Below are 144,179 nucleotides of genomic sequence, written 5' to 3' on the forward strand. Positions count from 1 at the left end.
TGGGTAACTACATAATATATGCTTATAATATGATATAATTAACAAAAGTAATGAGGTACTAGGAAATTACCACAAGGAGAATAATATTGCCAGGGCAATCAATCATAACAGGGTTATAGATCTATTAATATAAGGATGTGTTGAAAATAAAATTCAGCTAACGGTGGGCCTGTGGATAAGACCTTAATGGGAAACTTTAACATCCCCATCAATGATCCCCTCTCCCAACCTGCCTCTCATCTTCTCTCTCTAACTTCTTCATTCAACCTCTCACAGTTTACTAATTCTCCTATGCATGAGGACGGGAATACTCTGGACCTGGTTTTCTCCCGTCCTGGATCACTGCACGACTTTTCTAACTCCACTCTCCCACTCTCGCACCACAACCTTCTTTCCTTCTCTGTCAAGAATTGTCTCCTCACCCAGGACACCCCCACTTACCACACTTATCGGAATACATGTACCATTAATCCCCAGCAGCTTATGGACAACCTCCACACATCTTTAGTCCCCATCTCCTCCCTCTCCTGTCCAGACTTAGCATTGTCACACTTCAATATTACACTGAAGAATGCCCTGGATGAAGCAGCACCTTCTACATGCAGAAAGACCCGACACAGACAACGGCAGCCCTGGCACACTATGCAAACACGCTTTCTTCAGCGTTGCTCAAGGTGTGCAGAGCGGCAGTGGAGAAAATCTCTCTTAGCAGAAGACTTCATCCACTATAAGTTCATGCTCAAACCTATAACTCTGCCCTTTCTCTGGCCAAACACTCCTACTTCACCACCCTCATCACCTCACTAACAACCCAAAACGACTTTTTGAAACCTTAAACTACCTCCTAAAACCTAAAGTACAGGCCCCCACCTCCAATCTCAGTGGTGAGGATCTGGCCACTTATTTCCTAGAAAAAAACAACCACATCCATCAGGATATTTCAGCCCAATCTCCTCAGTGCCTGGATCCCCTTCCCTACCGCACCTCAAGCTCATTAGACATCTTTGAGCCTGTTTCAGAAGATGAAGTTTCCAAGATCCTCACTTCTGCTCGGCCTACAACCTGCAATAAATACCCCATTCCTTCACCTCTCCTGCAGTCTCTCTCACCAGTGGTCACCACTCACCTGACTAAAATATTTAACCTCCGTCTTTCTTCAGGTATCTTTCCCTCCTCATTTAAACATGTCATCATTACCCCTTTACTTAAAAAGCCATCCCTGGACCAGAACTGCACGGCTAACTACAGACCTGTCTCTAACCTTTCCTTCATCTCTAAACTCCTGGAACGCTTGGTCCACTCCCGTCTAATCCGCTATCTCTCGGATAACTCTCTTCTTGACCCCTTACAATCTGGTTTCCGCTCTTTACACTCCACTGAAACTGCCCTCACTAAAGTCTCTAATGATCTAATAACAGCTAAATCCAAAGCTATCTGCTGATTCTCCTGGATCTATCTGCTGCATTTGATACTGTGGAAAACCAGCTCCTTCTCACTATGCTCCGCTCCATAGGCCTCAAGGACACAGCCCTCTCCTGGTTCTCCTCCTACCTCTCTGACCACTCCTTCACTGTATCTTTTGCCAGCTCCTCTTCCTCTCCTCGTCCCCTTACTATCGGAGTTCCGCAAGGCTCAGTCCTAGGCCCCCTCCTCTTCTCTCTTTACACGGCCCCTATTGGACAATCAGCAGATTTGGGTTCCAGTATCATCTCTATGCTGATGACACCCAATTATATACTTCATCCCCCGACCTCACCCCTACCCTAATTCAAAATACCAAGGATTGTCTGTCTGCTGTCTCTAACATCATGTCCTCCCTCTATCTGAAACTAAATCTCTCCAAAACTGAACTACTTGTGTTTCTCCCTTCTACTAACCTCACTCTACCCAACATTGAAATTACCCTGGAGGGTTCAACCATAACTCCCAAGCAGCATGCCCGTTGTCTTAGGGTCATATTCGACACCGAACTTTCCTTTACTCCCTATATCCGATCACTCACTCGCTCCTGTCACCTGCATCTTAAAAACATTTCCAGAATCCGACCTTTTCTCACCTTTGAAACTGCTAAGACTCTTACTGTCGCTCTTATTCATTCTCGTCTGGACTACTGCAACTCTCTTCTGATCTGTCTCCCTCTTTCCAAACTTTCTCCTCTCCAATCCATCTTGAATGCAGCAGCCAGGGTCATTTTTCTGTCCAGCCGCTTCACCGATGCCTCCATCTTGTGCCAGTTATTATACTGGCTACCCATTCGCTACAGGGTCCAGTATAAACTCATCTCTCTCACCCACAAAGCTCTCCACAGTTCTGCACCACCTTATATCTCCTCTCTCATCTCCATCTATCGCCCTAGACGTGCCCTCCGCTCTACAAATGACCTAAGACTAACATCCCCCGTAATCCGAACCTCGCACCTCCGTCTCCAAGACTTCTCTCATGCTGCGCCAGCTCTCTGGAGTGCACTTCCCCAGACGATCAGACTGATGCCTAGCCCCGACCTATTCAAGTACGCTTTAAAAACGCATCTCTTCAAACAAGCCTACCACATCAACTACTCAGTAAACTAACTTTGTCCTGTTCCCTCCTTCCAAATATTATCTGCATGTGAATCTGCACCCTACTATTCATCTGTCTCCACACCCTCCATGCACACGACAACTGCACTTGATACTTGACTATTGCACTTAAACACACGGGCTGATGACCGAATCATGCAGCTTTATATGAAAATCCCTATTTATTATAATTGCCAGACCTGAAATAACAAGCACTTTTCACCTATTGTGTCCCCCCATTTCCTTGTAGATTGTAAGCTTGCGAGCAGGGACCTCACCCCTAATGTCACTGTTTAAATTGTCTTAACTTGTACTGAATTTATTGTCTGTACATGTCCCCGCTTAATTGTAAAGTGCTGCGGAATATGTTGGCGCTATATAAATAAAAATTATTATTATTATTAAAAATTATTATTGTAAAACCAGACAGCTCTAAGTTTGAGGAGTAAAATTGAGGTAAAAGTTTTTTCCAATCTATAGCTCCTTCTGCCATTCTACAGTATGTATGGTGTATAGTGTTGAGCGATATCGTCCGATATTTGAAAGTATCGGTATCGGATGGTATCGGCCGATATCCGAAAAATATCGGATATCGCCGATACCGATATCCGATACCAATACAAGTCAATGGGACACAAATATCGGAAGGTATCCTCTATGGTTCCCAGGGTCTGAAGGAGAGGAACTCTCCTTCAGGCCCTGGGATCCATATTCATGTGTAAAATAAAGAATAAAAATAAAAAAATATTGATATACTTACCCTCGGACGCGCCCTGATTGTCACCGCTGCAACCGCCATGGTTCCATTTCTAAGAATGAGCGCGTTAATAACCTTCGATGACGTCATGGCTTGTGATTGGTCGCGTGAGTGGTCACATGACCGCTCAGCGACCAATCACAAGCCACGACGTCATCGAAAGTCCTTAACGCGCTCATTCTTAGAAAGGGAACCATGGCGGTTGCAGCGGTGACAACCAGGGCGCGTCCGAGGGTAAGTATATCAATATTTTTTTATTTTTATTCTTTATTTTACACATGAATCTTAATCCCGATACCGATTTCCGATATCACAAAAATATCGGAACTCGGTATCGGAATTCCGATACCGCAAATATCGGCCGATACCCGATACTTGCGGTATCGAAATGCTCAACACTAATGGTGTATGGATAGATCAATATCACCTCTTTGCAGTGTTGACACCACCCCCTAACAATCAGCTCCAGCAGCGGCTGAATGTAAAAAGTATAGGTAGTTAATAAGAAAGCTACATAATATGCTTTGTGGAGGCTCCTGGGTACTGCAGCTCAGCTTCCAATCAACTGAATGGAAACAGGTGATTAAAAGGGTTTTCAATTTTCAGAAAAGATTTGCCCCCAGGTGTAATTTGTTGTAAAATATCCAAACCATGCTTTACCCACCATCCCTGGGTACAGCAATGTGTCTCCACTGTTACCTCCTGCCTGTAGCGCTGCCGCTGATGTCACATCAACAGTGTTGCAGCCGATGAGTGAACTCAGCAGCACTGCCACTCTCGATGGCACAATGAGTTCACATATTGGCTGCAGCACCTTTGACGTGATATCAGTGTTGCAGAAGACAGGTGCTAGGAGCAGCATTGGAGATGCAGTGCTGAACCCGGGAGGGTGAGTAAAGCACGGTTTGTATTTTTTTCAACAAACTGCACCTGAAGACCCAAGACTACTGAAATCAGAAAAAATCTTTAATAACATAGTACTCTAGTGGAAAAAACTTTAGTTCATACATATTTGTGGCTTAAAATCTTAAAATAAATAAACGCTTTCACCCACTGACAAGGGCTACAGCAGCGTGTGTGACACGCCCACAAGGTGGTGGGGTACTCGGTACCGGGTCCGGTGTTCACAGGGGGATGTCACGGTGGCTGCGACCCGGTCCGTGGCCCTGGGCATCAACGTTTAAAAGGGGAAGGTCTTTAAAGGGGATAAAGTTTATGTTCATGTGGTATTCGGTCAGTGGGGACTGATGCTGCTTTAAGGGGTCCTCTGGGGTGATGTTATGGCAGCTAGATGGTATAACTTCCCACAGATGAAGTATATCCCCAGGGCTCCCGGTGTGTAGATGGAAGATGGTGAATGGTGCGATGAAGAACGAGGACACAGGTTTGCAGTCTCTTTACCTTGTTTACTGAAGTCTTTAGGCAGCCACAGTCCAGGGTACCAGATCACAGGGCAGGCAGGATCTTGCCGGCTTGGAGGCAAGTTAGGAGTCCCCTTACCCAGGTGGGAAATCAAAGCCTTCCTCTAGTCCCATTGCGTTGTAGTCTCTTACTGCCTAGGGCTTCAAGTAAGGTCCTCACAGGTGTTCTGTTGTTCTCTCTGTCCCCCACATAGAATAGGACACGACCCGTATGACTGGTGAATTGAGGTGGTTTATAGGGACTCTAGTATGCCCCAGCCTCTAAGGGTGTCACCGTGCCTCCTGGGTACTAAGGCGGACAGGCAACGTGGAGTTCAGCTGTCCTGCCGGTCTCTGATGTAAGTCGTGGAGGGCCTTACGATCCGGCTACCGGTATCTGCGCCTCCGAAGGAGGCAGCCTGCTCGGGTCTGGTCTCCCCTTGGTATCCTCTCCTGTGCTTTGCTCTCCTGCACGTTCACTGCAATGTATTCAGCTTTCTGAATGTCTCTTTCCGGGAAAAGCTGCACTGCGGCTACACAGCTCCTTAGCCCTCTTCTGCCTCAGACTGATCCAGTCTGTTTCCTGGCAAGACTGACTAATTTTCCCTATAGACTACCATATATATGGGGAGTCACCTAGTAAATAGGATCAAAAGCTCCCCCTGGTGGCCTGGATTGTGAATGTGTTGCATGCTTGTGTTACCTGGTTACAGTTATCTCTTCTTGCCTTCAAGCGTAACATCAATCTCCCCGTGAGGACAGCAATGCTACTGTGACGACCAGGACCCTATGGCGCCACACGTGCATGGCTCTTTCAGTCTGACAGTGGCCAGTACCAGGGTCAGGAAACATCTTTATTTGGGTGAAGTTTGTGCTCTGCTCACCAGTCCCAGGGATCTGCTCTTCTGCACGCCCGATGCTGAGTCTCAAGATGGAAACTTTTTTTCTATATGTACAGCAGTCACAGTTTCACCTGTATAATGTACAGTATGTTGCCTGCTGTATATCTTAATCTATACATACCTTGTAATGTCTTCACATCCTGTTCCATCCAGATGTGTACGGTTCCCAGAATTCCAAGCGGCAGAAGTTCACCGACCTCCATATTGAGACACCCAAGTGATGGGTGTCTCAATATGGAAACTGCTGTTGGTCCAAGCCTCTTGCACGCTACCACCAGCGGAACACTGTTGCACCACACACACACACACACACACACACTGTATATGCCGTTATATGCACCACACACACACACACACTGTAAACGCGTACTCAGCCTCTTGCGCGGTACCACCAGTGGAACACCGTCGCGAACACTCCGCCGCCGAGATCAGCCGAATGATTCAATGACCACATGCGCAGTTTTAATGTGACCGCTGCTATCTGTCTGCACAAAGATGGCGCCGGTCTGATTTACTGTGCCTGCGTGAATTCTGTGCAGGCGCAGTGAATCATTCGACTGATCCCGGTGGCAGATGTGTGACGTGTCTACAGGCAGAGGAAGCCGGTCACATTAAAGGGGCTTTCCCACGAGCGAAAGTTCATTTTAAAAATTGTCGGTGTCTGACCGTGTATAGAGCATACCACATGTCCTGGGCAGGGGAGGAAGCAAAAGACAATACTGACGTTACAACAGGGGATCACAGAGGATTTCTTTTGTAAAATATTTCACTGACTGTTTTTAACCCCTTTACCCCCAAGGGTGGTTTGCACGTTAATGACCAGGCCAATTTTTACAATTCTGACCACTGTCCCTTTATGAGGTTATAACTCCGAAACGCTTCAACGGATCTTAGCGATTCTGAGATTGTTTTCTTGTAACATATTGTACTTCATGATAGTGCTAAAATTTCTTCGATATAACTTGCGTTTATTTGTGAAAAAAACGGAAATTTGGCGAAAATTTTGAAAATTTCACAATTTTCCAACTTTGAATTTTTATTCTGTTAAACCAGAGAGTTATGTGACACAATATAGTTAATAAATAACATTTCCCACATGTCTACTTTACATCAGCACAATTTTTGAAACAAACTTTTTTTTTTCAAGGAAGTTATAAGGGTTAAAATTTGACCAGCAATTTCTCATTTTTACAACCAAATTTACAAAACCATTTTTTTTAGGGACCACCTCACATTTGAAGTCATTTTGAAGGGTCTATATGGCAGAAAATACCCAAAAGCGACACCATTCTAAAAACTGCACCCCTCAAGGTGCTCAAAACCACATTCAAGAAGTTTATTAACCCTTCAGGTGATTCACAGCAGCAGAAGCAACATGGAAGGAAAAAATTAACATTTTACTTTTTAGTCACAAAAATGATCTTTCAGCAATAATCTTTTTAATTTCCCAAGGGTAAAAAGAGAAAATGGACCTCAAAAGTTGTTGTCCAATTTATCCTGAGTACGCTGATACCCCACATGTGAGGGGGAACCACTTTTTGGGCGCATGGCAGGGCTCAGAAGGAAAGGAGCGCCGTTTGACTTTTTCAAGCTAAATTTGGCTGGAATTGAGATCGGACGCCATGTCGCGTTTGGCGACCCCCTGATGTGCCTAAACAGTGGAAACCCCCCACAAGTGACCCTATTTTGGAAACTAGACCCCCTAAGGAACTTATCTAGATGTGTCATGAGCACTTTTATCCCCCAAGTGCTTCACGAAAGTTTATAACGCCCGGGCGTGAAAAAAAAAATCCTATTTTTTCCACAAACATGATCGTTTAGTCCCCAATTTTTTATTTTCTCAAGGGTAAAAGGAGAAATTGGACCCCAAAAGTTGTTGTCCAATTTGTCCTGAGTACGCTGATACCCCATATGTGGGGGGGACCACTGTTTGGGCGCATGGCAGGGCTCAGAAGGAAAGGAGCGCCGTTTGACTTTTTCAAGCTAAATTTGGCTGGAATTGAGATCGGACGCCATGTCGCGTTTGGCGACCCCCTGATGTGCCTAAACAGTGGAAACCCCCCACAAGTGACCCTATTTTGGAAACTAGACCCCCTAAGGAACTTATCTAGATGTGTCATGAGCACTTTTATCCCCCAAGTGCTTCACGAAAGTTTATAACGCCCGGGCGTGAAAAAAAAAATCCTATTTTTTCCACAAACATGATCGTTTAGTCCCCAATTTTTTAATTTCTCAAGGGTAAAAGGAGAAATTGGACCCCAAAAGTTGTTGTCCAATTTGTCCTGAGTACGCTGATACCCCATATGTGGGGGGGACCACTGTTTGGGCGCATGGCAGGGCTCAGAAGGAAAGGAGCGCCGTTTGACTTTTTCAAGCTAAATTTGGCTGGAATTGAGATCGGACGCCATGTCGCGTTTGGCGACCCCCTGATGTGCCTAAGCAGTGGAAACCTCCCACAAATGACCCCATTTTGGAAACTAGACCCCCTAAGGAACTTATCTAGATGTGTCATGAGCACTTTTATCCCCCAAGTGCTTCACGAAAGTTTATAACGCCCGGGCGTGAAAAAAAAAAATCCTATTTTTTCCACAAACATGATCGTTTAGTCCCCAATTTTTTATTTTCTCAAGGGTAAAAGGAGAAATTGGACCCCAAAAGTTGTTGTCCAATTTGTCCTGAGTACGCTGATACCCCATATGTGGGGGGGACCACTGTTTGGGCGCATGGCAGGGCTCAGAAGGAAAGGGGCGCCGTTTGACTTTTTCAAGCTAAATTTGGCTGGAATTGAGATCGGACGCCATGTCGCGTTTGGCGACCCCCTGATGTGCCTAAACAGTGGAAACCCCCCACAAATGACCCCATTTTGGAAACTAGACCCCCTAAGGAACTTATCTAGATGTGTCATGAGCACTTTTATCCCCCAAGTTATTCACGAAAGTTTATAACGCCCGGGCGTGAAAAAAAAAATTCCTATTTTTTCCACAAACATGATCGTTTAGTCCCCAATTTTTTATTTTCTCAAGGGTAAAAGGAGAAATTGGACCCCAAAAGTTGTTGTCCAATTTGTCCTGAGTGCGCTGATACCCCATATGTGGGGGGGGGACCACTGTTTGGGCGCATGGCAGGGCTCAGAAGGAAAGGAGCGCCGTTTGACTTTTTCAAGCTAAATTTGGCTGGAATTGAGATCGGACGCCATGTCGCGTTTGGCGACCCCCTGATGTGCCTAAACAGTGGAAACCCCCCACAAATGACCCCATTTTGGAAACTAGACCCCCTAAGGAACTTATCTAGATGTGTCATGAGCACTTTTATCCCCCAAGTGCTTCACGAAAGTTTATAACGCCCGGGCGTGAAAAAAAAAATTCCTATTTTTTCCACAAACATGATCGTTTAGTCCCCAATTTTTTATTTTCTCAAGGGTAAAAGGAGAAATTGGACCCCAAAAGTTGTTGTCCAATTTGTCCTGAGTACGCTGATACCCCATATGTGGGGGGGGACCACTGTTTGGGCGCATGGCAGGGCTCAGAAGGAAAGGAGCGCCGTTTGACTTTTTCAAGCTAACTTTGGCTGGAATTGAGATCGGACGCCATGTCGCGTTTGGCGACCCCCTGATGTGCCTAAACAGTGGAAACCCCCCACAAGTGACCCCATTTTGGAAACTAGACCCCCTAAGGAACTTATCTAGATGTGTCATGAGCACTTTTATCCCCCAAGTGCTTCACGAAAGTTTATAACGCCCGGGCGTGAAAAAAAAATTCCTATTTTTTTCCACAAACATGATCGTTTAGTCCCCAATTTTTTATTTTCTCAAGGGTAAAAGGAGAAATTGGACCCCAAAAGTTGTTGTCCAATTTGTCCTGAGTAGGGTTGAGCGAAACGGGTCGAACATTTTCAAAAGTCGCCGACTTTTGGCTAAGTCGGGGTTTCATGAAACCCGATCCGACCCCTGTGCGGGGTCGGCCATGCGGTACGCGACTTTCGCGCCAAAGTCGCGTTTCAATGACGCGAAAAGCGCCATTTCTCAGCCAATGAAGGTAAACGCAGAGTGTGGGCAGCGTGATGACATAGGTCCTGGTCCCCACCATCTTAGAGAAGGGCATTGCAGTGATTGGCTTGCTGTCTGCGACGTCACAGGGGCTATAAAGAGGCGTTCCCGCCGACCGCCATCTTACTGCTGCTGATCTGAGCTTAGGGAGAGGTTGCTGCCGCTTTGTCAGAAGCAGGGATAGCGTTAGGCAGGGTCCATTAACCACAAAACCGCTTGTGCTGCAGCGATTTGCACTGTCCAACACCACCCTCGGTGTGCAGGGACAGTGGAAGTTTTTTTTTTTTTTTTTTTCCCCTCAGCGCTGTAGCTCATTGGGCTGCCCTAGAAGGCTCCCTGATAGCTGCATTGCTGTGTGTACGCCGCTGTGCAAACCAACTGCTTTTTTCAAACCACAAATCCTCTTGTTCCTTCCTTTCTGCACAGCTATCTTTTTTGTTTGTCCACACTTTTTATTTCATTTGTGCATCAGTCCACTCCTTATTGCTGCCTGCCATACCTGGCTGAGATTACTGCAGGCAGGGAGATAGTAGCTGCCTGCCATACCTGGCTGAGATTACTGCAGGCAGGGAGATAGTAATTGTAGGACATTCCCTGTTTTTTTTTTTTTTTTTTTTTTGGTGGGAGATTAAGATTGGCAATTTGGCATTTCTGCTAGAGTGCCATCCCTGTGTGTGCCATCTCTCTCACATAGTGGGCCATAGAAAGCCTTTTCATTTTTCTGTATTTTTTTTTGTGGGGTGTATAAATTCTCCCTGATAAAAATACAGTGGGAGATTAATATTGGCCTTTGGGCTTGTGTGCCAGTCCTGAGTGTGCCATCTCTCTCACAAATAGTGGGCCATAGAAAGCCTATTTTATTTTTTTTGGGGTTTTATAAATTCTCCCTGAAAAAAAGGGAGATTAATATTGGCCTCTGGGCTTGTGTGCCAGTCCTGAGCGTGCCATCTGTGCCAGCCCTGAGCGTGCCATCTCTCTCACAAATAGTGGGCCATAGAAAGCCTATTTAATTTTTTTTTTGGTTTTATAAATTCTCCCTGAAAAAAAGGGAGATTAATATTGGCCTCTGGGCTTGTGTGCCAGTCCTGAGCGTGCCATCTGTGCCAGCCCTGAGCGTGCCATCTCTCTCACAAATAGTGGGCCATAGAAAGCCTATTTAATTTTTTTTTTTGTTTTATAAATTTTCCCTGAAAAAAGGGAGATTAATATTGGCCTCTGGGCTTGTGTGCCAGTTGTGAGCGTGCCATCTGTGCCAGTCCTGAGCGTGCCATCTCTCTCACAAATAGTGGGCCATAGAAAGCCTATTTAATTTTTTTTTTGGTTTTATAAATTTTCCCTGAAAAAAGGGAGATTAATATTGGCCTCTGGGCTTGTGTGCCAGTTGTGAGCGTGCCATCTGTGCCAGTCCTGAGCGTGCCATCTCTCTCACAAATAGTGGGCCATAGAAAGCCTATTTAAATATTTTTTTGGTTTTATAAATTCTCCCAGAAAAAAAGGGAGATTAATATTGGCCTCTGGGCTTCTGTGCCAGTCCTGAGCGTGCCATCTGTGCCAGTCCTGAGCGTCCCATCTCTCTCACAAATAGTGGGCCATAGAAAGCCTATTTTTTTTTTTTTTTGGGTTTTAGAAATTCTCCCTGGAAAAAAAAAGGGAGATTAATATTGCCCTTTGGGCTTGTGTGCCAGTACTAAGCGTTCCATCTCTCTCTCTCTCTCAGTCAGTGGGCCATAGAACGCCTATTTTTGGTTTTATTTGTTTTCTAAATTCTCCCTGAAAAAATCATTTTATTTTATTTGGTTTCTAAATTCTTCCTGATAAAATCATATTTTTTTTATTATTTTTTTTTCTAAAGTCTCCCTGAAAAAAAAAAAAAAAAACAGTGGGAGATTAATATTGGCCTTTCTGCTTGTGTGCCAGTCTTGACTCCTGGGTGCGTCATCTCTCAGTCAGTGGGCCATAGAACGCCTATTTTTGGTTTTATTTGTTTTATAAATTCTCCCTGAAAAAATCATTTTATTTTATTTGGTTTCTAAATTCTTCCTGATAAAATCATATTTTTTTTATTATTTTTTTTTCTATAGTCTCCCTGAAAAAAAAAAAAAAAAAACAACCAAAAAAAACAGTGGGAGATTAATATTGGCCTTTCTGCTTGTGTGCCAGTCTTGACTCCTGGGTGTGCCATCTCTCTCTCTCTCTCTCTCTCTCTCTCTCTCCAATTGTGGTCCATAGAAAGCCTATATTTTTTTTCCTTGATTTGGGTTCTAAAATCTACCAGAGAAAATAACTACATCAATCATTGGTAGAAAAATATTGGCCTCTGGGTTTGTGTGCCACTCCTGACTCCTGTGTGCGTCATCTCTCAGTCAGTGGGCCATAGAACGCCTATTTTTGTTTTTATTTGTTTTATAAATTCTCCCTGAAAAAATCATTTTATTTTATTTGGTTTCTAAATTCTTCCTGATAAAATCATATTTTTTTTATTATTTTTTTTTCTAAAGTCTCCCTGAAAAAAAAAAAAAAAAAACAAACAAAAAAAACAGTGGGAGATTAATATTTGCCTTTCTGCTTGTGTGCCAGTCTTGACTCCTGGGTGTGCCATCTCTCTCTCTCTCTCTCTCTCTCTCTCCAATTGTGGTCCATAGAAAGCCTATATTTTTTTTCCTTGATTTGGGTTCCAAAATCTACCAGAGAAAATAACTACATCAATCATTGGTAGAAAAATATTGGCCTCTGGGCTTGTGTGCCACTCCTGACTCCTGTGTGCGTCATCTCTCAGTCAGTGGGCCATAGAACGCCTATTTTTGTTTTTATTTGTTTTATAAATTCTCCCTGAAAAAATAATTTTATTTTATTTGGTTTCTAAATTCTTCCTGATAAAATCATATTTTTTTTATTATTTTTTTTTCTAAAGTCTCCCTGAAAAAAAAAAAAAAAAACAAAAAAAAAACAAACCCCCCAAAAAAATGGGAGATTAATATTGGCCTTTCTGCTTGTGTGCCAGTCTTGACTCCTGGGTGTGCCATCTCTCTCTCTCTCTCTCTCTCTCTCTCTCTCTCTCTCTCCAATTGTGGTCCATAGAAAGCCTATATTTTTTTTCCTTGATTTGGGTTCCAAAATCTACCAGAGAAAATAACTCCATCAATCATTGGTAGAAAAATATTGGCCTCTGGGCTTGTGTGCCACTCCTGATTCCTGTGTGCGTCATCTCTCACTCAGTGGCCCATAGAAAGCATATAGTTTGTTACATTTGTTTTCTAAATTCTCCCTGCAAAAATCTATTTTTTTTTTTTTGGGGGGTTTCTAAAGTGTTCCTGAAAAAAATAAAAATAAAAAAAAAATAATAGTGTGACATTAATATTAACATTTGTGCTTCAGTGACAGTCCTGCGTGTGGGGCATCTCTCTAATTTGCAGCCACCAAAAAAAGAGTGTGTAACATTGGGCCTGATTTTCGCTGTGGTCTCACCAACCTGTAAAGGGGTAGCTAAATCATACTGAAGTTATAGCTCACCGTGTAAGTTGTGTGACTGCAACAAATAACGTTAGTTTGGTTACGTTTTTAAAACAATGAGGAAGTCTAGTGGAAGAGGTCGTGGCCGGGGGCGTTCATTGTCAGCTGGTAATGAGGGTAGTGGTAGTGGTGGAGCATCAGGTGGTCGTGGGGAAAAAAATATTGCACCTAAGTCTGGAGCTGTGGAGCCAGGTTCGTCGTCCGGCTACACAAGGCCTCGAACGCTCCCTTTTCTGGGATTAGGAAAACCGCTTTTAAAGCCGGAGCAGCAAGAGCAAGTTTTGGCTTATCTTGCTGACTCAGCCTCTAGCTCTTTTGCCTCCTCTCGTGAAACTGGTAAAAGTAAAAGCAGCGCGTCGTTAGTGGATGTTCACGGTCAGGGACAAGTCACTTCCTTGTCCTCTTCAGCAAAAACAACAACAGAGAAGAATGCAGCAGGCGACACAACGGGTTACTCCATGGAGCTCTTTACACATACCGTCCCTGGCTTAGAAAGTGAAGCAGTTAACAGTCCATGCCCATTACAAATTGAATCTGACATGGAGTGCACTGACGCACAGCCACAGCCAGACTACTATGCTGGTCCTTTGACTCAGACCACAACATTGCCCTCGCAGGGTGCTGATCAAGAATCAGACCCTGATGAGACTATGTTGCCCCATCACGAACGCTATACCACCGAACGACACGGTGACACAGACGAAGTTGCGCAGGAGGTACAAGAAGAGTTATTAGATGACCCAGTTCTTGACCCCGATTGGCAGCCATTGGGGGAACAGGGTGCAGGCGGCAGCAGTTCTGAAGCAGAGGAGGAGGAGGGGCCGCAGCAGGCATCAACATCGCCACAGGTTCCATCTGCCGGGCCCGTATCTTGCCCAAAACGCGTGGCAAAGCCAAAACCTGGTGGAGGACAGCGTGGCCATCCGGTTAAAGCTCAGTCTGCAATGCCTGAAAAGGTATCCGATGCTAGAAAGAGTGCAGTCTGGCATTTTTTTAAACAACATCCAATTGATCAGCGCAAAGTCATCTGTCAAAAATGTTCTACTTCCTTAAGCAGAGGTCAGAATCTGAAAAGTCTCAATACTAGTTGCATGCATAGACATTTAACCACCATGCATTTGAAAGCTTGGACTAACTACCAAACGTCCCTTAAGGTTGTTGCACCCTCGGCCAATGAAGCTAGTCATCAACGCAACATCCCTTCCGGCAGTGTAGGACCACCATTTAGCGCACCACCTGCTGTATCTGTGCAGGTATCTTTGCCAGGCCAAAGCAGTCAGGGTCAGGGAATCACCAGTTTCGTAGTAGGAAACACTGCATCTAGGGCACCGGCGGCAACAATACCATCTCCCACCGTCTCTCAGTCTGCCATGTCCACCGGCACCCCCGCTAGTTCCACGATCTCCAGCTCTCCAGTCCAGCTCACCCTACATGAGACTATGGTTAGAAAAAGGAAATACTTAGCCTCGCATCCGCGTACACAGGGTTTGAACGCCCACATAGCTAGACTAATCTCGTTAGAGATGATGCCCTACCGGTTAGTTGAAAGCGAAGCTTTCAAAGACCTGATGGACTACGCTGTACCACGCTACGAGCTACCCAGTCGACACTTTTTTTCCAGAAAAGCCATCCCAGCCCTCCACCAGCATGTTAAAGAGCGCATCGTCCATGCACTCAGGCAATCTGTGAGCACAAAGGTGCACCTGACAACAGATGCATGGACCAGTAGGCATGGCCAGGGACGTTACGTGTCCATCACGGCACACTGGGTAAATGTGGTGGATTCAGGGTCCACAGGGGACAGCAAGTTTGGGACAGTTCTGCCTAGCCCACGGTCTAGTAAACAGTTGTCTGTAGCCGTTCGCACCCCCTCCTCCTCCTCCTCCTCCTCGTCCTCCTGCAGAAGCAAGAGCTCGTCCACAGACCGCAGTCGCACAAACACTCCATCCGCACCTGCCACTGTTGCACACCAGGTCTCCCATTATGGGGCAGCTACTGGCATACGTCAGCAGGCTGTATTGGCTATGAAGTGTTTGGGCGACAATAGACACACCGCGGAAGTTCTGTCCGAGTTCTTGCAGCAAGAAACGCAGTCGTGGCTGGGCACTGTAGATCTTGAGGCAGGCAAGGTAGTGAGTGATAACGGAAGGAATTTCATGGCTGCCATCTCCCTTTCCCAACTGAAACACATTCCTTGCCTGGCTCACACCTTAAACCTGGTGGTGCAGTGCTTCCTGAAAAGTTATCCGGGGTTATCCGACCTGCTCCTCAAAGTGCGTGGACTTTGCGCACATATCCGCCGTTCGCCTGTACACTCCAGCCGTATGCAGACCTATCAGCGTTCTTTGAACCTTCCCCAGCATCGCCTAATCATAGACGTTGCAACAAGGTGGAACTCAACACTGCACATGCTTCAGAGACTGTGCGAACAGAGGCGGGCTGTTATGTTTTTGTGGGAGGATACACATACACGGGCAGGCAGTAGGATGGCAGACATGGAGTTGTCAGGTGTGCAGTGGTCGAAGATTCAAGACATGTGTCAAGTCCTTCAGTGTTTTGAGGAATGCACACGGCTGGTTAGTGCAGACAACGCCATAATAAGCATGAGCATCCCCCTAATGCGTCTGCTGATGCAAAGTTTGACGCACATAAAGGATCAGGCGTCTGCACCAGAGGAAGAGGAAAGCCTTGATGACAGTCAGCGATTGTCTGGTCAGGGCAGTGTACATGACGAGGTACCGGGCGAAGAGGAGGTGGAGGATGAGGAGGATGATGGGGATGAGTATATTTTTAATGAGGAAGCTTTCCCGGGGGCACGGGAAATTGGTGGCGTGGCAAGGCCGGGTTCTGGTTTTTTGAGGGACACAAGTGACGTAGATTTGCCTGCAACTGCCCCTCAACCAAGCACAACCGCAGATTTGACAACGGGAACTTTGGCCCACATGGCGGATTATGCCTTGCGTATCCTCAAAAGGGACACACGCATTACAAAAATGATGAACGATGACGATTACTGGTTGGCCTGCCTCCTTGATCCTCGCTATAAAGGCAAATTGCAAAATATTATGCCACATGAGAACTTGGAACTAATATTAGCAACAAAACAATCAACTCTTGTTGACCGTTTGCTTCTGGCATTCCCTGCACACAGCGCCCGTGATCGTTCTCACACGAGCTCCAGGGGCCAGCAGACCAGAGGTGTTAGAGGGGCAGAAATCAGAAGTGGCGTTGGCCAGAGGGGTTTTCTGACCAGGTTGTGGAGTGATTTTTCTATGACCGCAGACAGGACAGGTACTGCAGCATCAATTCAAAGTGACAGGAGACAACATTTGTCCAGTATGGTTACAAACTATTTTTCATCCCTTATCGACGTTCTCCCTCAACCGTCATTCCCATTTGATTACTGGGCATCCAAATTAGACACCTGGCCAGAATTGGCAGAATATGCATTGCAGGAGCTTGCTTGCCCGGCAGCTAGTGTCCTATCAGAAAGAGTATTCAGTGCTGCAGGTTCAATACTAACAGAAAAAAGGACTCGTCTGGCTACCCAAAATGTAGATGATCTAACCTTCATTAAAATGAACCACAACTGGATTTCAAAATCTTTTGCCCCACCCTGCCCGGCTGACACCTAGCTTTCCTATGAAAAGGTCTTGCCTGTGGACTATTCTGAATGACTTTTCCAATCTCGTAATTTTCTTCACCTGATTGTCCAGCATACGACATGTTTCCACCTCACGAAATGGCCAAACTCCCCACACGGGGCCGTGCTATCGCCACTTTGCGCTTGGACCCTTGAGAGTGCTGTTTGTCTGAAGAGGTGGGTGTGGCCGCTTTTGGTCGACGGCACTGCCACTGGGTCCCTCATAGTACAATAAAGTGTCTCTGGCGGTGGTGGTGCGCACCCAACGTCAGACACACCGTTGTAATATGAGGGGCCCTGTGCCTGTACCGCCGGCCACAAGACAGTTCTCCCCCCCAGCTCAAACAGTGCTCTACCACTAGCAAAATTATCTCTCACAGCTTCACCAATGTGTAGTCTAGGCGCTGACATCCTTCAATGCCTGGCACTGACAATACCATTGTTTTGACATTTTTGTTATGTTAGGCCTTCGAAGCCTGTCTGCGGTCCCTTCTTTCTACAACTACTACACTGACCAGGCCACTGCTGGCCGTGTTACCCTGGAACCAATTTAAAAGTGCCTACAGTCAGCCCAATTTTGTTATGTTAGGCCTTCGAAGACTGTCTGCCGTCACTCCTTCCACTAGACTTCCACTGACCATACACTGCTGCCCATGTACCCCTGGAACCAATTTAAAGTGCCTACAGCCAGCCCAATTTTGTTATGTTAGGCCTTCGAAGCCTGTCTGCGGTCACTCCTTCCACTAGACTTCCACTGACCAGACCACTGCTGCCCGTGTACCCCTGCAACCAATTTAAAAGTGCCTACAGCCAGCCCAAGTTTGTTATGTTAGGCCTTGGAAGCCTGTCTGCGGTCACTCCTTCCACTAGACTTCCACTGACCAGACCACTGCTGCCCGTGTACCCCTGGAACCAATTTAAAAGTGCCTACAGCCAGCCCAAGTTTGTTATGTTAGGCCTTGGAAGCCTGTCTGCGGTCACTCCTTCCACTAGACTTCCACTGACCAGACCACTGCTGCCCGTGTACCCCTGGAACCAATTTAAAAGTGCCTACAGCCAGCCCAAGTTTGTTATGTTAGGCCTTGGAAGCCTGTCTGCGGTCACTCCTTCCACTAGACTTCCACTGACCATACACTGCTGCCCATGTACCCCTGGAACAAATTTAAAAGTGCCTACAGCCAGCCCAAGTTTGTTATGTTAGGCCTTCGAAGCCTGTCTGCGTCCCGTTCTTTCAACTACAACTACACTGACCAGGCCACTGATGGCCGTGTTCCCTTGGAACCAATTTTAACTTGCCTACAGCCAGCCCTATGTTATTATGTTAGGCCTTCGAAGCCTGTCTGCGGTCACTCCTTCCACTAGACTTCCACAGACCAGACCACTGCTGCCCGTGTACCCCTGGAACCAATTTAAAAGTGCCTACAGCCAGCCCAAGTTTGTTATGTTAGGCCTTGGAAGCCTGTCTGCGGTCACTCCTTCCACTAGACTTCCACTGACCAGACCACTGCTGCCCGTGTACCCCTGGAACCAATTTAAAAGTGCCTACAGCCAGCCCAAGTTTGTTATGTTAGGCCTTCGAAGCCTGTCTGCGGTCACTCCTTCCACTAGACTTCCACAGACCAGACCACTGCTGCCCGTGTACCCCTGGAACCAATTTAAAAGTGCCTACAGCCAGCCCAAGTTTGTTATGTTAGGCCTTCGAAGCCTGTCTGCGGTCACTCCTTCCACTAGACTTCCACTGACCAGACCACTGCTGCCCGTGTACCCCTGGAACCAATTTAAAAGTGCCTACAGCCAGCCCAAGTTTGTTATGTTAGGCCTTCGAAGCCTGTCTGCGGTCACTCCTTCCACTAGACTTCCACAGACCAGACCACTGCTGCCCGTGTACCCCTGGAACCAATTTAAAAGTGCCTACAGCCAGCCCAAGTTTGTTATGTTAGGCCTTGGAAGCCTGTCTGCGGTCACTCCTTCCACTAGACTTCCACTGACCATACACTGCTGCCCATGTACCCCTGGAACAAATTTAAAAGTGCCTACAGCCAGCCCAAGTTTGTTATGTTAGGCCTTCGAAGCCTGTCTGCGTCCCGTTCTTTCAACTACAACTACACTGACCAGGCCACTGATGGCCGTGTTCCCTTGGAACCAATTTTAACTTGCCTACAGCCAGCCCTATGTAATTATGTTAGGCCTTCGAAGCCTGTCTGCGGTCACTCCTTCCACTAGACTTCCACAGACCAGACCACTGCTGCCCGTGTACCCCTGGAACCAATTTAAAAGTGCCTACAGCCAGCCCAAGTTTGTTATGTTAGGCCTTGGAAGCCTGTCTGCGGTCACTCCTTCCACTTGACTTCCACTGACCAGACCACTGCTGCCCGTGTACCCCTGGAACCAATTTAAAAGTGCCTACAGCCAGCCCAAGTTTGTTATGTTAGGCCTTCGAAGCCTGTCTGCGGTCACTCCTTCCACTAGACTTCCACAGACCAGACCACTGCTGCCCGTGTACCCCTGGAACCAATTTAAAAGTGCCTACAGCCAGCCCAAGTTTGTTATGTTAGGCCTTGGAAGCCTGTCTGCGGTCACTCCTTCCACTAGACTTCCACTGACCAGACCACTGCTGCCCGTGTACCCCTGGAACCAATTTAAAAGTGCCTACAGCCAGCCCAAGTTTGTTATGTTAGGCCTTGGAAGCCTGTCTGCGGTCACTCCTTCCACTAGACTTCCACTGACCATACACTGCTGCCCATGTACCCCTGGAACAAATTTAAAAGTGCCTACAGCCAGCCCAAGTTTGTTATGTTAGGCCTTCGAAGCCTGTCTGCGTCCCGTTCTTTCAACTACAACTACACTGACCAGGCCACTGATGGCCGTGTTCCCTTGGAACCAATTTTAACTTGCCTACAGCCAGCCCTATGTTATTATGTTAGGCCTTCGAAGCCTGTCTGCGTCCCGTTCTTTCAACTACAACTACACTGACCAGGCCACTGATGGCCGTGTTCCCCTGGAACCAATTTTAACTTGCCTACAGCCAGCCCAATGTTAGGCCTTTGATGCCTGTCTGCCGTCACTCCTTCCACTAGGCCTCCACTGACCTGTCTATTGCTGCCCGTGTACCCCTTGAACCAACATCATTAAATATAAAAAAAATTAATTTGATTATAAAAAATAAGATCGTGTTGAGATCTCAAATGCAGACATTTTAACAATCAAAACAAACACACAACAAATATCTGGAACTGTACTACAAAGGTCCAACAGCTACAATTTCTTTCTCCTGCAAGAAGTTAACTGAAAGTTTTTTGGAGTTGTTAACACAGATATGGCATCCACCGAGTGTTGTCCTGTCGCGTCTCCTTTAAATTATTTCCAATAAGATGTTAAACTATTAATTTAATAAAATCAATAATTAAAAAAATAATTGAGTAAGTCAAAAGCACATTGCAAATAAACATTAATTACAAATCAAGAAGCATGGCGCGTCCGAGGGTGAGTAGATACCGAATAAGAATATAATCACCCTCGGACGCGCAATGCTTATTTACAACAGCCTTCCTTCCTAAGAATCAGCCCTTCCGTGGTGTAGAGAGAGGTTGTGTTACACTCCAAGGTGTTCCCCAGGTTGCCTTTCCTGAGCTTCGATCTTCCGGCTCTCGTTTAGTAGCTGTTGGAAACTACGCTGCATTAGGCCTACTAATTGTGTATGGGTGAAACAATGGCGCATCTGCGGTCCCTCCTTCCACTAGGCCTCCACTGACCTGTCTACTGCGGCCCGTGTACCCCTTGAACCAACCTAATAAAATATTTAAAAAATTAATTTGATTATAAAAAATAAGATCGTGTTGAGATCTCAAATGCAGACATTTTAACAATCAAAACAAACACACAACAAATATCTGGAACTGTACTACAAAGGTCCAACAGCTACAATTTCTTTCTCCTGCAAGAAGTTAACTGAAAGTTTTTTGGAGTTGTTAACACAGATATGGCATCCACCGAGTGTTGTCCTGTCGCGTCTCCTTTAAATTATTTCCAATAAGATGTTAAACTATTAATTTAATAAAATCAATAATTAAAAAAATAATTGAGTAAGTCAAAAGCACATTGCAAATAAACATTAATTACAAATCAAGAAGCATGGCGCGTCCGAGGGTGAGTAGATACCGAATAAGAATATAGTCACCCTCGGACGCGCAATGCTTATTTACAACAGCCTTCCTTCCTAAGAATCAGCCCTTTCGTGGTGTAGAGAGAGGTTGTGTTACACTCCAAGGTGTTCCCCGGGTTGCCTTTCATGAGCTTCGATCTTCCGGCTCTCGTTTAGTAGTTGGTGGAAACTACGCTGCATTAGGCCTACAAATTTGGTATGGGGTGATTAACAAAAACTGACATTACGGAAATACTCATAACATCTAGATTTGCATTACGCAAAAAGAGTCGCTCCTGATGAGAGCATCATACCTATATCGAACAAGAGGGAGCTAAAGACTCATAATGACACAGGGCCAACCACAAAAATAATAAAAAATACCAAATTTTATTACATTGTTAACATATACGTTACATAAAAAACAATAACACACAGTGGCCCAATCTAAATACAAAAATACACAGTACGAGTGTCTGTAAGGGGATAAGAGAGCAAACAATAGTATGCACGATGGCTGCAAGAAATCGCCACTAGAGAATGGGTCAGAGGTGAGATGGAAAAAATGCTAGCAAAAAAGCCCTGTACCCATAACAATAAAACGTATGGCCAGTGTATACCCAAATAAATATAAAGGTCTAATTTAGAGCCTAGATCTTGAATCACCGCATATGGCCACACATGGGTAAGTGGAGCAATATATGTCCTATCCTAAAAAAAGTGCCCCTTGTATGCACGGTGTATGCGCTATCGTCTTTTGCCATGGGTAAGTTCCGTCTCTAACCACTGCTGTCCTATGCACATTGCACTTTGGCACAAGCACTTTTTTTAGGATAGGACATATATTGCTCCACTTACCCATGTGTGGCCATATGCGGTGATTCAAGATCTAGGCTCTAAATTAGACCTTTATATTTATTTGGGTATACACTGGCCATACGTTTTATTGTTATGGGTACAGGGCTTTTTTGCTAGCATTTTTTCCATCTCACCTCTGACCCATTCTCTAGTGGCGATTTCTTGCAGCCATCGTGCATACTATTGTTTGCTCTCTTATCCCCTTACAGACACTCGTACTGTGTATTTTTGTATTTAGATTGGGCCACTGTGTGTTATTGTTTTTTATGTAACGTATATGTTAACAATGTAATAAAATTTGGTATTTTTTATTATTTTTGTGGTTGGCCCTGTGTCATTATGAGTCTTTAGCTCCCTCTTGTTCGATATAGGTATGAAATTTGGTATGGGGTGTAGAGACAGGTTGTGTTACACTCCAAGGTTTTCACCAGGTAGCCTTTCCTGAGCTTCGATCTTCATGCTCTCGTTTAGTAGGTGTCGGAAAGTAGGCTGCATTAGGCCTACAAATTGGGTATGGGGTGGAGAGAGATGGTGTGTTACACTCCAAGGTGTTCCCCAGGTTTCCTTGCCATTGCTTCGGTCTTCCGACTCTCGTTTAGTAGTTGTAGAAAAGTACACAGCATTAGGCCTACAGAATGGGTATGGGGTGGAGAGAGATGGTGTGTTACACTCCAAGGTGTTCCCCAGGTTGCCTTTCCTGAGCTTCGATCTTCATGCTCTCGTTTAGTAGGTGTCGGAAAGTAGGCTGCATTAGGCCTACAAATTGGGTATGGGGTGGAGAGAGATGGTGTGTTACACTCCAAGGTGTTCCCCAGGTTTCCTTGCCATTGCTTCGGTCTTCCGACTCTCGTTTAGTAGTTGTAGAAAAGTACACAGCATTAGGCCTACAAAATGGGTATGGGGTGGAGAGAGATGGTGTGTTACACTCCAAGGTGTTCCCCAGGTTGCCTTTCCTGAGCTTCGATCTTCATGCTCTCGTTTAGTAGGTGTCGGAAAGTAGGCTGCATTAGGCCTACAAATTGGGTATGGGGTGGAGAGAGATGGTGTGTTACACTCCAAGGTGTTCCCCAGGTTTCCTTGCCATTGCTTCGGTCTTCCGACTCTCGTTTAGTAGTTGTAGAAAAGTACACAGCATTAGGCCTACAAAATGGGTATGGGGTGGAGAGAGATGGTGTGTTACACTCCAAGGTGTTCCCCAGGTTGCCTTTCCTGAGCTTCGATCTTCATGCTCTCGTTTAGTAGGTGTCGGAAAGTAGGCTGCATTAGGCCTAAAAAATGGGGAATGGGGTGGAGAGAGATGGTGTGTTACACTCCAAGGTGTTCCCCAGGTTTCCTTGCCATTGCTTCGGTCTTCCGACTCTCGTTTAGTAGTTGTAGAAAAGTACACTGCATTAGGCCTAAAAAATGGGTATGGGGTGGAGAGAGATGGTGTGTTACACTCCAAGGTGTTCCCCAGGTTGCCTTTCCTGAGCTTCGATCTTCATGCTCTCGTTTAGTAGGTGTCGGAAAGTAGGCTGCATTAGGCCTACAAATTGGGTATGGGGTGGAGAGAGATGGTGTGTTACACTCCAAGGTGTTCCCCAGGTTTCCTTGCCATTGCTTCGGTCTTCCGACTCTCGTTTAGTAGTTGTAGAAAAGTACACAGCATTAGGCCTACAAAATGGGTATGGGGTGGAGAGAGATGGTGTGTTACACTCCAAGGTGTTCCCCAGGTTGCCTTTCCTGAGCTTCTATCTTCAGGCTCTCATTAAATTGTGGTTAAATGGAACAACTGCATTTGGCGTACTAGTTGGTTTGGGGCCTACTATCGGTGTCTGCCACTCCTTGCTGTTCTCCTGGTTTCCTGTCCTGAAATACCATTTTCAGCCTCTCGTTAAGTAGTTGTTAATGTTAGACTGCATTTGGCCTACTAGTTGGGTTGGGGCCTACTATCGGTGTCTGCCACTCCTTGCTGTTCTCCTCCACTGAACAAAGCTGTGCCGCCTGTTTACTACGGTTGCCAATTTTGAACTGCATTTCGACTACTTACTGATTTGGCCCTACTCTCTGTGTCAGCCTCTCATTCCAGTTGTCCTCCACTGCAATGCCCCCTGGTTATTCCTGTGTTACCAATTTTGAACTGCATTTAGCCCACTTTCTTCTTTGGGCCTATATCTGTGTTTCCACTTCATCGTGCCCATTGCCCAGCCAGTGATAGATGAGTCTGCTGGTACATTGACCCATAACGCAACATTCCCCGTGCACGCTACACAACAACATTGTGACCCTGCTGAAAGTCAGGTTGCTCTTCCCGCATACCATACCACCTTACACGGGGACAAAGAGGAAGGTGCAGATGAAAGTGCAGGTTCCTTCATCAGGTGGGGGGAGGAATACTAGTTGGCGACGTCACTGGCACAGGGCCTCTCATAGTACGCAAAAGTGTTGCTGCCGGTGGGAGGCGCCCCCGCCGTGCAAACACACCGCTGTACTTTGAGGGGCCCTGTGCCAGTGCCAATGCCAACGAGTGGGCCCCCCCTGCTTGCTCAGGTTCACAGCACTTGCAAAGTTGAAATACTTACCTCTCCCTGCTCCACTGCCGTGACGTGGTCCAGATTTCCTGGGCCCACTAATTACTTGAACCAGCCCTACCCCCCACAACTTTAGCCAAATGACCCCCAATTTCAAATGCCTTCCAATTATTATAAGGTAAATTACGCTTGACAAGCTTCATTAAGAAGAATGGATGGTTTTGACATTAAAATGGGCACTCTAGGTGTTTTCCTGGCCCCCACTCACTGCCGACTATGCTGCCCCATTGACTTGCATTGGGTTTCGTGTTTCGGTCGATCCCGACTTTACGTCATAATCGGCCGATTTCACTCGACCCGACTTTGGACATAGTCGGGTTTCGCAAAACCCGGCTCGACTCTAAAAAGGTCAAGGTCGCTCAACTCTAGTCCTGAGTACGCTGATACCCCATATTTGGGGGGAACCACTGTTTGGGCGCATGGCAGGGCTCAGAAGGAAAGGAGCGCCGTTTGACTTTTTCAAGCTAACTTTGGCTGGAATTGAGATCGGACGCCATGTCGCGTTTGGAGAGCCCTGATGTGCCTAAACAGTGGAAACCCCCCACAAGTGACCCCATTTTGGAAACTAGACCCTCTAAGGAACTTATCTAGTTGTGTGGTGAGAATTTTGAACCCCCACGTGCTTCACTAAAGTATATAATGCCCAGGCGTGAAAATAAAAAATCCTATTTTTTCCTACAAAAATGATATTTTAGTCCCCAATTTTTAATTTTCCCAAGGGTACCAGGAGAAATTGGACCCCAAAAGTTGTTGTCCAATTTGTCCTGAGTACGCTGATACCCCATATGTGGGGAGGAACTACTGTTTGGGCACACGTTGGGGCTCGAAAGGGAAGTAGTGACGTTTTGGAATGCAGACTTTGATGGAATGTTCTGCTGGCATCATGTTCCATTTGCAGAGCCCCTGATGTGACTAAACAGTAGAAACCCCCCACAAGTGACCCCATTTTGGAAACTGTACCCCCTAAGGAACTTATCTAGTTGTGTGGTGAGAATTTTGAACCCCCACGTGCTTCACTAAAGTTTATAATGCCCAGGTGTGAAAATAAAAAATCCTATTTTTTCCCACAAAAATGATATTTTAGTCCCCAATTTTTAATTTTCCCAAGGGTACCAGGAGAAATTGGACCCCAAAAGTTGTTGTCCAATTTGTCCTGAGTACGCTGATACCCCATATGTGGGGAGGAACTACTGTTTGGGCACACGTTGGGGCTCGAAAGGGAAGTAGTGACGTTTTGGAATGCAGACTTTGATGGAATGTTCTGCTGGCATCATGTTCCATTTGCAGAGCCCCTGATGTGACTAAACAGTAGAAACCCCCCACAAGTGACCCCATTTTGGAAACTGTACCCCCTAAGGAACTTATCTAGGTGTTTGGTGAGAAATTTGAACCCCCACGTGCTTCACTAAAGTTTATAATGCCCAGGCGTGAAAATAAAAAATCCTATTTTTTCCCACAAAAATGATATTTTAGTCCCCAATTTTTAATTTTCCCAAAGGTAACAGGAGAAATTGGACATCAAAAGTTGTTGTCCAAATTGTCCTGATTACGCTGGTACGCCATATGTGGGAAAAAACTGTTTAGGCACACGTTGGGGCTCGAAAGGGAAGTTGTGACGTTTTGAAATGCAGAAATTGTCTGCGGTCGTCATGTTCCGTTTGCAGAGCCCCTGATGTGCCTAAACAGTAAAAAAAAACCACAAGTGACATCATTTTGGAACCTAGACCCCCCCCCAAGGAACTTATCTAGATGTGCCCCCTTTTTGGAACTAATGTACGCTTTCTTGTAAAGTAAATTAGTAGTGCATGGAGGTGTGGTACAATCTGAAGCAATCCTTCATACACAGGCCAGGTTTTTCGGGGCAGGTGTCGCATTGATAAATGGTGTCCTTGCGTATTCCCCTTTTGTAACACACTCGGCACCTTTTTTGCGGCTTACCTTTTCTGCCGGTTGGCGGGACCACCCCCGGAAAATGCTGGCCTGGTACGATACGAGCACCTTCAGTTCCGGAAGTACTGGGGCCCTCTCCTTCCGGAGTACCAAATATCAGGGCCTTAACCACTACCTCCTGGAACTGAAGGTACGACGTATCGGTGTGGCGTGCACATCGTAACAGCAGGAAAGCGTTGAGCATTGCCATTTGTACGATGTGGACGGCCAACTTTTTGTACCACACCTTGGCCTTTCTCAAAGCACTGTATGGTTGGAGGAGTTGATCAGAGAGATCAACCCCCCCCATGCTTTTGTTGTAGCCCAGTACACAGTCCGGTTTGCAGACCTGTGTAGAGGTACCCCGTACAGTGCTGAGGGCTCTGCCATCACCATGTATGGTGGTCAAGAGAAGGACATCCCTCTTGTCCTTGTACTTGACCACCAGCAGGTGGTCGCTACATTGGGCCTTGCTCTCACCTTTTCTGAGCATCTGCCGAAGTAGCGTCTTTGGGAGGCCTCTCTGATTTTTGCGCACAGTACCGCAGGCTGCGGTACCTCACGCAGAGAGGGATTTGTAGAGTGGGATGCTGGTATAAAAGTTATCAGTATAGAGGTGATAACCTTTATCCAGCAGTGGGTGCACCAAATCCCACACGATCTTCCCACTCACTCCCAGGACAGGAGGACACTCAGGGGGTTCAATCCTGCTGTCCTTCCCTTCATACACTCTAAACCTGTGGATGTACCCTGAGGCACTCTCACACAGCTTGTAGAGTTTGATTCCGTACCTGGCCCTTTTGTTGGGCAGGTATTGACGGAATCCGAGCCGCCCCTTAAAATGGACCAAGGACTCATCCACGCAGATGTCCCTTTTGGGCACGTACACTTCAGAAAACTTTTTGTTGAAGTGTTCGATGACCGGCCGAACTTTGAACAGACGGTCAAAGTTGGGGTCATCTCGTGCGGGACACTGTGCATTATCGGAATAATGCAGGAATTTATGGATGGCCTCAAAACGTCTCCGAACCATGGCCATTCGGAATACTGGAGTGTTATATAAAACATCTACACTCCAATATTGCCGCATTTCTGGCTTCTTCACGATCCCCATGTGGAGGACCAGGCCCCAAAACTGCATCATTTCAACTGCGTCTACAGGAGACCAGTTGGAAAATGATGTACCGGGGTTTTGCTCCAAAAATTGACGAGCATACAAATTAGTTTGCTCCACCATGAGGTTAATAAAATCCTCAGAGAAAAAGACTTTGAAAAAGTCTGTTTCTGTGAGGCCCGTGGTGTCAAACTTGATTCCTGATTCTGCCACAAAATCAGGAATCAGTGGCTCGTAATTTTCGGGGGGCGAGGTCCATGTGGGTTCCGCAGTGGGGAGCGCTGGTTCAGGAGTGGTGGGGGCTGCCTCATCTTCTGTCCTGGGGCGTCTGCGTGGTGGTTCCGCAGGACCCGAGGAGGAAGAGGAGGAGGAGGAGGAAGAGGAGGAGGAGGAGGAAGAGGATGAAGAATCAGAAAAGTGAAGAAAAGTGGGATCCTCTCCCTCGCTATCAGTGTCGGAGGCAAGGAAAGCATATGCCTCCTCCAATGAATAGCGCTGTTGGGACGAACGGGACGAGCGGGACATTTTTGTGTGAATATGGTGATTGGGTGCACTTTATTGATAACTGTATGTGTATGTGTGTGGGGATAGTGATTTGTGCAAACTTATCTGAAAAGAAAATGCTAAAAGGAGAAGAAAAACCTGTAAAAAAAAAAAAAAAGGCAGGCACAAACTCTGATAAGAGAACTGCGTCACTTATCAAAGTTTGGCGGCTGCGGGATGTGTGTACGGAGGTTGCGCAAAAAGGCTGAAGGGAAAAAAGCGAGCGCGAGAGTTGATCGGTGAACTGCGTCACCAATCAACGCTCGGCGGCTGTTAAATGGGCGCACGGAAGGAGGTGCAAAGGGGGGTAAAAAGAGGGGGAAGGGAGATGGGGGTGGAAGTGGGGATTGCGCAGGGATCAGTGATCAAAACGTACGGTTGTAGTCAGGTGGCGCAAAAGGGGGGTGAAAAAAAAAAAAAGGAAAACGGCAGGCACAAACTCTGATAAGTGAACTGCGTCACTTATCAAACTTTGGCGGCTGCGGAATGTGTGTACGGAGTTGGCGCAACGGGGGTGAGGGAAAAAAAGCGAGCGCGAGCGTTGATCGGTGAACTGCGTCACCAATCAACGTTCGGCGGCTGTTAAATGGGCGCACGGAAGGAGGTGCAAAGGGGGGTAAAAAGAGGGGGAAGGGAGATGGGGGTGGAAGTGGGGATTGGGCAGGGATCAGTGATCAAAACGTACGGTTGTAGTCAGGTGGCGCAAAAGGGGGGTGAAAAAAAAAAAAAGGAAAACGGCAGGCACAAACTCTGATAAGTGAACTGCGTCACTTATCAAACTTTGGCGGCTGCGGAATGTGTGTACGGAGTTGGCGCAACGGGGGTGAGGGAAAAAAAGCGAGCGCGAGCGTTGATCGGTGAACTGCGTCACCAATCAACGTTCGGCGGCTGTTAAATGGGCGCACGGAAGGAGGTGCAAAGGGGGGTAAAAAGAGGGGGAAGGGAGATGGGGGTGGAAGTGGGGATTGGGCAGGGATCAGTGATCAAAACGTACGGTTGTAGTCAGGTGGCGCAAAAGGGGGGTGAAAAAAAAAAAAAGGAAAACGGCAGGCACAAACTCTGATAAGTGAACTGCGTCACTTATCAAACTTTGGCGGCTGCGGAATGTGTGTACGGAGTTGGCGCAACGGGGGTGAGGGAAAAAAGCGAGCGCGAGCGTTGATCGGTGAACTACGTCACCAATCAACGTTCGGCGGCTGTTAAATGGGCGCACGGAAGGAGGTGCAAAGGGGGGTAAAAAGAGGGGGAAGGGAGATGGGGGTGGAAGTGGGGATTGGGCAGGGATCAGTGATCAAAACGTACGGTTGTAGTCAGGTGGCGCAAAAGGGGGGTGAAAAAAAAAAAAGGAAAACGGCAGGCACAAACTCTGATAAGTGAACTGCGTCACTTATCAAACTTTGGCGGCTGCGGAATGTGTGTACGGAGTTGGCGCAACGGGGGCGAGGGAAAAAAAGCGAGCGCGAGCGTTGATCGGTGAACTGCGTCACCAATCAACGCTCGGCGGCTACTAAATGTGCGCACGGAGGCGGCACAAATGGGGGTGGAGGGGGTAAAAAGAGGGGGAAGGGGGGATTGGGGTGGATGAACGGGGATTGGGGTGGATGAACGGGGATTGGGGTGGATGAACGGGGATTGGGCAGGGATCAGGGATAAAACTTACGTTTAGTTGTCTTCTTTCTTTAGCAGGGATTGTGGTGCTACAGGCTGCTGTGGCACCACAATACCCAGCACGGCAGGGAGATCCAGGCACAAAATCCAGCAGGGAGATCCAGCAGTATGACCGCTCTGTAGGAATCCTCAGCTAGAATGAGGACCCTGCAGAGCGGTCATACACAGGTCAGGCAGGTGACACAGACAGGTCACAGAGCGGTCATGCTGCTGCTGTGACCTGTCATTGGTGGGATCGACCATAACATCGATCCCACCAATCAGAGCTTTCCTGGTGACCTGGCTGTGACCTGCCTAGGATCGGATCTGTTCGCGCCATCCTAGGCAGGTCACAGCCAGGTCACCTGCAGGGCACAGAGCGGTCACAGAGTGATCGCCGCTGCGCCCTGTGATTGGCGCGATCGACGATGACATCGATCGCGCCAATCGGCTCCTGCAGGCCCTGCTGGGCCTGCACTGTGTCCTATCCTAGGATCGGTGCTATTAGAGCACAGATCCACGCAGGTTCCGGCAGGGCACAGCGCGGTAATACCGCGCGGTGCCCTGCGATTGGCGCGATCGATGCGATCGGCGATCGCGCCAATCCGGGGTGTTCTTGCCGGTGCCTGGCGTTGCCAGGCACCGGACCTAGGATCGAGTACATCGGTACTCGATCCTAGCCTGTGACCTCATTGTTTCAGCCGCTCCGATTGGCTGAAACAATGAGAATGGCTGTGATTCAGAATTGAACAGCCAATCACAGCGATCGAGAGGGCGGGTGGGCGGCGACAATGCCCTGGATGCCGAGGCCATCTCCCCCCAGGTGAGATGGCGTCGGAATTTTAATGCGATCACCGCGACTTAAGTCGCGGTATCGCATTAAAGGGCAGGACGTACTATCCCGTCAAGGGTCAGATAGGCCCAGGGCACCTCGACGGGATAGTACGTCCAAGGTCACAGAGGGGTTAAAGAATATTTTACCTCACAAAATGTATCCTCTGCGATCTCCTGCTGTAATGTCAGTATCGTCTTTTGCTTCCTCCCCTGCCCAGGAGCTGGGGTATGTTCTGTACACGGTCAGGCACAGACAATTTTTAAAATGAACTTTCATTTGTGGGAAAGCCCCTTTAAAAAGCAAATATCAATGCCAACATGGCTCCTCCTAAAAAGTATGCCAATGACAATGAAAGGAAAGCAGCAAAGTGCACAGGAGTAAGAGAGACAGAGCACAGGGGGTGGAGACAGCTCAAACGGGACATCATATGAGGGGAGAACACAACACAGGAAGGAGAAAGACAGCAGACAAAGGGGATAGCACATAGGGTAGACAGGTCAAAGAAGAGAGCACAGATGGGAGAAGTCAGCACATGGGGAAAGAGAAAGTGGATAGGTGGGTGAGCACATGGGGGGGAGAGATTCTTAACGCTGAAAAGCCTGCCCCATCGTAACATTACCACCCCCCGATGCGATAGCATCAGGCCTCCATCTAGTACAATATAAAATCAAAGAAAAGACAATATGTGCATATATTCTAATGAAAATAAATAAGCAAATGCATTAACCCATTCACAACATGCCCCGTACTAGTACGGCGCATGTCTTATCTCCCCCTTTGATGTGGGCTCCGGCGGTGATCCCACATCAAATTCGCAACATGTCAGCTGTTTTGTATGGCTGACATAAGCGCAATAGCAGCAGGTAGAATCACAATCCACTTGCCGCTATTAACCAGTTAAATGCCGCTGTCAAACGCTGACAGCGGCATTTAACTACCGCTTCTGGCCGCGCAGCCAGAAATGCGCGCATCGCTGACCCCCGTCATATGATCGGGGGCCAGCGATGCGTCAGCATAGTAATCAGAGGTCTCCTTGAGACTTCTATGGTTACTGATGCCAGCTTGCTGTGAGCGCCACCCTGTGGTCGGCGCTCATAGCAAGCCTGCAATTCAGCTACATAGGTGCCATCTGATGATCGCTGCTATGTAGCAGAGCCGATCAAACAGGCTATGCCAGCTTCTAGCCTCCCATGGAGGCTATTGAAGAATGGCAAAAGTTTAAAAAAAGTTTTAAAAAATATGACAAAAATAAAAAAATATAAAAGTTTAAATCACCCCCCTTTCACCCCATCCAAAATTAAACAATATATCAGATTCGCCTAATCTATCAATAAAAAAGCATTAACCTGATCGCTAAACAGCGTAGCGAGAAAACAATTTGAAACCCCAGAATTACGTTTTTTGGTCGCCATGACATTGCATTAAAATGCAATAACGGGCGATGAAAAGAACGTATCTGCACAAAAGTGGTATCATTAAAAACGTCAGCTCAGCACGCAAAAAATAAGCCCTCAACTGACCCCAGATCACGAAAAATGGAGACGCTACGGGTATCGAAAAATGGCACTTTTTTTGTTTGTTTTATCAAAGTTTTGAATTTTTTTTCACCACTTAGATAAAAATAACCTAGACATGTTTGGTGTCTGTGAACTCATAATGACCTGGAGAATGGAATCACAATGGTAGGTCAGTTTTAGCATTTAGTGAACCTAGCAAAAAAGCCAAACAAAAAACAATGTGGGATTGCACTTTTTTGGCAATTTCACCACACTTGGAATTTTTTTCACGTTTTCCAGTACAAGACATGGTAAAACCAATAGTGTCGTTCAAAGTACAACTCTCCCCACAAAAAATAAGCCCACACATGGCCATATTGCCGGAAAAATATAAAAGTTATGGCTCTGGGAAGAAGGGGAGCAAAAAACGAAAACCCAAAAACGAAAAAGAGCCACGTCTTGAAGGGGTTAAATAATTAACATAGGATCAGGGCCGGCTCCAGGTTTTCATGGGCCCTGGGCGAAAGAGTCCCAGTGGGCCCCTTTAACACATACCACAATTCATAATGCACCGATACGGCAGAGAAATAAAGGCATAGTACAGTGCCAAAGATTTCACTTACTTCTTACATTACATGAGTGATATCTATTGTACATTCTACATTAGCTCAGAAACCGGACAGTATAGTCCTCTATACAGAATAATGAGCCCCATATATGGCTCCAAACAGAATAATGAGCCCTATATATTGCCCCATACAGTATAATGGCCCCATATAGTGCTCCATATATAACTGGCCATATAAAATGCTCCATATAGTCCCATAAGTTGCTTCATAATATTATTGGCCCCATATACTGCTGAGAATCAGCACCTTATCTCCCATGCAAGCTAGTCCCCTAATGATCCTGCTTGCAAAGAAACGCGTTGGGACCTGGAAATAGGGAGAATGCAGGGCATGTTATACCTAAGGGGTAGATGTGGACTGTCCTTGTAAGGGCAGGAGCTCGGGGATTGAGATTTATTGATAGCCCCCCAGGGACTGACAGGGAATTGTCTCCTGATGTTGTGGCTTGAAGGATTTCTCCACCTAAGCGAATTGGGGCTCCGCCTTACTTATCCTCAGCAATTGGTGAGATTGTTCCAATATTACATTTGTGTACATACCTTTTCCAATTGATCTTACCCCTCCCTTTATTTTGTGATAACTGCTAATACTAATGCAACTAAGGTTATCTGTTTATCTGTATTGGCATTTGATAAATGCTTCTTCCATAGGCATTATCACCATTTAATCAGGTACCCTGGGTTGAGTGATAGGACACTGGACCACTGCCAGCGTCTGCACAAAAATCTTGAATAAGTACAAAATTTTGTATGGCACGTCCCCTGACAGGGTATACCCAGTAGTACTTTTTTATCGATACACTTTTTTTTGGGTGACAGTTTATTAAATATATTCCTTTATTTGGTTATATATTAAAAGTTATGTTTTAATTCCTGCTTATGCTATGTTCTCAAGATTTTGGTAGGATCATGTGATACATTTAAACTATTATATATTGCTGTTTTTGCCCCATATACTGCTCCATATGTAATTGGCTCCATATACGGCTCCATATACTGCTCCATATTGAATTGGCTGAGTATAATGCTCCCTATAGAATTGGCTTCATAAGATGCTCCCTATATTATTGGCCCCATAAGATGCTCCCTATAGAATTGGCTTCATAAGATGCTCCCTATATTATTGGCTCCATAAGATACTCCATGTAGAGTTAGCCCCATATAATGCTTCATATATGGGCCCCCCTTCTGATGGTCCCCATATATTGATCCAAATATTAAAAAAAAATGAAATATTCACCTCTCGTTGCTTGACGCTGCTCTGCTTCTTCACTCCTCAGCCTCTTCCTGCTCTCTGTGCTGTGATTGCTCAGGCAGAGGGCGTGCACTGGTGACGTTATCGCGCCCTCTTACCTGAACGTCGCATTCAGAGGATGGAAGACGCTGCAGCGCTGGAACCAGGAGAGGTAAGTATCGCAAGTGCCGGGATCCGGAGCAGGCGGGGGGGTCCACTATAGCGCACCAGTGTCCCCGACAGTGAGTGGGCCCCCTGCCTGCTCAGGGTCCTGGCACTAGCCCGGGTGCGCTGGGTGCTGATGCCGGCCCTGCATAGGACACTTAGTAAACATTGTTTTTGATAAAAAACAGCGTAAAGCTATCCCACCACGGTTGGGACCCGGTGACTCTCTGCCATTATTCACACTAGGTATGTTTTAATATTAGAGAGCAGGGCCAGACTGGGACTAAAATTCAGCCCTGGCATTTGAAGTTACGCAGGCCCACTTGTCACATGGTGACTGTATAATATCTTTGTACACTTGTAGGCAGGGCCGGTTTTAGGCAAAGTGGGGCCCTAGGCAAAGTTTAAAATGGGGCCCCAAATGCTAACATATTGCACATCACACAAAAGCATTTCGGTTGTATTTACACGCGCTGATCTCAGGCCGATAAATGAGTTTGATCGACAATACTGAAGTTGTTCAACGCTTGTTTCCCGGCCTCTTTCCACCCTCTGAGAAAGAATGATGGGGACAGAACCATCACTAATAGATCACTAAAGGTACCTTCACACTAAACGATATCGCTAGCGATCCGTGACGTTGCAGCGTCCTGGCTAGCGATATCGTTCAGTTTGACACACAGCAGCGATCAGAATCCTGCTGTGATGTCGTTGGTCGGGGCTAGAAGGCCAGAACTTTCTTTGGTCGCTGGCTCTCCCGCTGACATCGCTGAATCAGCGTGTGTGACGCCGATCCAGTGATGTCTTCACTGGTAACCAGGGTAAACATCGGGTTACTAAGCGCAGGGCCGCGCTTAGTAACCCGATGTTTACCCTGGTTACCATCCTAAAAGTAAAAAAATAAACGCTTCATACTTACCTTCCGCTGTCTGTCCTCGGCGCTCTGCTTTCCTGCACTCAGTGTGAGCACAGCGGCCGGAAAGCAGAGCGGTGACGTCACCGCTCTGCTTTCCGGCCGCTGTGCTCACAGCCAGTACAGAGAAACACAGCGCCGAGGACAGACAGCGGAAGGTAAGTATGAAGCGTTTGTTTTTTTACTTTTAGGATGGTAACCAGGGTAAACATCGGGTTACTAAGCGCGGCCCTTCGCTTAGTAACCCGATGTTTACCCTGGTTACCCGGGGGCTTCGGATCGTTGGTCGCTGGAGAGCTGTCTGTGTGACGGCTCTCCAGCGACCAAACAGCGACGCTGCAGCGATCGACATCGTTGTCGGTATCGCTGCAGCATCGCTTAGTGTGAAGGTACCTTAACAGATCACAATACAAAATCATGTTATCAACAGCACATCTACAGTTTACACCGGCGATGTGCTGCTGAGAACAATGATTTTTGTTCCAGCAAAAACAATCTGAATATGCAGCATTTTACTTGTTTAGTAAAATACACCCCATAGTCCTCCATATATTATAATGTGCACCACAGTCCTCCATATAGTATAATACACTCCCTATAGTCCTCCATATATTAAAATACACTGCTCAGGCCTCCATGTAGCATAATACACTCCTCATAGTGCTCCATATAGTATAATGCACCGCCATTGTCATCCATGTAGTACAATTCACTTCCCATAGTATAATGCACCCCATAGTTCTTCATAAAGTATAACATATTCCCCATAGTCCTCAATACAGTATAATGCAGCCCACATATAGTATAATGCAGCCACCCCAGAGTATAATGTAGCCACCCCAGAGTATAATGCAGCCACCCCATTGAATATAATGCAGCCCCCTCATAGTTTAATGCAGCCCCTCATAGAGTATGATGCAATCACCTCTCAAAGAATATCAATATAATACAGCCCTCCATAGAATATAATGTAGCCCCAAATAGAATATAATACAGCCCACCTCACCACAGAATATAATGCAGCCCCATCAAAGAGTATGATGCAATAATCCCTCATAAAATCTAATACAGCCCCCCATAGAATATAATACAGCCCACCTCCCGATAATAAATAATGTAGCCCCCCATACTATATAACACAGCCTCCCCCATAGAATATAACATACCCCCCATAGTATATAACACAGCCTCCCCATAGAATATAATATACCCCCACAATAGTATATAACACAGCCACATAGTATATAACATGGCCTCCCCCATAGAATATAATATACCCCCATAGTATATAGCAAAGCCCGCATAGTATATAGCACAACCCGCATAGTATATAGCAAAGCCCGCATAGTATATAGCACAACCAACATAGTATATAGCACAACCCACATCTTATACAGCACAACCGGCATAGTATATAGCACAAGCCGCATAGCATACAGCACAACCTGCATAGCACATAACACATCCCACGTAATAGTATACAGCACAGCCCACACAGTAGTATACAGCACAGCCCACACAGTACTATACAGCACAACCCACACAGTAGTATACAGCACAGCCCACATAGTAGTATACAGCACAGCCTACAGAGCAGTATACAGCACAGCCCACGTAACAGTATACAGCACAGGCCACACAGTAGTATATAGCACAGCCCACATAGTAGTATAAATCACAGCCCACACAGTAGTATATAGCACAGCCCACATAGTAGTATACAGCACAGCCCACACAGTAATATATAGCACAGCCCACATAGTAGTATACAGCACAGCCCGCATCTCTCCTCCCCACCCGAGAATAGCCCCACAGTCCAGTAAAAAAAAAACACACTCCTCACCTCTCCTCATGCCCGCGTTGCTCCCTGCTCCTGTCTCGGTGGCTGCCGCTGCACTGCCTGGGACACAGTGAGTGCGTGCGCACCCGCAGTGTCAGAGGCAGAGCGGGGAATGATGGGAGAGGGAGGGTCTTACCCTCTTGCTTGAGGGTGTCAATGATGGCCTTCTTGACATCTGTCAGGTCGCTAGTCTTACCCATGATGGGGGTTTTGAGTAATGAACCAGGCAGGGAGTTTATTAAAGCCTCAGGTATCTTTTGCATGTGTTTAGAGTTAATTAGTTGATTCAGAAGATTAGGGTAATAGGTCGTTTAGAGAACCTTTTCTTGATATGCTAATTTATTGAGACAGGTTTTTTGGGTTATCAGGAGTTGTATGCCAAAATCATCAGTATTAAAACAATAAAAGACCTGACAAATTTCAGTTGGTGGATAATGAATCTATAATATATGAAAGTTTAATTGTAATCATTACATTATGGTAAATAATGAAATTTAACACTATATGCTAATTTTTTGAGAAGGACCTGTATATACAATATGTAGATGATACCGTGACTGCTGTATTTATGTTATTTATGTGATACTGTGACCTTAAATAGTAGTTGCAGTATAACCTATATATTGTAGACACAGAAGTCACAGATTAACCTATATATTGTATAAATAGCAGTATCTCCTATATAATGTATATACATCAGAGTTTTTATACATTATGCAGGTGATATTGCGACTGTATGTACAATATATAGATGATACTGGCACTGCAGTGCATAGTTACAGTATCACAAACGTACCATATACTGTTTACAGCATTCACATTATGTTGTACAACCCCTGGCAAAAATTATGGAATCACTGGCCTTGGAGGATGTTCATTCAGTTGTTTAATTTTGTAGAAAAAAAGCAGATCACAGACATGGTACAAAACTAAAGTCATTTCAAATGGCAACTTTCTGGCTTTAAGAAACACTAAAAGAAAACAAGAACAAAACATGTGGTAGTCAGTAGTGTTGAGCATTCCGATACCGCAAGTATCGGGTATCGGCCGATATTTGCGGTATCGGAATTCCGATACCGAATTCCGATACTTCCCGCGTATCGGATACCGGAATCGGAAGTTCCCAGAATTCAAACTGAACGCAGCAGCCAATGAGGAATGATTGGAAGTGTGGGCACATCCTGTTTAGCATGGTGGGCATGTAAGTACTGGCAAGGCTTGGATTGGCTGCTGAAATGATGTCACTCTGCACTATAAAAAACGCTGCCGCCATTTTGCGCTCACTCTGCTGTGATTTCAGTTAGGGACAGGACGCTGTGTTCTAACTGAGGGCCAGTCGAGCTAGCTAATTGCTTTATTTTCCTTTCCAAAGGCAAATTTAGCAAAACGCTGTGTGTTCTTCACTGTTCACCTTGCTCTTGCCTTGCAGCGCTGTTTTAACAGCGTTCTGCAAGGTCTCTGTGTGTGTGTGTGTGCAGCTCACTCTGTAGTCTGTGTGCAGCCATATACCCGGTTGTATTCAGCTCAGGGGGGGTTCACACTGCCTCACACAGTTGTCCTTTTTTGCTCTTAGTGCAGCCTGCTGCACATTTTTTCTCAAATTTCCTATTAGTGTTTTTCCACCAGTCTCCAGCTCTATTGTGGAAAAACACTACATAGGATAACCTAGAGGGGGGTTTTTGGGCCTTGTAGCGCCGTTTACGGCTGTCTGCACGGTCTCCGTGTGAGCCCAGCTCGCCCTGTAGTCTGTGTGCAGCCATAGCCGGTTGGATTCAGCTCAGGGTTCGTTACTGGCTCATACCTTGAGAAAAATTTTACTTTTTTTCAAATAGTGCAGCCTGTTTAAAATTTGAAAAAAAAAAAATTCCTATTAGTGTCTTTCCACTTGTATCCAGCTAAATAGTGGAAAAACACTATATAGGATAACCTAGAGGAGGGTTTGTTGGCCTTGCAGCGCCGTTTACGGCTGTCTGCACGGTCTCTGTGTGAGCGCAGCTCGCCCTGTAGTCTGTGTGCAGCCATAGCCGGTTGGATTCAGCTCAGGGTGCGTTACTGCCTCATACCTTGAAAAAAAAAATTTCCTTTTTTTCAAATAGTGCAGCCAGTTTAAAATTTGAAAAAAAAAATTCCTATTAGTGTCTTTCCACTCGTATCCAGCTAAATAGTGGAAAAACACTATATAGGATAACCGAGAGGAGGGTTTTTTGGCCTTGCAGCGCCGTTTACGGCTGTCTACACGGTCTCCGTGTGATTTAAACTAGCTCTGTAGCCCGATCTGCACCAAAAAAAAAGTTAAGTTCACCAAACACAACTTAACACTTGTGCAGGCCACATTTGAAAAATAATAAAGTTTAGTCCACAATTTACAACATTAGTGTTTCTTACACCTGTTAGGAGGAGCATTTCAGGAATAAGCACACTAAGGCCTTAGTACTTTTCTGCTTATCTTTATCTGTCAACCAAGATGAAGAGGGCAGGGAGTAAGGCACGTGGGCGTGGGCGCGGAGCAGGGAGAGGAGCAGGGAGAGGACGTGGTGATTCTGTGCCTGCTGCGGGCGCCGGTGACTCGTCGTCACTCAGTTTCAGCAGGGAACAGTCCTTCATGCGCAGCTTTGTCGGAGAGTGCCGTGCACCGCTGCTACGTGAAGACCAAATTGAAGCCGTTGTCGGGTGGATGGCAGCTAACGCCTCGGCATCGACTTCAGTTAGTGCCACATCCTCTCAGGCACAGAGCACTGGAGAGCAGCCATCTGTCTCTTCACCACCTGCCAAATTGGCCAGGCAGTCAGAGAGCCCAGGACAGGAGCCGTCTCTACTTCTGTTCTCTGAATCTCTTGGCTTGGAAACAGGGGGCCAGCCAAGCAGCATTGGAGAAATGGAAGAAGAGGCAGTGTGCAGTGATGCCCAAAAGCTTTATCTCTCTGACTCTGAAGAGGCAGGTGGGCCAGTGCCTCCGGTGACCACAGCGCAGTACGCATCTGATGATGAAACTCAGGTGCCGCTTTCTGATGCGTACTGTGCTGCCGAGACTACCCAGGAGGAGCAGTTGGTGGCAGAGGGTAGTGGAGATGATGAGGTCCTTGACCCATCGTGGCGTGAGGAACAGGAAGGTGGTGGGAGCAGCTCTGAGGAAGAGCTTCCCCTTACGGGCCAAAGAGGGAGAGGGAGGGGGAAGACTGCGGAGCCTGTAGCCTCCACTTTGGCACCCGTTAGGAGCCTGTCTCTTTCCAAAGCCAAAAAGGGCGCTCCCAAGACTTGCAGTGCCTGGTCCTTTTTTGACACAGTTGCAGATGACATTTGTTTTGTCAAATGCAAGCTGTGTCATCAGAAAGTAAAAAGAGGTAAAAGTGTCAGCAACCTCAATACCACAAATATGTGGAAACATGTGCGGAACAGGCACGCGGTGGAGTTACAGAAACACAGTGAAGACGTAGGCCAACCAACAGCGGCAGCTACCACCTCTTCATCTCGTGTTGCCTCTTCCTCCACTGTTGTCCAGAGACCTAGTGTAATTCCACCCACAGCACCACCTTCCCAGTCATCCTCACACTCCCAGTCTACTCTACAGCCATCGGTAGTCCAGGCATGGGAGAAAAGGCGGGCATTCTCGGCCAACCACCCCCGAGCACAGGCTCTGAATGCAGGCATTGCCAAACTGTTGTCCCTGGAAATGCTCTCGTTCAGGCTGGTGGAGACTGACAGCTTCCGTGACTTGATGGCATTGGCAGTCCCACAGTACAAGGTGCCCAGCCGCTTTTACTTCAGCAGGCAGGCTGTCCCTGCCCTGCACAGGCATGTTGAGGCAAACATAAAACATGCGCTACTGAACGCCGTCAGTAGCAAGGTCCACCTCACCACCGATGCGTGGACCAGTCAGCATGGACAGGGGCGATATGTTTCCCTCACTGCCCATTGGGTTAATGTTGTTGAGCCAGGTACAGATCGTGCAAGTGGTGCAGGACGTGTCCTGCCCACTCCAAGGATTGCAGGAATCCAGTCTGTACGCATCGACTCCTCCTCTTACACCAGTTCCTCTGATTCCTCTCTGCAGGATCCGTCACAGTCCACCTCCACATGGACCCGTGAACGTTTACCTATGACCGACATGAGCACAGCCGTGGCCAAACGTCAGCAGGCCGTCTTGAAACTAGTTTCATTGGGGCATCGAAGCCACACAGCGCAGGAGCTCTGGAATGCCATCAAGCAGGAGAGCGATGTGTGGTTACTGCCAGCGAATCTCCAGCCAGGCATGGTAGTGTGTGACAATGGCCGAAATCTGGTGGCAGCTTTGGCCCTTGGCAACCTCACTCACATCCCATGTCTGGCACATGTGCTCAATTTGGTTGTGCAGAGTTTTCTGAGGGACTATCCGGATCTTGATGCCCTGCTGCACAAGGTCCGCCTAGAGTGTGCTCACTTGCGGCGTTCCAGCTTGGCCAGATCCCGCATTGCTGCTCTGCAGCGCCGATTCCGCCTTCCGGAACACCGCATCATATGTGACCTACCTACCCGGTGGAATTCCACGTTACATATGTTGGAGCGGTTGTGTGAGCAGCAGCAAGCAGTTATGGAGTACCAGCTGCATCAGGCGCAAAGAAGTCGCAGTCAGCGCCGATCAGACTTCACAACCACAGAGTGGGCCACTATGAAGGACGTCTGCCAGGTTTTGCGTCCTTTTGATTATTCCACGCGGATGGCAAGTGCAGATGATGCACTAGTCAGCATGACTGTCCCCCTTATCTGCCTGCTTCAGCAAACTTTGCAAGGGTTAAGGGATGATGTGGTGGAAGAGGTGGAGGATGAGGAGTCACCTTTTCCATCAGCTTCTGGAGAGTCAGCGCCACGTGGTTCCTCACAAAGGGGTACGCAGGGGCCAATTTGTGAGGAGGATGAGGAGGAGTCAATGGAGGAGGAAGAGCTCCGTCCAGAGGAGGGAGCGACACAATTGTCCAGTGGTCAGTGTGTACAGCGAGGGTGGGGTGATGACGAGCGGGCAGAGATCATGTCTCAAGCAGGGGACAGCGTTTCTGGGCCAGTTGGCACTCTGCAGCACATGGTGGATTTCATGCTGCAGTGCCTGAGAAACGACCGCCGCATCGACCACATTCTCAACATGCCTGATTATTGGGTGTTCACCCTCCTCGATCCTCGCTACCGGGACAACGTCCAAAACCTCATCCCTGCGTTGACCCGGGAGCGTAAATTGCGGGAGTACCACGACACACTGGTGAATTCCATCATCTTCTCCTGTCCAACTGAGAGGAGTGCTGCTAGTGCTTTACAAAGCAGCTCAGTGCATCGAGGCAGTGGGGGAGGCTCTGCTCAAAGAGGGAGCAGAAGCAGTGCCTCTGCCCAAGGCAAGCCCAGTATGGCACAACTCTGGCACACTTTTGTGTGCCCGCCCCAAATGTCTACACCATCACCGGCGGCTCCAGTCAGCAGGAGGCAACGGTTCCGTCAGATGGTGACAGACTACATGGCTTGCCCTCTTACTGTACTCCCAGACGGCTCTTCCCCGTTCAAGTTTTGGGTCTCTAAGCTGGATACATGGCCAGAGCTAAGCCAGTATGCATTGGAGGTGCTGGCTTGCCCTGCGGCTAGTGTCTTATCGGAACGTGTCTTTAGTGCCGCAGGTGGTGTACTAACAGACCGTCGCATGCGACTATCCTCCGATAACGTTGACCGGCTTACTTTCCTGAAAATGAACCAGGCCTGGATCTCGCAGGAATTTGCCACTCCTCTGCCTGATTAAGTAATTGGGTGTCATCCAGGTCTCCTGCTGTGTTCATCTTTCTACCACCTGAACTGCTATTCCTGGGCTCCAACACCGCCAGTTGCGGCTCAGAAGTGCAGGCTGCACAGTAAAAACATACGACCCAGTGTTATTGGGTTTCAGTAACGTCAGCTGATCCCCAGCTGTGTAGCCGGCAATGTGTCCTGCGACCGCCACGCTGGCACAACAACCTAAATGTACGGGAACCTGTCCCCCCCCCCCGTCGTTTGTTACTGAAAGAGCCATCTTGTGCAGCAGTAATGCTGCACAAGGAAAAGGTAGCTCTTTTTTTTTAGCTCTTTGCACACGCAGAACTTAACACTTATAAAATGTGTTCACTGATACCGTTATACCGTCCCGGAGCTGGGACTTTCCTTCGTAATGTGACGCAGCACAGCCGTCATTCCTACCCCCTTGGTGCCATGCGCTGCCTCCTCAGCGCTGTTTTAAGCTGTCACGGAGCCTGCGCTGTTCTGTTATCCCTTGGGCATGCCCTATTTGCGCTGCCTGTCTTCTGACATAATTTGGTGTCAGGCTGGCTGCGCCTGTGCGGCCGCACTGCCCGAGATCCCGCCTCGCAGTGTCTTCTGATTGAGTCACACTGCGGGCCTGGGATCCATGGGCATGCGCAGTGCATATCTTCCCCTCGGGCTCTCGCTCATTTCCCTCCGCCTTCTTTAGACTGTGCGCCGTCAGCTGATCCCTAGCATGCCACGGCCGTGACCCCGCACAGTCTGAAGAAGAGGGAAGGAGGGGAGTGAGAGTCGAGGTTATGCACTGTGCATGCCCATGGTTCCAAGGCCCGCAGTGGGATTACGTTAGACGAGACTGCGAGGTGGGATCTGGAGCAGCGTGGACGCACAGGCACTGACAGCCTGACACCAAATTATGTCAGAAGACAGGCAGCGCTAATTGGGCATGGCCAAGGGCTAACAGAACAGCGCAGGCTCCGTGACAGCTTAAAACAACGCTGAGGAGGCAGCGCACGGCATCAAGGGGATAGGAATGACAGCTGTGCTGTGTCCCATTACGAAGGAAATTCGCATCTCCGGAACGGTTTAACGGTATAAAGGGACACATTTTTAGTGTTTACTTCGGTGTTTGCAAGGAGCATAATTAAAAGAGCAACCTTTTCCTTTTGCATCCTTAGTGCTGCACAAGGGTTAAAGGTTTCCTTTCAACTTGCTCCAATCAGGCTTCGGCCTACACTCTGTTCCTCTGCTCCTCCTGCTGTCCCTGGGCTCTAACACCGCCAGTTGGTGCCTGGAAGTGCTGTGTGCACAGTCAACAGTCGCTCCTCTGTTATTGGGGTTCAGTAACGTCAGCTGATCCCCAGCTGTGTGTGCGGCAATACCTCCAATCTGCTCCTCCTGCTGTCCCTGGGCTCTAACACCGCCAGTTGGTGCCTGGAAGTGCTGTGTGCACAGTCAACAGTCGCTCCTCTGTTATTGGGGTTCAGTAACGTCAGCTGATCCCTAGCTGTGTGTGCGGCAATACCTCCAATCTGCTCCTCCTGCTGTCCCTGGGCTCTAACACCGCCAGTTGGTGCCTGGAAGTGCTGTGTGCACAGTCAACAGTCGCTCCTCTGTTATTGGGGTTCAGCAACGTCAGCTGATCCCCAGCTGTGTATCCGGCAACGTGTCATGCGACCGCCACGCTGGCACAACTAAAATGTAAGGGGACCTGTCCCCCCCCCCCCTAGGCGTTTGTTACTGAAAGAGTCACCATGTGCAGCACTAATACTGCACAAGGGAAAGGTCGCTCTTGAAATTATGCTCCTTGCAAACGCTGAACTACACACTCATGTAATGTGTCCCCTCACACCGTCCAACCGTCCCGGAGGTGGGACTTTCCTTTGTAATGTGACACAGCACAGCCGTCATTGCTACCCCCTTGGCACCGTGCGCTGCCTCCTTAGCGTTGTTTGATTCCGTCATGGACCCTGCGCTGTTATGTTATCCCTTGGCCATGCACAGTTTGCGCTGCCCGTCCTCTGACATCATTTGTTGTCGTCCTGGCTGCGCCTGTGCGTCCACGCTGCCCGAAATCACACCTCGCAGTGTCGTCTAATGTGATCCCACAGTGGGCCTGGTATCCATGGCCATGCGCAGTGCATATACTAGCCTCTCACTCCCCTTCTTCACGCTTCTTCAGACTAGGCGGCGTCAGCTGATCCCTAATAGCATGCCACGGCCGTGACGCCGCACAGTCTGAAGAAGCAGGAAGGAGGTGAGTGAGAGGCGATGATATGCACTGCGCATGCCCATGGATCCCTGGCCCGCAGTGGGACTACATTAGATGACACTGCAAGGTTGGATCTCGGGCAGCTTGGACGCACAGGCACTGCCAGCCTGACACCTACATGATGTCAGAAGACGGGCACCGCTAACTGTGCATGGCCAAGGGATAACATTACAGCGCGGGCTCCGTGACAGAACCAAAATACGTTGAGGAGGTGGCGCCCGGCACCAAGGGGGTTGGAATGACGGCTGTGCTGTGTCACATTACAAAGGAAAGTCCCACTTCCGGGATGGTTTGACGGTGTGAGGGGACACATTATATGAGTGTGCACTTCAGCGTTTGCAAGGAGCATAATTTTCTGAGCCACCATTTTCCATGTGCAGTATTACTGCTGTACAAGATGGCTCTTTCAGCAACAAATGCCTGGGGGGGGGGTTAAAGGTTCCCTTTCAACTTGCTCCACTGCAGGCTTCGGCCTACACTCTGCTCCTCTTTGATTCCCTGGGTTTCAACACTGTCAGTTGCCACCTGGAAGTGTTGTCTACACAGAAAAAACACTAGGTGATGTGTCAGTGGGGTTCAGCACCGCCAGCTGTTCCCCTGCTGTGTAGTCGGCAACGTGTCCAGCACAAGCCACGCTGGCACAACAGAACAAAAGCTGCCACCAGTGCAGGCTTCGGCCTACACTCTGCTCCTCTCCTCCTCCTGCTGACCCTGGGCTCAAACACCGCTAGTTTTTGCCCGGAAGTGCTAGCTGCACAGAGAAAAACACCAGCCAATGTGTTAGTGGGGTTCAGCAACGCCAGCTGTTCCCCTGCTGTGTAGCCGGCAACGTGACCTGCAAACGCCACGCAGGCACATGAACTGAAATTAAAGGGAACCTGGCCCCACCCCCCCAGGTGTTTCTATGTATAACAGCCACCTAGTACAGCAGTACTGCTGCATTTGTACAAGGTGGCTGACTTTTTCTCCTTGCCCACGTGGAACTCAACACGTACAAAATGTGTCTCATTGAGACCATTCCACTGTCCCTGAGGTGTGACTTTCCTTTCTAATGATACGCAGCACCCCCCTTGGTAGCGTTTCCCGTCTTTTGTCATCATGGTTAGATGGCTGCGCCTGTGCATCCGCCCTGCTAGAAACAACGCCCCTCGTTGTCATATTTATTTTGTCAGCGAGGGTGTGGTTTATGGGCACGAACAGTGCATATGTTCGCCTGTCTTAACTCATCTCCTTCCGCCTTCTTCAGACTGTGCGGCCTCCTGGCCGTGGTAGGCGATAAGGGATCAGATGAGGCCGCCCAGTCTGGAGCAGGTGTAAGGACATGTGTAAGCGGCAAACCTATTTACTGCACAAGGCCACGAATCACAGCCACGCAGTGTGATTTTTTGAAAACACACTGTGGGTCTGGGATTCATGTCCATCGCTAACCGCAACGGCCGAAATGAAATGAGGTCAGAAGACAGGAAGCGCTCACAGCGCATGGCCAAGGGATCACAATAGCGCAGACTCCTGTACAGCAAATAACAACGCTCAGGAATCTGCGCCCAGTACCTAGGTGCAAATTTTGACACCTGTGCTGCGTCTCCTTAAAAAGACAAGTCACGCCTCCACAACTGTTTGACAGTATAATGGGCTAAATAGTGTACGTGTTTTAGTCAGCGTGTGCAAGGAGCAAAACAAATAGAGCAACCTTTTAGTTGTGCAGCATTAATGCTGCACAAGGTGTGGCTCTTGTACCTTGCAACACCTGAGGGGGGTTAAAGGTAACCTTTGAAATTGGCTCAACTAGGCTTCGGCCTACACTCTGCTCCTCTCCTGCTGACCCTGGGCTCAAACACCGCTAGTTTTTGCCCGGAACTGCTAGCTGCACAGAGAAAAACAGCAGTCAATGTGTTAGTGAGGTTCAGCACCGCCAGCTGTTCCCCTGCTGTGTAGTCGGCATCGTGTCCAGCACAAGCCACGCTGGCACAACTGACCAAAAGCTGCCACCAGTGCAGGCTTCGGCCTACACTCTGCTCCTCTCCTCCTCCTGCTGACCCTGGGCTCAAACACCGCCAGTTTCTGCCCGGAAGTGCTAGCTGCACAGAGAAAAACACCAGCCAATGTGTTAGTGGGGTTCAGCACCGCCAGCTGTTCCCCCGCTGTGTAGCCGGCATCGTGTCCAGCACAAGCCACGCTGGCACAACTGACCAAAAGCTGCCACCAGTGCAGGCTTCGGCCTACACATTGCTCCTCTCCTCCTCCTGCTGACCCTGGGCTCTAACACCGCCAGTTTTTGCCCGGACATGCGAGCTGCACAGAGAAAAACACCAGTCAATGTGTCAGTGGGGTTCAGCACCGCCAGCTGTTCCCCTGCTGTGTAGCTTGCAACGTGACCTGCAAACGCCACGCAGGCACATGAACTGAAATTGAAGGGAGCCTGCCCCCCACCCCCAGGTGTTTCTATGTAAAACATCCACCTTGTACAGCAGTACTGCTGCATTTGTACAAGGTGGCTGACTTTTTCTCCTTGCCCACGTGGAACTCAACACGTACAAAATGTGTCTCATTGAGACCATTCCACTGTCCCTGAGGTGTGACTTTCCTTTCTAATGATACGCAGCACCACCCTTGTTAGCGCTGCCCGTCTTTTGACATCATTGGTTAGCTGGCTGCGCCTGTGCGACTGCCCTGCTCGAAACAACGCCCCTCGGTGTCTTATTTTTTTGAACAGCGAGGGTGTGATTGATGGGCATGTGCAGTGCATATGTTTGCCTGTGTTCACTCATCTCCTTCCGCCTTCTTCAGACTGGGTGTCCTCATGGCCGCGGCAGGCGATAAGGGATCAGATGAGGCCGCCCAGTCTGAAGCAGGTGTAAGGACATGTGTGAGCGTCAAACATATTTACTGAACAAGGCCACGAATCCCAGCCACGCAGTGTGATTTTTTGAAAACACACTGTGGGTCTGGGATTCATGTCCATCGCTAACCGTAACGGCCGACATTAAATGAGGTCAGAAGACAGGAAGCGCTCACAGCGCATGGCCAAGGGATCCCAATAGCGCAGACTCCTGTACAGCAAATAACAACGCTCAGGAATCTGCGCACAGCAGCTAGGTGTAAATTTTGACACCTGTGCTGCATCTCCTTAAAAAGACTAGTAGTCACGCCTCCACTACTGCTTGACAGTATAATGGGCTAAATAGTGTACGTGTTTTATTCAGCGTGTGCAAGGAGCAAAATTAAATAGAGCAACCTTTGACTTGTGCATCATTAATGCTGTTCAAGGTGTGGCTCTTGTACCTTGCAACACCTGAGGGGGGGGTTAAAGGTAACCTTTGAAATTGGTTCAACTAGGCTTCGGCCTACACTCTGCTCCTCTACTCCTCCTGCTGACCCTGGGCTCAAACAACGCCAGTTTCTGCCCGGACATGCTAGCTGCACAGAGAAAAACACCAGCCAATGTGTTAGTGGGGTTCAGCACCGCCAGCTGTTCCCCTGCTGTGTAGTCGGCATCGTGTCCAGCACAAGCCACGCTGGCACAACTGACCAAAAGCTGCCACCAGTGCAGGCTTCGGCCTACACTTTGCTCCTCTCCTCCTCCTGCTGACCCTGGGCTCAAACAACGCCAGTTTCTGCCCGGACATGCTAGCTGCACAGAGAAAAACACCAGCCAATGTGTTAGTGGGGTTCAGCACCGCCAGCTGTTCCCCTGCTGTGTAGTCGGCATCGTATCCAGCACAAGCCACGCTGGCACAACTGACCAAAAGCTGCCACCAGTGCAGGCTTCGGCCTACACTTTGCTCCTCTCCTCCTCCTGCTGACCCTGGGCTCAAACAACGCCAGTTTCTGCCCGGACATGCTAGCTGCACAGAGAAAAACACCAGCCAATGTGTTAGTGGGGTTCAGCACCGCCAGCTGTTCCCCTGCTGTGTAGCTGGCAACGTGTCCTGCAAACGCCACGCAGGCACATGAACTGAAATTGAAGCGAGCCTGCCCCCCACCCTCCCAGGTGTTTCATAGTATAACAGCCACCTTGTACAGCAGTACTGCTGCATTTGTACAAGGTGGCTGACTTTTTCTCCTTGCACACGTGGAACTCAACAAGTACAAAATGTGTCTCATTACAGACCATTACAATGTCCCTGAGGTGTGACTTTCCTTTTTAATGACACGCAGCACCCCCATTGTTAGCGGTGCCCGTCTCCTGACATCATTGGTTGGCTGGCTGTGCCTGTGCGTCCCCCCTGCCCGACACAACGCCCCCCGTTGTCTCATATATTTTGACTGCGAGGGTGTGATTGATGGGCACGAGCAGTGCATATGTTCCCCTGTCTTCACTCCCCTCCTTCCGCCTTCTTCTGACTGTGCGGCCTCATGGCCGCGGCATGCGATAAGGGATCAGCTGAGGCCGCCCAGTCTGAAGCAGGTGTAAGGACATGTGTGAGCGGCGAACATATTTACTGCACAAGGCCACGAATCCCAGCACCGCAGTGTGACTTTAGGAAAAGCCACTGTGGGTCTGGGATTTATGGCCATCGTTAACCGCACCGGCCAACATGAAATGAGGTCATGAGACGGCCTGCACTAACAGGGTATTGCCAAGGGATAACACAAGAGCGCAGTTTCCTGTACTGCAAATAACAACGGTAAGGAATCTGCGCACAGCACCTAGGTGTAAATTTGTACACCTGTGCTGCGTCTCCTTAAAAAGACTAGTAGACTAGTCACGCCTCCACTACTGTTTGACAGTATAATGGGCTAAATAGTGTACGTGTTTAATTCAGCGTGTGCAAGGAGCAAAATTAAATAGAGCAACCTTTGACTTGTGCATCATTAATGCTGTTCAAGGTGTGGCTCTTGTACCTTGCAACACCTGAGGGGGGGGGGTTAAAGGTAACCTTTGAAATTGGTTCAACTAGGCTTCGGCCTACACTCTGCTCCTCTACTCCTCGTGCTGACCCTTGGCTCAAACACCGCTAGTTTCTGCCCGGAACTGCTAGCTGCACAGAGAAAAACACCAGTCAATGTGTTCGTGGAGTTCAGCACCGCCAGCTGTTCCCCTGCTGTGTAGTTGGCATCGTGTCCAGCACAAGCCACGCTGGCACAACTGACCAAAAGCTGCCACCAGTGCTGGCTTCGGCCTACACTCTGCTCCTCTCCTCCTCCTGCTGACCCCGGGCTCAAACACCGCCAGTTTCTGCCCGGACATGCTAGCTGCACAGAGAAAAACACCTGTCAATGTGTTAGTGGGGTTCTGCACCGCCAGCTGTTCCCCTGCTGTGTAGTCGGCATCGTGTCCAGCACAAGCCACGCTGGCACAACTGAACAAAAGGTGACACCAGTGCAGGCTTCGGCCTACACTTTGCTCCTCTCCTCCTCCTGCTGACCCTGGGCTCAAACAACGCCAGTTTCTGCCCGGACATGCTAGCTGCACAGAGAAAAACACCAGCCAATGTGTTAGTGGGGTTCAGCACCGCCAGCTGTTCCCCTGCTGTGTAGCTGGCAACGTGTCCTGCAAACGCCACGCAGGCACATGAACTGAAATTGAAGGGAGCCTGCCCCCCACCCCCCCAGGTGTTTCTATGTATAACAGCCACCTTGTACAGCAGTACTGCTGCATTTGTACAAGGTGGCTGACTTTTTCTCCTTGCACACGTGGAACTCAACAAGTACAAAATGTGTCTCATTACAGACCATTACAATGTCCCTGAGGTGTGACTTTCCTTTTTAATGACACGCAGCACCCCCATTGTTAGCGCTGCCCGTCTCCTGACATCATTGGTTGGCTGGCTGTGCCTGTGCGTCCCCCCTGCCCGACACAACGCCCCCGTTGTCTCATATATTTTGACTGCGAGGGTGTGATTGATGGGCACGAGCAGTGCATATGTTCCCCTGTCTTCACTCCCCTCCTTCCGCCTTCTTCTGACTGTGCGGCCTCATGGCCGCGGCATGCGATAAGGGATCAGCTGAGGCCGCCCAGTCTGAAGCAGGTGTAAGGACATGTGTGAGCGGCGAACATATTTACTGAACAAGGCCACGAATCCCAGCCACGCAGTGTGATTTTTTGAAAACACACTGTGGGTCTGGGATTCATGTCCATCGCTAACCGTAACGGCCGACATTAAATGAGGTCAGAAGACAGGAAGCGCTCACAGCGCATGGCCAAGGGATCCCAATAGCGCAGACTCCTGTACAGCAAATAACAACGCTCAGGAATCTGCGCACAGCAGCTAGGTGTAAATTTTGACACCTGTGCTGCATCTCCTTAAAAAGACTAGTAGTCACGCCTCCACTACTGTTTGACAGTATAATGGGCTAAATAGTGTACGTGTTTTATTCAGCGTGTGCAAGGAGCAAAATTAAATAGAGCAACCTTTGACTTGTGCATCATTAATGCTGTTCAAGGTGTGGCTCTTGTACCTTGCAACACCTGAGGGGGGGGTTAAGGGTAACCTTTGAAATTGGTTCAACTAGGCTTCGGCCTACACTCTGCTCCTCTACTCCTCCTGCTGACCCTGGGCTCAAACACCGCTAGTTTTTGCCCGGAACTGCTAGCTGCACAGAGAAAAACACCAGTCAATGTGTTAGTGGGGTTCAGCAACGCCAGCTGTTCCCCTGCTGTGTAGTCGGCAACGTGTCCAGCACAAGCCACGCTGGCACAACAGAACAAAAGCTGCCACCAGTGCAGGCTTCGGCCTACACTTTGCTCCTCTCCTCCTCCTGCTGACCCTGGGCTCAAACAACGCCAGTTTCTGCCCGGACATGCTAGCTGCACAGAGAAAAACACCAGCCAATGTGTTAGTGGGGTTCAGCACCGCCAGCTGTTCCCCTGCTGTGTAGCTGGCAACGTGTCCTGCAAACGCCACGCAGGCACATGAACTGAAATTGAAGGGAGCCTGCCCCCCACCCCCAGGTGTTTCTATGTATAACAGCCACCTTGTACAGCAGTACTGCTGCATTTGTACAAGGTGGCTGACTTTTTGTCCTTGCCCACGTGGAACTCAAAACGTACAAAATGTGTCTCATTGAGACCATTCCACTGTCCCTGAGGTGTGACTTTCCATTCTAATGATACGCAGCACCCCCCTTGGTAGCGCTTCCCATCTTCTGACATCATTGGTTGGCTTGTTGCGCCTGTGCGTCCGCCCTGCCTGAAACAATGCTCCTCGTTGTCTTATTTTGACTGCGAGGGTGTGATTGATGGGCACGAGCAGTGCATATCTTCACCTGTCTTAACTCATCTCCTTCCGCCTTCTTCAGACTGTGCAGCCTCATGGCCGCGGCATGCGAGAAGGGATCAGCAGAGGCCGCCCAGTCTGAAGCAGGTGTAAGGACGTGTGTGAGCGGCCAAAATATTTACTGCTCAAGGCCACGAATCACAGCACCGCAGTGTGACTTTATGAAAAGGCACTGTGGGTCTGGGATTTATGGCCATCGTTAACCGCACCGGCCAACATGAAATGAGGTCATAAGACGGGCAGCTCTAACAGGGCATTGCCAAGGGATAACACAAGAGCGCAGACTCTTGTACAGCAAATAACAACGCTCAGGAAGCTGCGCCAAGCACCAAGGCGTTATTTGGGACACCTGTGCTGCGTCTCCTTAAAAAGCCAAGTCACGCATCCACTACAGTTTGACTGTAGAATGGGCTAAATTGTGTACGTCTTTCATTCAGCGTGTGCAAGTAGACAAATTAATAGAGCAACCTTTCACTTGTGCAGCATTAATACTGCACAAGGTGTGTCTCTTGTACTTTGTAACACCTGAGGGGGGGTTAAAGGTTTCCTTTGAAATTGGTTCAAACAGGCTTCGGCCTACACTCTGCTCCTCTACTCCTCCTCCTGCTTCAACACGGGCTCTAACATCGCTAGTTTTTGACCGCAGGTGCTAGCTGCACAGAGAAAAACACACGCCATTGTGTTAGTGGGGTTCAGCAACGCCAGCTGTTCCTCCACTGTGTAGCCGGCAAAGTGTCCTGCAAACGCAACGCAGACACAAAGCTGCCTCCAGTGCAGGCTTCGGCCTACACTCTGCTCCCCCTGCTTACCCTTAGCTCCAACACCGCTAGTTGGGGCTCTAGGAAGACAATCTTTAATAGGCAACGCATCTGGGTTCCAGCACCGCCAGCTGGTTCTCGGCAGTGTTCTTGTCACAGGTACTCCCTCGTGCCAAGCCTGGTTTCAGCACCGTCAGCTGTTTCCGGGTTGTGTCAAGCTCACTGAGACGCCTATGCTTGCCCCATCGTGGTGCGGTCGGGTTAGCCAACTCCAGGGTGCCTCCAGTTTAGGAGCTTCCTATGTGGGCTGCGTGAACTGGCAGTCAAGGCTGGTTGTGTAGTGCCAGTAGGCCCAGCTCCCCCTGTAGGACTGTTGGGGTTCGGTAACTGTGGCTGCCTCGCGGCCTAGCTGTTCTCTCCTCTCCTGTGGGCCTTGGGGTCCACCACCTGGTTCCAGCACCGTCAGCTGGTTCCGGGCCGAGCCTTTGGCTTAGGTGCCTCCTCCTGGGTATCCGAGTTCCGCCAACGTCAGGCGGTCCTTGGTAGTGCTTTTAAGCGCGGGCACCTACAGCTTAGTAACCGGGTTCCAGCACCGCCAGCTGGTCCTCGGTCGTGCCATTGGCTCTTGCACACTGGGGCAACGCATCTGGGTTCCAGCACCGCCAGCTGGTTCTCGGCAGTGTTCTTGTCACAGGTACTCCCTCGTGCCAAGCCTGGTTTCAGCACCGTCAGCTGTTTCCGGGTTGTGTCAAGCTCACTGAGACGCCTATGCTTGCCCCGTCGTGGTGCGGTCGGGTTAGCCAACTCCAGGGTGCCTCCAGTTTAGGAGCTTCCTATGTGGGCTGCGTGAACTGGTAGTCAAGGCTGGTTCTGTAGTGCCAGTAGGCCCAGCTCCCCCTGTAGGACTGTTGGGGTTCGGTAACTGCGGCTGCCTCACGGCCTAGCTGTTCTCTCCTCTCCTGTGGGCCTTGGGGTCCACCACCTGGTTCCAGCACCGTCAGCTAGTTCCGGGCCGAGCCTTTGGCTTAGGTACCTCCTCCTGCGTATCCGAGTTCCGCCAACGTCAGGCGGTCCTTGGTAGTGCTTTTAAGCGCGGGCACCTACAGCTTAGTAACCAGGTTCCAGCACCGCCAGCTGGTCTTCGGTCGTGCCATTGGCTCTTGCACACTGGGGCAACGCATCTGGGTTCCAGCACCGCCAGCTGGTTCTCGGCAGTGTTTTTGTCACAGGTACTCCCTCGTGCCAAGCCTGGTTTCAGCACCGTCAGCTGTTTCCGGGTTGTGTCAAGCTCACTGAGACGCCTATGCTTGCCCCGTCGTGGTGCGGTCGGGTTAGCCAACTCCAGGGTGCCTCCAGTTTAGGAGCTTCCTATGTGGGCTGCGTGAACTGGTAGTCAAGGCTGGTTCTGTAGTGCCAGTAGGCCCAGCTCCCCCTGTAGGACTGTTGGGGTTCGGTAACTGCGACTGCCTCGCGGCCTAGCTGTTCTCTCCTCTCCTGTGGGCCTTGGGGTCCACTGTTATGGCTGGCAATCAGGCAACACAGCGTGCAGTAATCAGCGCACATACAGAGATCTGGCAATAACCAAAAACAATAGGACGAGCTCTGAGACGTGGAATCTCTGTAGACTGCAGTACCTGATCTATCCTCACACAACTATAAGCAGCAGTGGTTTGGCCTATCACTACCTATGCAACTCGGCACTGCCTGAGGAGCTGACTAGCCTGAAGATAGAAATACAAGCCTGACTTACCTCAGAGAAATACCCCAAAGGAATAGGCAGCCCCCCACATATAATGACTGTTAGCAAGATGAAAAGACAAACGTAGGAATGAAATAGATTCAGCAAAGTGAGGCCCGATATTCTAGACAGAGCGAGGATAGCAAAGAGAACTATGCAGTCTACAAAAAACCCTAAAACGAAAACCACGCAAAGGGGCAAAAAGACCCACCGTGCCGAACTAACAGCACGGCGGTGCACCCCTTTGCTTCTCAGAGCTTCCAGCAAAAGTTAATAGCAAGCTGGACAGAAAAAACAGAAAACAAACTAGAAGCACTTATCTAGCAGAGCAGCAGGCCCAAGGAAAGATGCAGTAGCTCAGATCCAACACTGGAACATTGACAAGGAGCAAGGAAGACAGACTCAGGTGGAGCTAAATAGCAAGGCAGCCAACGAGCTCACCAAAACACCTGAGGGAGGAAGCCCAGAGACTGCAATACCACTTGTGACCACAGAAGTGAATTCAGCCACAGAATTCACAACAGTACCCCCCCCTTGAGGAGGGGTCACCGAACCCTCACCAGAACCCCCAGGCCGACCAGGATGAGCCACATGAAAGGCACGAACAAGATCTGGGGCATGGACATCAGAGGTAAAAACCCAGGAATTATCTTCCTGAGCATAACCCTTCCATTTGACCAGATACTGGAGTTTCCGTCTAGAGACACGAGAATCCAAAATCTTCTCCACAATATACTCCAATTCCCCCTCCACCAAAACAGGGGCAGGAGGCTCCACAGATGGAACCATAGGTGCCACGTATCTCCTCAACAACGACCTATGGAATACATTATGTATGGAAAAGGAGTCTGGGAGGATCAGACGAAAAGACACCGGATTGAGAATCTCAGAAATCCTATACGGACCAATAAAACGAGGTTTAAATTTAGGAGAGGAAACCTTCATAGGAATATGACGAGAAGATAACCAAACCAGATCCCCAACACGAAGTCGGGGTCCCACACGGCGTCTGCGATTAGCGAAAAGCTGAACCTTCTCCTGGGACAAGGTCAAATTGTCCACTACCTGAGTCCAGATCTGCTGCAACCTGTCCACCACAGAATCCACACCAGGACAGTCCGAAGACTCAACCTGTCCTGAAGAGAAACGAGGATGGAACCCAGAATTGCAGAAAAATGGAGAGACCAAGGTAGCCGAGCTGGCCCGATTATTAAGGGCGAACTCAGCCAACGGCAAAAATGACACCCAATCATCCTGGTCAGCGGAAACAAAACATCTCAGATATGTTTCCAAGGTCTGATTGGTTCGTTCGGTCTGGCCATTAGTCTGAGGATGGAAGGCCGAGGAGAAAGATAGGTCAATGCCCATCCTACCACAAAAGGCTCGCCAGAACCTCGAGACAAACTGGGAACCTCTGTCAGAAACAATATTCTCAGGAATGCCATGTAAACGAACCACATGCTGGAAGAACAAAGGCACCAAATCAGAGGAGGAAGGCAATTTAACCAAGGGCACCAGATGGACCATTTTAGAAAAGCGATCACAGACCACCCAAATGACCGACATTTTTTGAGAAACGGGAAGGTCAGAAAGGAAATCCATCGAAATATGTGTCCAAGGCCTCTTCGGGACCGGCAAGGGCAAAAGCAACCCACTGGCACGTGAACAGCAGGGCTTAGCCCTAGCACAAATTCCACAGGACTGCACAAAAGCACGCACATCCCGCGACAGAGATGGCCACCAGAAGGATCTAGCAACCAACTCCCTGGTACCAAAGATTCCTGGATGACCGGCCAGCACCGAACAATGAAGTTCAGAGATAACTTTACTAGTCCACCTATCAGGGACCAACAGTTTCTCGGCCGGACAACGATCAGGTTTATTAGCCTGAAATTTCTGCAACACTCTCCGCAAATCAGGGGAGATGGCAGACACAATGACTCCTTCCTTGAGGATACTCGCCGGCTCAGATAAACCCGGAGAGTCGGGCACAAAACTCCTAGACAGAGCATCCGCCTTCACATTTTTAGAGCCCGGAAGGTATGAAATCACAAAATCAAAACGAGCAAAAAATAACGACCAACGGGCCTGTCTAGGATTCAAGCGCTTGGCAGACTCAAGATAAGTAAGGTTCTTATGATCAGTCAAAACCACCACGCGATGCTTAGCACCCTCAAGCCAATGACGCCACTCCTCGAATGCCCACTTCATGGCCAGCAACTCTCGGTTGCCCACATCATAATTACGCTCAGCAGCAGAAAATTTCCTGGAAAAGAAAGCACATGGTTTGAACACTGAGCAACCAGAACCTCTCTGTGACAAAACCGCCCCTGCACCAATCTCAGAAGCATCAACCTCGACCTGGAACGGAAGAGAAACATCAGGTTGACACAACACAGGGGCACAGCAAAAACGACGCTTCAACTCCTGAAAAGCTTCCACGGCAGCAGAAGACCAATTAACCAAATCAGCACCCTTCTTGGTCAAATCGGTCAATGGTCTGGCAATGCTAGAAAAATTACAGATGAAGCGACGATAAAAATTAGCAAAGCCCAGGAATTTCTGCAGACTTTTTAGAGATGTCGGCTGAGTCCAATCCTGGATGGCCTGAACCTTAACCGGATCCATCTCGATAGTAGAAGGGGAAAAGATGAACCCCAAAAATGAAACTTTCTGCACACCGAAGAGACACTTTGATCCCTTCACGAACAAGGAATTAGCACGCAGTACCTGGAAAACCATTCTGACTTGCTTCACATGAGACTCCCAATCATCTGAGAAGATCAAAATGTCATCCAAGTAAACAATCAAGAATTTATCCAGATACTCACGGAAAATGTCATGCATAAAAGACTGAAAAACAGATGGAGCATTGGCAAGTCCGAACGGCATCACCAGATACTCAAAATGACCCTCGGGCGTATTAAATGCCGTTTTCCATTCATCTCCCTGCCTGATTCTCACCAGATTATACGCACCACGAAGATCAATCTTAGTAAACCAACTAGCCCCCTTAATCCGAGCAAACAAGTCAGAAATCAATGGCAAGGGATACTGAAACTTAACAGTGATCTTATTAAGAAGGCGGTAATCAATACACGGTCTTAGCGAACCATCCTTCTTGGCTACAAAAAAGAACCCTGCTCCCAATGGTGACGACGATGGGCGAATATGTCCCTTCTCCAGGGACTCCTTCACATAACTGCGCATAACGGTGTGTTCAGGTACCGACAAATTAAATAAACGACCCTTAGGGAATTTACTACCAGGAATCAAATCGATAGCACAATCACAATTCCTATGCGGAGGTAGGGCATCAGACTTGGACTCTTCAAATACATCCTGAAAGTCCGACAAGAACTCTGGGATGTCAGAAGGAATGGATGACGAAATAGACAAAAATGGAACATCACCATGTACTCCCTGACAACCCCAGCTGGTTACCGACATAGAGTTCCAATCCAATACTGGATTATGGGTTTGTAGCCATGGCAACCCCAACACGACCACATCATGCAAATTATGCAGTACCAGAAAGCGAATAACTTCCTGATGTGCAGGAGCAATGCACATGGTCAGCTGGGCCCAGTACTGAGGCTTATTCTTGGCCAAAGGTGTAGCATCAATTCCTCTCAACGGAATAGGACACCGCAAAGGCTCCAAGAAAAATCCACAACGTTTAGCATAATCCAAATCCATCAGATTCAGGGCAGCGCCTGAATCCACAAACGCCATGACAGAATACGATGACAAAGAGCACATTAAGGTAATGGACAAAAGGAATTTGGACTGTACAGTACCAATAACGGCAGAGCTATCGAACCGCCTAGTGCGTTTAGGACAATTAGAAATAGCATGAGTAGAATCACCACAATAGAAACACAGTCTGTTCAGACATCTGTGTTCGTGCCGTTCTACTTTAGTCATAGTCCTGTCGCACTGCATAGGCTCAGGTTTACTCTCAGACAATACCGCCAGATGGTGCACAGATTTACGCTCGCGCAAGCGACGACCGATCTGAATGGCCAAGGACATAGACTCATTCAAACCAGCAGGCATAGGAAATCCCACCATTACATCCTTAAGAGCTTCAGAGAGACCCTTTCTGAACAAAGCCGCTAGTGCAGATTCATTCCACAGAGTGAGTACTGACCACTTCCTAAATTTCTGACAATATACTTCTACATCATCCTGACCCTGGCATAAAGCCAGCAGATTTTTCTCAGCCTGATCCACTGAATTAGGCTCATCGTAAAGCAATCCCAGCGCCTGGAAAAATGCATCAACATTACTCAATGCAGAATCTCCTGGTGCAAGAGAAAACGCCCAGTCCTGTGGGTCGCCGCGCAAAAAAGAAATAATAATCAAAACCTGTTGAATAGGATTACCAGAAGAATGAGGTTTCAAGGCCAAAAATAGCTTACAATTATTTCTGAAGCTCAGGAACTTAGTTCTGTCACCAAAAAACAAATCAGGAATCGGAATTCTTGGTTCTAGCATCGATTTCTGATCAATAGTATCTTGAATCTTTTGTACATTTACAACGAGATTATCCATTGAGGAGCACAGAGCCTGAATATCCATGTCCACAGCTGTGTCCTGAAGCACTCTAATGTCTAGGGGAAAAAAAAGACTGAAGACAGAGCTAAGAAAAAAAAATGCTGTCAGGATTTCTTATTTCCCTCTATTGGGAATCATTGGTGTGGCTCCTTGTACTGTTATGGCTGGCAATCAGGCAACACAGCGTGCAGTAATCAGCGCACATACAGAGATCTGGCAATAACCAAAAACAATAGGACGAGCTCTGAGACGTGGAATCTCTGTAGACTGCAGTACCTGATCTATCCTCACACAACTATAAGCAGCAGTGGATTGCACCTATCACTACCTATGCAACTCGGCACTGCCTGAGGAGCTGACTAGCCTGAAGATAGAAATACAAGCCTGACTTACCTCAGAGAAATACCCCAAAGGAATAGGCAGCCCCCCACATATAATGACTGTTAGCAAGATGAAAAGACAAACGTAGGAATGAAATAGATTCAGCAAAGTGAGGCCCGATATTCTAGACAGAGCGAGGATAGCAAAGAGAACTATACAGTCTACAAAAAACCCTAAAACGAAAACCACGCAAAGGGGCAAAAAGACCCACCGTGCCGAACTAACAGCACGGCGGTGCACCCCTTTGCTTCTCAGAGCTTCCAGCAAAAGTTAATAGCAAGCTGGACAGAAAAAACAGAAAACAAACTAGAAGCACTTATCTAGCAGAGCAGCAGGCCCAAGGAAAGATGCAGTAGCTCAGATCCAACACTGGAACATTGACAAGGAGCAAGGAAGACAGACTCAGGTGGAGCTAAATAGCAAGGCAGCCAACGAGCTCACCAAAACACCTGAGGGAGGAAGCCCAGAGACTGCAATACCACTTGTGACCACAGAAGTGAATTCAGCCACAGAATTCACAACAGTCCACCACCTGGTTCCAGCACCGTCAGCTGGTTCCGGGCCGAGCCTTTGGCTTAGGTGCCTCCTCCTGGGTATCCGAGTTCCGCCAACGTCAGGCGGTCCTTGGTAGTGCTTTTAAGCGCGGGCACCTACAGCTTAGTAACCGGGTTCCAGCACCGCCAGCTGGTCCTCGGTCGTGCCATTGGCTCTTGCACACTGGGGCAACGCATCTGGGTTCCAGCACCGCCAGCTGGTTCTCGGCAGTGTTCTTGACACAGGTACTCCCTCGTGCCAAGCCTGGTTTCAGCACCGCCAGCTGTTTCCGGGTTGTGTCAAGCTCACTGAGACGCCTATGCTTGCCCCGTCGTGGTGCGGTCGGGTTAGCCAACTCCAGGGTGCCTCCAGTTTAGGAGCTTCCTATGTGGGCTGCGTGAACTGGCAGTCAAGGCTGGTTCTGTAGTGCCAGTAGGCCCAGCTCCCCCTGTAGGACTGTTGGGGTTCGGTAACTGCGGCTGCCTCGCGGCCTAGCTGTTCTCTCCTCTCCTGTGGGCCTTGGGGTCCACCACCTGGTTCCAGCACCGTCAGCTGGTTCCGGGCCGAGCCTTTGGCTTAGGTGCCTCCTCCTGGGTATCCGAGTTCTGCCAACGTCAGGCGGTCCTTGGTAGTGCTTTTAAGCGCGGGCACCTACAGCTTAGTAACCGTGTTCCAGCACCGTCAGCTGGTCCTCGGTCGTGCCATTGGCTCTTGCACACTGGGGCAACGCATCTGGGTTCCAGCACCGCCAGCTGGTTCTCGGCAGTGTTCTTGACACAGGTACTCCCTCGTGCCAAGCCTGGTTTCAGCACCGCCAGCTGTTTCCGGGTTGTGTCAAGCTCACTGAGACGCCTATGCTTGCCCCGTCGTGGTGCGGTCGGGTTAGCCAAATCCAGGGTGCCTCCAGTTTAGGAGCTTCCTATGTGGGCTGCGTGAACTGGTAGTCAAGGCTGGTTCTGTAGTGCCAGTAGGCCCAGCTCCCCCTGGAGGACTGTTGGGGTTCGGTAACTGCGGCTGCCTCGCGGCCTAGCTGTTCTCTCCTCTCCTGTGGACCTTCAGGTCCACCACCTGGTTCCAGCACCGTCAGCTGGTTCTCGGCAGTGTCTTTTGCTCTTGTACCTTCTGCTTCCCATCCTGGTTCCAGTACCGTCAGCTGGTTCCGGGCAGAGCCTTTGGCTTAGGTGCCTCCTTCTGGGTATCCAAGTTCCACCAACGTCAGGTGGTCCTTGGTAGTGCTTTCGGGCACGGGTACCTCCTGCTTAGTAACCGGGTTCCAGTAACGTCAGCTGGTCCTCGGTAGTTCCATTGGCTCTTGGACCTTCGGCTACCCATCCGGGTTCCAGTACCGTCAGCTGGTTCTCGGCAGTGTCTTTTTCTCTTGTACCTTCTGCTCCCCATCCTGGTTCCAGTACCGTCAGCTGGTTCCGGGCAGAGCCTTTGGCTTAGGTGCCTCCTTCTGGGTATCCGAGTTCCGCCAACGTCAGGCGGTCCTTGGTAGTGCTTTTTAGCACGGGTACCTCCTGCTTAGTAACCGGGTTCCAGTAACGTCAGCTGGTCCTCGGTAGTTCCATAGGCTCTTGAACCTTCGGGTAGCCATCCGAGTTCCAGTTCCATCAGCTGGTTCTTGGCATTTTCTCAGCCTTCTTGTACCTTCTGCTACATTTCCAAGTTGAAGACGACGACGACCCGGAAGACCACCCCGATGACGACGACGACGACGGCGGAGACGACGACGGCTGAGACGACGACGGCGGAGATGACGACACTAGAGACGAAGACCCTGGAGACGACGACATGGAAGACCGAGAAGCAGAAGAACAAGAGGCTGCAGAACAAAGAGCAGAAGAACATTAAGCATAAGACTTAATATCAGAGCAAAAGATATTATCTAAATTATATGCAGAAGAAGACTAAGCAGTGTATGGGGGTGAGTCCGTTCCTCCTCGTGGTGCCCCTGGATAAAGCCTGATGCTGCAGGCCAAACTGAACGCGGACAAATGTAACTTTTGTGACTGGCAGAACGGAAGGTGTAATCTTCCAACTTTTATAGATAACAACTACGGGAATGCCTGTCACAAATGAGAATATGATGAAGAAGTAGAATAGGAAGAATAATAACAGTGGAATAAAAAGAATATGTAGAATAGGAAGAATAATAATAGTTGAATAAAATGAATATGAAGAATGTAATAAAAAAAAAAAATAGGTAGAAGATGAAGAAGAAGATGAATAAGGTGAAGAAGAAGTTGATGTCAAAGATGCTGATGATGATGAAGATGAAAGTGTGGGAAAAGTAAAAAAAAGAAAGAAAAAAAAAGAAGGGGAAGGGCGTGGAATAGTGAAACATCAATATCTGACAAAATAAAAAAAAATTTACATACTCAATATCTTTTTCACTCCGAACGTCTTAAAAAAAAAAAACCATGCTATTCTATTTGATTGGGCTAAACCTCATTGCCTTTAATGTCTCCGCCACCTCCCACAATACATCCTACATTATTCTTAGTTGTTTTCCTTCATGTAGAATGAACCTACAAGGCAAGAAAGGGTTTATTTTAATTCCGATATTTTGGTCCCATTGACTTGCATTGGGATCGGGTATCGGTATCGGCGATATCCGATATTTTTTGGATATCGGCCGATCCTATCCGATACCGATACTTTCCGATATCGGAAGGTATCGCTCAACACTAGTAGTCAGTAATGGTTACTTTTTTTAAGCAAGCAGAGGGGAAAAATTATGGAATCACTCAATACTGAGGAAAAAATTATGGAATCATGAAAGAAAAAAAAAAACTCCAAAACATCACTAGTATTTTGTTGCACCACCTCTGGCTTTTTTAATAGCTTGCAGTCTCTGAGGCATGGACTTAATAAGTGTCACACAGTACTTTTCATCAATCTGGCTCCAACTTTCTCCGATTGCTGTTGCCAGATCAGCTTTGCAGGTTGGAGCCTTGTCATGGACCATTTTCTTCAACTTCCACCAAACATTTTCAATTGCATTGAGATCCAGACTATTTGCAGGCCATGACATTGACCTTATGTGTCTTTTTCAAGGAATGTTTGCAGTTTTTGCTCTATGGCAGGATGCATTATCATCTTGAAAAATGATTTCATAATGCCCAAACTTCCTTTCAATTGATGGGATAAGAAAAGTGTCCAAAATATCAACATTAACTTGTGCATTTATTGAGGATAAAATGACAGCCATCTCCCCAGTGCCTTTACCTGACATGCAGTCCCATATCATCAATGACTGTGGAAATTTGCATGTTCTCTTCAGGCAGTCATGCAGTCATCTTTATAAATCTCATTGGAATGGCACCAAACAAAAGTTCCAGCATCAAAACCTTACCCAATGCAGATTTGTGATTCACCATTGAATATGACTTTTATCCAGACATCCACAGTCCACGATTGCTTTTCCTTAGCTCATTGCAACCTTGTTTTTTTCTGTTTATGTGTCAATGATGGCTGTCGTTTAGCTTTTCTGTATGTAAATCCCATTTCCTTTAGGCGGTTTCTTACAGTTCGGTCACAGACGTTGACTCCAGTTTCCACCCATTCGTTCCTCATTTTTTTTGTTGTGCCATTTCCTGTTTTGGAGACATATTGTTTAAGTTTCCGGTCTTCATGCTTTGATGTCTTCCTTGGTCTATCAGTATGTTTGCCTTTAACAACCTTCCCACGTTGTTTGTATTTGGTCCAGATTTTAAACACAGCTGACTATGAGCAACCAACATCTTTTGCAACATTGCATGATGATTTACCTTCTTTTAAGAGTTTGATAATCCTCTCCTTTGTTTCAATTGACATCTCTCGTGTTGGAGCCATGATTCATGTCAGTCCACTTGGTGCAACAGCTATCCAACGTGTGATCACTCCTTTTTAGATGCAGACTAACGAGCAGATCTAATTTGATGCAGATTTTATTTTTGGGTATGAAAATTTACATGGTGATTCCATAATTTTTTCCTCATAATTTGAGTGATTCCATAATTTTTTCCCCTATGCTTAGTTAAAAAAGTAACCATTACTAACTACCTCATTTGTTGTTCTTGATTTATTTTAGTGTTTCTTAAAACCAGAAAGTTTCCATTTGAAATGACTTTAGTTTTGTGCCATGTCTGTGATCTGCTTTTTTTTCTACAAAATTAACCCCTTCCCGACCTTTGACGCCACGTAGGCGTCATGAAAGTCGGTGCCATTCCGACCCATGACGCCTATGCGGCGTCATGGAAAGATCGCGTCCCTGCAGATCGGGTGAAAGGGTTAACTCCCATTTCACCCGATCTGCAGGGACAGGGGGAGTGGTAGTTTAGCCCAGGGGGGGTGGCTTCACCCCCTCGTGGCTACGATCGCTCTGATTGGCTGTTGAAAGTGAAACTGCCAATCAGAGCGATTTGTAATATTTCACCCATTATAACGGGTGAAATATTACAATCCAGCCATGGCCGATGCTGAAATATCATCGGCCATGGCTGGAAATACTAGTGTGCCCCCACCCCACCCCACCGATCGCCGCCCCAGCCTCTCGATCTGGCCGGTACACTGCTCCGGCTCCCCTCCGTCCAGTGCTCCGCTCCCCCCCGTGCTCTTGTCCGCTCCCCCCGTGCTCCAATCACCCCCCCGTGCTCCAATCAACCCCCTGCACTCCGATCCACCCCCCCCGGTGCTCCGTTCCACCCCCCCGTGCTCCATTCCAGCCCCCCCGTGCTCCGTTCCACGCCCCCCGTGCTCCGTTCCACCCCTCCCGCACTCCGATTCCCCCCCCCCGTGCTCCGATCCCCCCCCGTGGTCCCCCCCCACCCCATCATACTTACCGATCCAGCCGGGGTCCCGTCCGTCTTCTCCCTGGGCGCCGCCATCTTCCAAAATGGCGGGCGCATGCGCAGTGCGCCCGCCGAATCTGCCGGCCGGCAGATTCGTTCCAAAGTGCATTTTGATCACTGAGATATAATCTATCTCAGTGATCAAAATAAAAAAAATAATAAATGACCCCCCCCCTTTGTCACCCCCATAGGTAGGGACAATAAAAAAATAAAGAAATTTTTTTTTGCCACTAATGTTAAAATAGGGTTAGGGTTAGGGTTAGGGGTAGGGTTAGGGGTAGGGTTAGGGGTAGGGTTAGGGTTAGGGGTAGGGTTAGGGCTAGGGTTAGGGCTAGGGGTAGGGGTAGGGGTAGGGGTAGGGTTAGGGTTAGGGTTAGGGGTAGGGTTAGGGTTAGGGCTAGGGTTAGGGTTTCGGTATGTGCACACGTATTCTGGTCCTCTGCGGATTTTTCCGCTGCGGATTTGATAAATCCGCAGTGCTAAACCGCTGCGGATTTATGGCGGATTTACCGCTGTTTTTCTGCGCATTTCACTGCGGTTTTACAACTGCGATTTTCTATTTGAGCAGTTGTAAAACCGCTGCGGAATCTGCACAAAGAAGTGACATGCTGCGGAATGTAAACCGCTGCGTTTCCGTGCAGTTTTTCCGCAGCATGGGCACAGCGATTTTTGTTTCCCGTAGGTTTACATTGAACTGTAAACTCATGGGAAACTGCTGCGGATCCGCAGCGTTTTCCGCAGCGTGTGCACATACCTTTAAATTAGGCTATGTGCACACGGTGCGGATTTGGCTGCGGATTCGCAGCAGTGTTCCATCAGGTTTACAGTACCATGTAAACATATGGAAACCAAATCCGCTGTGCCCATGGTGCAGAAAATACCACGCGGAAACGCTGCGTTGTATTTTCCGCAGCATGTCAATTCTTTGTGCGGATTCCGCAGCGTTTTACACCTGTTCCTCAATAGGAATCCTGTTGTGAATTCTGTGGCTGAGTTCACTTCTGTGGTCACAAGTGGTATTGCAGTCTCTGGGCTTCCTCCCTCAGGTGTTTTGGTGAGCTCGTTGGCTGCCTTGCTATTTAGCTCCACCTGAGTCTGTCTTCCTTGCTCCTTGTCAATGTTCCAGTGTTGGATCTGAGCTACTGCATCTTTCCTTGGGCCTGCTGCTCTGCTAGATAAGTGCTTCTAGTTTGTTTTCTGTTTTTTCTGTCCAGCTTGCTATTAACTTTTGCTGGAAGCTCTGAGAAGCAAAGGGGTGCACCGCCGTGCTGTTAGTTCGGCACGGTGGGTCTTTTTGCCCCTTTGCGTGGTTTTCGTTTTAGGGTTTTTTGTAGACTGCATAGTTCTCTTTGCTATCCTCGCTCTGTCTAGAATATCGGGCCTCACTTTGCTGAATCTATTTCATTCCTACGTTTGTCTTTTCATCTTGCTAACAGTCATTATATGTGGGGGGCTGCCTATTCCTTTGGGGTATTTCTCTGAGGTAAGTCAGGCTTGTATTTCTATCTTCAGGCTAGTCAGCTCCTCAGGCAGTGCCGAGTTGCATAGGTAGTTGATAGGCACAATCCACTGCTGCTTATAGTTGTGTGAGGATAGATCAGGTACTGCAGTCTACAGAGATTCCACGTCTCAGAGCTCGTCCTATTGTTTTTGGTTATTGCCAGATCTCTGTATGTGCGCTGATTACTGCATGCTGTGTTGCCTGATTGCCGGCCATAACAGTACAAGGAGCCCTCCAATGATTTCCAATAGAGGGAAAAAAGAAATCCTGACATCATTTTTTTTTCTTAGCTCTGTCTTCAGTCTTTTTTTTCCCCTAGACATTAGAGTGCTTCAGGACACAGCTGTGGACATGGATATTCAGGCTCTGTGCTCCTCAATGGATAATCTCGTTGTAAATGTACAAAAGATTCAAGATACTATTGATCAGAAATCGATGCTAGAACCAAGAATTCCGATTCCTGATTTGTTTTTTGGTGACAGAACTAAGTTCCTGAGCTTCAGAAATAATTGTAAGCTATTTTTGGCCTTGAAACCTCATTCTTCTGGTAATCCTATTCAACAGGTTTTGATTATTATTTCTTTTTTGCGCGGCGACCCACAGGACTGGGCGTTTTCTCTTGCACCAGGAGATTCTGCATTGAGTAATGTTGATGCATTTTTCCAGGCGCTGGGATTGCTTTACGATGAGCCTAATTCAGTGGATCAAGCTGAGAAAAATCTGCTGGCTTTATGCCAGGGTCAGGATGATGTAGAAGTATATTGTCAGAAATTTAGGAAATGGTCAGTACTCACTCTGTGGAATGAATCTGCACTAGCGGCTTTGTTCAGAAAGGGTCTCTCTGAAGCTCTTAAGGATGTAATGGTGGGATTTCCTATGCCTGCTGGTTTGAATGAGTCTATGTCCTTGGCCATTCAGATCGGTCGTCGCTTGCGTGAGCGTAAATCTGTGCACCATCTGGCGGTATTGTCTGAGAGTAAGCCTGAGCCTATGCAGTGCGACAGGACTATGACTAAAGTAGAACGGCACGAACACAGACGTCTGAACAGACTGTGTTTCTATTGTGGTGATTCTACTCATGCTATTTCTAATTGTCCTAAACGCACTAGGCGGTTCGATAGCTCTGCCGTTATTGGTACTGTACAGTCCAAATTCCTTTTGTCCATTACCTTAATGTGCTCTTTGTCATCATATTCTGTCATGGCGTTTGTGGATTCAGGCGCTGCCCTGAATCTGATGGATTTGGATTATGCTAAACGTTGTGGATTTTTCTTGGAGCCTTTGCGGTGTCCTATTCCATTGAGAGGAATTGATGCTACACCTTTGGCCAAGAATAAGCCTCAGTACTGGGCCCAGCTGACCATGTGCATGGCTCCTGCACATCAGGAAGTTATTCGCTTTTTGGTACTGCATAATTTGCATGATGTGGTCGTGTTGGGGTTGCCATGGCTACAAACCCATAATCCAGTATTGGATTGGAACTCTATGTCGGTAACCAGCTGGGGTTGTCAGGGAGTACATGGTGATGTTCCATTTTTGTCTATTTCGTCATCCATTCCTTCTGACATCCCAGAGTTCTTGTCGGACTTTCAGGATGTATTTGAAGAGTCCAAGTCTGATGCCCTACCTCCGCATAGGAATTGTGATTGTGCTATCGATTTGATTCCTGGTAGTAAATTCCCTAAGGGTCGTTTATTTAATTTGTCCGTACCTGAACACACCGCTATGCGCAGTTATGTGAAGGAGTCCCTGGAGAAGGGACATATTCGCCCATCGTCGTCACCATTGGGAGCAGGGTTCTTTTTTGTAGCCAAGAAGGATGGTTCGCTAAGACCGTGTATTGATTACCGCCTTCTTAATAAGATCACTGTTAAGTTTCAGTATCCCTTGCCATTGATTTCTGACTTGTTTGCTCGGATTAAGGGGGCTAGTTGGTTTACTAAGATTGATCTTCGTGGTGCGTATAATCTGGTGAGAATCAGGCAGGGAGATGAATGGAAAACGGCATTTAATACGCCCGAGGGTCATTTTGAGTATCTGGTGATGCCGTTCGGACTTGCCAATGCTCCATCTGTTTTTCAGTCTTTTATGCATGACATTTTCCGTGAGTATCTGGATAAATTCTTGATTGTTTACTTGGATGACATTTTGATCTTCTCAGATGATTGGGAGTCTCATGTGAAGCAAGTCAGAATGGTTTTCCAGGTACTGCGTGCTAATTCCTTGTTCGTGAAGGGATCAAAGTGTCTCTTCGGTGTGCAGAAAGTTTCATTTTTGGGGTTCATCTTTTCCCCTTCTACTATCGAGATGGATCCGGTTAAGGTTCAGGCCATCCAGGATTGGACTCAGCCGACATCTCTAAAAGGTCTGCAGAAATTCCTGGGCTTTGCTAATTTTTATCGTCGCTTCATCTGTAATTTTTCTAGCATTGCCAGACCATTGACCGATTTGACCAAGAAGGGTGCTGATTTGGTTAATTGGTCTTCTGCTGCCGTGGAAGCTTTTCAGGAGTTGAAGCGTCGTTTTTGCTGTGCCCCTGTGTTGTGTCAACCTGATGTTTCTCTTCCGTTCCAGGTCGAGGTTGATGCTTCTGAGATTGGTGCAGGGGCGGTTTTGTCACAGAGAGGTTCTGGTTGCTCAGTGTTCAAACCATGTGCTTTCTTTTCCAGGAAATTTTCTGCTGCTGAGCGTAATTATGATGTGGGCAACCGAGAGTTGCTGGCCATGAAGTGGGCATTCGAGGAGTGGCGTCATTGGCTTGAGGGTGCTAAGCATCGCGTGGTGGTTTTGACTGATCATAAGAACCTTACTTATCTTGAGTCTGCCAAGCGCTTGAATCCTAGACAGGCCCGTTGGTCGTTATTTTTTGCTCGTTTTGATTTTGTGATTTCATACCTTCCGGGCTCTAAAAATGTGAAGGCGGATGCTCTGTCTAGGAGTTTTGTGCCCGACTCTCCGGGGTTATCTGAGCCGGCGAGTATCCTCAAGGAAGGAGTCATTGTGTCTGCCATCTCCCCTGATTTGCGGAGAGTGTTGCAGAAATTTCAGGCTAATAAACCTGATCGTTGTCCGGCCGAGAAACTGTTCGTCCCTGATAGGTGGACTAGTAAAGTTATCTCTGAACTTCATTGTTCGGTGCTGGCCGGTCATCCAGGAGTCTTTGGTACCAGGGAGTTGGTTGCTAGATCCTTCTGGTGGCCATCTCTGTCACGGGATGTGCGTGATTTTGTGCAGTCCTGTGGAATTTGTGCTAGGGCTAAGCCCTGCTGTTCACGTGCCAGTGGGTTGCTTTTGCCCTTGCCGGTCCCGAAGAGGCCTTGGACACATATTTCGATGGATTTCATTTCTGACCTTCCCGTTTCTCAAAAAATGTCGGTCATTTGGGTGGTCTGTGATCGCTTTTCTAAAATGGTCCATCTGGTGCCCTTGGTTAAATTGCCTTCCTCCTCTGATTTGGTGCCTTTGTATTTCCAGCATGTGGTTCGTTTACATGGCATTCCTGAGAATATTGTTTCTGACAGAGGTTCCCAGTTTGTCTCGAGGTTCTGGCGAGCCTTTTGTGGTAGGATGGGCATTGACCTATCTTTTTCCTCGGCCTTCCATCCTCAGACTAATGGCCAGACCGAACGAACCAATCAGACCTTGGAAACATATCTGAGATGTTTTGTTTCCGCTGACCAGGATGATTGGGTGTCATTTTTGCCGTTGGCTGAGTTCGCCCTTAATAATCGGGCCAGCTCGGCTACCTTGGTCTCTCCATTTTTCTGCAATTCTGGGTTCCATCCTCGTTTCTCTTCAGGACAGGTTGAGTCTTCGGACTGTCCTGGTGTGGATTATGTGGTGGACAGGTTGCAGCAGATCTGGACTCAGGTAGTGGACAATTTGACCTTGTCCCAGGAGAAGGCTCAGCTTTTCGCTAATCGCAGACGCCGTGTGGGACCCCGACTTCGTGTTGGGGATCTGGTTTGGTTATCTTCTCGTCATATTCCTATGAAGGTTTCCTCTCCTAAATTTAAACCTCGTTTTATTGGTCCGTATAGGATTTCTGAGATTCTCAATCCGGTGTCTTTTCGTCTGACCCTCCCAGACTCCTTTTCCATACATAATGTATTCCATAGGTCGTTGTTGAGGAGATACGTGGCACCTATGGTTCCATCTGTGGAGCCTCCTGCCCCTGTTTTGGTGGAGGGGGAATTGGAGTATATTGTGGAGAAGATTTTGGATTCTCGTGTCTCTAGACGGAAACTCCAGTATCTGGTCAAATGGAAGGGTTATGCTCAGGAAGATAATTCCTGGGTTTTTGCCTCTGATGTCCATGCCCCAGATCTTGTTCGTGCCTTTCATGTGGCTCATCCTGGTCGGCCTGGGGGTTCTGGTGAGGGTTCGGTGACCCCTCCTCAAGGGGGGGGTACTGTTGTGAATTCTGTGGCTGAGTTCACTTCTGTGGTCACAAGTGGTATTGCAGTCTCTGGGCTTCCTCCCTCAGGTGTTTTGGTGAGCTCGTTGGCTGCCTTGCTATTTAGCTCCACCTGAGTCTGTCTTCCTTGCTCCTTGTCAATGTTCCAGTGTTGGATCTGAGCTACTGCATCTTTCCTTGGGCCTGCTGCTCTGCTAGATAAGTGCTTCTAGTTTGTTTTCTGTTTTTTCTGTCCAGCTTGCTATTAACTTTTGCTGGAAGCTCTGAGAAGCAAAGGGGTGCACCGCCGTGCTGTTAGTTCGGCACGGTGGGTCTTTTTGCCCCTTTGCGTGGTTTTCGTTTTAGGGTTTTTTGTAGACTGCATAGTTCTCTTTGCTATCCTCGCTCTGTCTAGAATATCGGGCCTCACTTTGCTGAATCTATTTCATTCCTACGTTTGTCTTTTCATCTTGCTAACAGTCATTATATGTGGGGGGCTGCCTATTCCTTTGGGGTATTTCTCTGAGGTAAGTCAGGCTTGTATTTCTATCTTCAGGCTAGTCAGCTCCTCAGGCAGTGCCGAGTTGCATAGGTAGTTGATAGGCGCAATCCACTGCTGCTTATAGTTGTGTGAGGATAGATCAGGTACTGCAGTCTACAGAGATTCCACGTCTCAGAGCTCGTCCTATTGTTTTTGGTTATTGCCAGATCTCTGTATGTGCGCTGATTACTGCACGCTGTGTTGCCTGATTGCCGGCCATAACAGAATCCGCAGGTGAAATCCGCACAAAAAACACTGGAAATCCGCGGAAAATCCGCAGGTAAAACGCAGTGCCTTTTACCCGCGGATTTTTCAAAAATGGTGCGAAAATATCTCACACGAATCCGCAACGTGGGCACATAGCCTTAGGGTTAGGGTTGGAATTAGGGTTGTGGTTATGGTTAGGGGTGTGTTGGGGTTAGGGTTGTGGTTAGGGGTGTGTTGCGGTTAGGGTTGTGTTTAGGGTTATGGCTACAGTTGGGATTAGGGTTAGGGGTGTGTTGGGGTTAGTGTTGGAGGTAGAATTGAGGGGTTACCACTGTTTAGGCACATCAGGGGTCTCCAAACGCAACATGGCGCCACCATTGATTCCAGCCAATCTCGTATTCAAAAAGTCAAATGGTGCTCCCTCACTTCCGAGCCCTGACGTGTGCCCAAACAGTGGTTTACCCCCACATATAGGGTACCAGCATACTCAGGACAAACTGCGCAACAATTACTGGGGTCCAATTTCTCCTGTTACCCTTGTGAATCAAAAAAAATGCTTGCTAAAACATAATTTTTGAGGAAAGAAAAATTATTTTTTATTTTCACGGCTCTGCGTTGTAAACGTCTGTGAAGCACTTGGGGGTTCAAAGTGCTCACCACATATCTAGATAAGTTCCTTGGGGGGTCTAATTTCTAAAATGGGGTCACTTGTGGGGGTTTCTACTGTTTAGGCACACCAGGGGCTCTGCAAACGCAACGTGACACCCGCAGACCATTCCATCAAAGTCTGCATTTCAAAAGTCACTACTTCCCTTCTGAGCCCCGACGTGTGCCCAAACAGTGGTTTACCCCCACTCATGGGGTATCAGCGTACTCAGGAGAAACTGGACAACAACTTTTGGGGTCCAATTTCTCCTGTAACCCTTGGGAAAATAAAAAATTCTGGGCTAAATAATTATTTTTGAGGAAAGAAAACGTATTTATTATTTTCACGGCTCTGCATTATAAACTTCTATGAAGCACTTGGGGGTTCAAAGTGCTCACCACACATCTAGATAAGTTCCTTTCGGGGTCTAGTTTCCAAAATGGGGTCACTTGTGGGGGGTTTCTACTGTTTAGGCACATCAGGGGCTCTGCAAACGCAACGTGACGCCCGCAGAGCATTCCATCAAAGTCTGCATTTCAAAACGTCACTACTTCAATTCCAAGCCCCGGCATGTGCCCAAACAGTAGTTTACCCCCACATATGGGGTATCACCATACTCAGGAGAAACTGGACAACAAATATTGGGGTCAAATTTCTCCTGTTACCCTTGGGAAAATTAAAAAATTCTGGGCTAAATAATTATTTTTGAGGAAAGAAAACGTATTTATTATTTTCACGGCTCTGCATTATAAACTTCTATGAAGCGCTTGGGGGTTCAAAGTGCTCACCACACATCTAGATAAGTTCCTTTCGGGGTCTAGTTTCCAAAATGCGGTCACTTGTGGGGGGTTTCTACTGGTAAGCCACATCAGGGGCTCTGCAAACGCAACGTGACGCCCACAGAGCATTCCATCAAAGTCTGCATTTCAAAACGTCACTACTTCACTTCCGAGCCTCGGCATGTGCCCAAACAGTGGTTTACCCCCACATATGGGGTATCAGCGTACTCAGGAGAAACTGGACAACAACTTTTGGGGTCCAGTTTCTTCTGTAACCCTTGGGAAAATAAAAAATTCTGGGCTAAATAATTATTTTTGAGGAAAGAAAACGTATTTATTATTTTCACGGCTCTGCATTATAAACTTCTATGAAGCACTTGGGGGTTCAAAGTGCTCACCACACATCTAGATAAGTTCCTTTGGGGGTCTAGTTTCCAAAATGGGGTCACTTGTGGGGGGTTTCTACTGTTAAGCCACATCAGGGGCTCTGCAAACGCAACGTGACGCCCACAGAGCATTCCATCAAAGTCTGCATTTCAAAACGTCACTACTTCACTTCCGAGCCCCGGCATGTGCCCAAACAGTGATTTACCCCCACATATGGGGTATCAGCGTACTCAGGAGAAACTGGACAACAACTTTTGGGGTCAAATTTCTCCTGTTACCCTTGGGAAAATAAAAAATTGCAGGCTAAAAGATCATTTTTGAGAAAATATATATTTTTTTTTTTCATGGCTCTGCGTTATAAACTTCTGTGAAGCACTTGGGGGTTCAAAGTCCTCACCACACATCTAGATTAGTTCCTTTGGGGGTCTAGTTTCCAAAATGGTGTCATTTCTGGGGGATCTCCAATGTTTAGGCACACAGGGGCTCTCCAAACGTGACATGGTGTCCGCTAATGATTGGAGCTAATTTTCCATTTAAAAAGCCAAATGGCGTGCCATCCCTTCCGAGCCCTGCCGTGCGCCCAAACAGTGGTTTACCCCCACATATTGGGTATCTGCGTACTCAGGACAAACAGGACAACAATATTTGGGGTCCAATTTCTCCTATTATCCTTGGCAAAATAGGAAATTCCAGGCTAAAAAATCATTTTTGAGGAAAGAAAAATTATTTTTTATTTTCATGGCTCTGCGTTATAAACTTCTGTGAAGCACCTGGGGGTTTAAAGTGCTCAATATGCATCTAGATAAGTTCCTTGGGGGGTCTAGTTTCCAAAATGGGGTCACTTGTGGGGGAGCTCCAATGTTTAGGCACACAGGGGCTCTCCAAACGCGACATGGTGTCCGCTAACAATTGGAGCTAATTTTCCATTCAAAAAGTCAAATGGCGCGCCTTCCCTTCCGAGCCCTGCCGAGTGCCCAAACAGTGGTTTACCCCCACATATGAGGTATCGACGTACTCGGGAGAAATTGCCCAACAAATTTTATGATCCATTTTACCCTACTGCCCATGTGAAAATGAAAAAATTGAGGCGAAAAGAATTTTTTTGTGAAAAAAAAGTACTTTTTCATTTTTACAGATCAATTTGTGAAGCACCTGAGGGTTTAAAGTGCTCACTAGGCATCTAAATAAGCTCCAATTTTTAGGCACACGGGGGCTCTCCAAACGTGACATGGTGTCCGCTAAAGAGTGGAGCCAATTTTTGATTCAAAAAGTCAAATGGCGCTCCTTCCCTTCCAAGCCCTGCCGTGCGCCCAAACAGTGGTTTACCCCCACATATGAGGTATCAGCGTACTCAGGACAAATTGGACAACAACTTTCGTGGTTCAGTTTCTCCTTTTACCATTGGGAAAATAAAAAAATTGTTGCTAAAAGATAATTTTTGTGACTAAAAAGTTAAATGTTCATTTTTTCCTTCCATGTTGCTTCTGCTGCTGTGAAGCACCTGAAGGGTTAATAAACTTCTTGAATGTGGTTTTGAGTACATTGAGGGGTGCAGTTTTTAGAATGGTGTCACTTTTGGGTATTTTCAGCCATATAGACCCCTCAAACTGACTTCAAATGTGAGGTGGTCCCTAAAAAAAATGGTTTTGTAAATTTCGTTGTAAAAATGACAAATCGCTGGTCAAATTTTAACCCTTATAACTTCCTAACAAAAAAAAATTTTGTTTCCAAAATTGTGCTAATGTAAAGTAAACATGTGGGAAATGTTATTTATTAACTATTTTGTGTCACATATCTCTCTGGTTTAACAGAATAAAAATTCAAAATGTGAAAATTGCGAAATTTTCAAAATTTTCGCCAAATTTCCATTTTTATCACAAATAAACGCAGAATTTATTGACCTAAATTTACCACTAACATGAAGCCCAATATGTCACGAAAAAACAATCTCAGAACCGCTAGGATCCGTTGAAGCGTTCCTGAGTTATTACCTCATAAAGGGACACTGGTCAGAATTGCAAAAAACGGCAAGGTCTTTAAGGTCAAAATAGGCTGGGTCATGAAGGGGTTAAACAACTGAATAAACATCCTCCAAGGCGGGTGATTCCATAATTTTTGCCAGGGGTTGTATATACAACAGTCTATATACATTATACAGGTGAAACTGCTATTGCTGTATATACAATATATAGGTGATAGCTGTGACGGGGTGTACGGCAGAGCGAGAAGGGACAACAGGCCAAGGGATGATTCCACAGATTTATTGTCAAGAACGCTGGAACAACACATGCAGGTAGATCTACAGAGTCCACAATTAGTCCAACGGAACAGGTTCGGGGGCACCTCCCGATAATCCTTGTGCCAGGTAACAAAGCAATAGTCCACACAAGTCCAAGGGATCCCAAAACAATCCCACGAATGACGAGATATGTCCTCAGCTCAAGTCTCGCCTCGTTCGCTTCCGCAGTCCCAGATGGACATGGGATCTTGCCTCAGCTAAGAATCCCCACTCCTTCTACTTCAAGGATCAACTCACATCTGATCTCAAAATAAGAATGGATTGTCTGAGCTCCTGGGATCCGCCCATGAAGGGGGGTAGGGGTCACACCTTCTATTCAATGGTTGGGTCCACCAGAAGATTCTAGACTGGTGGGCTCTGCTTAATCTATGTAGTATGTACATTTGACTAGCCACCTGCTGTGAGGAAGAATGGCTAATCCTCCACTAGTGATGTTGACAAAGCTTAATTACATTAGAGCTTAGGGCTGCAAGTATTGGGGGAAGGAGACATATTGTTACAGGTGAACTGCCAGCACAAGAAAATACATAAATTACAGCTAATAGAAACCAGAAAACAGTTACATATATCAAATGGCATATTATTCAAATACAGGACAGGGCAAAAGTACATATCATGACAATCCCTTCCCCTTCCAATTTGTGTACGTACCAGGGACCTCTACAGGTCACTGGTTAAGTACACACAGGCAGAGCGTAACTTACATGTGGCTTCATGCAGCCACGAATTGACATCGTAGCTCTCCCACATCATTGCCCAGGAGAACATCTGCAGGCAGACCACCCATCACTAGTGTTGAGCGATACCGTCCGATACTTGAAAGTATAGGTATCGGATAGTATCGGCCGATACCCGAAAAATATCGGATATCGCCGTGTTAAATATTAATTATTCTTATTTTGATTCTGTACCGAGCACATGGTTTCTTGCTGACACTATCAAAAGCTATTTCTGTGTATGTAGCTCAGAGTATAAGTTAACTCCATATACATAAGACACGTGATCAGTGTTGAACATATATAAACGTCTCTTAGGAGGGGGTGGGGGCTTTTTTGTCACGTGGGACGGTCACCTCCCTTCCTTCACCATCATTCTCCATGGACATGAGACAAGACACGAGGAACAACAGCTGTTAGCTACTCCATGCCATGATGACTTCAGACTTTCACACAGACAGATGACTTCTACCATTCAGGACCCTGGAAAGATGAGTAACAGGAGAAGCGCTGATATCTACACATGGACACTCTGTTTGTAATTGTTTCATCTACCTTTTATGTTTTTGCTGCGATGGTGGATAACTCAATAAACCACTATACTTTCGTCAGAATATCATGACATTTTTCTTTTAAGAATAACGCACCTGGTTAAGTCTTGATTAGATATTTTTGCGCAATAACGATTTTTAACATTTGGCCTAGCCAGCCAGTTTTGATTTTTTGTGCTATTTTTGCGTGAATTTCCTTCTTCTTGCACGCGGGGGAAGACAGAAGAGTTCCGCTAGATTGTGCAAGTATTCAGGAATTCCACTTCAAAGCTTCAAGTCACAAAGAACTCATACAAGAACCTACGAATTACGAAGACTTTAACAGGTGTCAGACGGATTGACAGCAAGCACTGGTAGTGCTGAAGATAGATGTGCTAAAAATAGCCGTGCTGAAGTCCGGAGCCCAGCGTTGTAAAAGCAAAGGGATTACAAGCTGAGATTTCAAGGTAAGACAAATGGATTTGATAAATTCATATGCTAAATCAAGTCAGATAGAATTTGTAAGTTTGTACGGATCTAGCTTAGAAATATTTTGGTCTAATTTATTTGCAGAATGCAGAATAGCGAATTCGAATTTGAATTTAGATTCTAAGCTAATGTCTAAGAAAAAAGAAAAAGAGCAACTTAAAAATATTTTACATATGGTTTATGTATTTAACGAGTTTGTGACAGAGAAGTCCAAAAAAGACAGTGTAGAAAGAATTTCTAAGGAAACGAATGATGTTCCCAAGATTGATTGTAATGAGAAGAGTGAGGAAGATGTGACACACGTATCTGTGATGACGATGACCACCCAAAGTGACATTGACTTTGTGACACAAGATGAAAAACAAGATGGAGGAAGTGAAGGAGACATGACAATTGACAAAGATGATCTACGAGGGACAGATGTACAAGGGCCACTAAAAATAGACGACTCAGAGGCCCAACTCCAACTTAAATCTAGGAAAATCCTGCTAAAATTATGCAAAATCATTCCTGCATATGATGACAAAATCCATGTGTGCAGAAATTCAGAGATATTTGAGAGTTTTGCTGATAAGTTTGATTTGACTAATGTGCAGAGAAATAATTTGTTTAAAATTTGGCTTCCGGTAATCTTCTCCAGAAGACTCTCACTAAAAATGCAGACTGATGAGTTCCACGAAAAGATGACTGATGTAGAAAGATTAAGAATTTTGATTTTCTGTGGATTGAAAGAAAATTATCCAGATCTTGATATTCTTCTAAAATTGAAGATTGGCCGGGAAGAATGTACGTTTACTTTCATGGCCATTTTTGAAAGGATTTATAAATTGGTCTGTACGAATTTGAATCAACAATCCATGATAAATTGTTTTGTAAACAAGTTTAAATTCTTAAATCCTGTATCTCGTATAATTGCTACACAGAAAAATTATTTATACGAATGCGCCCAATCCCTTGATTTTTCTAGAAAACACGAGAATCTTGAAAGGAAAACACATTTTACTAAGTTTTTGAAACCAGTCAGAATTCAATCTTATCAAAAGCCAAAATCAAAATCTTCAAATCTGATCCAAAATCAAATCTATGAAGTACGAAGAAAATTACATATTTGTTACAAACCGTATGAAAAGATTCAGGAGTCTATTAAAGAAATTTCTCTGAAAGATTTAAAATCTGAAGGCTCAGATCTGTCTCTAAAGATGGCGGAAACTGACAGACGGAAGCAGGTGAGTATCCCAGGGGGAGCTCAGCTGAACACTCCATTATCACAGCAGCTCTTCAAAGAGTCCATAGGGTTAAATCTGACCTTACTAAATAAAGCACTTCAGATAATCGACAGAGAGTTACATTTTGGGATAGGAATTGGCTAAATATGTAATTATATTATATGATGAGTTATACAATGTATTATTTATTAATATGTAATTATTTTATTCAATATAATTCTGCAGTTATATATATTAATATAGTATATAGTAAATACTGTAGCATATTTGTATAAGTAGAGATTATATTAACTGCATTTTTATATATATATAGTGAAATAATTAAAATTTACTCCAGTAAAAAATATTTAGAATTACAATTAAATACATTTATTAAATATATACATATGTATAAGATATTTAAATTATTTTGTTTTGAAATAAATATGAAATTAACCTTTATCTTTCATTTTCCTTTAGAATTTTACTTTCAAAGCGAGGATTGAACAAAAAATACCTGTTTCATGAATTTATGTCTTATTCACACAGGAAGCTATATTAACTGCATGATTTTTATATATATATTTAACACTAACAAAATAAATAATATATCTAACAACCTAAAAATGTGTGTACTACATGTAAATTTTCTTTCTGTAATAATCTAAAACGTGTTTTTTTCTTCCTCCCACTGCATGGTGCATGACGTGACAGCTGTGAGTTAAGGAATATCATATAGCCTTGATTTTTAACTTTAGGAATTTTCCTCAGCCTTTACTTGCATTCAACCGGATTCAGTTACAGGCTTGTTCCAGGATTAGCTGTGAAACATTCAACTCGGGTTTCTTGTAAATGGAGGAGTCCTTTCTATAGGTTAAAACATAGTGTTAGATAATATTTGGGGAATATTCAAAGGAATATTAGAATATTAAATTTAATAGATTACAATGCGCATTGATTGATAATTAGGATACAATATTTTGGGTTAATATACATGTTTTTTATTCTTTGTATGTGAAATGTATTGTGAACGTCTATGTGTGTCACAGTTTGAGTGACAAGTAACAGAGAATATGGGCAGCTGCTAAGGGTGAATCCAATGTAAGAGTGACCAGAGCATGGTATGTGGAATGTGGAATGTGTATGCACAGTTTGACTGAGGCCTCATGATTTATGGTATGTTTGAGAAAAAAAAAAAAAACAAAAAAAAAAAACAACTTTGTGTTTAATTTAATAATAGCATTCAGTTAAATTATTAGAATATTAAGATATATTTAAATATTATTATTCAACATATATTTCTTTAGTTATTATTATTTAATAAGTACAATAACACATCAATATGGTTTATCAAGAAAACCTACATTTAGAATAATTTTTCAAAATGACAATTTTTTTCATATTCAGTGTTTTTTTATGGTTACATAGATGAGTACACATCTTCAAACAAATATATGGCACAAGTTGATATGACAGTTATAAAAATAATGATTTTTCACTTGGGTTTTTACAAATTAATTTTTTCATAAAATAATATTTTTTGATATTAAGGGGGAAATGTGTTTTTGATCCTGATCACATCATCACATTTCATCAATACCTCTTCTTCACACATTTTAATAAAGAAGAAATATTAATAAGGTATTATTGGGTACAATAACAATAAATATTATAAAAGTCATTTTTTCCTCTAATGAAGGGTATTATATGCAAAGCTGCATAATTTCAATATTTTGGTGATCCAAGGTTATGACAACATCTACATGGGGAAAATATTAAGGGAATGTGTTACTGAGACATAATCTCAGCATTTGTCATCAACATATAAAGGCCTTATTTTTATTTTTATTTTTTATTCTCATTTTTATTTTTCATTTTTTTCCACTTTTCTTTCAATTTTTATTTTTCATTCTTATTTTTCATCAAGGAAAAATCAATATTTAATAGAGTAATGTCTACAAGCATATTGCTTTATCAAATATAGTGATCATATGGTTTCATTATGTAAGAAATGTTTCAATTCCTGAGTTAAATACAACAATTCTTTCACTCATTCATTCATTTATTCATGTATATATTCTTATTTTGGTTCATGGCTATACATACTTACATATTATTGGTCTACTGAACATAAATTAATAAAGTTTTAATAATAAATATCAGCACTTGTTACATAAAAGACATACTAACATCTATGGGTTCAAGAGGAAATTACACCTACGACATAAAAATGTCCAATCACATGAAGAATATGGTAAATAATATATCATTTATTATTATTATTATTTTATTTTCTAAATATAAATTTCGTATTAATATCATTTAATAATTATATGGATATTATTGATTGCTATGGTACGCTGTGATATTATAAGTTAGGGAAATTACCAGATTTGGTATAGAATAGGGAATGAAGACTTCAATCAAGATACCGGAGATACGTTAATAAAGACTTTTCATATTTTCAATTGATTCTAAAAAGTTGCAAGAAGAAAAGCCGTTATCCAGAAGTTCCACAAGGTAACAATGCTATGATTTCTGAGTAATAGACTGTGTCAAATGCAATTCATGTCACCACTCACAACTACAGCATCCATCACTGACAACTGAGTACAGTATCAAAGATGAACTGTGTTATTACGTTCTTATCACGATCCAGTGGTTTCCTATCACCTATAAGACTTCCATGAAAGCTGGTGAACACTCAGGTAATAACCCTGACATGTGTCCTGTGCACTAAGGACTGGTTATGGTGCTATGTTTGGCAAGGAAGAGTCAATGTAACCCTTGCTGTGCTGACCAGAGACGTCACACCTGTCCCAAGACCAGTGCGGACGATATGAGGATTCCAGATGATTTCCAAGGCGAGCCAATGTAAGTCCAGGTCTCTAAAAGTGACACTGCACAGATATTAAAGCTACATTTCATCTATGGACTTTGTTTTCTTATCAACATTTGAATTTATGGACTTTGATTGACACATGACACACGGTCTCTACATATCTACATGCTATCATCTATTGCAAAAGACATATTAAAGATTGTTTGAAAGAACCAAGAAGAAGAACCAAGATGAAGACCAGATGACATCAGATGACATCACACCTGAGATGCTTCAAGTAGATATAGGGAAGTATAATATATATTTTATATGAATATTAGTCACGGCTTACCATAACATGAATTACCATAACATGAATTACCATAACATGAATTACCATAACATGAATTTACATATCATTATATTATTGAGAACATATAACGATATTATTATTAATAATATTATTTATTACATCATTTTGCCAAAGAAGAAAGAAGATTTTATTAATATTTTAATTTGAGGGTTCCAATCAATGTCTGTCACCCTCAAAAGGGGGAATTGTTAAATATTAATTATTCTTATTTTGATTCTGTACCGAGCACATGGTTTCTTGCTGACACTATCAAAAGCTATTTCTGTGTATGTAGCTCAGAGTATAAGTTAACTCCATATACAGAAGACACGTGATCAGTGTTGAACATATATAAACGTCTCTTAGGAGGGGGTGGGGGCTTTTTTGTCACGTGGGACGGTCACCTCCCTTCCTTCACCATCATTCTCCATGGACATGAGACAAGACACGAGGAACAACAGCTGTTAGCTACTCCATGCCATGATGACTTCAGACTTTCACACAGACAGATGACTTCTACCATTCAGGACCCTGGAAAGATGAGTAACAGGAGAAGCGCTGATATCTACACATGGACACTCTGTTTGTAATTGTTTCATCTACCTTTTATGTTTTTGCTGCGATGGTGGATAACTCAATAAACCACTATACTTTCGTCAGAATATCATGACATTTTTCTTTTAAGAATAACGCACCTGGTTAAGTCTTGATTAGATATTTTTGCGCAATAACAATTTTTAACACGCCGATACCGATATCCGATACCAATTCAAGTCAATGGGACACCAAGTATCGGAAGGTATCCTGATGGTTCCCAGGGTCTGAAGGAGAGGAAACTCTCCCTCAGGCCCTGGGATCCATATTAATGTGTAAAATAAAGAATTAAAATAAAAAAATATTGATATATTCACCTGTCGGCGGCCACTGGACATCACGCTGGTAACCGGCAGGCTTCTTTGTTTAAAATGCGCGCGTTTAGGACCTGCGAATGACGTCCCGGCTTCTGATTGGTCGCGTGCCACCCATGTGATCGCCACACGACCAATCAGAAGCCGTGACGTCATTCGCAGGTCCTCAATTCCTAGAATTAGGAGTTTAGTGAATGAGAATGACGTCGCGGCTTCTGATTGGTCGCGTGGCGGTCACATGAGCGGCACGCGACCAATCAGAAGCCGCGGCGTCATTCTCATTCACTAAACACCTAATTCTAGGAATTGAGGACCTGCGAATGACGTCACGGCTTCTGATTGGTCGCGTGGCGGTCACATGGGCGGAACGCGACCAATCAGAAGCCGAGACGTCATTCGCAGGTCCTAAACGCGCGCATTTTAAACAAAGAAGCCTGCCGGTTACCAGCGTGATGTCCAGGGGCCGCCGGACAGGTGAATATATCAATATTTTTTATTTTAATTCTTTATTTTACACATCCCTATGGATTCGATACCGATACCCGATACCACAAAAGTATCGGATCTCGGTATCGGAATTCCGATACCGCAAGTATCGGCCGATACCCGATACTTGCAGTATCGGAATGCTCAACACTACCCATCACCCCAACCACACATCGCCTGACCCCAAAACCAATGTTCAGATCCACAGTGGCTGTGGGAATAGTCCTCCATTGTCCACCAGCCAGTTCAATGACAATCCCAGGTCCTCGATGGATTGCCTCAGGCCGAACCACTCGGGAATCAGCCAGTGTGAGGAAAGCCCCTGAGTCACAAAATCCAATAAGTCTCTGTCCATCCAGCACGACCTCCTGCAAGTGCTTACCTCGATGAGCAGAAGTCGTCATAGCTGCAGGTCGCACACCATAAAATCCTAGTGGTGCAACATGGATGGGTGAGGCACTAGGCCAGTCCTCACGTAGTGGTGACACGTCGTCCTCCATGGCACTTGGGTGTACATAATTAATAATACGACTGGGTACAGGATTAATCCTCATTTGAACAGCTGGGCAGGAGGCTTTCAGATGCCCCGGCTGTCCACATCGATAGCATCTCTGCTGGGTCTCACTCCATCCAAGGCGTCCTCTTGGGCGAGGGGTAAGGGAGCCTGGAGGTCGGCTCCCACCTGAAGGTGCTGTAGGGGTTTGAGGATGATTTCTCCATGAGCTGGCTGGGCATGAGGCCTGCAGATGCCCCAGATGCCCACAACCATAACACCTGCGCTCTGCTACTTCCTCTCCTCGTCGTATTCCAGAAAACGCAGTAGAAGCAACTGGAGGCACTTTGGCACGGGTATCAGCATGAGGTGGTGGCTTAGAGGAGCGGGGAACAATGGGGACAGAAGAACTGGGGGCCACCGATGTTGTGGAGATGGTAGGCCTCTCTCCATCCTCCAACAGAATCCTCCACTGAGGCTTGATGGTGAGAGCCTCATCAGCTAGAGCTGCAGCTTCCTCCACAGTGGCTGGTCTCCTTTCACACACCCATTCCCGGATCTCAGCAGGGCACTTGAAGTAAAACTGCTCTTTTAGGATAACCTGGAGGAAGGTCTCCAAGGTTAAGGCCCCCTCTGCCTTCAGCCAGCGATGATATATCTGTTTGAGTCTGTGGGCATACATCTTGAAAGACACTTCCTCATCACAGGCTAAAGTACAGAACTGAGTCCTGTAAGTGTCTGGGTTAACAGCATAATGTTCTAGAATAGTCCGTTTAATCTCCACATACTCACAGTTCCCCTGAGGGTCCATAGCTCTATAGGCTGCGGCAGCTCCACCCTCTAAGAGCCCCACCAGATGTCGGACTTGGTCCCTTTCCGGGACTTCCATTAATCGACACTGATGCTCAAAGTCCTGGAAGAAGTCCTCAATGTCGCCTGCAGCCTCATTAAAGGGCTTGAAGTCTTTGCGGGACACTCTGGGGAGTTCCCTCATGGTGGGTGCTGGGGTTAGAGTCTGTCTGGAGCTTCTAGCTGCTTCCAAAGCGATCTGCCTCACCAGCAATGCCATCTCCTGAGCTCTGTCCTCGGCTCTGTGAATGGCCTCCCTCTCCTCGGCTCTGTGAATGGCCTCCCTCTCCTCGGCTCTGTGAATGGCCTCCCTCTCCCTCTCCTCAGTTCTGTGAATGGCCTCCCTCTCCCTCTCCTCGGCTCTGTGAATGGCCTCCCTCTCCCTCTCTTGAGCTCGGTGAATGGCCTCTTTCTTATAGTCTATGGTGGCCTCTTCTCCCAGCAATGCCAACTCCTCCTCGTACCACATAACCCACTGACTTTTTTGCGTATTTACCTCTGGCTGCAGTCTTTCCTTCATTTGCTGTGAGGATCCTTCCTCAGCGTCATCTTGCAGGCGAACTCCTTCCAAAGCCTCAATAAGCTGCTCCTTGGAGAGTCCCTTAAAACGGACTCCTACTTTACGGGCCTTTGATTGTAGGCTCCCCAAAGTCCAGTTCTTGTACTCTGCGGTGTTGGTTCCCGATGTTGATGGGCCTTTGTCCTCCATTCCTTCTGCTCTGATCCCACTGCTGCCACCAGTTTGTGACGGGGTGTACGGCAGAGCGAGAAGGGACAACAGGCCAAGGGATGATTCCACAGATTTATTGTCAAGAACGCTGGAACAACACATGCAGGTAGATCTACAGAGTCCCCAATTAGTCCAACGGAACAGGTTCGGGGGCACCTCCCGATAATCCTTGTGCCAGGTAACAAAGCAATAGTCCACACAAGTCCAAGGGATCCCAAAACAATCCCACGAACGACGAGATATGTCCTCAGCTCAAGTCTCGCCTCGTTCGCTTCCGCAGTCCCAGATGGACATGGGGTCTTGCCTCAGCTAAGAATCCCCACTCCTTCTCCTTCAAGGATCAACTCACATCTGATCTCAAAATAAGAATGGATTGTCTGAGCTCCTGGGATCCGCTCATGAAGGGGGGTAGGGGTCACACCTTCTATTCAATGGTTGGGTCCACCAGAAGATTCTAGACTGGTGGGCTCTGCTTAATCTATGTAGTATGTACTTTTGACTAGCCACCTGCTGTGAGGAAGAATGGCTATTCCTCCACTAGTGATGTTGAAAAAGCTTAATTACATTAGAGCTTAGGGCTGCAAGTATTGGGGGAAGGAGACATATTGTTACAGGTGAACTCCCAGCACAAGAAAATACGTTTGATACCGTGCCGCACAAGAGGTTGGTACACAAAATGAGAATGCTTGGTCTGGGGGAAATTGTGTGTAAATGGGTTAGCAACTGGCTTAGTGATAGAAAGCAGAGGGTGGTTATAAATGGTATAGTCTCTAACTGGGTCGCTGTGACCAGTGGGGTACCGCAGGGGTCAGTATTGGGACCTGTTCTCTTCAACATATTCATTAATGATCTGGTAGAAGGTTTACACAGTAAAATATCGATATTTGCAGATGATACAAAACTATGTAAAGCAGTTAATACAAGAGAAGATAGTATTCTGCTACAGATGGATCTGGATAAGTTGGAAACTTGGGCTGAAAGGTGGCAGATGAGATTTAACAATGATAAATGTAAGGTTATACACATGGGAAGAAGGAATCAATGTCACCATTACACACTGAATGGGAAACCACTGGGTAAATTTGACAGGGAGAAGGACTTGGGGATCCTAGTTAATGATAAACTTACCTGGAGCAGCCAGTGCCAGGCAGCAGCTGCCAAGGCAAACAGGATCATGGGGTGCATTAAAAGAGGTCTGGATACACATGATGAGAGCATTATACTGCCTCTGTACAAATCCCTAGTTAGACCGCACATGGAGTACTGTGTCCAGTTTTGGGCACCGGTGCTCAGGAAGGATATAATGGAACTAGAGAGAGTACAAAGGAGGGCAACAAAATTAATAAAGGGGATGGGAGAACTACAATACCCAGATAGATTAGCGAAATTAGGATTATTTAGTCTAGAAAAAAGACGACTGAGGGGCGATCTAATAACCATGTATAAGTATATAAGGGGACAATACAAATATCTCGCTGAGGATCTGTTTATACCAAGGAAGGTGACGGGCACAAGGGGGCATTCTTTGCGTCTGGAGGAGAGAAGGTTTTTCCACCAACATAGAAGAGGATTCTTTACTGTTAGGGCAGTGAGAATCTGGAATTGCTTGCCTGAGGAGGTTGTGATGGCGAACTCAGTCGAGGGGTTCAAGAGAGGCCTGGATGTCTTCCTGGAGCAGAACAATATTGTATCATACAATTAGGTTCTGTAGAAGGACGTAGATCTGGGGATTTATTATGATGGAATATAGGCTGAACTGGATGGACAAATGTCTTTTTTCGGCCTTACTAACTATGTTACTATGTTACTATGTAAATTACAGCTAATAGAAACCAGAGAACAGTTACATACATCAAATGGCATATTATTCAAATACAGGACAGGGCAAAAGTACATATCATGACAATAACGGCGACCATGGTATATACAGTATATTGTATAGATGATACTATAAACGAAGAGTATAGTCACAGTATCACCTACATAAACATATGCATGAATCCAGCTCAGAAAGGGGGGCTGGTGATACCAGGCAAATTGCAAGTAAAGGTGCAAGAGCCGAGGAACAAATTAAGGAGGAAGAGGTGATGGGCGAGCAACTGTCAGGAGATGAAGAGGATAATCATCCAATCTCTGTAGTTTGTGGTTGGCAGGAGAGAATAGAGGAAACAAGCATCAGTTTTACCCAGCCACAAACAAAGCATGGGCTTGGACCTCATGGAAGAACATGACACATGAGTGCCTTCTTGCTGCACTATCTGCAACTAGTGTTGAGCGATACCGTCCGATACTTGAAAGTATCGGTATCGGATAGTATCGGCCGATACCCGAAAAATATCGGATATCGCCGATACCGATATCCGATACCAATACAAGTCAATGGGACATCAAGTATCGGAAGGTATCCTCATGGATCCCAGGGTCTGAAGGAGAGGAAACTCTCCTTCAGGCCCTGGGATCCATATTAAAGTGTAAAATAAAGAATTAAAATAAAAAATATTGTTATATTCACCTCTCCGGCGGCCCCTGGACATCAGCGGGAGGATCCGGCGTCCGGCACGGCTTCTTTCTTCAAAATGCGCGCCTTCAGGACCTGTGGAATGACGTCCCGGCTTCTGATTGGTCGCGTGCCGCCCATGTGACCGCCACGCGACCAATCAGAAGCCGCGACGTCATTCCTCAGGTCCTAGAAGGCGCTCATTCTAGGACTTTAGCTGAGGAATGACGTCGCGGCTTCTGATTGGTCGCGTGGCGGTCACATGGGCGGCACGCGACCAATCAGAAGCCGGGACGTCATTCCACAGGTCCTGAAGGCGCGCATTTTGAAGAAAGAAGCCGTGCCGGACGCCGGATCCTCCCGCTGATGTCCAGGGGCCGCCGGAGAGGTGAATATAACAATATTTTTTATTTTAATTCTTTATTTTACACTTCCGATACCGATACCCGATATCACAAAAATATCGGATCTCGGTATCGGAATTCCGATACCGCAAGTATCGGCCGATACCCGATACTTGCGGTATCGGAATGCTCAACACTATCTGCAACATGATCTTTGGATAGTTATGATTCGAAATAGTGCTGACTACTGGATTGGCACTCTGTTAGATCCACGTTATAAGAGTACATTTTACCACATGCTTCCCACCCTGGAAAGAGACCCGCGAATCCTGGAGTATCGAAGCACGCTTTTGCACAACCTTAAGACAGGTTTTCCCCAAGGCAGCAGTGAGGAACACAATGTGCATCACAGCTCTAGACTTCCTACCTCTGACGCATCAATTATTCAACATCAAAACATTAGTAGCAGCAGCAGTAGTGAAAATGGCAGAAGCAATTTCTGTGAATCCTTTGACACATTTTTTAGACCAGTTCTTGCACTATCACAACAGAGTCCTAGTCTGATACATGTTGGCCGAATGGAAAAGATGGTGCAGGAGAATCTAGAACTAAGAATCAATACCATCAGGGAGGGTTTGGACCATTTCACATTCTTGTCTTCAAAAATGGATGAGTGTCCTGAGCTCATCTCTAATGCCTTGGAGGTTTTATCATGCCCGGCAGCCAGCGTTCTCTCAGAATGTGTCTTCAGTGCTGCTGGTGGTGTCCTGATGGATAAGGGGCAACCGGCTGTCCCCTGAAAGAGTAGACCGCCTAACTTTCATCAAGATAAATAAGTCATGGATCTCCAAGGACTTTTGCACCCCAATCGCAGACCACACCGACAAGGTGATGTTGTAGTGTTTAGTGTGCTGTATTGATCTTGCATAATTGCAGTCTGTGATATCTTTAGTGTAGCTTCTGTGCTTGCTGTTGCTGCTACTGCTGCTGCAGACATTAACACTAATTTGTGGAAATGTAAACAGTCCTGGTTGGTCTCCATCTGCTGGGTTGGCTGTAGTGGAAGACATATCGGTCCTTATTATACTATTTCTACTCTTGTGAAATTGATGCCACTTCGGTGGTCTCAGGCCCCAATTTTTGGAAACTTGAAGACTAGTTGGGTATCCATCTACTGGGTTGGCTGTAGTGAAAGATGTGTCAGTCCCCATTATACTATTTTTACTGAGGTAAAATTGATGCCACGTTGATTGTATCTGCCACTAATTGAAAAGTGAACACTCTTGATTGTGTCTCCATCTGCTGTTTTAACTGTAGGTGAAGAGATGCTGCTCCTCACTGTATTATTTCTACTCTCGTGAAATTGATGCCACTTTGGTGGTGTCTGTCACTAATGTTTGGAAATGTGGAGAGTCCAGATTGGGTCTCTTCATCTGCTGGGTTGGCTATAATGGAAGAGATATCTCTCTCCATTTATACTATTTCTACTGTGGTGAAATTGATGTCACTTTGTTGACGTATGCCATTAATTGTTGTAAATGTGAACAGTACTGGTTGGGTGTCCATCTGCTGGGTTGGCTGTAGTGGAAGATGTGTCAGTCCCTATTACACTATTTGTACTCTCATGAAATTGATGCCACTTTGTTGGTGTCTCCAACTAATTATTGGAAATGTGTGCACTCCTGGTTGGATATCTATTTGCTGAGTTGGCTGTCATGGAAGAGATGTCACTTCCCATTATACTATTTCTACTGTGGTGAAATTTATACCACTTTCTTCGTGTCTGCCAAATTTTTGTGGAAATGTGCACACTCCTGGTTGGGTGCCTATCTGCTGGGTTGGCTGTAGTGGACGATGTGTTTGTCCATGTTATACTATTTCTAATCTGGTGAAGTTAATTCCACTTTGTTGGTGTCTCCAATGAATTTTTAGAAATGTTTATACTCGTGGTTGTGTGTCTATGTGCTGGAATGGATGTAATGGAATTTTACTATTTCTACTCTGGTGAAATTTATGACACTTTGGCGCTGTCTGCCCTTCATGTGTGTTGCCTGTAGCAGTAGGCCTCTGAGACCAGCAGGCCTCCACCACCTTTGAGTCAACTACTCATTTTACTATCCTTACATTTTTTTGAGAATAGTAGTCTATGAAACTTATATTTGTACCACCTGAGTGTTACTGAGCATAAAAGCGAGTTGAGCTGTTGCATGTGGTATCAGGGCTCCCACCACAGCAGGCCTACACCGATGCTTCACCCACCTTGTCTTAATGTGAAGTTCAATTCAAAGCTGTAAATGCTATCCCAGACCCTTATAACTCATGCATGGCTGTTTGCTGCCATGCCATTCTAAAATTTGTACTGTGGGTGAATTTAAGCTACTTTCCTGTGTCTGCCCCTAATTTGATGTATTTTGGCAGCTTTTTGGCCAGTTTGAAGGTGGTGTGATTGCGTTTGTTTTTGCTTTCCATTGACTCCAATGACGTTCGGATATGTTTGGCAAATATTCGACGAATAAATCAGCGAATATTGCAAATCGTCATTTGTGATTCAAACCAAATATTGAAATATTCACTTATCTCTAATCTTCAATTTTTTTTTAAATCCAATCCATTTCACAAACTTTTTAGAAATTGTCTTTTTTTGGGTGGGGGATTCTACAGTCTGTTATTTTAAGTCATTTCTCTATCCAAATTTGTAAAACCACAGGGCTAGGTAAGCGAATTCTTAGCATGCCCCTGCCCCGGAAATTTCAGTCTTTCTTTTGGACATACAGGCATCGACGGGTTCCCTGATGCCAAAAGACTAAGAGGTATCATATTTGGACTGTTTTTCTTTTATGTTAGTGTGGCGCCCCAGGGTCCTGGTCATCACAGTGGTATTGATTTCCTTCCGGGGAGAGTTATGCTACGTTTGGAGGCAAGGAAGGATAACTGCATCCAGGTACCACAAACATGCAATATTTCACACTCCAGGCCACCAGGGGGAGTTTCTGATCCTATTTACTAGGTGACTCCCCATATATATTTATAACTGTTGGTCTGTAGGGAAAGTTAGTCAGTCCTTCAGAGAATCTGTTCCTGGCAGGAGACATCCCAGGACCACGGACCTGGTTAGCCACTGTGATATTCCCCCCTTTGAGCCGACCGGTCCCAAGTACCCCACTGCCCTGACGGGGTGCTCCAAACTTGGCATCACAAAAGGATGGACCGACCTTGAAAATCGGGTCATGTGCACCTAAAAGGACTGTGCCAGAATTGTGCCTGAACCGTGTTTTATTGTGGGACTGTGTATTGCAAAAGACCACCAAAATTGCCGCCAAAACCACTGCCATTATACCGCCACAAGGAGCACCGGAGAAGGCAGTGCCGTCGTGGGCGGGTCGAGCAGAGTGGCGCGAAGATCATGCCTGCCCCCTGCTAGCACTGTGATGTGAGGAAAGAGAAAGAACCGGAAATCAAGATGGCGGAGGGAGGTGAGCGGCCCCCAGAGCATGGGATGGAGCAAGAGGACTCTCCCAGCCGGGACTTGCAAGAACTGCACCCGTCACCGACGATGAGCCCGGACCTCCAGCAGAGAGAGATGGAGGAGCTGGCCCGACGACTCCTGTGGACCCAGATGACAGCGGTGACCGCACAGAAGGAGTCCCTGATCAAAAAGATGATGACCGCACAGCGACCAAACTTACCACCAGCGATCACCACCCCGACGGAGCCGGAAAGTAAGACACCGCCGGAAAGCAAGATGCTGCAAATGGAGATAACAGCGCCACAGCACAAGGCCCTGCAGCCCGCTGACCAGGCACCGCAACATGTGATCCTGACCCCAGCAAAGGAGCAGACCGGCACCGGAGGGACCGCGTCTGATGCAGGTATGAAGAACGACCCTGCCCTAGTGACTGACCCTGCTCCAGCGACTGCTCCTACCCCAGCTGCACAGCCAACAACCCCTCAGACCCTTACTAGTAGCACTATGTGCATAATCACCACCACTGACACAACTGCTGTGGCAAATGCAATAGCTGACGTACGCACTCAAGCCACGCAAACTCTGATAGCAGCTAATGACTTGACCATACATGAGAGGCAAACCCATGACATTGATATAGCATCAGATGACGATCTGGATACAAACCTTTCTGGGCCAGGATGTGTTCGATACCGACTGGTACCTTCGCTACTGCTATAATAGAACAAAGGAAATCTGAAAAATGACTGCACATAGTTAATTTAACTCTTCACTGCAAATTTTAAATTACTGTTGCTGTTCACAAGTTCACCATTTAAAAACTCACAAACCCTACCAGGGTTTCTTCTTAAAGGGGTCCCCAGTTTTAAGGGATCCTATGTTTTGCACAAGTTGCCTTAAAGAACTGTGAATCATGAACTGTGCATGATCATGACTTTGCTTGTAAATAGTTTGCACCCTCTTAAAGGTGCTTCCTACTGGATTTACAAAAGAAGCCTTTAAAGACAAGAGACTGCTTCTAACATTGTTTTGAGAACTGCTTTGTTTTTCAGAGACCTGAAGAAAAACCCATCTGGCACAGCAGGATTCCTGGTTTGGATACACGCCTTGTAGCCCTCCCAAGTCCAATGTTGGGGGTTAATGACGGGTTCCTCGCATCGTTTCTGCTGTTACAAGATTAATGATTGCCTTGAGTATTGATAGCACTACCTCAGTATTAAAAGAAAAAGACTTGAATACTGTTTGAACCCTTAAACGGAATGTTGAATTGTTGCACTTTGCCAGATGGACTTAGATGTTACGAGAAAGAAAGTTGATATATTACAGAGCTAATATAGTAGATAAACTTGAGACTTGAATTTAGATAGGATTGTGTTTTATATAGCCGATAGTGTGTAGTAGATATTATGAAACTGAAGAAAATATAGTGAGCCCGTGGGGATTGATAGACAGTTCTGCACCTGAATAAAGATTGAATGATTGTACTGCACTTTGAAGTTCTAAGCCAGTATACCCATAGTGGGTAATCGTATTTCATAGTTATATTGTTTTATTAAAGTACGCGTACAATGTAAATAGTTATTGAACGTTCAAGTGTCCTCACCTCCCATAAAGGGAAGCTTTAGTTATAATATTAATTTGTTTTATAAGTTTACTGCATTCCAAAAATTGTATGTCTTTTTGCTAACCTGTAACTGTTGTTTTTCTTTTCCCAGGCCAGGAGTACTGGATTTAACGGGGGGGCAGTGTGGCGCCCAGGATCCTGGTCGTCACAGTGGTATTGCTTTCCTCCCGGGGAGAGTGATGCTACGTTTGGAGGCAAGGAAGGATAACTACATCCAGGTATCACAAACATGCAACATTTCACACTACAGGCCACCAGGGGGTGCTTCTGATCCTATTTAGTAGGTGACTTCCCATATATATATAAATGGTAGTCTGTAAGGAAAGTTAGTCAGTCCTTCAGGGAAGCTGTTCCTGGCAGAAGCGAATTCCTGTCAGAGGACAGAGGTGAGGGTTCACAGAGCTGTGCATGCCCTCAGAGCTGCAGCTCCCAGAAAGACATTTGAAGGCCGAATTATTTGCAGTGAGCGTACAGGAGAGGAAGCACAGAAGAGGATATCAGAAGGGGACCAGCCCCAAGCAGGCGGTCTCCTTCTGAGGTGCAGAGACCAGTAGCCGGAACACCGAGGTTCTAAGGATCTCTATGACTTATATCAGAGACCGGCAGGACAGCTGAACTCTATGTTACCTGTCCGACCTAACACCCAGGAGGCACGGTGACAATCTTAGAGGCTGGGGCGTGCTAGAGTCCCTATAAACCGCCTCAAGTCACCAGGAATGCAGGTATGTCCTATCCAATCCAGGGGACAGAGAGAAATAACATCTGTGAGGACCTTATGAGAAGCTTAGCAGTAAGGGACTACACCACCATGGTGCTAGAGGAAAGGCTTTTATTCTCCAAGGACAAGGGGACTCTGGACTTGCTTCCAAACCAGCCGAACTCTGCCTGCCCTGTGGCCTGGTGCTCTGGACTGTGGATGCTGAAGTCTTCAGTAAAGGTAAAGAGACTGCAACCGTGTGTCCTCGTTCTTCTCTGTGCCACTCACCATTCACCATCTATACACCGGGAAGCCCAGGGGATACACTTCACCTGTGGGAAGTTATACCATCTAGCTGCCATAACATCACCCCCGCGGACTCCTTAAAGCAGTGTCGGTCACCCTGACCGAATACCACAGGTGGCGTCATGAACATAAACCTTATCCTTTTAAAGACCTTTCCCTTTTATATGGACGCCCCAGGGCCACGGACCGGGTCAGCCACCGTGACATTCCCCCCTTTGAGCTGACCGGACCTGGCACCGAGTACCCCACTGCCCTGACAGGGCGCTCCATTAGAAAACATGAAAAGTCTGTTAGTGCAATGCCTTATTGAACAGGCTGCTAGGTTTCCTTCATTAAAGGGAATCTGTCAGCAGGTTTTTGCTATATAATCTGAACATAGCATACTGTAGGGGATAAAAAATAGATTTTAGCATTGCCTCTCTTATCAAGCTCTGTTATTGTGTTTACTTGCAATGATTGTTTTAGCACCAGGGGCTTATCATTGCTCAGGTACAGCAGTCGTGCCTCCTGGTCCCACTCTGTCCCTTTTTTGATAACCAGTTCATTGTCTATAGACATAGTATATGAAGAGCCTAGTGGGGGAGTTAGCTTTCTGAGCTCTGCTTCATGTTGGATCTAAGATCTCTGATTATATCAGAACGGCTGCACCCAGTAAACTAAGTGATACATCATTGGATTCAGGGTCTCTGTGCCTAAATGATGCTGGTCTTTGATGAGGTAGCAAAAACACTGTGACAGATTCCCTTTAGCAGTAGTGTTAAGTGATACCTTCCGATATCCAGAAGTATCGTATCTGATTGGATCGGCCGATATCCAAAAAATATCGATATCGCCGATTCCGGCCGATACCCGATACCAATGTAAGTCAATGGGACACAAATATCGAAATGTAAATAAGCCCTTTCTGTCCTTCTACAGCCTGTTCCGGAGGGGGGAAGAGTGTGGGCTGTGCGTGGGTGGACACTGTGCGTGTCTGTGTTTGCGGACAGGGTCAGTGTGGGCCTGCCATGGATTTGTACGGTCTTCTCGGGGGTCTGTGCGGGCAGCCGAGGGTCTGTGCGTGCCTGCCGGGGGTCTGTGCATGCTGCCAGGGTCTGTACGGGCCGGCCGGGGCTCTGTGCGGGCTGCTGGGGTCTGTGCGTGCCTGCCGGGGGTCTGTGCGGGCCTGCCGGGGCTCTGTGTGGGCTGTCGGGGCTCTGTGCGTGCCTGCCGGGGGGTCTGTGCGGGCCTGCTGGGGTTCTGTGCGGGCCTGCCGGGGCTCTGTGTGGGCTGCTGGGGGTCTGTGCGGGCCTGCCGGGGCTCTGTGCGGGCTGCCGGGGCTCTGTGTGGGCCAGTCATAGCTTTGTGCGTGCCTGCTGGGGCTCTGTGTGGGCCTGCCGGAGGTCTGTGCGGGCTACCGGGGTTCTGTGCAGGCTGGCGGGCGTCTGTGCAGGCCTGCCGAGGCTCTGTGCAGGCTGCCAGGGGTCTGTGCGGGCCAGCCAGGGCTCTGTGCGGGCTGCCGGGGGTCTGTGCGGGCCTGCCGGGGCTCTGTGCGTGTGTGAAGGCATCGTCCGATGGGACTACAAGTCCCATCAGACGATGCCTGCTACAGTGACAATGATTGACACATTAGCCAAAGATGGGACAGTAGTAGTCCCATCATCCTGCTAGTGTGTTGAATGTAAAAAAAAAAAAACAGCATACATACTACATACATACAACATACATACATACTACATACATACATACTACATACATACTACATACAATACATTCATACATTACAAACAATACATACATATAGACATACAGTACATATAACATAGAGTACATACTCACCATTATTTGTCATTTTGATCCCCGAAGTCAGTGTCATCTGTAAAAAGTATTAAAATAACAAACAACCAATATACTTCCTGTCGGCAGAAATCCACGAGTGTCCCACGATGATCTCCCGTGGAGAACGGCAGCATCAGCTGATGCGACCGCTCTCCAGGGGCTCTAGGAACACAATGACGGGATGAAGGTATCCTTCCGCACTGTATTCCTCCGCCGCTGTAAAAAAATATTCCCTGGTCTCACTTTTGGTATTGCTGTGTGAGAAATTTTCCAGCAATTGCCATAAAGTGAGACTTTGAACTATAGTAACCTCAGTGATGCACTGCAGAAGCCATTGTCTCCTGTCAGTGTGTCACTGAGGGTCCTATAGAGCATTGACATCACCCTGTGTCACTGTTCTATAGGGGAAATTGTCGTGGGACACTCGTTATTAATTGGACTACGGCGGACAGGTAGTATACAGTTTATTATTTTACGTTTTTTGCAGGCACTGAAGTATGGTAAGTATGGTGAAATGAAGAATATTAAAATACTTTTTTCCTAATGTGTGTGTGTTTTTATTAACCCTTTATTACTATTGGATTAATAATGGATAGACGTCTTATTGACACCTCTCCGTTATTAACCCGGCTTAATGTCACCTTACAATAGCAAGGTGACATTAACCCCTTATTACCCCATATCCCACCGCTACACGGGAGTGAGAAGAGAGGGGCTAAGTGCCGGAATTGTAAGATGCGCCATTTCTGGGGCGGCTGAAGACTGGTATTTGTAGCCGGGGGGCAAATATTCATGGCCCCTCTCTAGGCTATGAATATCAGCCCACAGCTGTCTGCGTAGCCTTTCTGGCTATAAAATATAGGGGGACCCCATGTCATTTTTTGGGGGGGTTCCCCTATTTCAATAGCCAGTAAAGGCTACGCAGACAGCTGCAAGCTGATATTCATGGGAGGCTACAAATATTGGCCCCCGGCCGGCAGCTTTCCCCCTCTGGTGCAGAAAATTGCGCAGGAGCCCAAGCCGTTTTTTTTAAAAATTAAACGCTCATTAAGGCCTCTTTCACACTTGTGTCGGTACGGGTCCGTCGCTATGCGTCGGGCCGACGTACTGATGCACGTTGTGAAATTTGTGCACGACGTGGGCAGCGGATGCAGTTTTACAACGCATCCGCTGCCCATTCTGAAATCCGGGGAGACGGGGGCGGAGTTTCGGCCGCGCATGCGCGATAGAAAATGGTGGACACGACAGATAAAAAAAACCTTCTCTTGAACGGACGCGATGTGTGGCCATCCGTTGCCATCCGTCGCTAATACAAGTCTATGGGTAAAAAACGCATCCTGCAAGGACATTTGCAGGATCCTTTTTTTCCCAAAACGACGGATTGCGACGGATTGCTAAAAACGCAAGTGTGAAAGTAGTCTTAGAAACATCGGCCTTTCTATTATATATCTATGGATATATCTATCTATAGATATATTTATAGATAGATATATCTATAGACACATAGATGTATCTATCCATTGATCTGGCTGCTTTCACACACCAGGTTTTTGCCATCAGGCACAATCCGGCTAGTTTTGAAAAAAACTAAATAACAACTTGCAGTCCAATAATTATTGAAGTATTTTTTCTAGTTTTTATGTACAAAGGAAAATCTACCAACTCTAGGGTTTTGAGAAGTAGCATTAACACATGGTCCCAAAGTGCCACTTCTATATGAGAGGACACCAGGGTTGCCAACTTGACTTTTTATTTTTTTGCTGGACAGGTTTTCAAAAAAAATCATGCAATGTTTTTTACCAACACATTGGTAAACCATAATATCCTTATGATTATAAGTGATACATGTCTACAGCCCATAAATCTAATATGAAGACATTAGCTGCATTCGCTGTAAACTGCAAGATGATGACAATTACAGTCAAAATAATCTGTATAAGTTTATTTAGCTTAAAAAAAATCACCGATGCCTTAAATTTTATTTTTAGACAGGACAAAAAATATTTTTAAAAACAGGAATTTCTGTACGATTGTTAACTCTGGACACAATATTTTAAATAACATTTGACAGGGAGGAGAGTGGGTGGGATGGGGCAAGGTTTGGCCGTAGTAACATTTCTTTACTGGCGCCCAGGTTGCTGTATGTCTCTGAACAACTAGATAAACTTTTCATATTCATAAATACTCATCCATCGAAGGTCAAAGTTTCATTCATGGAGGAAAAACATGGTAAGTTTTATATTGCTTGTAAAGGTAACTGTCTAGATCAACATTCCATCATGGTTAATAGGACTATGAAAACGTAGTAATGACATATAGTCTCTGCTATCAATAAGTTTATGGTAGGGTTTCAGCCATGTGGCCTCTATAATTTTTAATTAGATTACGCACCCATTTCTGCAACACAAAAGAGAAAGGATCCAATGAGAAAAGCGCTGTGGCAAATATAATAATAAAACTCCTGCCCAGTGCTGTTTGCATTAGCTATATAAATGTGTATTTGCTTCACTGGAATTATTCATTTCATTGCCTGTCACTTGCTGCAATGAATAAATGCACAGATTACCGTAGGTGTGCCCAGAAATTGCCGAACAAAGTCTTCAGTCTTTTATAACCCTTTGGCTACAGGCTGCAAATTTTAGTGAGATGATGATGATGATGATGGATACAAAGAAATGCAGATTAGATGACATTTGGGGTCCACTCAGGTGAGACATATCTGTCAAAGACTAGGTTGACAGGTAGTGTGAGGGGGAAGGGAGTGACTTTCTTGACTGGTTCATTGACCTGCACATCAGTCGGTGCTCTGTGTCCTCACGCCTGCCTCCCAATGACAGCTCTCATCACTTGGATGTGCAGCGGCAACAACTAAAGCTCTTTGCTTTGTGTAGCTGTCCGTCAGCATCTCAGCTAAGCTGAAAGCGATCACGACATCAATTATAAGGCTAGAAAGTGATGGGTTCCGGATGTGAAGCACACTGATAGAAACCTGCCATTGCTGGAGATGGGTTTCCTATGTTTTATGCTTTGACGTAGGATAAAACATGAGTCACTTCAATTGAAAAATGAAATAAAAAAATTACCGGGTGCAGCATAGTAATAGGCAGGTGGTAATTTCTATTCTTATCACTGAATGTAGTGTGTCACGGATAAAGCAAACAGGTAATTTGACAATTGAGGATGCATACTAATCAGTATTTAGGTAGCGATTAATTGAAAAAATTGTTGTAGGCGTTAATCTAACACATTAGTTAAATAAAGGTCATTCCTCACTAGAGATGAGCAAGTCTGAATAAACTCAAATTTGGCGAACTTTCTCAAAGTTTTCTCAAATTCAGCCAGGAAACTCAATGTGAATAGAATGTACCTTCGCTGCTGGTAAAAAAAAAAGTTTAAAATTTTTCAACTTATATGGAGAATAATAAAGGTTGCACCATAATTTACCAAAAATGATTACTCTACAACACTGAAGATGACTGCCAAAGAAAATAGGAAAAAAGCACTATAAAATGTATAAATGAAATATTCACCTGCAAACATTTCTATGAAAAATACAGTAAAAAAGAAGGTACTTAGTAAATAGATTGGCCAATATATGTGAGCCCAACTGCCAAGTCAAGGCGTGCTTCGAAAGTTGGGTCCCTGTCCTGATTTGTCACCTCTCCTGGGCAAAAAGCCCACAATTTATGGGGCAGGAGAGGACCAGCTAACTACTTAAAATCACCTGTGACTGATGGGAGTGGGAGTGCACATGTCCAAAAACGCTTTAATGGAAATAGCGAAAAGACCAACACATCCAAGCTAGTGTGAACAGGTGCCAATCAAAAAAAGCATATAAGTTGAAAAACGATAAAGATTGCACCATGATTTACCAAAAATGATTACGTTAGAATGCTGAAGATGCATTACTGCCATAGAAAATAGGAAAAAAGGAAAAAAGGTGACAAATCAGGACAGGGACCCAATTTTTGAAGGATGCCTTGACATGGCAGTTGGGCACACATATATTGGCCAATCTATGTGCTAAGTACCTTCTTTTCTACTGTATTTTTCATAGCAATTTTTGCAGATGAATATTTCATATATACATTATATAGCACTTTTTTCATATTTTCCTATTTTCTATGACAGAAATGCATCAACAACGTTCTAGAGTAATCATTCTGGGTAAGTCATGATGGAACCTTTATCATGGCAGCTGGGCACACTGTTATGACCTGGTGGTTAGGAGCACCCGGAATGACCTGATAGTTAAACCTCATACAGGACGAGCTCTGGGATGTGGGAGCTCTGCTGACCGCAAGCCCTAATCCTATCACACATACTAGAAATAGCCATGGAGCGCTCCTGACCAGACCTAGGCGCCTCGTCACAGCCTAAGAACTATCTAGCCCTAGAGATAGAAAATAAAGCCTACCTTGCCTCAGAGAAATTCCCCAAAGGTAAAGGAAGCCCCCTACATATATTGACTGTGAGTAAAGATGAAAGTCACAAACGCAGAAATGAAACAGGTTTCAGCAAAGGGAGGCCAGACTTACTAAATAGACAGAGGATAGGAAAGGTAACTTTGCGATCAGCACAAAAAACTACAAAAGACCACGCAGAGTGTACAAAAAAGACCTCCGCACCGACTCACGGTGCGGAGGAGCCACTCTGCATCCCAGAGCTTCCAGCTAGCAAGACAAAATCATGAAAACCAGCTGGACAAGAAAACAGTGAACAAATAATGACTATCAGGAACTTAGCTTCTGCAGGAGAAGGCAGGTCACCAGAGAGATCCAGAAGCGAACTGAACCAATGCAAAAACATTGACAGCTGGCATGGAGTAACGATCTGAGAGGAGTTAAATAGAACAGCCAACCAAAGGATAAACCACGTCACCTGTGCAAGGAACCTCAGAAGCAGCAGCTTCACTCACAGCCACCAGAGGGAGCCCATAGGCAGAACTCGTCGAAGTACCATTCACGACCACAGGAGGGAGTTCGTCAACAGAATTCGCAACAGTACCCCCCCCTTGAGGAGGGGTCACCAAACCCTCACCAGAGCCCCCAGGCCAATCAGGATGAGCCAAATGAAAGGCACGAACAAGATCGGCAGCATGAACATCAGAGGCAAAAACCCAGGAATTATCTTCCAGACCATAACCCTTCCACTTGACCAGATACTGGAGTTTCTGTCTTGAAACACGAGAATCCAAAATCTTCTCCACCACATACTCCAACTCCCCCTCGACCAACACCGGGGCAGGAGGATCAACGGAGGGAACCATAGGCGCCACGTATCTCCGCAACAACGACCTATGGAACACATTATGGATGGCAAAAGGAGCTGGAAGGTCCAAACGAAATGACACAGGATTAAGAACTTCAGAAATCTTATATGGTCCAATGAAACGAGGCTTAAACTTAGGAGAGGAAACCTTCATAGGAACGTGACGAGATGACAACCAAACCAAATCCCCAACACGAAGTCGGGGACCAACACAACGCCGGCGATTAGTGAAACGTTGAACCTTCTCCTGGGACAATGTCAAATTGTCCACCACATGAGTCCAAATCTGCTGCAACCTGTCCACCACCGCATCCACACCAGGACAGTTCGAAGGCTCAACCTGCCCTGAAGAGAAACGAGGATGGAAACCAGAATTACAGAAAAAAGGAGAAACTAAAGTAGCCGAGCTGGCCCGATTATTAAGGGCGAACTCAGCCAAAGGCAAGAAAGACACCCAATCATCCTGATCAGCAGAAACAAAGCATCTCAGATATGTCTCCAAAGTCTGATTAGTTCGTTCGGTTTGGCCATTAGTCTGAGGATGGAAAGCCGAAGAAAACGACAAATCAATGCCCATCTTAGCGCAAAAGGACCGCCAAAACATCGAAACAAACTGGGAACCTCTGTCCGAGACGATGTTCTCTGGAATGCCATGCAAACGAACCACATGCTGGAAAAACAATGGCACCAAATCAGAGGAGGAAGGCAGTTTAGATAAGGGTACCAAATGGACCATCTTAGAGAAGCGATCACAAACCACCCAAATGACCGACATCTTTTGAGAAACAGGGAGATCAGAAATAAAATCCATGGAAATATGCGTCCAGGGCCTCTTCGGGATCGGCAAGGGCAAAAGCAACCCACTGGCACGAGAACAGCAGGGCTTAGCCCGAGCACAAATCCCACAGGACTGCACAAAAGAACGCACATCCCGTGACAAAGAAGGCCACCAAAAGGATCTAGCCACCAAATCTCTGGTACCAAAGATTCTAGGATGACCAGCCAATACTGAACAATGAATCTCCGAGATAACTCTACTAGTCCATCTATCAGGGACAAACAGTTTCTCCGTAGGACAACGGTCAGGTCTATCAGCCTGAAACTTTTGCAGCACACGCCGCAAATCAGGGGAAATGGCAGACAAAATTACCCCTTCTTTAAGAATACCCGCCGGCTCCGGAACACCCGGAGAGTCAGGCACAAAACTCCTTAACAGGGCGTCAGCCTTCACATTCTTAGATCCCGGAAGGTATGAAACCACAAAATCAAAACGGGAGAAAAAGAGCGACCATCGAGCCTGTCTAGGATTCAACCGTTTGGCAGACTCGAGATAAGTCAAATTCTTGTGATCCGTCAAGACCACCACGCGATGTTTAGCTCCTTCAAGCCAATGTAGCCACTCCTCGAATGCCCACTTCATGGCCAACAACTCCCGATTGCCCACATCATAATTGCGCTCAGCAGGCGAGAATTTTCTAGAAAAGAAAGCGCAGGGTTTCATCACCGAGCCATCAGAACTTCTTTGCGACAAAACAGCCCCTGCTCCAATTTCAGAAGCATCAACCTCCACCTGAAAAGGGAGCGAAACATCTGGCTGGCGCAACACAGGGGCAGAAGCAAAATGACACTTCAACTCCTGAAAAGCCTCTACAGCCGCAGAGGACCAATTGACCACATCAGCACCTTTCTTGGTCAAATCAGTCAACGGCTTAGCAACACTGGAAAAGTTAGCGATGAAGCGACGATAAAAATTAGCAAAGCCCAGGAACTTCTGCAAGCTCTTCACAGATGTCGGCTGAGTCCAATCGTAAATGGCCTGAACTTTAACAGGGTCCATCTCGATAGTAGAAGGGGAAAAAAATGAAACCCACAAATGAAACCTTCTGAACTCCAAAGAGACACTTTGATCCCTTCACAAACAAGGAATTCGCACGAAGGACCTGGAACACCATTCTGACCTGCTTCACATGAGATTCCCAATCATCCGAAAAGACCAAAATGTCATCCAAATATACAATCATGAATCTATCCAGGTACTCTCGGAAGATGTCATGCATAAAGGACTGAAACACAGATGGAGCATTAGAAAGCCCGAATGGCATAGCCAGGTACTCAAAATGGTCCTCGGGCATATTAAATGCCGTCTTCCATTCATCACCCTGTTTACTTCGCACAAGATTATGCGCACCACGAAGATCTATCTTGGTGAACCAACTAGCCCCCTTAATCCGAGCAAATAAATCAGACAGCAGCGGCAAAGGATACTGAAATTTGACTGTGATCTTATTAAGAAGGCGGTAATCAATACAAGGTCTCAAAGAACCATCCTTCTTGGCCACAAAAAAGAACCCTGCTCACAATGGTGACGACGACGGACGAATATGACCTTTCTCCAAGGATTCCTTTATATAACTCCGCATAGCTGCGTGCTCTGGCACAGATAAATTAAACAGACGGCCCTTAGGAAACTTACTACCAGGAATCAAATTAATAGCACAGTCGCAATCCCTATGAGGAGGTAGGGCACCAGATTTGGGCTCTTCAAATACATCCCGGTAATCTGATAAAAACTCAGGGACTTCAGAAGGAGTGGAAGGTGAAATTGAGAGCAATGGAACATCACCATATACCCCCTGACAACCCCAGCTGGACGCAGACATAGATTTCCAATCCAACACTGGATTATGGACCTGTAGCCATGGCAACCCCAAAACGACCACATCATGCAGATTATGCAACACCAAAAAGCGAATATCCTCCTGATGTGCAGGAGCCATGCACATGGTCAATTGAGTCCAGTACTGAGGCTTATTCTTGGCCAAAGGCGTAGCATCAATTCCTCTCAATGGAATAGGATACTGCAAGGGCTCCAAGAAAAAACCACAGCGCCTGGCAAACTCCAAGTCCATCAAATTCAGGGCAGCGCCTGAATCCACAAATGCCATTACAGAATAGGATGACAGAGAGCAAATCAGAGTAACGGACAAAAGAAATTTAGACTGTACCGTACCAATGGTGGCAGATCTAGCGAACCGCTTAGTGCGCTTAGGACAATCGGAGATAGCATGAGTGGATTCACCACAGTAAAAACACAGTCCATTCCGACGTCTATGTTCTTGCCGTTCAGCTCTGGTCAAAGTCCTATCATACTGCATAGGCTCAGGCCTATGCTCAGAGAATACCGCCAAATGGTGCACAGCTTTGCGCTCACGCATGCGCTGATTGATCTGAATGGCCAAAAACATAGACTCACTCAGACCAGCAGGCGTGGGAAATCCCACCATGACATCCTTAAGGGCTTCAGAAAGACCCTTTCTGAAAATTGCCGCCAGGGCACATTCATTCCACTGAGTAAGCACAGACCACTTTCTAAACTTCTGACAGTACACCTCCGCTTCATCCTGACCCTGACACAAAGCCAGCAAGATTTTCTGTGCCTGATCCACTGAATTTGGTTCATCATAAAGCAATCCAAGCGCCAGAAAAATTGCATCAACATCACGCAATGCCGGATCTCCTGGCGCAAGGGAAAATGCCCAGTCTTGAGGGTCACCACGCAACAAAGAAATAATGATTTTTACCTGTTGAACGGGGTCACCAAAGGAGCGGGGTTTCAAAGCTAGAAACAGTTTACAATTATTTTTGAAATTCAAGAACCTAGATCTATCCCCAGAAAACAAGTCGGGAATAGGAATTTTAGGCTCAAACATGAGATTCTGAACCACAAAATCTTGACTGTTTTGTACCCTTGCAGAGAGATAATCCATACAAGAGGACAGACCTTGAATGTCCATATCTACACCTGTGTCTTGAACCACCCAAAGGTCTAGGGGAAAAGAAAGACAAAACACAGTGCAAAGAAAAAAAAATGGTCTCAGAAGTTCTCTTATCCCTCTATTGAGATGCATTAATACTTTGGGCCAGCTGTACTGTTATGACCTGGTGGTTAGGAGCACCCGGAATGACCTGATAGTTAAACCTCATACAGGACGAGCTCTGGGATGTGGGAGCTCTGCTGACCGCAAGTCCTAATCCTATCACACACACTAGAAATAGCCGTGGAGCGCTCCTGACCAGACCTAGGCGCCTCGTCACAGCCTAAGAACTATCTAGCCCTAGAGATAGAAAATAAAGCCTACCTTGCCTCAGAGAAATTCCCCAAAGGTAAAGGAAGCCCCCCACATATATTGACTGTGAGTAAAGATGAAAGTCACAAACGCAGAAATGAAACAGGTTTCAGCAAAGGGGGGCCAGACTTACTAAATAGACAGAGGATAGGAAAGGTAACTTTGCGATCAGCACAAAAACCTACAAAAGACCACGCAGAGTGTACAAAAAAGACCTCCGCACCGACTCACGGTGCGGAGGAGCCACTCAGCATCCCAGAGCTTCCAGCTAGCAAGACAAAATCATGAAAACCAGCTGGACAAGAAAACAGTGAACAAATAATGACTATCAGGAACTTAGCTTCTGCAGGAGAAGGCAGGTCACCAGAGAGATCAAGGAGCGAACTTAACCAATGCAAAAACATTGACAGCTGGCATGGAGTAACGATCTGAGAGGAGTTAAATAGAACAGCCAACCAAAGGATAAACCACGTCACCTGTGTAAGGAACCTCAGAAGCAGCAGCTTCACTCACAGCCACCAGAGGGAGCCCATAGACAGAACTCGCCGAAGTACCATTCACGACCACAGGAGGGAGTTCGACAACAGAATTCACAACAGCACACATATATTGGCCAATCTATGCGCTAAGTAAAGAAAAATACCAGACATCCAAATATCATATTGTGTAAGAATATATAGGGACAGACAGCAAAGCACAATATGGTTTGTAGTTTTACCAAGATATTGTCCAAAGTCTGGATTATACCTGTCTTTTTAACACAACCAGATAAAAGCAGCACATAAAGTGTTTTTTAATGTTCAATATTTCAATGAGGCCCACAAGTTGTTGCATTCTTGGGTCTATGGATGACTGGATTACCCTACTTATAGTTTCTTCCTGGCTTTACACTTTATGCAACGCCTCTATGAGTGTAGAAGCACCAGAAGTATGCTTTCTTAACGTTCTTCCTCAGGCACTCTAGTGGATGCCTTCAAGGGTGTATGGATGACCCTGCTTGTAATTATTGGCAGGCTTTGCAATGTGTGCAGAGCTTTTATGAGTGTAGGAGTAACACAACTATACTTTGTTCACAATATTTGAATGAGGCAAAACAGATGGTGCCTTCAAGGGTGTATGAATGACCCTGCTTGCAATTTTTGGCCGGATTTGCAGTTAGTGTATAGCCTTCATGAGTCTAGGAGTACCACTACATTACCATTTGAATAGAATCTGTATGAAGCCCTCCTTAATGTCTAATACAGGGTATATCCGAGTTCCTCTGAGTCCCTTATTTTTGGCACTTCCTGCTTCCTTCATAAATTACAAAAACAAAATCAATTTTGGTTTATATAAATTATATATTTTTTTAAATCCTTTAAAAATGTTGCCTAATTCAAGTAATTATAGAGCAATAAATGTTTTGCAACTTTTTTTTCCTGTGAACAACAATTTCTTGTAGATTTTGAATGTTTTATTGACAATCCTTAAAGTGGAGTAAAAGTGTGAAACCATTGTTCTCAGCAGCGATCTGGGAGTCTGAGATGCTTTCAGCGGTCTTTCCCATGCTGTTCTCCTTCTATGCAGCCCTTTTTTTTCATCCATTTCAACATTTTAATTGCCCCCCCATACCTCCCTGTAGGGTCTGCCGGAAAAATGCTCAGATTTCCCACTGACTCCCGTAATACTCGTTACTCGAAAAGAGTTAGAAATTGCTCGGTTCAAGTAATGAGCATCTGAGCATTTTATTGCTTGCTCATCTTTAATTGTATCAACCCCAAAACGGCAGCTGAGGGCACAAAAAATAAGCACTCACACTGTTCAATATGCTGAAAGATGAAAATGTTACGGGTCTCGAAATTGGCGACTTACTGTAAGTGAAAATAGTTTTTCTTATAAACGTCCAAACTATTCTTCAATACTTTTTTTTTTAAATTATACATGTTTGACACCTGTGTCAAGTCAATTTTGACGCTCCGCTCTGGAGTGCCGGCGCCAGAGCTTGGATTTCACATGCGAGACACGGACGTGTTTCTCGCATATGTGATCCCGGCCTTAAATGAGGAGGTTATAGTTTTTAACAAGGCATCCAAAAATTATTCCTTTATTTAGGGAGGAGGCACAGGTTCTTTTAAAGGTTAAGAATTAATGTCTTTTTTACAAGAACTGAAAATAACTATCTTTTTTGTGATCTGCAACAGGTTTGTTTTTATCAAAATTGTTAAACGATCACAATGGCTTTTTTTATCAAGTCATCCAAAAATGTTCACTTTTCATAGATATCAGTAATAGACCAGTTGTTTTCAAAATGAAATAGCAAGGGCTTGTCAACATTTTTTGTGCAAGAAATTAGCCCTATTTTAACAGCCATTTCAAGTTTGTGTTCCCTCAAGAGGGTAGGCTTGCCAGCAACAGTAGAGTATAGCTTCAAAACAAAGTGGGCAGTGAGGAGATGTGTGGCTGGGATAGCTATGCAGTCGCAGTGTGAGAAGCTGCATGGTGTAAAATATTATGGGGCAGACAATTATCTGGCGTTGTAGGGCCAGCAATGGCAGCAGCAATAGAGTATAGCAAGGAGATGTGTGGCTAGCATGATTGCTGGCAGCGGCAGATGCGGCAATGTATAAAAATGGTTAGGAGTAGGCAAGATGATGTGTGGCAATTAGGGTTGAGCGACCTTTACTTTTATAGGATCGGGTCAGGTTTCACGAAACCCGACTTTTTCAAAAGTCGGGTCGAGTGAAATCGGCCGATCCTATAAAAAAGTCGGGGTCGGGGTCGGCCGAAACTCGAAACCCAATGCAGTGCATTGGGTTTCCAATGGTTCCCAGGGTCTGAAGGAGCGGAAACTCTCCTTCAGGCCCTGGGATCCATATTTAAGTGTAAAATAAAGAATTAAAATAAAAAATATCGCAATACTTACCCTCTGACGCGCCCTGGTACTAACCGGAACCTTCCTTCCTTCGAATCAGCGCTTCCAGGACCTGGCGGTGACGTCGCGGTGACGTCGCGGCTTGTGATTGGTCGCGCGGCCGCCCATGTGACCGCTCGCACGACCAATCACAAGCGCGACGTCACCGAAGGTCCTGGAAGGGCTGATTCTTAGGAAGGAAGGCTGCCGGAAAGAAGCAGGGCCCGTCCGAGGGTGAGTACATACCTAATAGGAATATACTCACCCTCGGACGCGCCCTGCTTCTTTCCGGCAGCCTTCCTTCCTTCGAATCAGCCCTTTCAGGACCTTCGGTGACGTCGCGGTGACGTCGCGGCTTGTGATTGGTCGCGCGAGCGGTCACATGGGCGGCCGCGCGACCAATCACAAGCCGCGACGTCACCGCGACGTCACCGCCAGGTCCTGGAAGCGCTGATTCGAAGGAAGGAAGGTTACGGTTAGTACCAGGGCGCGTCAGAGGGTAAGTATTGCGATATTTTTTATTTTAATTCTTTATTTTACATTAAATATGGATTCTGATACCGATTTCCGATATTGCAAACATATCGGGAATCGGGATCGGAATTCCGATACCACATTCAGAAGATCGCCGACTTCATGGCCGACCCCACACAGGGGTCGGGTCGGGTTTCATGAAACCCGACTTTGCCAAAAGTCGGCGACTTCTGAAAGTGGCCGACCCGTTTCGCTCAACCCTAGTGGCAATGTAAGGGTATGTTTCCACGGTCAGGATTGCATCAGGATTTGCTCAGGATTTGACGCAGGTAAAATGTGCACCAAATCTACACCTGAGGTCACTGGCAGGTCACTTGTAAGCTCAATAAAGATATACAAAAAAAAGAATGGTGATGTAATTTCTTGTCCAACCTCTTCATTTACATACTCCATTGAAGAATAATGTTTACACACACAGACAGATAGATGATAGATAACAGATAGATGATAGATAGATGAGAGATAGATAGATAAATATGGGGTAGATAGATAGATATTAGATAGATAATAGATAGATAGATCTATCGTATCTATCTATCTATCTATCTATCTATCTATCTATCTATCTATCTATCTATCTATCGTATCTAACGTATCTATCATATCTATCTATAAATATATCTATCGATAGATATATCTATAGATAGCTAGATAGATATATCGATAGATAGATAATAGATAGATATGATAGATAGATATGATAGATAGATAATAGATATAAGATAGATAGAAAATAGATAAATTTTAGATAGATAATAGATAGATAGATCTATCATATCTATCGTATCTATTATCTATCTATAAATATATCTATCGATAGATATATCTATAGATAGCTTGATAGATGTATTGATAGATAGAAAATTGATAGATGCGATAGATAGATGATAGATAATAGATAGATAAATAGATAGATACGATAGATAGATAGATAAATAGATAGATATGATAGATAAATTGATAGATATGATAGATAAAAGATAGATACAATAGATAGATAATAGATAGAAGATAGATAGAAGATAGATAGATGATAGATAGATAATAGATAGATGATATATAGATAATAGATAGATAGATCGATAGATAATACCAAGCCCGATGTTTAGTATATCTATGTATCTATAGATATATCTATCTATAAATATATCTATAGATTGGTTATCCATCTATATATATAATCGTCTAAGGGTCTGTTTGTAAGGGAAATCCCGTGTCGCTGTTTGGTCACGCTAGCCGCCCGTGACCAATCAGGAACAGTCCGGTGGCGAATTGGCGTGGGATTTAAACCACACTTCACTGATTGGTCACGCCCGGCAGGCCGCGACCAATCAGCGATATTGCAGCGGGATTTAAACACCGCTTCGCAAATAAACTACATACTGTACATATTCTAGAATACCCGATGTGTTAGAATCGAGCCACCATTTAGTAGATATGTAATAGCAAGGCCGATGTTTTTAATGACCGTATAACTTTAAAAAAAACGGGAAAAAAATGGCGTCGGCTCCCGCACAATTTTCTGCGCCAGAGGGGGAAAGCCGACGGCCGGGGGCCAATATTTGCTGCCTGGGAAGGAGGTAATACCCATGGCCCCTATCTAGGCTATGAATATCAGCCCGCAGCTGTCTGCGTAGCCTTTACTGGCTATTAAATTAGGGAGACCCCCCAAAAATATGATGTGGGGTCCCCCTATATTTTATAGCAAGAAAGGCTATGCAGACAGCTGCGGGCTGATATTCATAGCCTAGAGAGGGGCCATGGTTATTGCCCCCCCGGCTACAAATACCAGTCCCCAGCCGCCCCAGAAATGACGCATCTAAAAGAAGCACCAATTACAGCACTTAGCTCCTCTCTTCCCACTCCCCTGTAGCGGTGGGGTATGGGGTAATAAGGGGTTAATGTCACCTTGCTAATATAAGGTGACATTAAGCCCGGTTAGTAATGGAGAGGCGTCAATATCCATTACTAATCCTATAGTAGTGAAAGGGTTAAAAAAAAGACACAGCCAGAAAAAAAGTATTTTAATATTCTTAATTTCACCATACTTAACATACTCGATCGCCTGCAAAAAATTAAAAATAATAAACCAACCATATACTCCCTGTCCGCCATAATCCAACTAATAACGAGTATCCCACGACGATCTCCCCTATAATACAGTGACATTGGGTGATGTCACTGCTCTATAGACCTTCAGTGACACACTGACAGGGGACAATGGCTCCTTCAGTGCATCGCTGAAGAGGTTACCTGAGTTCAGGGTCTCACTTTATGGCAAACCTGCGTGGGAATTTTCCCACACAGCAGTGCCACAAGTGAGAATAGGAACTATTTCTCACAGAGGCAAAGGAATACATTGCCGAAGGATACCTTCCATCATTGTATTCCTGGAACCCATGGAGAGTGGTTGCATCACCTGATGTGGCTGCTCTCCATGGGAGATCGTCGTGGGACACTCATTTTAATTGGATATCTGTGGACTCAGGGAGTATATTGTTTGCTTATTATTTTAATATTTTTTTACAGGTGACAATGGCTTCAGGGATCAAGGTGACAAGGTGATGGTGAGTATGTACTCTATGTTGTATGTACTGTATGTCTATAAGTATGTACTGTATGTCTATATGTATGTTGTATGTAGTGTAAGTATGTAGTGTATGGTGTATGTTTTTTGTACTGTATGTTGCATGTTGTATGTTGCATAGTGCATGTTTTACATTGCATGGTGCATGTTGTATGTTGTATGTTACATAGTGCATGTTGTATGTTGCATGGTGCATGTTGTATGTTGCATGTTGTATGTTGCATGGTGCATGTTGAATGTTGCATGGTGCATGTTGTATGTCGCATGGTGCATATTGTATGTCGCATGGTGCATGTTGCATGTTGCATGCCGCATGGTGCATGTTGTATGTCACAGGTTGCATGTCTCATGGTGCATGTTGTATGTTACATGTTGCATGGTGCATGTTGTATGTCGCATGGTCCATGTCGCATGCCACATGGTGCATGTCATATGTCGCAGGTTGCATGTCTCATGGTGCATGTTGTATGTCGCATGTTGTATGTTGCATGTTGCATGGTGCATGTTGTATGTCACATATCACATGGTGCATGCTGTATGTCGCATGTTGCATGTTGTATGTCACATGTCACATGGTGTATGTTGTGCGTTGCATGTCGTATGCCGCATGTTGCATGGTGAATGTTGTATGTCACATGTCGCATGGTGCATGTTGCATGTCACATGTTGTATGCTGCATGTCACATGGTGCATGTTTGTATGTCACATGTCACATGGTGCATGTTGTATGTTGCATGTTGTATGTCATATGTTGCATGTAACATGGTGCATGTTGCATGTCGCATGTCACATGGTGCATGTTGTATGTCTCATGTCGTGTGTCATGTGTGACAGCGCTGTTACATCTGGATGCCTGACATCCAGATGTAGCAGAGCCTGTAGATGATCGCCAAAGATAACTCTCCAGCGATGACCTACACTGCAGCGTTCTTACAGCTGATCAGCTGTTTGTGAGAACCAGACTAGTGACCGGAGATAACCCCCGGTCACGTGCACGGCAGTTCTCGAGATAAGCTAAGTTATCGCGAGAACAGCAGTGGACGAGGGACTTCTGGCGGTGGGACAGGAGAGCCGGCATGTAAATTAGGAGACATGCGTAGTAAGCTGCATTTGCATGTTGTATGCTGCATGTCACATGGTGCATGTTTGTATGTCACATGTCACATGGTGCATGTTGTATGTTGCATGTTGTATGTCATATGTTGCATGTAACATGGTGCATGTTGTATGTCACATGTCATATGTCACATGTTGCATGTCGCATGTCACATGGTGCATGTTGTATGTCTCATGTCGTGTGTCGCATGTTGCATGTCGCATGGTGCATGTTGTATGTCACATGTTGTATGCTGCATGTCACATGGTGTATGTTTGTATGTCACATGTCACCAGGTGCATGTTGTATGTCACATGTTGTATGTCGTATGTTGCATGTTGCATGTCACATGGTGCATGTTGTATGTCACATGTCATATGTCGTATGTCGCATGTTGCATGTCGCATGGTGCATGTCACATATCGCATGGTGCATGTTATATGTTGCATGTCGCATGGTGCATATTGCATGTTGCATGTTGTATGTTGTATGTGGCATGTTGCATGTCACATGGTGCATGTTGTATGTCACATGTCGTATGTCGCATGTCACATGTTGCATGTCGCATCGTGCATGTTGTATGTCACATGTCGCATGGTGCATGTTATATGTTGCATGTCGCATGGTGCATATTGCATGTTGCATGTTGTATGTGGCATGTTGTGTGTTGTGTGTGCACACAGTCTAGACGAGTACAGCGCTGTTACATCTGGATGCCTGACATCCAGATGTAGCAGAGCCTGTAGATGATCGCCAAAGATAACTCTCCAGCGATGACCTACACTGCAGCGTTCTTACAGCTGATCAGCTGTTTGTGAGAACCAGACTAGTGACCGGAGATAACCCCCGGTCACGTGCACGGCAGTTCTCGAGATAAGCTAAGTTATCGCGAGAACAGCAGTGGACGAGGGACTTCTGGCGGTGGGACAGGAGAGCCGGCATGTAAATTAGGAGACATGCGTAGTAAGCTGCATTTACGCAGTTACTACACATGTGACTAATCGTTAGATGCGTTTTTTCTGCATCTAATGATTGTCTATGGGAAATTTACGGTGCGGCGATGGAGCGTCGCCGCATTGCAAACAGACATGCCGTTTACGTGGGTCGGCCGCCTGCATGTTTTAACGCATAGTGGAGACGGGAATTCATGAAATCCCCTCCACTATGCTGTAACATCTGGATGCTGCGTATTTGATGCTGCGGCTCTACGCAGCGTCAAATATGCAGTGTTTCCTGACCGTGGAAACACACCCTTAGGCAAGTGACAACAGCAGTAATAAAGATGGCAGCTAGGAAATGCATGGCTAGCATGGCTATGCAGTAGCAATGGCAGAAACTGCACAGTATAATAATAGGACAGGGCAGGCAAGGAGAGGTCTGGCAATGTAGTTCTGGCAATGTCAGCCCTGGCAACAGCATTACTACAGGGTAGATGACATGATGGAAAGGGAGTAGATGCTTGGCTGAGTGTGGGTCATCAGCAATAGTGATAGCAGAATTGTGTTTTGAAGACAGACAATGGACAGACAGGCAAGTAAAATGTAAATCTGATGTAATCAATGGCATCAGCTGTAGGTGAAGGAAAGTCAGCAGTTATTATCATCTATGCTGGAGTTATTTTGACAAATATAAGGCTTTACAAACTTGTGTCGGATATCCTGGCCCGCTTAAGTTTAACAAAGCCACCAGCTGCACTGAATTGCATTGCATTGAAACATGGATACGACAGTATATCCATAGGCAACTGGGCCTCTTCTATCCAATGATCCGATTTTCTGAGACAGAAGTCCACTGGATCGGAGCTCAGGCTGTCTACTGGAGAAAAGACAGAGTACAAGTATGACAGAATGTGGCTGTTCAGGAAGTGCAAGTCTGCTGGTTTCTGGATGGTGCAGTGGACGCCCGCCAGGGCTGTGGGGTACTCGGTACCGGGTCCAGTACTTAAAGGGAGGTGTCATGGCGGCGGTGACCTGGTCTGTGGCCCTGGGCGCCCAAGTAAAAGGGACGGTCTTTAAAGGGGATTGGAATAAAGTCTGTAAAATAAGAAATAATCGTGATGCCACCTGTTGTACTCGGTCAGGGGTGACCGACGCTGCTTAAAGGGTCCGCTGGGGTGATGTTATGGCAGCTGGGATGATATGGCTTACCACAGGTGAAGCTGGGTCCCCAGGGCTCCCGGTGTGTTTGACAAGTATGATGTGGTGCCAGGAAGAAATGGAGGACATGGGGTTGCAGTCTCTACCTCTTTACTGAAGGGTTCAGGCATCCACAGTCCAGGGTACCATATCACAGATGTCGATGGTCCGGCCGGCTTGGAAGCGAGTCTGAAATCCCCCTTACTAGGTAGGGTTGGAAGCCTTCCCTCTAATGCTGTGGTGTTGTAGTCCCTAGCTGCCTTAGACCTCTCACAAGGTCCTCATGTTTTCTTTCTGTCCCCTTTAGGTAGGACACTACCCGTATGACAGGTAGCTCAAGCCTTTTTACAGGGTCTCTCTCACGACCCGGGCTTTATTTGCTACTGTGTCCTCAGGTGTCAATGGTGGACAGATAACTTGCAATCTGCTGTCCGCCGGTTTCTGCTGTGGGGCATAGAGTTACCCCCACAACCTCGGTCTTCCGGCTAACGGTATCTGTGCTCAGCGTGGAGGAAGCCCAGTCGCAGCTTCTCTCTCCAGCTCTTCACTTTGCCTTTGCTTATTTCCTCCTTCACGCTCTCTCCAACTTATTCCATCCTTTCCTTTCCAGGAGCTGCAGAACTCGGTCTGCACGGCCCCTGCTTTCCTCACAGGAGCTGTAGCACTTCTCGTGGCTGCACGGCCCCTCCTTTCCTCTGTCTCTCTCACAGACTTCTCTCACTGACTTCCTCTCCAGCCAGAATATATGTAGGGGAGCCACCCACAAGCTGGATCAGAGCTCCCCCTTCTGGCCTGGAGTAAGAACATGTTGCATGTTTGTGATACCTGATAAAAAGAATGCTTCCTTGCTTCCAAGCATGACATCACTCTCACCATGAGCAAAGCAATGCCACTGTAACAACCTGGAACCTGGGGTGTTACAGCAGCAGATAAAACATCTGGTCTACTATTATTATACACAATCGGTGTAATCGGTGCTGCCAGCTGGGTTATTTGTTGCAGCTCTAGTGTTGGCAAATGTGGAGAGTGGTGTCCTGGTCAGACATGTGGTTGGCAACTGTCCACTCTGCGAAAGCTTCATCTAGCAAGGAACACATGTTATCTTGGTTATATGCCAATTCATCCACCCCCGAAAATCATGAACAGTTTTGAGAAAAAAAATCTGAATTTTGTTAAATTGCTCTTACAGAATTCAAAGAAGTTTTGTTTGATAAATTACAATTTTGACCTTTGTGCCCTGCCCTGAACACAATCCAAATCCTGTAAAGGGTGCATAGGGGAAAGTTATTTCAATTACAGTATAAATTCGATGATTTGTCATTGATTGTGGTGAACTTGGACATGTGTAAGTTCAGTTTCCACTCAAAAGTATGACTGAACAGACTCACACGCAATTTTTTTTATTTTTGTTTACAAATATCTCAATTTTTTTCCCACCATTTAAAGGGAACCTGTCACCCCGTTTTTTGAGATTGAGATATAAATACTGTTAAATAGGGCCTGCGCTGTGCGTTACTATAGTGTATGTAGTGTACCCTGATTCCCCATGTATGCCGAGAAATACATTACCAAAGTCGGCGTTTTCGCCTGTCAATCAGGCTGGTCTGGTCAGGTGGGCGTGTTCACAGCGTTCTTTTCTTCCCCAGGTTTCCGTTGGTGGCGTAGTGGTGTGCGCATGTCCAAGGTCCGGATTCCCTGTGCCCACGTGAAGACACAGCGCGCGATCTGCGCTGTCATTCCTTTCATCGGTGCGGGCGGCCATCTTCCTGGGGCCGCGCGTGCGCAGATGTAGTGCTCTGCTGCACGGGGCTTCAGGAAAATGGCCGCGGGATGCCGCGCGTGCGCAGAAGAGATCGCGGCGGCCATTTTCCCAAAGCCGAGATGCAAACTCGGCTTTGGGAAAATGGCCGCCGCGATCTCTTCTGCGCACGCGCGGCATCCCGCGGCCATTTTCCTGAAGCCCCGTGCAGCAGAGCACTACATCTGCGCACGCGCGGCCCCAGGAAGATGGCCGCCCGCACCGATGAAAGGAATGACAGCGCAGATCGCGCGCTGTGTCTTCACGTGGGCACAGGGAATCCGGACCTTGGACATGCGCACACCACTACGCCACCAACGGAAACCTGGGGAAGAAAAGAACGCTGTGAACACGCCCACCTGACCAGACCAGCCTGATTGACAGGCGAAAACGCCGACTTTGGTAATGTATTTCTCGGCATACATGGGGAATCAGGGTACACTACATACACCATAGTAACGCACAGCACAGGCCCTATTTAACAGTATTTATATCTCAATCTCAAAAAACGGGGTGACAGGTTCCCTTTAAGTAAAACAAAAAATATACATAGCAAAAAAGAGGGAAGAAGCCAGCACTGCTTATGGTCAGAACGCAATAACTGAAGTGCAATTGCACATAAATTCTAACTGTATTTCAAATATGAGACATTTAGCAAACAATTGATCAATTCTTTGAGCTACCCCGCCACTTCACGGCAATCTCATAATGGGGCAGTCCTAATCTTCGTATTTTATTTACGTTGTGCCATTATGGCCTCCTGAATGTATAAAGAGTATAAAAAAAAAAAAAAAGGACCACATTAAATGCTAACTGTACCTGGAGCATTTTCAGAATCACTCCCTTGGTGCCAGGAAAGGCAAGCGCAGGTAAAAAATATACATGTTTGGTATCGCCGTAGAGAATCATATTGCCAGGTTATTTTTTTTTGTAAAATGAACACTCTAAAGAAAAAAAATAACAATAGCAGAAGTTTTGGCTATTTTGCCACACTTGAAATTTCATTAATTCCTACTTTCCAGTATATTGCATGATAAAATAGAAGGTGTTATTAAAACGTACAAGTCGTTATAAAAAAAACAAGCCCTCACATGACTATCCAAAGCAAAGAAAGGAGCGCACTACCTGGACGTCCAATGCAGGTAACCTTTATTCCAACGGTATAAAAGACATCTTCACGACCGGGGGTGCTATGAAAGAGGTGCGGCAAGACTAGACGACGGCCGTTTCGCGCCCGACTGGCGCTTCAACGGGTCAGTAAGGATGTAATCAGTAACGTCGGGAGAAATAGGAACAGGTGAGACACAAGCTCCACCCTCCCACTTCCTCCCGCAATACACCGAGCACATCCCACTGCGTGACGAGTCACTTAAAACATAAGTAAAAACATTACAAGAAACACCAAATAGATAACAGATACTGGACCTGGAAACAAACAAAACAATTTAAACATCAGGCAAAAGAACCATGATATCAAAGATACAAAACAATAACTATAATGCAAAGTATGTACTAATGACTGACATATTGAAGATACTATGATTCACATTATTGTACCCGGATAACCAGAGGACATGATCACAAAAAAACAGACATATCAACCCTATCGTTGAAACCTAGGGGGCCCATCGCGTGGTGCACATAATCCATCTCGCCTCAGCTCTCAATAGTAAATTATGTAGGTCACCCCCCCACTGGGTAAGGTAACTTTTTCTATACCTGCAAATGTCAGAACACTAGGATCACTATGGTGCGTCTCGCGAACGTGAGCTATTAAACGCGGTACCCCTTTACCCGTACTGATAGTACTGCAATGTTCGCGAAACCGCATGTGCAAACATCTAATGGTTTTCCCGATGTAAAAACGTCCACAAGGGCAATATAATACATACACGACGTATTTGGTTTTGCAGGATATAAACGTATTGACCTCATGTCTAATCGGGCCTATGTTCAAAAACCGCCCCGTCAAATGAAATTTACATTGAGGACAATGGCCGCAACGGTGATTCCCCTTCGGAGCGCTGGAAACCAGCCAATTATTATTCTCCCTAGGTAGTCTCTCTACACCATGCTCCTTTCAGATTAGGTGGCGGCAAAAAACCGAAGGTCCATTTATGAATTGCTGGGTAGTTCTGAATTTAAAAAAAGAACCCAGTATTAGGAATAATAAAGTAATCTAATAAAATAAACCAAACCAATTTATTTATTACAGTTATTGCTTGTTAACTAGACCCACTGTCATGGACGGAGCTGCGTAACGAATTTGTTAATTGAATGCCCAGTTCGCTTTGTCCAGTGGAGATTAATGTCTGATGCTAACGGGAAGTGTTGTTTTACTCAGACGCTGCACCAGTTCCTTACTCATCCAATTAGACCGGTATCTGGGAAGATTATTCAGCTCTCTTAGCTGAGACAAATGGAAAGCCACAAAAGAGAAATGTATTATTACCACAAAGACCATAAACCTAAAATAAATAATGTTCATGCAATGCATCGTGCAAAACAAATGAATCATCTGCTGGAGAATGTATCTTATTCTTTATTTTACTTTGTGTCCTTTTTCTTTACAATCTGTTCTTATCGCAAGACTATAGACGGCATTCGAAAGCACGTGGAGTGTTACTAAGGGATAGGATATATCCCAGAGAAGCAGCCCAGGGAGATGGTATGGTGTCCTTTGTGAGAAGGGTCACAGTCAGGGTCGGTCTCATCTACTTGCTACATCGCAAGAGCCAATTCAAGCAGTCATTTAGTAACATTAGTACCGGCTCGGCCAAGAAGCCAGAGGTGCAGGCGGCCATATTTGTCAGTCATGTTATGGTAGTAGTTGTGGCCTATGTCATCTCCATTAGATGAGTATAGAAGAGCTCCAGTTACTACACACCATCAATCTGGTTCTTACACAGGCAGTGGGGTGATGCTCGGAGCTGAAGAGGACCTGACGGAGGAGTAATAAGTAAATGGAAGGATCTGGACTGAGGTCTGGATTGATTTGCAGCCAGGTCTTATTTTCTAGATTTATTCTGGAGTCTGATTTATTGATTTAGGAGTAATGGAGGTTTTGAATTATTTGGGGCTGTAACCTTTTGAATTAACCTCTGAATTAATTTCGGGGATCTGGAGTCTGATAAAACGGCTTGTCCACTTCTAGGTAATTCTTTTTTAATAGCTCCCCTCAATAACAAACAAAATAAAAGATAATAATAATAATAATAATACCTCTAAGACTGGCCCCATTCCTGCGATGTCAATTCTGTTATATCACATGACCACTGCAGTCAATCAGCAGCTGCAGCCTTTCAGTATTCTGTTAGGCGATGTGCACCCGTTGCGGATTTGCCTGCGGATCCGCAGCAGATTGGCCGCTGCGGATTTGCAGCAGTTTTCCGTCAGGTTTACAGTACCATGGAAATCTATGGAAAACCAAATCCGCACATGGTGCGGAAAATACCATGCGGAAATGCTGCGTTGTATTTTCCGCAGCATGTCAATTCTTTGTGAGGATTCCGCAGGGTTTTACACCTGCTCCTCAATAGGATTCCGCAGGTGTAAAACCGCAGGTGAAATCCGCACAAAAAAACGCACAAAATCTGCGGTAAATCCACGGGTAATTCGCAGGTAAAACACAGTGCGTTTTACCTGCGGATTTTTCAAAAAAGAAATTACTCTCTAGCGCACACAATCAATTCAGAGCAATAATATGTCTGTGTTTACAAACTCATATTTATATGATGTAAAAAATAACATGCACAAGGTAAGATTTAGTTTTTTTTTTCATAGGTAGTGAGGGCAGTAGGGGGATCCCAAGTTGAACTGGTAATGTGGTAATCAGAAATGTAAGAGCTGTAAATGGATACATTCAGATAGAAAGCAATCTGTATCAGTTGCTACAAGGAAAAGGTTTTTGGTAAAACGTTTTTTATATGGTAACAGTTTGTATGTCATTTATATATTGCAGTGTCAATGTAAATTGTAATATGTGGGATGGACCACTATGCCGATACATTGCAAGATGAATAAACAAACGGGTCTAATTTAAAAAAATGGGATTATAAACCATAGTTTGTCAAGGTATTTTCATGTGCATGAAAAAACCCTGCCAGTTTTGAACTTATTATAATGCAACAAATACCAGCTAGTCATACTAATAGATATCAAAGATTGGTGAATAGACAAAGTTTCTGGATTTTTAAATGGGCCACAATAGTTCCTGAGGGATTGAACGAATGTATAGGACATACAGGCTGAATAGGGATACATGGATGTATGTTTCTTATTGCTAATCGCTCTGTTTAATATCTGAGGCTATATGTTTAGATTGATACGTGATTACACATGGTAAGGGTGAATGAATCTAAATACCTACACCTGGTCTATGTGCTTATAAGAATGCAATTCACTCTGTATTTGTATCTGATGAACAGAGCTATACACTCTAGAAATGCATTGCATTATTAATAAAAAACATTTTATGCTATATCCGGTGAGAAAGCGCCTTCATATCATCATTTTTTTTCTTTCCTGTTCTTTGGAGGACGCAAGTTCGGGGAGCAAGGAAAGGACAGGTGCAGACAAAATGGGGAGTGGAAGAAATTTAAGGATATAATATGAAGAGCAAGGAGGGAGATGGGGGCATGTATGAGGAAAAAGTATGAGGTGATTGGTGCAGACACTGTATGGTGAGTGGGGGGATAGGTGCACACACAGTATGGTGAGTTGGGGGATGGGTGTGGACCCAGTATGGTGAGTAGGGGGGTGCAGACACAGTATGATTAGTGGGGGGTGACTGCAGACTCAGTATGAAGAGCAAGGGAAAATGGATGCGGACACAGTTTTTGGAGTGAGGGTGATGGGATGGGTGCGGACACAGAATGGGAAGTTGGGTGATGTGTGAGGAGACAGTGTGGAGAGTGAGAGGGTAAATGTATGAGAAGGGAGGGGAAATGAGTGAGGAGACAATCAAAGGGAATAGTGTGAGAAAACAGTATCGAGGAGAAAATTGTGAGTGAGCACAGAATAAAGACTGAGTAGTGTGGGGGTATCATGGGTGGGACAGTGTAAGGGCACAGCCAGGAAGGGATAGTAAAGTAAAGAGGGGGAGTGTGGTGAGTGGGTACAGTATAAAGACTGAGCCCTATAGGAGGGGCACATCATGAGAGGTTAGTGTGAAGATTGGGTCCAGTATGGAAAGGAGGGGGCAGTATAGAGAGCATGCACCATAAGAGGGACAGTGTGTGGGTCATATTTTGAAGTGAATATAGTGATGGGAAATTATTTATTCAGGGGCTCAGCGTAGGCCACAGGTTTTTATTCAGGAGAATTATAATGACACTGCTATTTTAAGGGCATCGTGTGGTGATGTGCTGAAGAAGACTGGAAAGATGAAAGTCTGCAGCGATGAGCTGTTGATGAGAAAACGAAGAAAGAGAACGACTCCAATCAGAAACAACGTCATCTATAAGATATCTGAATGTAAATGTTTTTTGTGATACTAATTCTCATTTTTATTTATGTTAGGAGCATTAACCCCTTAACGACCGCCGATACGCCTTTTAACAGCGGCAGTTAAGGGTACTTAAACCACAGCGCCGTTAATTAACGGCGATGTGGAAAAAGTAAATAGCGCCCCCCAGAGTCGGATTTTCTCCGGGGTCTCGGCTGCCGGGGGTAGCTGAGACCCCAGAGAACATGATTCGGGTTTTTTTTTACCGACCCCGCTTTTGCGATCGCCGGTAATTAACCGTTTACTGGCGATCGCAAAAAAAAATGCGATTTCCCTTTCAATTTCTCTGTCCTCCGATGGGGTCCCAGATAGCCCCCCAATACTCACCTATCTCCCCCGGTGCTCCTCGTGGCTCCCGATGGGCACCGCCATCTTTTTCCGGCAAAAAAATGGCGGGCGCATGCGCAGTGCGCCCGCCGGCCGGCATCGGGAGGATCTTTTGGGTCTCGGCTGCCGGGGGTAGCCGAGACCCCAAAGAACATGATCGGGGTTGGTTATACCAACCCCTGTTTTGCGATCGCCGGTAATTAACTGTTTACCGGCGATCGCAAAAAAGTTGTGTGTAATTCTCTGTCCTCTGATGTGATCGCACATCAGAGGACAGAGAAATAGGGGGATTCGGGGACCCTATTATACTTACCGGTGTCCCTGGGTTCTCCTGCGTCCTCTCCTGCCTGCCGGCGTCTTCTTTGGGAAACAAAATGGTGGGCGCATGCGCAGTGCGCCCGCCATCTGTCGCCATCTGCCGGCCGGCAGGAGAAAGCAGTTGGGGCTAAAATTAGGGCTAGGTTTAGGGCTAGGGTTAGGGTTAGGGTTAGGGCTAGGGTTATGGTTAGGGCTAGGGTTAGGGTTAGGGTTAGGGTTAGGGTTAGGGCTAGGGTTAGGGTTAGGTTTAGGGTTAGGGTTAGGGCTAGGGTTAGGGTTAGGGTTAGGGCTAGGATTGGGGTTAGGGCTAGGGTTAGGGCTAAATTTAGGGTTAGGGTTAGGGTTGGGGCTAAATATAGGGTTAGGCTTCTTTCACACTTGTGTCGGTATGGGGCAGTCGCAATGCGTCAGCCCGACATACCGACGCACGTTGTGAAAATTGTGCACAATGTGGGCAGCGGATGTAGTTTTTCAACACACTGCGCATGCGCCCGCCATCTGTCACCATCTTCCGGCCGGCAGGAGAAAGCAGTTGGGGCTAAAATTAGGGTTAGGGCTAGGGTTAGGGTTAGGGTTAGGGCTAGGGTTAGGGCTAGGGTTAGTGTTAGGGTTAGGGCTAGGGTTAGGGCTAGGTTTAGGGTTAGGGCTAGAGTTAGGGCTAGGGTTAGGGTTAGGGCTAGGATTAGGGTTAGGGCTAGGGTTAGGGCTAAATTTAGGGTTAGGGTTAGGGTTAGGGCTAAATATAGGGTTAGGCTTCTTTCACACTTGTGTCGGTACGGGGCGGTCGCAATGCGTCGGCCCGACATACCGACGCACGTTGTGAAAATTGTGCACAATGTGGGCAGCGGATGAAGTTTTTCAACGCATCCGCTGCCCAATCTATGTCCTGGGGAGGAGGGGGCAGAGTTACGGCCACGCATACGCCGTCGGAAATGGCGGACGCGACGTACAAAAAAGTTACATTGAGCGATTTTTTTTGTGCCGACGGTCCGCCAAAACACAACTGATCCAGTGCACGTCGCGATCCGTTGGCAATACAAGTCTATGGGCAAAAAACGCATCCTGCGGGCACATTTGCAGGATCAGTTTTTTGTCCAAAACGACGGATTGCGACGGATGCCAAACGATGCAAGTGTGAAAGTAGCCTTAGGGCTAGGGTTAGGGTTGGGGCTAAAGTTAGGGTTACGGTTGGGGCTAAATTTAGGGTTAGGGCTAGGGTTGGGGCTAAAGTTAGGGCTAGGGTTGCGGCTAAAGTTAGGGTAAGAGTTGGGATTAGGGTTAGGGTTTGGATTAGGGTTGGCATTAGGGTTACACTTGGGATTAGGGATAGGTTTGGGATTAGGGTTAAGTGTTATGACCAGGCGGCCTTGGAGAAGCATGAAAAAAATCTTTGCTGGAGTAGTGGTAACTATACAGACCGCAAACCCTGATCTTATCACAGACACTAGAAGTAGCCGTGGGGTGTGCCTAACCAGACCTAGACACCTCGACACAGCCGGAGGACTAAATATCCCTAAAGATGGAAAATAGGAAAACTGACTTGCCTCAGAGTAGACCCCCAAAGGATAGGCAGCCCCCCACAAATAATGACTGTGAGTAGGAGAGGAAAAGACACACGCAGGCAGAAAACAGGATTAGCAAAGTAGGCCACTTCTACTCCTTGAGGAGGGGTCACCGAACCCTCACCAGAGCCCCCAGGCCGATCAGGATGAGCCAGATGAAAAGCACGAACCAAATCAGCGGCATGGACATCAGAGGCCGAAACCCAAGAATTATCCTCCTGGCCATATCCCTTCCATTTGACAAGGTACTGAAGCTTCCGCCTCGAAAAACGAGAATCCAAAATCTTCTCAACAACATATTCCAACTCCCCATCGACCAACACAGGGGCCGGAGGATCAACAGAGGGAACAATGGGCTCCACATATTTCCGCAATAAGGATCTATGGAAGACATTATGGATAGCAAAAGAGGCCGGAAGCGCCAGGCGAAAGGACACCGGATTAATAATCTCAGAAATCCTATAAGGACCAATAAACCGAGGCTTAAACTTAGGGGAAGAAACCTTCATAGGAACATGACGGGAAGATAACCAAACCAGATCCCCAACCCGAAGCCGGGAACCAACACACCGACGACGGTTAGCAAAACGTTGAGCCTCCTCCTGAGACAACACCAAATTGTCCATCACATGAGCCCAAATCTGCTGCAACCTGTCAACCACAGAATCCACACCAGGAAGGTCAGAAGGCTCAACCTGTCCAGAAGAAAAACGAGGATGAAAACCAAAATTACAAAAAAAATGCGAAACCAAAGTAGCCGAACTAGCCCGATTATTAAGGGCAAACTTGGCCAATGGCAAAAAGCCACCCAATCATCCTGATCAGCAGACACAAAGCATCTCAAATAGGTCTCCAAAGTCTGATTAGTTCGCTTGGTCTGGCCATATGTCTGAGGATGAAATGCAGAAGAAAAAGACAAATCAATGCCCAGCTTAGCACAAAAGGCCCGCCAAAACCTAGAAACAAACTGGGAACCTCTGTCGGACACAATATTCTCCGGAATACCATGCAAACAGACCACATGCTGAAAAAACAACGGAACCAAATCCGAAGAAGAAGGCAATTTAGGCAAAGGCACCAAATAAACCATCTTAGAGAATCGGTCACAAACAACCCAGATAACCGACATCATCTGGGAAACAGGAAGATCGGAAATAAAATCCATAGAAATATGCGTCCAGGGCCTCTTAGGGACCGGCAATGGCAAAAGCAACCCACTAGCACGGGAGCAACAAGGCTTGGCCCACGCACAAGTCCCACAGGACTGCACAAAAGACCGCACATCACGCGACAAAGAAGGCCACCAAAAGGACCTACCAACCAAGTCTCTGGTACCAAAAATACCAGGATGACCAGCCAACACAGAACAGCGAACCTCAGAAATCACTCTACTAGTCCATCTGTCAGGAACAAACAGTTTCCCCACAGGACAACGGTCAGGTTTGTCAGCCTGAAATTTCTGAAGAACCCGTCGTAAATCAGGAGAAATGGCAGAAAGGACCACCCCTTCCTTTAAAATACCGACTGGTTCCAAGACCTCAGGAGAATCAGGCAAAAAACTCCTAGAGAGGGCATCAGCCTTAACATTCTTAGTACCAGGAAGGTACGAGACCACGAAATAAAAACGAGAAAAAAACAAGGACCATCGAGCCTGTCTAGGATTCAACCATTTGGCAGACTCAAGGTAAATCAAATTCTTATGGTCGGTCAAGACCACAATACGGTGCTTAGCTCCCTCAAGCCAATGTCGCCACTCCTCAAACGCCCACTTCATAGCCAACAACTCCCGATTGCCGACGTCATAATTGCGTTCCGCAGGCGAAAATTTACGGGGAAAGAAGGCACACGGTTTCATCAAGGAACCAACAGGATCCCTCTGAGACAAAACGGCCCCTGCCCCAATCTCAGAAGCGTCAACCTCAACCTGAAACGGAAGAGAAACATCTGGTTGGCGCAACACCGGAGCAGAAGAAAAACAACGTTTAATTTCTTGAAAGGCAGAGACAGCCGCAGAGGGCCAATTCGCCACATCAGCGCCCTTCTTAGTCAAATCAGTCAAGGGTTTAACCACGCTGGAAAAATTAGCAATGAAAAGGCGATAAAAATTAGCGAAACCCAAAAATTTCTGAAGGCTCTTCACGGATGTGGGCTGAATCCAATCATGAATGGCCTGAACCTTAACCGGATCCATCTCTATAGATGAGGGAGAAAAAATAAAGCCCAAAAAGTAAACCTTCTGCACCCCAAAAAGACACTTAGACCCTTTCACAAACAAGGCATTGTCACGAAGGATCTGAAATACCATCCTGACCTGCTGCACATGAGACTCCCAATCATCGGAAAAAATCAAAATATCATCCAAATATATGATCAAGAATTTATCAAGATAACTCCGGAAGATATCGTGCATGACGGACTGAAAAACAGATGGAGCATTAGAGAGTCCGAATGGCATCACAAGGTATTCAAAATGTCCTTCGGGCGTGTTAAACGCAGTTTTCCATTCATCACCCTGCTTAATACCAACAAGATTATAAGCCCCCCGAAGGTCAATCTTCGTAAACCAACTAGCTCCCTTAATCCTAGCAAACAAATCAGAAAGCAAAGGCAAAGGGTATTGAAACTTGACCGTGATCTTATTTAAGAGGCGATAATCAATACAGGGTCTCAAGGAACCATCTTTTTTTGCAACAAAAAAGAACCCCGCTCCCAAAGGTGAAGAAGATGGACGAATATGCCCCTTCTCCAAAGACTCCTTAATATAGCTCCGCATGGCGGTATGTTCAGGTACAGAAAGGTTGAAAAGTCGACCCTTAGGAAACTTACAGCCTGGAATCAAATCAAAAGCACAATCGCAGTCCCTATGCGGTGGAAGGAAACTGGACTTGGGCTCATCGAATACATCCTGAAAATCAGACAAAAACTCCGGAATTTCAGAAGAGAAAGAAGGGGCGATTGACATCAGAGGAACATCATCATGAACCCCCTGACAACCCCAACTAGTTACAGACATGGACTTCCAATCCAAAACAGGATTATGGACCTGTAACCACGGGAAACCCAGCACGACAGCATCATGCAAATTATGCAACACCAGAAATTGACAATCTTCCTGGTGGGCTGGCGCCATGCGCATGGTCAACTGTATCCAAAACTGGGGCTTATTTTTAGCCAAGGGTGTAGCATCAATGCCCCTTAAAGGAATAGGATTCTGCAAAGGCTGCAAGGGAAAACCACAACGCCTAGCAAAGTCGAAGTCCATCAAATTCAAGGCGGCGCCTGAATCCACAAACGCCATGACAGAAAATGATGACAATGAGCAGATCAAGGACACAGATAACAGAAATTTAGGTTGTACAGTACTGATGGTAAATGAACTGGTGATCCTTTCTGTCCGCTTAGGGCAGACAGAAATGACATGAGAAGCGTCGCCACAATAAAAACACAACCTATTGAGACGTCTGAAACCTTGTAGTTCCGTTTTAGACAGAATCCTATCACACTGCATTGGCTCAGGAATTTGCTCTGAGGATAACGCCATAGCGCGCACGGTTCTGCGCTCCCGCAAGCGCCGGTCAATCTGAATGGCCAAAGACATAGAATCCCTCAGATTGGAAGGTGTGGGAAACCCCACCATAACATCCTTAACGGATTCAGAAAGACCCTTTCTGAAAATTGCCGCCGAAGCATCATCATTCCATTTAGTCAGCACAGACCATTTTCTGAATTTTTGACAATACAATTCAGCCACCTCTTGCTCCTGAGATAGGGCTAACAAGGTCTTCTCAGCTTGATCCACCGAATTAGGTTCATCGTACAATAATCCCAATGCTTGAAAGAAAGAATCAATATTAAGCAAAGCAGGATTGTCAGATTCCAGGGAAAATGCCCAATCCTGTGGATCACCACACAGCAGGGAGATAATAATTTTAACCTGCTGAATAGGATCACCAGAGGACCGGGGTCTCAATGCAAAAAACAGTTTACAGTTATTTTTGAAACTCAAAAATTTGGACCTGTCACCAAAAAACAGGTCAGAAAGCAAAGGCAAAGGGTATTGAAACTTGACCGTGATCTTATTTAAGAGGCAATAATCAATACAGGGTCTCAAGGAACCATCTTTTTTTGCAACAAAAAAGAACCCCGCTCCCAACGGTGAAGAAGATGGACGAATATGCCCCTTCTCCACAGACTCCTTAATATAGCTCCGCATGGCGGTATGTTCAGGTACAGAAAGGTTTAAAAGTCGACCCTTAGGAAACTTACAGCCTGGAATCAAATCAAAAGCACAATCGCAGTCCCTATGCGGTGGAAGGAAACTGGACTTGGGCTCATCGAATACATCCTGAAAATCAGACAAAAACTCCGGAATTTCAGAAGAGAAAGAAGGGGCGATTGACATCAGAGGAACATCATCATGAACCCCTGACAACCCCAACTAGTTACAGACATGGACTTCCAATCCAAAACAGGATTATGGACCTGTAACCACGGGAAACCCAGCACGACAGCATCATGCAAATTATGCAACACCAGAAATTGACAATCTTCCTGGTGAGCTGGCGCCATGCGCATGGTCAACTGTATCCAAAACTGGGGCTTATTTTTAGCCAAGGGTGTAGCATCAATGCCCCTTAAAGGAATAGGATTCTGCAAAGGCTGCAAGGGAAAACCACAACGCCTAGCAAAGTCGAAGTCCATCAAATTCAAGGCGGCGCCTGAATGCACAAACGCCATGACAGAAAATGATGACAATGAGCAGATCAAGGACACAGATAACAGAAATTTAGGTTGTACAGTACTGATGGTAAATGAACTGGTGATCCTTTCTGTCCGCTTAGGGCAGACAGAAATGACATGAGAAGCGTCGCCACAATAAAAACACAACCTATTGAGACGTCTGAAACCTTGTAGTTCCGTTTTAGACAGAATCCTATCACACTGCATTGGCTCAGGAATTTGCTCTGAGGATAACGCCATAGCGCGCACGGTTCTGCGCTCCCGCAAGCGCCGGTCAATCTGAATGGCCAAAGACATAGAATCCCTCAGATTGGAAGGTGTGGGAAACCCCACCATAACATCCTTAACGGATTCAGAAAGACCCTTTCTGAAAATTGCCGCCAAAGCATCATCATTCCATTTAGTCAGCACAGACCATTTTCTGAATTTTTGACAATACAATTCAGCCACCTCTTGCTCCTGAGATAGGGCTAACAAGGTCTTCTCAGCTTGATCCACCGAATTAGGTTCATCGTACAATAATCCCAATGCTTGAAAGAAAGAATCAATATTAAGCAAAGCAGGATTGTCAGATTCCAGGGAAAATGCCCAATCCTGTGGATCACCACACAGCAGGGAGATAATGATTTTAACCTGCTGAATAGGATCACCAGAGGACCGGGGTCTCAATGCAAAAAACAGTTTACAGTTATTTTTGAAACTCAAAAATTTGGACCTGTCACCAAAAAACAAATCAGGAGTGGGAATCTTAGGTTCTAAAGCAGGAGTCTGAACAATATAATCTGAAATACCCTGTACCCTAGCAGCAAGCTGATCCACACGAGAAGCTAACTCCTGAACATTCATGCTAGTACTAGGTTCCTCAGCCACCAGAGGGAGGAGAAGACAAAACAGGCTGAAGAAAAAAAAATGGCTCAAAACCTTTACTCCCTTCTTCTGTGATGCATTTAACTCATTGTTGGCCAGTTGTACTGTTATGATCAGGCGGCCTTGGAGCAGCATGAAAAAACCTTCGCTGGAGTAGTGGTAACTATACAGACCGCAAACCCTGATCTTATCACAGACACTAGAAGTAGCCATGGGGTGTGCCTAACCAGACCTAGACACCTCGACACAGCCGGAGGACTAAATATCCCTAAAGATGGAAAATAGGAAAACTAACTTGCCTCAGAGTAGACCCCCAAAGGATAGGCAGCCCCCCACAAATAATGACTGTGAGTAGGAGAGGAAAGACACACGCAGGCAGAAAACAGGATTAGCAAAGGAGGGCACTTCTACCTAGATAGGAAAGTATAGTACAGGATACTAAGCGGTCAGCACAAAAAACTACAAAATATCCACAGCAGAAAAATACAAAAACTCCACCACCTAACTAAAGATGTGGAGAGTATATCTGCGACTCCAGCGAATCCAACCAGACTGAGAAAACAACAGGACAGTCTAAGCTGGAACAAAATAGAAACTATGAACAACACAGAAAATAGACACACAGCCTGTATGCCTAAGAAAATAAAGCAGACACTTATCTTTTGCTGAAATGGCAGCAAGCAGGGGAGGCCAGGCAGAGAACCAATACTTCCAATAGAACATTGACAACTGGCGAGGACTAATGAGTCCTGCAAAGCTAAATACCCCAGTCAGAATTGCAATTAGCAGAAACACCTGTCCAGGACTGCCACCCAGGCACAACTGCATTACCATCAACAACCACTGGAGGGAGCCCAAGAGCAGAATTCACAACAGTTAAGGTTAGGGTTGGGATTAGGGGTGTATTGGGATTAGGGTTAGGTTTGAGGTTAGGGTTAAGATTAGGATTAGGGGTGTGTTGGATTTAGGGTTTTGATTAGGGTTATGGTTAGGGTCAACATTAGGGTTGTTTTGGGATAAGGGTTGTGATTATCATTAGGGTTGTGATTAGGATTATGGATCGGGTTGGGATTAGGGTTAGGGGTGTGTTGGGGTTAGGGTTGGAGTTAGAATTGGGGGGTTTCCATTGTTTAGGTACATCAGGGGGTCTCCAAACACGACAGCCAATTTAGCGCTCAAAAAGTCAAATGGTGCTCCCTCCCTTCTGAGCTCTGTCGTGCGCCCAAACAGTGGGTTACCCCCACAAATGAGGCATCAGCGTACTCGGGATAAATTGGACAACAACTTTTGGGGTCCAATTTCTCCTGTTACCCTTGTGAAAATAAAAACTTGGGGGCTACAAAATCTTTTTTGTGGAAAAAAAAATATTTTTTATTTTTACGACTCTGCATTATAAACTTCTGTGAAGCACTTGGGCATTCAAAGTTCTCACCACACATCTATATAAGTTCCTTGGGGGGTCTAGTTTCCAAAATGGGGTCACTTGTTGGGGGTTACTACTGTTTAGGTACATCAGGGGCTCTGCAAACGCAACATAACGCCCACAGACCATTCTATCTAAGTCTGCATTCCAAAACTACGCTCCTTCCCTTCCGAGCTCTGCCGTGCGCCCAAACAGTGATTTACCCCCACATATGGGGCATCAGCGTACTCGGGATAAATTGGACAACAACTTTAGTGGTCCAACTTCTCCTGTTACCCTTGAGAAAATAAAAAGTTGGGGGCTACAAAATCTTTTTTGTGGAAAAAAAAATATTTTTTATTTTCATGACTCTGTATTCTAAACTTCTGTGAAGCACTTGGGCATTCAAAGTTCTCACCACACATCTAGATAAGTTCCTTGAGGGGCCTAGTCTCCAAAATGGGGTCACTTGTGGGGGGTTACTACTGTTTAGGTACATCAGTGGCTCTGCAAACGCAACATAACGCCCACAGACCATTCTATCTAAGTCTGCATTCCAAAACGGCGCTCTTTCCCTTCCGAGCTCTGCCGTGCGCCCAATCAGTGGGTTACCCCCACAAATGGGGCATCAGCGTACTCGGGATAAATTGGACAACAACTTTTGGGGTCCAATTTCTCCTGTTACCCTTGTGAAAATAAAAACTTGGGGGCTACAAAATCTTTTTTGTGGAAAAAAAAATATTTTTTATTTTTATGACTCTGCATTATAAACTTCTGTGAAGCACTTGGGCATTCAAAGTTCTCACCACACATCTATATAAGTTCCTTGGGGGGTCTAGTTTCCAAAATGGGGTCACTTGTTGGGGGTTACTACTGTTTAGGTACATCAGGGGCTCTGCAAACGCAACATAACGCCCACAGACCATTCTATCTAAGTCTGCATTCCAAAACTACGCTCCTTCTCTTCCGAGCTCTGCCGTGCGCCCAAACAGTGGTTTACCCCCACATATGGGGCATCAGCGTACTCGGGATAAATTGGACAACAACTTTAGTGGTCCAACTTCTCCTGTTACCCTTGAGAAAATAAAAAGTTGGGGGCTACAAAATCTTTTTTGTGGAAAAAAAAATATTTTTTATTTTCATGACTCTGTATTCTAAACTTCTGTGAAGCACTTGGGCATTCAAAGTTCTCACCACACATCTAGATAAGTTCCATGAGGGGCCTAGTCTCCAAAATGGGGTCACTTGTGGGGGGTTACTACTGTTTAGGTACATCAGTGGCTCTGCAAACGCAACATAACGCCCACAGACCATTCTATCTAAGTCTGCATTCCAAAACGGCGCTCTTTCCCTTCCGAGCTCTGCCGTGCGCCCAATCAGTGGGTTACCCCCACATATGGAGCATCAGCATACTCGGGATAAATTGGACAACAACTTTACTGGTCCAATTTCTCCTGTTACCCTTGTAAAAATAAAAACTTGGGGACTACAAAATCTTGTTTGTGAAAAAAAAAAAAAATTATTTTCACGACTCTGCATTCTAAACTTCTGTGAAGCACTTGGGCATTCAAAGTTTTCACCACTCATCTAGATAAGTTCCTTGGGGGGTCTAGTTTCCAAAATGGGGTCACTCTACAGTTTAGGTACATCAGGGGCTCTGCAATCGCAACATAACGCCCATAGACCATTCTATCAAAGTCTGCATTCCAAAACGGCGCTCCTTCCCTTCCGAGGTCTGCTGTGCGCCCAAACAGTGGTTTACCCCCACATATGGCACATCAGCGTACTCGGGATAAATTGAACAACAATTATTGCTGTCCAATATCTCCTGTTACCCTTGTGAAAATAAAAACTTGGGGGCTACAATATCTTTTTTGTGGAAAAAATATATTTTTTTATTTTCACAACTCTGCATTCTAAACTTCTGTGAAGCACTTGGGCATTCAAAGTTCTCACCACACATCTAGATAAGTTCCTTGGGGGGTCTAGTTTCCAAAATGGGGTCACTTGTGGAGGGTTTCTACTGTTTAGGCACATCAGGGGCTCTCCAAACACAACATGGCGTCCGATCTCAATTCCAGCCAATTCTACATTGAAAAAGTAAAACGGCACTCCTTCTCTTCCAAGCTCTACGGTGCGCCCAAAAAGTGGTTTACCCCCACATATTGGGTATTGACATACTCAGGAGAAATTGCACAACAACTTTTGTGGTCTAATTTCTCCTGTTTCCCCTGTGAAAATAAGAATTTGTGGGCGAAAATATCATTTATGTGCAAACAAATGCAATTTTTTATTTTTACGGCTCTACGTTACAAACTTCTGTGAAGCACTTGGGGGTTCAAAGTGCTCACCACACATCTAGATAAGTTCCGTAAGGGGTCTAGTTTCCAAAATGGTGTCACTTATGGGGGGTTTCCACTGTTTAGGCACATCAGGGGCTCTCTAAACGTGACATGGCGTCCAATCTCAATTCCAGCCAATTCTGCATTGAAAAAGTCAAACGACACTCCTTCACTTCCAAGCTCTGCCGTGCGCCCAAAAAGTGGTTTACCCCCACATATGGGGTATTGGCGTGTTCAGGAGAAATTGCATAACAAAACTTATGGTTACATTTCTGTTTTTACACATGTGAAAAAAAAATGGTTCTGAATTAAAATGTTTGCAAAAAAAAGTTAAATGTTCATTTTTTCCTTCCACATTGTTTCAGTTCCTATGAAGCATGTAAAGGGTTAATAAACTTCTTGAATGTGGTTTTGAGCACCTTGAGGGGTGCAGTTTTTAGAATGGTGTCACACTTGGTTATTTTCTATCATATAGACCCCTCAAAATTACTTCAAATGTGATGTGGTCCCTAAAAAAAAATGGTGTTGTAAAAATGAGAAATTGCTGGTCAACTTTTAACCCTTATAACTCCCTAACAAAAAAAAATTTTGTTTCCAAAATTGTGCTGATGTAAAGTAGACTTGTGGGAAATGTTAATTATTAACTATTTTTCGTGATATATCTCTTTGATTTAACCCCTTCCCGATCTTTGACGCATACGCTGCGTCATGAAAGTCGGTGCCGTTCCAACCCATGACGCAGCGTATGCGTCATGGCGGAATCGCGTTCCTGCAGGCCGGGTGAAAGGGTTAACTGTAATTTCACCTGGCCTGCAGGGACAGGAGGAGTTGTACTTTAGCCCAGGGGGGGTGGCTTCACCCCCCGTGGCTACGATCGCTCTGATTGGCGGTTGAAAGTGAAACTGCCAATCAGAGCGATTTGTAAAAAAACTGGTGAAATATTACAATCCAGCCATGGCCGATGCTGCAATATTATCGGCCATGGCTGGAAACACTAATGTGCCCCCACCCCACCGATCGCCCCCCCAGCCCTCCGATCTGTGGTCCGCTCCCCCGTCCTCCTGTCCGCTCCCCCGGTGCTCCAATCCCACCCCCGTGCTCCAATCCCACCCCCCTGCACTCCGATCCACCCCCCCGCACTGCGATCCACCCCCCCGCACTCTAATCCACCCCCCCATTCTCCAATCCACCCCCCATGTTACGATCCCCCCCATGCTCCGATCCACCCCCCGTGCTCCGACGCCCCCCCCCCGTGCCCTGATCTCCCCCCCCTTATAGTTACCTAGCCTCCCGGGGTCCGTCCGTCTTCTTTCCTGGGCGCCGCCATCTTCCAAAATGGCGGGCGCATGCGCAGTTCGCCTGCCGAATCTGCCGGCCGGCAGATTCGTTCCAGAGTGAATTTTGATCACTGTGATAAAACCTCACAGTGATCAAAATAAAAAAAAACAGTAAATGACCCCCCCTTCTTTGTCACCCCCTATAGTTAGGGACAATAATAATATAAAGAATTTTTTTTTTCCCCCACTAAGGTTGGAGTTAGAACTAGGGTTAGGGTTAGGGGTAGGGTTAGGGGTAGGGTTAGGGGTAGGGTTAGGGGTAGGGATAGGGTTAGGGTTAGGGATAGGGTTAGGATTAGGGGTAGGGTTAGGGGTAGGGTTAGGGGTAGGGTTAGGGTTAGGGATAGGGTTAGGGTTAGGGATAGGGTTAGGATTAGGGATAGGGGTAGGGTTAGGGGTAGGGTTAGGGGTAGGGTTAGGGTTAGGGATAGGGATAGGGTTAGGGTTAGGGTTAGGGTTAGGAATGTGCACACGTATTCTGGTCCTCTGCGGATTTTTTCGCAGCGGATTTCATAGATCCGCAGTGCTAAACCGCTGTGGATTTATTGCGGATTTACCACGGTTTTTCTGCGCATTTCACTGCGGTTTTACAACTGCGATTTTCTATTGGAGCAGTTGTAAAACCGCTGCGGAATTCACAGAAAGAAGTGGCATGCTGCGGAATGTAAACCGCAGCATGTGCACAGCGATTTTTGTTTCCCATAGGTTTACATTGAACTGTAAACTCATGGGAAACTGCTGCGGATCCGCAGCGTTTTCCGCAGCGTGTGCACACACCTTTAGAATTAGGCTATGTGCACACGGTGCGGATTTGGCTGCGGATCCGCAGCAGATTGGCCACTGCGGATCCGCAGCAGAGTTTCATCAGGTTTACAGTACCATGTAAACATATGGAAAGCCAAATCCGCTGTGCCCATGGTGTGGAAAATACCACGCAGAAACGCTGCGTTGTATTTTCCGCAGCATGTCAATTCTTTGTGCGGATTCCGCAGCAGTTTACACCTGTTCCTCAATAGGAATCCGCAGGTGAAATCCGCACAAAAAACACTGGCAATCCGCGGTAAATCCGCAGGTAAAACGCAGTGCCTTTTACCCGCGGATTTTTCAAAAATGGTGCTGAAACATCTCACACGAATCCACAACGTGGGCACATAGCCTTAGGGTTAGGGTTGGGTTGGAATTAGGGTTGTGGTTAGGGTTAGGGGTGTGTTGGGGTTAGGGTTGTGGTTAGGGGTGTGTTGGGGTTAGGGTTGTAATTAGGGTTACGGCTACAGTTGGGATAAGGGTTAGGGGTGTGTTGGAGTTAGAATTGAGGGGATTCCACTGTTTAGGCACATCAGGGGGTCTCCAAATGCAACATGGCGCCACCATTGATTCCAGCCAATAATGTATTCAAAAAGTCAAATGGTGCTCCGTCACTTCCGAGCCCCGACGTGTGCCCAAACAGTGGTTTACCCCCACATATGGGGTACCAGCATACTCAGGACAAACTGCACAACAATTACTGGGGTCCAATTTCTCCTGTTACCCTTGAGAAAATAAAAAATTGCTTGCTAAAACATCATTTTTGAGGAAAGAAAAATGATTTTTTATTTTCACGGCTCTGCGTTGTAAACGTCTGTGAAGCACTTGGGGGTTCAAAGTGCTCACCACATATCTAGATAAGTTCCTTGGGGGGTCTAGTTTACAAAATGGGGTCACTTGAGGGGGGTTTCTACTGTTTAGGCACACCAGGGGCTCTGCAAACGCAACGTGATTTCCGCAGACCATTCCATCAAAGTCTGCATTTCAAAAGCCACTACTTCCCTTCTGAGCCCCGACGTGTGCCCAAACAGTGGTTTACCCCCACACATGGGGTATCAGCGCACTCAGGAGAAACTGGACAACAAATTTTGGGGTCCAATTTCTCCTGTAACCCTTGGGAAAATAAAAAATTCTGGGCTAAAATATTATTTTTGAGGAAAGAAAACGTATTTATTATTTTCACGGCTCTGCGTTATAAACTTCTGTGAAGCACTTGGGGGTTGAAAGTGCTGACCACATATCTAGATAAGTTCCTTTCGGGGTCTAGTTTCCAAAATAGGGTCATTTGTGTGGGGTTTCTACTGTTTAGCCACATCAGGGGCTCTGCAAACGCAACGTGACGCCCGTAGAGCATTCCATCAAAGTCTGCATTTCAAAACGTCACTACTTCACTTCCGAGCCCCGGCATGTGCCCAAACAGTAGTTTACCCCCACATCTGGGGTATCACCGTACTCAGGAGAAACTGGACAACAAATATTGGGGTCAAATTTCTCCTGTTACCCTTGGGAAAATTAAAAAATTCTGGGCTAAAAAATTATTTTTGAGGAAAGAAAACGTATTTATTATTTTCACTGCTCTGTGTTATAAACTTCTGTGAAGCACTTGGGGGTTCAAAGTGCTCACCTCACATCTAGGTAAGTTCCTTTCGGGGTCTAGTTTCCAAAATGGGGTCACTTGTGGGGGGTTTCTACTGTTCAGCCACATCAGGGGCTCTGCAATCGCAACGTGACACCCGCAGAGCATTCCATCAAAGTCTGCATTTCAAAACGTCACTACTTCACTTCCGAGCCCCAGCATGTGCCCAAACAGTGGTTTACCCCCACATATGGTGTATCAGCGTACTCAGAAGAAACTGGACAACAACTTTTGGGGTCAAATTTCTCCTGTTTCCCTTGGGAAAATAAAAAATTGCGGGCTAAAAAATCATTTTTGAGAAAAGAAAATTTTTTTTTTATTTTTATGGCTCTGCGTTATAAACTTCTGTGAAGCACTTGAGAGTTCAAAGTGCTCACCATACATCTAGATTAGTTCCATTGGGGGTCTAGTTTCCAAAATGGGGTCATTTGTGGGGGATCTCCAATGTTTAGGCACACAGGGGCTCCGCTAATGATTGGAACTAATTTTCCATTTAAAAAGCCAAATGGCGTGCCTTCCCTTCTGAGCCCTGCCGTGCGCCCAAACAGTGGTTTACCCCCACATATTGGGTATCTTCGTACTCAGGACAAACTGGACAACAAAATTTGTGGTCCAATTTCTCCTATTACCATTGGCAAAATAGGAAATTCCAGGCTAAAAAATCATTTTTGAGGAAAGAAAAATTATTTTTTATTTTCATGGCTCTGCGTTATAAACTTCTGTGAAGCACCTGGGGGTTTAAAGTGCTCAGTATGTATCTAGATAAGTTCCTTGGGGGGTTTAGTTTCCAAAATGGGGTCACTTGTGGGGGAGCTCCAATGCATAGGCACACAGGGGCTCTCCAAACGCGACATGGTGTCCGCTAACAATTGGAGCTAATTTTCCATTCAAAAAGTCAAAAGGCGCGCCTTCCCTTCCGAGCCCTGCCGTGTGCCCAAACAGTGGTTTACCCCCACATATGAGGTATCGGCGTACTCGGGAGAAATTGCCCAACAAATTTTAGGATCTATTTAATCCTATTGCTCATGTGAAAATGAAAAAATTGAGGCGAAAATTTTTTTTTGTGAAAAAAAAGTACTTTTTCATTTTTACGGATCAATTTGTGAAGTACCTGAGGGTTTAAAGTGCTCACTAGGCATCTAGATAAGTTCCTTGGGGGGTCCAGTTTCCAAAATGGGGTCACTTGTGGGGGAGCTCCAATGTTTAGGCACACAGGGTCTCTCCAAACGCGACATGGTGTCCGCTAACGATGGAGATAATTTTTCATTCAAAAAGTCAAATGGCGCTCTTTCCCTCCCGAGCCTTACCATGTGCCCAAACAGTGGTTTACACCCACATGTGAGGTATCGGTGTACTCAGGAGAAATTGCCCAACACATTTTAGGATCCATTTTATCCTGTTGCCCATGTGAAAATGAAAAAATTGAGGCTAAAAGAATTTTTTTGTGAAAAAAAAGTACTTTTTCATTTTTACGGATCAATTTGTGAAGCACCTGGGGGTTTAAAGTGCTCACTATGCATCTAGATAAGTTCCTTGGGGCGTCTAGTTTCCAAAATGGGGTCACTTGTGGGGGAGATCCAATTTTTAGGCACACGGAGGCTCTCCAAATGTGACATGGTGTCCGCTAAAGAGTGCAGCCAATTTTTCATTCAAAAAGTCAAATGGCGCTCCTTCCCTTCCAAGCCCTGCCGTGCGCCCAAACAGTGGTTTACCCCCACATATGAGGTATCAGCGTACTCAGGACAAATTGGACAACAACTTTTGTTGTTCAGTTTCTCCTTTTACCATTGGGAAAATAAAAAAAATTGTTGCTGAAAGATCATTTTTGTGACTAAAAAGTTAAATGTTCATTTTTTCCTTCCATGTTGCTTCTGCTGCTGTGAAGCACGTGAAGGGTTAATAAACTTCTGAAATGTGGTTTTGTGCACCTTGAGGGGTGCAGTTTTTAGAATGGTGTCACTTTTGGGTATTTTCAGCCACATAGACCCCTCAAACTGACTTCAAATGTGAGGTGGTCCCTAAAAAAATGGTTTTGTAAATTTCGTTGTAAAAATGAGAAATCGCTGGTCAAATTTTAACCCTTATAACTTCCTAGCAAAAAAAAATTTTGTTTCCAAAATTGTGCTGATGTAAAGTAGACATGTGGTAAATGTTATTTATTAACTATTTTGTGTCACATAACTCTCTGGTTTAACAGAATAAAAATTCAAAATGTAAAAATTGCAAAATTTTCAAAATTTTCGCCAAATTTCCGCTTTTATCACAAATAAACTCAGAATTTATTTACCTAAATTTACCACTATCATGAAGCCCAATATGTCACGAGAAAATAATCTCAGAATCGCTAGGATCCGTTGAAGCGTTCCCGAGTTATTACCTCATAAAGGGACACTGGTCAGAATTGCAAAAAATGGCAGGGTCTTTAAGGTCAAAATAGGCTGGGTCATGAAGGGGTTAAGGACATAAAAATACAAAGTTTGAAAATTGCAAAATTTTAACATTTTTTGCCATATTTCCGTTTTTTCATAAATAATCGCAAGTAATATCGAAGAAATGTTACCACTAACATGCACAAAAAAACAGTCTCAGAATCAGCGGGATCCGTTAAAGCGTTCCAGTGTTATAACCTCATAAAAGTGACAGTGGTCAGAATTGTAAAAATTGGCTTGGTCATTAAGTACCAAATCGGCTCTGTCACTAAGGGGTTAAAGGGGTTGTCCAAATTTGTGATGAATCTGCAGTAATTTTATGTGACTGCAGACATCTGAATTTTCACAGTGCACATTGCACTCTATCAGAATTTTCTCGTGCCGACGATTTGCATACATGCGGTCATGTGCTGACTAGACATATGTGGTCTCACTCAATTAAAATGATTTGAGTGAGTCATCTAGTCAGAATGTGGCCAAAAGTATAAAATTGCATCCTTGTGCTGACATGACCATCCACTCTTGCCACCGGCAAGGGAGAATCCTAAAAGTGTACAGTGCGTGCGCTGTGAGAAGACAGAAGCTTGCAATCACATGAAGTGATGGTAGACTTTCTTCTCAAATCTGGAGGAGCTCTTTAATTATAAAATGAAGCCTTGTTGCTGTAACATCCCTGCCGCCTTCACTGAATGGCTTCCCATCCCCCATCTTACTCACCACACTGGGCCATGCTGTGAGTTCTGTTCTCTGACAGCTCCACGCTCTGGGCCTCATGTCCTTGCTTGCTGCATACTTCCTTGCTGTATGCTTAGGGCGGTGGCCCAGGCACTTCCTGGTTCTTATTGAGACAATATGAACTTTCCTAAGGTGTCCCCAGCCAATTGCTCAGAAGCCTCAGGTACTGAAGGCATGCCCACCCATAGAGGGATGCCTGAGCAGCATACTTTCTCAGTGTGTGTCTTGCTGCTGAGTTGCCAGATCCTGTCTTGCTGTATCTCTCGTTTCTGCCACCCAGGGGGCTTCGTACCCTGGCCCGTACATGTATCCTGTGTCTGTCGCTTCTGCCTCCCAGGGGGCTGCATACCCTGGTCTGAATCCTTGTTTCTGCACCTTATCCTGCGCCTGACCCTGTGTGAACAAAGTCCTATACCTGTGTCTATTTGTATCCTGCTGTGTGTTTCCTTGTGTTCCACTCCTTCTGCTTTGCACTGCATCCTGCGGTTCTGCTTTGTTCCGGATCCTGTGGCTTTGCTCTTTGCTCTTCAACCTGTGGCTTTGCTCTGTGCTCTGCACCCTGCAGCTCTGCTTTTTGCTCCGCAACCTGCGGCTCTGCTCTTTGCTCTGCAACCTGCGGCTCAGCTGTTCACCTTGCGGTTCCGCTCTGCTCACCGCAGCCTGTGGCTTCGCTCTGCTCACCGTCATCTGCGGTTCCGCTCTGCTCACCGCATTCTGCTCTACTCTCTGCATCCTGCGGATCTGCCCTGCTCTCCACATCCTGCAGCTTTGCTCTGCTCCCGCTCCACTCTCTGTGTATCCTTGTCCTTCCAGTCAGACCTGGTTCCTTATAGTTCCTATCCCTCCAGTCTGTACTGGCTCCTACCTGCTCCCTCTTCCTACTTATTCCTGCCTGTGTTCCTGTGTCTCCTGAAGCAGTTCCTGTCCCTCCAGTCTGAACTGGTTCCTGTCTATTCCCTACTCATACCTGCCTGTGTTCCTGCCCTACCCATTACCATCCGGATTCCTTCAGTGTGTTCTGTGCCCACCTGCCTGCCAATAGTGGCAGCCATGCCTGCCTGCCAATAGTGCCTGCCTGCCTGCCCAAAGTGCCAGCCATGCCCGCCTGTCTGCCAATAGTGCCAGCCATGCCCGCTTGCCTGCCAACAGTGCCCGCCTGCCAGCCAAGAGTACAAGCCATGCCTGCCTGTCTGCCTGTCAGAGTGCCAGCTGTGCCTGCCTGCCTGCCAGAGTGCCAGCCGTGCCCGCCAGAGTACCAGTCGTGCCTAGCCGTACTTGCTCGCACCTGTCACTTGTGTTTTGTCCCTCAGTGGGATCAGCTGCTACAGCCAGACACCGCCCTGGAGTGGTACCTGGCAGATACCTGCTGCACAAGCCTGACCTCACCATCACAGGATCCAGTGAACACCAAGGTAGCTGCTTAGTCACACCCCTTCCAGGGTAGTCTGGTTTGTGGCACAGTGGGGCCACAGTCCCCTCGCTCACGCCACCCTGTCAGGGTGCAAGCCTGACAGTAGCATGCCAATCCTAACAGTGTGTAATCTACTAATTGTCAGGATTCAGTTCTGCTTGCTGGTTCCAGCAGTTACTACACGGCCACTTCACTCATATGCGATTTTCAATCTTAAGGTCACATGACAACAAGCTTCTCTTCCTGCTTCTCTCAGTTTTTCATTGAACTTTGAGAGAATTAGGAAGAGCAGCTCGTAGGCACGTTACTAAGTGTGCAAATCGCATATGTGCTTTGGTGAGGCACCAAATTGAATTCTTGCCCCAGGTGCCAGAAAACCTACAAACACCTCTGGCCACATAGATCAAAATGAAGAAGGGGGGCGGGGTGGCTCGAGTAATGTCTTAGGTCCCAAATGTTCTATATGTTCCAGAGGTTTCTCACTGGGTGCTACCATCCCAATACCTTGCATCGGTCTATAGAGATGAATGATCACACTGAGGTATAAGAGAGACTCAGTGGCTGAGTATCTAGTAGTAGAAAACAGTACGTCACTCAGAATGGTAGTCCCAATCCCAATCCTGTATTTTATCTTGGAAATCTATTACCAGTGATGGAGTTTGCTTACAGATAGTGGATGGCCATCCAGAAGAAAGTGAGACACAGTGTTGGCCACTTTGGATAAATTTTTAATGCGTAAAACATAAAAAAATGTTAAATTACGTATTTTAAAACTTTCATGCATGTCTATCTATACTGGTAAGTGAGAACAAGTTGTGTGAATAGGCAGTGACTATTAAAAACATAAAAATTAGATGGTTCCAAACTTCCATGTAATAACTGAGCCTCACATTAAAAAAAAACATAAATTGCACAAAGAATGCAGAAAATGAAACAGAGGAATAAAACTCTGCACTTTCAATTCCATTCTCTGGTTAAAGCCTGAAGACAAGACCTTTCAATGTCAGGTGATATGAAAAAAAAATCACATAGTGCACCACCCACTGCCTTATGATAAGTAGTAATTACAACAGTCATAATTTCTTTTCTATTACATTTTGCAGCTAGAGAGTGGACATTGTTTTCTATTAATGTCTGCCAGAATCTGGGGTATTTCTAGCAACGGGGCATTCACCTATTTAATTAGCTCAAGATAACCTCGCCATCACTCCTTGCCTCCCAAGAAAGCAACATGCAAAGCATAGATAATTAGCGGCAAGCACATACAGAGGCAGGTAACACTCTAATTGACTGTTTACTTGTTTTACAGGGGTGGAAAGAGGAAAAAACTCAGAGGTTCCATGGAAGAAGCAACTTAATTGCATATTTGACATTTTCACAGGCGGGTGTGAATAAGACAGATACAGGAAATAATAATGCCGGATAACATTTTAATTTTGAAGATGACAGCGTCTGTCCTGCTTCTCTGTTCAAACTGTGTGGCTTTTAAATCACTCTACAATTTGGGGGGGTTTCTTTCTGTGGTCCCTAATTAATAGCGATCTTTCTATGTCTTGGAAGAGGCCATTGTGAAATATCAAGCTATAAGATGCAGAGAGGATGATATTTGAAATGAATTTTCCTGTATTAACCAAACTCCTGCCTCAAGTGTTTAATAGAAATCTATCATTAAAGGAACTGGAGAACTGCAGTATGGAAGTCAAGTGATGTTTATAGTGATTATAGAATGTTTTTATTTTTTTCATTACATTTATTGCGATTGGTAGATATTTCACTATCACACAATGTAAGAGTTGTTATGTTTTTGAAAGTGTATGTTTAATATTGAACCTTGTTTTGCAGTTCTTATAGCTAAATGCATTGTTTATACATAGGGCATTATCACTACATGAAAACTTGCATAGCCTTCAATATACTTTTTTATTTCAATTTCTTGCCATTCTCAGCATATTTCTTGTATTTTTGCTAATTTGTCTTTAAAGAGGTTGTCCTAAAATGTCAAGTGTGCAGTCAGTCGGTGTATCTGCAGACTTATGAACCCGCCCAGCACAAGAACTGCGTACTGTGAGGATTCTCCGGTTTGAGAGCAGGGAACGGAGGTTGCGTGACCGAAAGTACAGTATGCGATAGGCATACTCCAAGCCAGAATCCAATTAGACTGTTTACGGCCTCTCGCAATACACTTGTATTGAGCATGCCGGGAACAGTCTAGTCGGAATGTGCATATAGCATACTTGAGGTCATGCAACTTCCGTTCCCAGCTTTCACACCGGAGAATCCTCACAGCATGCAGAGTATGCGCTGTGAGGATTCAAAAGTCTTTAGAGTTGATGGCACCAGTTATCCATGGCTATTTATGCCACCATTGTGTCAGTTCCATGCAAAGGGCTGAAGAGGGTTGAGTTGACATCCAAAGCGATTTTAATTGCAAGGGTATGGGGTCATTTAACAGCCAAAGTCACACTAT

This window comes from Ranitomeya imitator, chromosome 3 (genome assembly GCF_032444005.1).
Source record: "Ranitomeya imitator isolate aRanImi1 chromosome 3, aRanImi1.pri, whole genome shotgun sequence".
Taxonomy (NCBI): Eukaryota; Metazoa; Chordata; class Amphibia; order Anura; family Dendrobatidae; genus Ranitomeya; species Ranitomeya imitator.